Source organism: Hibiscus syriacus, unplaced genomic scaffold, assembly GCF_006381635.1.
Source record: "Hibiscus syriacus cultivar Baekdansim isolate YM2019G1 unplaced genomic scaffold, ASM638163v2 tig00117034_pilon, whole genome shotgun sequence".
Lineage (NCBI taxonomy): Eukaryota > Viridiplantae > Streptophyta > Magnoliopsida > Malvales > Malvaceae > Hibiscus > Hibiscus syriacus.
This window is the reverse complement of record NW_024063533.1, coordinates 8,835,987-8,980,165: the sequence shown is the minus strand read 5'-3', so window position 1 is coordinate 8,980,165 and position 144,179 is coordinate 8,835,987. Positions and strand designations below refer to the sequence as shown.

The 144,179-nt window shown below is 33.8% G+C and overlaps 2 protein-coding genes and 3 pseudogenes across 2 annotated transcripts; 4 read left to right on the top strand and 1 right to left on the bottom strand.

Annotated features, from left to right (window-relative positions):
• Positions 1-64,767: 64,767 nt before the first annotated feature.
• Positions 64,768-70,283, bottom strand: LOC120196543 (annotated as a pseudogene).
• A 12-nt stretch (positions 70,284-70,295) lies between these two features.
• On the top strand, positions 70,296-72,705 carry LOC120196436 (cilia- and flagella-associated protein 20-like). The gene is made up of 4 exons (XM_039198243.1): positions 70,296-70,383; positions 70,493-70,524; positions 70,691-70,920; positions 72,400-72,705. Exons 1-4 carry the CDS (start codon positions 70,331-70,333, stop codon positions 72,673-72,675), a joined length of 591 nt encoding a protein of 196 aa, XP_039054174.1. The 5' UTR covers positions 70,296-70,330; the 3' UTR covers positions 72,676-72,705.
• Positions 72,706-100,270: 27,565 nt separating this feature from the next.
• On the top strand, positions 100,271-125,991 carry LOC120196942 (annotated as a pseudogene).
• A 3,515-nt stretch (positions 125,992-129,506) lies between these two features.
• LOC120196416 (protein CHAPERONE-LIKE PROTEIN OF POR1, chloroplastic-like) lies at positions 129,507-132,553 on the top strand. Its single transcript, XM_039198227.1, has 5 exons — positions 129,507-129,679; positions 129,767-129,861; positions 130,861-131,243; positions 132,108-132,184; positions 132,292-132,553. The coding sequence occupies exons 1-5, from the start codon at positions 129,621-129,623 to the stop codon at positions 132,440-132,442; spliced, it is 765 nt and encodes a 254-aa protein (XP_039054158.1). The 5' UTR covers positions 129,507-129,620; the 3' UTR covers positions 132,443-132,553.
• A 4,523-nt stretch (positions 132,554-137,076) lies between these two features.
• LOC120196542 lies at positions 137,077-139,151 on the top strand (annotated as a pseudogene).
• Positions 139,152-144,179: the final 5,028 nt, after the last annotated feature.

Here is a 144,179-nt window from a genome sequence, read left to right as displayed (position 1 = left end):
CCTATTCATGATCTGGAGTTAGCTACCGTGGTTTTTGCTTTAAAGATATGGAGACACTACCTATACGGAGAAAAGTGTTATATTTATATTGATCATAAGAGTCTGAAGTATTTGCTTACTCAAAAATAATTGAATTTGTGACATCGTCGGTGGTTTGAGCTTCTAAAAGACTATGATTTAGAGATAGAGTATCATCTAGAGAAGGCTAATGTAGTGGCAAACGCCTTGATCCGTAAGGCGATATCAGATCTCAGAGCCTTATTCGCCAACTTGAGTTTATTTGATGATAACAGTTTGTTAGCAGAGTTGCACGTTAAACCTACTTTGGCCGAGGAGATTAACGCCAAACAACTTCTGGATAGCTCATTGCTTTCCATTATTGAACAAGTTAAGCAGGGAATGAGTTCAGAGTACACTGTGGATCAGGATGGTATTTTGTGTTTTCACGGTCATTACTATGTCCCTAAAGATGATGAGTTGAGACGGGCTATTCTTCAGGAAGCTCATAGTAGTCCTTACGCTATGCATCCTGGCGGGGACAAAATGTAAAATAATCTCAAGGAGCGCTACTTTTGGACTGGTATGAAAAAGAATATTTTAGATTTTGTGGTGAGGTGTTTAACTTGTTAGCAGATTAAGGCGGAACACCAGCATCCATCTGGATTGTTATAGTCAATTAAGATTCCTGAGTGGAAATGGGAGCGCATTACAATGGACTTCGTTACTGGTCTTCCTATTACTCCTAAAAAAAATTCTATTTGGGTGATTGTTGATCGACTCACCAAGTCAGCGCACTTTATTCCTATCGGAATTAATTATTCTCTGGACAAACTGGCTAAGTTGTACATTTATGAGATCATAAAACTTCATGTGTACTGTTGTCTATCATATCTGATCGAGATCCGAGGTTCACTTCCAGGTTCTGGAAAGCTTTGCACGAGGCTCTGGGTACTCGTTTGAATTTCAGTACAGCTTTTCATCCTCAGACTGATGGACAGTATGAGCGAGTTGTTCATGTGTTGGAGGATATGTTACGGGGTTGTGTAATTGATTTTCGTGGTAGTTGGGAAGATTTCTTGTCGTTAGCTAAGTTTGCTTACAATAATAGTTATCAATGGAGTATTCACATGGCACCGTACGAGGCTCTGTATGGACGTAAATGTCGTACTCCTATATGTTGGACTGAGTTGCATGATAGGAAAACTTTGGGTCCAGACTTGGTTCGAAAGACTGAAGATACTGTCAGATTAATTCGTGATCGCTTAAAAGAGGCATTTGATAGGCAGAAATCATACGCAGATAAGCGACGTAAGGATATCGAGTTTGAGGTTAGAGATCAGGTTTTTCTCAAGGTATCCCCATGGAAGAACGTATTGAGATTTGGACGTAAGGGTAAACTGAGTCCACAATTTATTGAGCCGTAATGTATTTTGAAGAAAGTTGGACATGTTGCTTATCAGCTTGAATTGCCTCCCCAGCTCAGTCGTATTCATGATGTTTTTCATGTGTCTATGTTGAGGCGATACCGTCCAGATCTGGATCAAATCATTCAGGTTGATGAGGTAGAGCTGAGACCTGATTTGTCATATGAGGAAGAGCCTATTCAGGTTTTAGAGAGAGATGAACGAGTTCTTCTGAATAGGCGTATTCCAATGGTCAAAGTTCAGTGGAGTAATCGTAGCCCCTCATAAGCTACTTGGGAGACATTGGAGTCAATGGAGGCTTAATTTCCTCATCTATTTTTATAAGGTAAATTTCGAGAACGAAATTTCTTGTAGAGGGGGAGAATTGTAACAACCTGGAAATTTGAAAATAATATTTAACTGAAATTTGAAAATAATATTTAATTGAAATTTGATGATTTAATTAAGTAATTTGGTGAACTCGGGGACTAAATTGAAAGTTTTTAAAACTCATAGCTTGTTTTAGAGATGAAGAAAATTCAGGGACCAAGTCCTGAATTTACCCCTAGAGTGTCGGCATACACGCATTATAAGCGTGAAATTCATTCTTAAATCAGAATGAATTTCACCAAATTTCCAACCTCAATGCCCCAACTTCCAACCACGATCCTGACGCAGTCCGACCTCCGATTGTTGTTTTGAAAACACCATTGTATTCATCATTGAGCGAGGAACAAACCCCTTAAATTAATTGAAGTGAAACACTGTCAAAGCCGTGAATTTCAAGTCAAAGCCTCGACGTTTTTTTAGCACCATCGTCGAGAAAATCGTAAATTCATCGCCGATCGTTGATCCATTTTCGACACCTCTCGCACCATCGTGTTCCTTGTGCCGTTTTGAGTCCGCCGGTGTCATCCTTGGTCTCCGTCAACGGCGGTGCATGAGGAGGTGAAGTGGTCAAAGTTTCCGATTTGTTGAAATCGAGCTCTCCGCCGTTCAAAAATTTGAACGAGCATTGTAAGTACCTCAAAATCGTTCAAAATAATTTTTAGGAATTTTTATGTAAATTTTACGCTACCAGAAGAGATCCCACACGGCCCCACGTGTCGCCACTGCTCGTGGGGAAGGTCAAAATGACCGGTTTGACTGGTTCCAACCCGACCCGACCCCACCCGTTGACCGGGTGATATTTTAGTTATTATTTTAAAAATGGTGATATTTTGGTAATTATTTTGAAAATGGTGATATTTTGGTAATTATTTTGAAAATGATGCTATTTTCGTAAAATGGTTGATCATATCTTGACCACCTTTGACCAGAACTTTGACCGGCTTTGACCGGCCATTACAAGACCGTTAATGTTTTCCGAGTATACTTATCTTGACATTTTTCGACGTTTCGAATTTGTTTTTAGGGTCCATTTCACCAAATTCGAACCTGAAAGTCTACAAATCGTCAGTCAAACCTGTTGACTTTGAATTTGACCAAGAATTTAAATATGAAAGGTCATACTTTATGTTTTTCGACGTCCTGAATCTGATTCCGAAGTCCATTTTGCCAAATTCTGACCCGAAATTCCCAAATCGAGCTTGTGAACCCAAAAGGCTTAGTATTTTAGTATTTTAGATTATTTATTTGAGATTTAGTTAAGGAATTGATTCAGTAAAAATATTTTATGAAGGTACTCGTGTTTCACCTGAGCAAGGATCAGTTAGGTCTGGAGTTATCCGTTCGTTAGATCAGCCTGAACTGCGCACTACGAGAATTACCCGTAGGTTTCTGTATATTATTTAAATAACATTTAGATTATTTATATTAGGATTCCAATATGCATTTTTCTTGTTCGTAGGATCTAGCGCTGCAGCAGAGCGTGATCGACAGACCCAATAGTAGGCATCCCTATCTAATTTCTCAGACTGTTACATGTGTGTTTCCTGACAGTATTACATTATTATTTTAAAATGATTCATACGAATACTAAGTATTTGATATTTGATTTACTGTATATTCCGATATAATTTCTGGATTAAGGTATTTCATACCGATTTCTGACATCTGATTATCTGACATTTGAATTACCATATATTACTGTTTTGAATTCTGATTTTCGTATTTCTGGATATGGTTTCCAGGTATGAAACATTTTTATGTTTGAAGTGATTAATCATTGTTTTCACTTGAATACATTCATGTTTAATATTGTCATTGGGGGGTATTGTTGAAGGAAGATTATCTGCAGACTCCTTGGCTTTGTGCTCAGGGTCTAAATAGCATGTGCGGTTGGGTGTATGGTTCTGGGGAACCTACACATTTATGATGTGAACGGATGGGGGTAGTGTTCATGTTTAAAAATAAAAACATGTTGCATAAATCGATTTTATTGAAAGATTTTATCTGTATGTTTTTTTATACTGTATAGAGCACACTGGGCTTTTTAACTCATTTTGTAGTTTTTACCCTTTTTCAGATAAAAGCATACCGTAAGCTAGCAGATTTGGCATCAGGGGAGATCAACTACTTTATTTTGTACGAACGTATATCTCTATATGTTTTCAGTTGTGTTTGGTGACATGTATTTGCTATCGTTTCTGATATATCTGTATTATTAATATTTTGTGACCACTTAGGTTTGGGCCTAACTTACAGACCGGGTCTGGGGGGTTACACATTGGATATCAGTACCTATTTTGCATTCTCGAATTTGAGCAATTTGGAAAACAACTAGTAGTATAGATAATATGTAGAGAGTATTGATACTTCTTTTACCTTTGGTATCGGTACCACATGAATAGAATCGATAATGTTCATATAGTATCGATATTGTAAGAACAGTATCGGTAATACATACACAAAAAAATGTTTTATGCTCAAATTCTAGTTTAATTGACTTTGAATTATTTTTGAAGACTTTAAACAAATTCAATCAAGTCCAAAATCATTTTGCCTTAATTTTGTTATAACAAAATATTATAAAATATAGTTCAACAATCTCCCCCTTTTTTATATAACAAAATATTTGAAAAAATTGTTTTGGTAAAACTCCCCCTTAATAAAATATTTCATGAAAAAGAGAAATATTTGGAAAATATTAAAGCTCCCATTTTCATTGAGAAATTGATTTTTTTTAAACCTATACTTCTCCACCTTTTTGTTATATAAAAAATAATTCAAATTCAAAGTTCAAAAATAATAATGGATAGCAAGTGTTAAATTTTAGCATAAAATCATTTGAAAAATCAAAGTTCCCCTCAATAAAAGTATTCCAAACAAAATTTTGAATTTAAAAGCTTGACACTTAAAAGACATTGAGTTTCTACAAAGATAAACAAACATGTTAGTAGCACATGAAATTCAATATATCCAAGTCTAATATACTTTATGCAATATCAATTGTTGTATTTAAATGCACGTGCATAAAGCTATCTAAAAAAAATTACTTTTCAAAAACATTTACTTTTAAAAGATAGTTAAAAATTTAAATATACATTTGATCAAAAGTAATTAAACAGAATTCAACTTATATTGAAATATAAAAACTCAATAATTTACATAAATAAAGTAGTGTATGATTAAAAAAAGACCAGAGCATATATGATTCAAACATTTAATTACATGCCAACAACTACAACAAAAGAACATACTGTTTAAATCGCTTCTGATCTGATCTTTGGTAGAGATATATTTTCTTGACTTATCCTATCCTTGATCTTCTGTCTTCTTCGAACCTACGTATGAAACACTCACACGCTAAGTCTTTGACTTAGTGAGGCATATAATGCATAAATAAAAATTAAAACATGTAACCGCATAATTAACTTTTAATAACATAATGAGTATAATACTATCACACACTTCATCAAACAAGAACATATAATATTATGCAATGTTCACTCATTTTATTTCTTTTAATAGCCCATGGTACACTATTGAGAACTTAAGGTATGTGAGTGCATTGAGGTTGTGCACAAATGTTGTCACCACAGCTCGTATAAATCATACCGAAGTGCCGCAGAGAAATTGCACCGAAGTACCACATAGAAATGTCCCGAATGACCACGTAGTATTGTCCCGAAGGACCGCATAGAAATGTCCCGAAGGACCATGTAGAATTGTCCCGAAGGACCGCGTAGAACACTCGACTCTTGGCATGCCAATTATACCCTTAGCTCTCATATCACATACTTATGGTCTTTACCTTTTATACCATTTCACATAGTTTATCACATAGGCATGTATTCATATAAACCATTTTCACATAGCTTATATCTTATTCTCATATATCCACATAGATCATGTAACACATAGGATAACATGTAACACATAACTCATGTATAAAAGTATATGTAACATATAGAAATATGCTTGTACTCATGTACATATAGAAATGATATCAATAATATACTTGTAATCATGAAATCATTCAATTAAACATTGGAAATAGACTCATCGCAAGTCTTATTTCCATATAATCATATTTCATATTAGTATGCACTCACATTGGCCTCACTAGTCAAAGCAAAATACTTATAACTCTTGAACGATCTTATAACTTTAAATCATCTAGAACTTGCTTTCGTTTGATATCTACACAATAATACGATGGGTATAAATATTATAATTCATATCACCATAATCAATTCCTAATAATATAAACTGAACGAAGCATTTAATTCAAAATTTTAATCTAGATAGTATCGGTACCTTAACTCCAGTACTGATATTTCCATATAGTGATATCAATAATATACTTCAGTATCGATACCCTTTTTACATTCTGAAATTCGTCCTTAAAAATGGTACCAATACTTAAGCATTGGTATCGATACCCATAGTATCGATGCTACTACTTTGGTATCGATACTCTTTAAAGAATTCATCCACTTTTACCTTATGGTATCGATACTGTTTATCCAGTATCGAAACCCAGACCAAGATATTACCTATTTTTTTCTTGAAGTATCAGTACTTTTCATTTAGTACTGATACATCTTGCCAAGAACTTACTCATTTAAACTCGAAATTTGACCAAAACTCCCTTAAACCTTCCATTAAAACTTCATCTCAAGCCTTCAAATTTAACTACACTTAGAAAAAGTAACTTATATTACTCTAACACACTTAATCATCCAAATTCCCATAATATCAATTGAAACTAAAATTCTTACCAAATATTGAACATGCTTTAAATCAATTTCTAACACTTTAGATTTCCTATTTCAGCTTATGACAAATCAAATTTCACTTCAAACTTCATTTACTAACTATTCTCAATAATTCACTTAAAAACCCTTTATATTCAATCCCCCATAACTTGTAATTCTTTTATTCTCTACTTCTCTTTAAGCTTCCATAAGCTTTCCTAATACTCTAAGAATCAAAACCACTTATAAATTGCAAGAAATAACAAACTAGAAGAATCCTTACCTTAACTATGGAGTCACTGTAGGATGAGGAAGAAAGGATGAAGAAAGATTTTAGAGTTATCTGATTTTTCTTTTTTTTTCTCCCCTACTCCACGTGGATATATATAACACCAATAATGAGTTTTTAATTTATTTTCTTGACTAATGACCCATATACCCTTCCAGCTTTCCTTCTTTGCTATTCAATCCTACACAAAGATATTCCAATTAAGGCCCTGAACTTTTCAATTTTTCAAAATTAGTCACGAAGCTTTAAAGTTTTACACTTTGGTCACTAACCCGGTTTTTGGGATGTTATAAATCTCCCCCTTAAGAAAATTCATCCTCGAATTTACACTGTATAAATAGATGGGAAAATTATCTTCGCATATCCTCTTCACGTTCCCATTTTTTTCCTCTACTTTGTGATTCCTCCACAAAACTCTGACCAACGAAATCATTTTATTCCTTAGCTGCATAGCTTCATATGCCAAAATCTGCACCGGTTCTTCTTCATAAGTCAAGCGAGGATGAACTTATATTTCGTCTGGTGCAATAATATGAGAAGGATCAGATCGATACCTTCGAAGCATGGAAACAAGGAAAACATTATGAATATTTTCCATTTCCGTGGCAAAGCCAACTGATATTCCACTGGTCCAACTCTCTTAACAATCTCATATGACCCAATAAATCTGGGGCTAAGTTTCCTTTTCGTCCAAAACGTAAAACTTTCTTCCATAGAGATTCTTTCAGGAATACTTTTTCTCCAACTTCAAACTCAATCTCTTTCCTTTTTAAATCCTCATAAGACTTTTGTCTATCGGTTGCCACTTTTAGATTGTGCTGAATCACTTGAACTTTATCTTCTACTTCCTTAATTAAGTCAGGACCAATAACATTTCGATCGTTGAGCTCGTACCAATTCAATGGTGTACGACACTTCCTCCCATATAAAGTTTCATAGGGAGCCATCTTAATGTTTGACTGATAGCTGTTATTGTAAGCAAATTTGGCAAGTGGAAAAAAATTTCTCCTAAGACCCTTTGAATTCGATTACACAAGCTCTTAACATATCTTCTAAAATTTGATCAGACTTCAAAATATTTAGGTGAATCATGGATCTCGGTCAGAAACTATCGAAACAGGCACACCATGAAATCGAATAATCTCTTTAATGTACAACTCAACATACTTATCCATGGAGAAATCAGTTCGAACGGAAATAAAATATGCTGACTTGGTCAATCAATCAACTATCACCCAAATTAAATCTCTTTTGTTTGGAATTAAAGGCAACCCCATTACAAAATCCATCGTCACATTATCCCATTTCCAATGAGGAATGGAGATTGGTTGCAATAATCCTCAAGGAACTTGATGTTCAGCTTTGACTTGTTGACACGTCAAACGCTTGGACACAAATTATGTATTATTCTTTTCATTTCAGGCCACCGATATCGACTCTTAAAATCCATATACATATTATTTCCACAAGGGTGTATAGTCAACGGACTATAATGAGCTTCTATCAACATGTCATTCTTCAATTCCTCATTATCCGGAATAACAAGCCTCCCTTGATAATATACATTTCCATCAAGCTTAACCTCAAAATCCTTATTTACTTCATTCTTCTCGTGTTTCATTATTTTCAAACACTTTTCATCTTTACTTTGCAAGTCTTTGATTCGATCCAGTAACGTAGGCTTAAGCTTTAATTCTGCACATAAGGCACCATCTCTATTTAAGGACAACCTCGCATTTAAAGCTCTTAAGGCTGAGAATGCTTTTCGACTTAAAGCATCTGTTACCACATTTGCTTTACCGGGATGAAAATCAAATATCACATCATAATCTTTGAGGATTTCAACCCATCCTCTCTGCCTCAAATTTAACTATTTTTGGGTTATCAGATACTTCAAACTCTTATGATCCATATAAAGGTAGCAACGTTCACCATATAAGTAGTGACACCATATCTTGAGAACGAACACTACTGTAACCAACTCCAAATCATGTGTCGGATAATTCTTTTCATGCGGCTTCAATTACCTTAATGCATATGCCACTACTTTACCTTCTTACATAAATACACATCCTAAACCATTATGAGACACATCACTGTAAACTACATAGTTCTTGCCAGACTCGGGTTGGACTAATACTGGAGCTTCCTTTAACAAAAGATACATTTTCCTTAGTAACCTGGTCAAAGGAAAAGCTATCATCAAAAAGTTCTTAACGAACCTTCGATAATAACCTGCAAGACCTAGGAAATTTTGAACTTCTGACACATTCTTGGGAACTTCACAATCCAAAATGGCTCATATTTTATGAGGATCTACCCGAATTCCATCTACAAATATCATATGACCAAGAAATGTCACTTCAGTTAACCAAAACTCACACTTAGATAGTTTTGCATACATCTTCTTATCTCATAGAGTTTGTAACACTACTCTGATATGTTCATCACGCTCTTCATTAAACTTTGAATACACCATAATATCGTCAATGAATATAACAATAAACTTGTCAAGATAGGGTTGAAAAACTCTATTTATTAGATCCATAAATACAACAGGTGCATTAGTCAACCCAAACATCATAACAATGAATTAGTAATGACTATATCTCGTCCTAAAAGCCGTCTTTGGAATGTCTTGTTCCTGAATTTTTAATTGATGATAACCAGAGCGCAAATCGATCTTAGAGAAAACTGAAGCTCCCTTTAACTGATCAAACAAATCATCGATTCTTGGGAGGGGATACTTGTTCTTGATTGTCACCTTGTTAAGCTATCTATAATCAATGCAGAGACGCATTGAACCATCTTTCTTCTTTATAAACAACAATGGATCTCCCCAATGTGACACACTAGGTTTGATAAATCCCTTATCCAACAACACTTGCAATTGAGTCTTTAACTCACTCAATTCTTACAGAGCCATAGCAATATGTGTTGTTATAGGCATTACCTCAATTTGAAACTCAACTTCTCTTTCTGGAGGTAATCCTGGCAACTCAGCTGGAAAACGTCAGAAAATTTACGGACTGTTGGAATGTCCTCTAATCCTTTTTCCTTAACCCGAGTATCAATCACATTAGTAATGAAATCTTGACATCCTTGTAACAATAATTTCTTTGCTGACATCACTGATATAACATTTACTAACGAATTAAATCTTTCATTGATCACTATCACTTCTAATCTCTCTAGACTTATCAAATTTGCTCTCTTCAGTCTATAATCAACATTGGCATGATAGTGGTATAACTAATCCATACCCAAAATCACTTCAAAATCATCAATGGATAATTCCATCAGTTTAGCAGGGAATTCAATTCCCTGAATCTTTATGGGGCACCCTTGACACATTCGATTTACCTGTGCACTATGAACTAATAGGTTAGTCACTATCACATCGTTACTTGTCGCTTCTAATTGTATTCTCAACTCTCTCACCAACTTGTGAATAATATATGAATAAGTGGAACTCGGATCAATCAACACCAAATTTTTTTATCAAATAACTGGAAAGTACCTACAATGATCTTCGGATCATCGCGATCTTCATTTATCTTAATATTGTAAACTCGGGCAGTTGAATACATCTCATGTTGAGTGGATGAATCAGACTGATTCCTTCCTTAACTTCACCCTTGAATTCAGGAGCTCCTAATCCTTTCAACTCTTTTGCTATGTTCACTCTAGGAGTCAAGGGAGCCGAAGGTTGGAAACGTGTCACGATAGTGTCCAACGTCCTAAAAAATGCTCCCTAATCTTGTACAGGCACTCCCTGTGGTACATGTTCTTCACCTTGCCTGGCCAAGGCAGGTGAATTGCTACTACCTTTTTATCTATCATCTCCCGCTTCACTTTGAGAGCTTTCATGGTCAGACATCTAATAAACATAACCATATAACTCTATTAGTAAGATAACATATTCATTACTATATCATATCATAAATTTTCACTATTTTGTTGGCATGTATACTTTTTAAAACATACTGGACTTTGGTTTAAGCCTAGAATCGACTAAACCATATCTCTGATAGCATTAAATTTAACACCCCAACCCATATCTGACCCGGATACGAAACTGAGATGTCACATTAACTTTTCAAAACATTTACTTTTAAAAGATAGTTAAAAATTTAAATATACATTTGATCAAAAGTAAATAAACATAATTCAACTTATATTGAAATATAAAAACTCAATAATTTACATAAATAAAGCATGTATGGTTAAAAAATGATCAGAGCATATACGAATCAAACATTTAATTACATGCCAACAATGTTCAATACAACAAAAGACCTACTGTTTAAATCGCTTCTGATCTGATCTCTAGTAGAGATATACTGTCTTGACTTATCCTATCCTTGAACTTATGTCTTCTTCGAACCTACGTGTGAAACACTCACACGCTAAGTCTTTGACTTAGTGAGGCATAAAATGTATATATAAAAATTAAAACATGTCACCACATAATTAACTTTTAATAACATAATGAGTACAACACTATCATACACTTCATCAAACAAGAACATATAATATTATGCAATTTTCATTCATGTTATTTCTTTTAATAGCCCATGGTACACTCTTGAGAACTTAAGGTATGTGAGTGCATTGAGGTTGTGCACAAATGTTGTCAGTACAGCTCGTATAGATTTCACCGAAGTGCCGCGTAGAAATTGCACCGAAGTGCCACATAGAAATGTCTCGAAGAACCACATAGTATTGTCCCAAAAGACCGTGTAGAAATGTCCCGAAGGACCACATATAATTGTTCCGAAGGACCACGTAGAACCCTCAACTCTTGGCATGCCAATTATACCCTTAGCTCTTATATCATATATGGGCTTTACCGTTTATACCATTTCACATAGTTTATCACATAGGAATGTATTCATATAGACCATTTTCACATAGCTTATATCTTATTCTCATATATCCACATAGATCATGTACCATATAGGATAACATGAAACACATAGCTCATGTATAACAATGCATGTAACATATAGATATATGCTTGTACTCATGTACACATAGAAACCATATCAATAATATACTTTAAATCACAAAATTATGCAATCAAACATTGGAAATAGACTCATCGCAAGTCTTAATTCCATATAATCCTATTTCATAGTAGTATGCACTCACCTTGGCCTCACTAGTAAAAACAAAATACTTATAACTCTTGAACGCTCTTATAACTTTAAATCATCAGGAACTTGCTTTCGTTCGATATCTACATAATAATACGATGGGTATAAATATTTTAATTTATATCACCATAATCAATTACTAATAATATAAATTGAACGAAGAATTTAATTCAAAATTTCAATCTAGATAGTATCGGTACCCTAACTCCAGTACTGATACTTCCCTATAGTGGTATCAATACTATACTTCAGTATCGATACCCTTTTTACATTCTGAAATTTGTCCTTAAAAATGGTACCAATACTTTAGCATTAGTATCGATACCCATAGTATCGATGCTACTACTTTGGTATCGATACTCTTTAAAGAATTTATCAACTTTTACCTTATGGTATCGATACTGTTTATCCAGTATTGAAACCCAAACCAAGATATTACCTATTTTTTCTTGAAGTATCGGTACTTTTCATTTAGTACTGATACATCTTGCCCAAAACATACTCATTTAAACTCGAAATTTGACCAAAACTCCCTTAAACCTTCCATTAAAACTTCCTCTTAAACCTTCAAATTTAACTACACTTATAATAACTAACTTATATTACTCTAACACACTTAATCATTCAAATTCCCATAATATCAATTGAAACTAAAATTCTTACCAAATATTCAACTTGCTCTAAATCCATTTCTAACACTTTAGATTTCTTATTTCAACTTATGAAAAGTTAAATTTCACTTCAAACTTCATTTATTATCTCTTTCTCAACAATTCACTCAAAAACCCTTTATATTCAATCCCCCATAACTTGTAATTCTTTTAGTTTCTACTTCTATTTAAGCTTCCATAAGCTTTCCTAATACTCCAAGAATAAAAACCACTTATAAATTGCAAGAATTAACCAACTAGAAGAATCATTACCTTAGCTATTAAGTCATTTTAGGATGAGAAAGATAGGATGAGAAAGAAAGGATGAAGAAAGATTCTAGAGTCATCTGATTTTTCTTTCTTTCTCCCCTACTCCGCATGGATATATATAACACCAACAATGAGTTTTTAATTTATTTTCTTGACTAATGACCCATATCCCCTTCCAGTTTTCCTTCTTTTCTATTCAATCCTACACATAGATATTCCAATTAAGTCCCTAAACTTTTCAATTTTTCAAAATTAGTCATAAAGCTTTAAAGTTTTACACTTTGGTCACTAACCCGGTTTTTGGGATGTTACAGTTATGCATTTGAAAAATTGATATCAATTGTTAGAGAGATATCATTTGCAATAAATCACATGCATAAACATTTAAATTAAGGTCAAAAATTAAAATTTGTAAAAACAAAACATTAAAAAATAATTTTGACCAAAATTCATTATGATGAACAAACATTCATGAAAAATCATTAAAATTTTAGAAAATGTTCATCATAATACACTTTTCAACATACATGAGATGAAAAATAATGCATAATCATTTAAGATCAAAACTCACGCATGCATATAATAAATAGGCAATCAGTTAATCAAAACAAAAAATTAAGCTAAGAGGTTACCCATTCATTTTCAAGTGTGGCTAGAGCATTTGAATCTATTTACTTTCATCACCATTGCTCCCACACACCAACAAGAGACATTTATTTGGATTTTGGTATACATATTGCTTTGGATCCTTGAACATTAGTTTCAATACCCCTTGTTCCCTTAGGAATCCATACTTGTTTAATTTTAAAACGTTTTACTTTCTTTAAAGGACAAGTATGTTCCTTGTGACCATGATAATGACAATGTGAACATTTTTTCATTATGAAAGTAGATGAATTATTTAAAATGATTTCATTTTATTTTGTTAAGCATTCACGCTTAACCTTTAAATCAAAACTCTTTTTTTTGAAAATTTTCAACTTTCATTTTTTAAAGCTCTAAATCTTTTTTTCAAAATTTCATTTTGTTTTTCAAAATCAACTTTTTCTTTCAAAAGAAAATCATTTTCAACTTTAAGTTTTGAAATCAATTTCTTGTATTTGGAGTTCATGGTTTCAAACTCCAAAAACAATTCATCGTATGCATCTTGTAACTTATTAAAAGAATATGAATTAGATTCACTAGAGTTAGAAGATACCTCGGGCTCTTCAAGAGCCATTAAGCACGCCACCTTTGTTGATTCTTATTTCTTGTTTCCATGAATATCTTTGAGCTTATTCCAAATATCCTTGGCATTTGAACAAGAAAAAACTCCTTCATAGTCACCAGGACCAAATGTACAAAACAACATGTGCATAGCCTTAACATTTTATTGAGCTTTCTTCCGTTCTTGGGCACTCCACTCCTTCGTCTTCTTCTTTTGAGAAGAGTACCATTCTCGATCATCTCACATGCATCAAGATCATTGGATTGGATGAATAGCTTCATTAATTTCTTCCAATGAAGGTTGTTGGCTCCATTGAAGTAAAGAGGCTTGTCAATCGATTGAGAGTCTTCCATGTAGAACAAGCCAGAGGTGGAAGTCATCTTCTCAGTTGTGTTAGAAATGGATAGAGCTTCTTAAAGGATCGTCTCAAGTTGTTAGACCTTCTAATGAGTCAAACTCTGACACCAATTATTGGGATTTTAATGAAGCTTAATTGAACAACTGAATAATTGCCAAGAGGGTGGAAATTGGCTTTTTGAGTTTAAGGAGTAAGGAGTACAAAAAAATAGGAAAATTTGTACAAGGATTTATAATGGTTCGACTTCTCAACCAAGTCTACATCCACTACCTTAGCTCTTCACTAAGGATTTTCTAACAAATTCACTAATTTGTTCTTTATTTTTGTAGGATAAAGAGATAACCTTTACAACTCCCTAGCTTTTCAAAGGCTAAGCTAGAACCAATCCTCTTTTACAAAGTTAAAAAGAAGTAAACAAGAAAAACATCTCAAAAGAAATATTTTTACAAAAATTAAGCTCACAAGAAAACAATTAAAAGATTTGCAATGAGCTCAAACACGCTAATATTTACAAGAGAAAGGAAAATAAGAGTGAAAAACTCTTCTATTGTGTTTGAATGCTTGGATAGGTGTTCTGTAACATTCTTCAAGTGTCCTCAACTTGTTTTTATATGTTGGAATAAGTTTGTGACCTTTTCTAGCTGTTGGGGATGTTTGAAGATGTTGGGGATTAATTTTTTACAAAATAAAATTGCCCATGATAGGGAGTATCAGTACTCCTTTAATGAGTATCGATACTACCTTTATAATATTTAAATAAAGTAGCCATTAAAGATTGTTGGGCTTGACCAGTATTGATACTATGCTTCATGTTATCAATACCATTGTGTAAAGTAGTATCGATACCCCCTTGGGTACCAATACCTATTTTGCATTCTGGAATTTGAGCAATTTAGAAAACAACCGGTAGTATCGATACTACCTAGAGAGTATCAATACTTATCTTACCTTTGGTATCGGTACCACATGAACAATATCGGTATTGTTCAGATAGTATCGATACTGCAAGAAACAGTATTGGTACTACGTACCCAGAAAAACATTTTGTGCTAAAATTCTAGTTTAATGGACTTTGACTTATTTTTTAAGACTTAGAACAAATTCAATCAAATCCAAAAATATTTTTGCCTTAATTTGTTATATTAAAATATTATAAAACATAGTTTAACAAATTTCTTAGGACATAACTGATATCCAACACAAGCAAGGACTAAACATAATATTAAGTCTACTTGCAGTAAGATAAATCAAAGAACCAATCGTTGACCTGTACAATTTAACATCTACACATTTATCTCCATCATCTTTACCAAACTTTGTAGAAGTGCTCATTGGTGTGGCTTGAGATTTAACATCCTTTAAGCTAATTTTGTTATCATGCCCTTTATTTATTTGGTTTGATTGATGAATATGTCATATTTATTTTGTTTGTTTTGAATTGTTAAAAAAGAATGAGAGTTCCTTTATCATGTTAATTTCAAACTCACCTTGCATGAGTTTTTCAAACTAATTAAACATGATCTTCAAAAAAAATTATGAAATAAAAAATCATTAATAACATCCCATAATATATCATCAATATATTTTTTTACCACTAACATGTCTTTTCCTTATTTTAAATTAAAAATAATTGGATCAACATTTTCTTTAGAATAGTATTTTTCAACTAGAAAATTTGTTAATCTCTCATTGCTTTTAAAATTAAAAAAAACATGGTTAATTTAAATATTTTAAATCTTCAAAATGGAAAGTGGTTCAACATAGACGTCTTTATTGTAAAATCATTTAGAAAAACACTTTTTACATTCATTTGATAAAACTTAAAATCATGGTAAAGCAAATAACATTATATAATAACTTTTATTATAGCTATGAAAGCATATGTTTATCAAATTCTATTCTTTTTTCTTGGTGTAACTGTGAAAAACAGATTTAGGTTGTTTTTCACTATGTTGCCATTCTCATTTAGTTTATTTCTAAAAACTCATTTAGTATATATAATAGACTTATTATTGAGTCTTTCAACTAATGTTCAAACATGACACCTCTCAAATGGATTTAATTTTTCTTGCATAACTATTGTCTAGTAATCATCATTTAATACTCATTTAATATTTTTAGGCACTAAGCATTATGTAAATGCAATAAAATTTAAATTATTTTTAAGAAAAGATATAGTGGTTATACATTTGAATGGATCACTCAAAATTTCACTATATTTGATAAAATTTTATTTTTTTTGGATAGATAATTTCTATTTCCTCTAAAGATAGTTCCTTTAGAGCTTCTTATGTTTACTATTTTGTTTCTTCCTTTAATGATTGTTCACCATTTTCAATTAGGTTTAAAATTCCTACATAATCATCAATAATAGAAAAAAAACTTCATTGGAACATGTTATCATTGAAAACAACAGAAATAGACTTTTCTACTACTAGAGATCACTTGTTAAAAACACAATAAGCCATATAGTTTAAAGAGTAACCAATACAAATATATTCATCGCATTTTGCATAAAATTTGTCACGATTATATTTTCTATTGTTTAACATAAATAGGGATGAACATGGGTCGAGTTTTCAGTTAACCCGACTTCGACCCAAAAAACTTACAGCCTTCATCCGACTCTGACCTGACCCGATATTTTGTGATATTTCATCCGCCTCGAACCTACCCCCAAAATTTAAGATAAAAATTCGAATTTGCACCGACTCGACCCGAAATATGGTGAAAACACTCAATGAATGAGATTGCAGCAACGGAAAGTTTGAAGAATATTAACTTTTGCAAGATTCAAAAAATAGTGTTAAAAGAAAAACTCCAGGTCATGTCAGGTCAGGTTAGAGATTTTTTTACCTTAAACCCGACCCTGACCTGAACCCGTCTATATCTCTTTCAAAACCCAACTCGACCTGAACCCGATTTTCAAAGAAAACTATGACCCTATTAGATCAGATCGGGTAAAAATCCATCGAGTACGAGTTATTTGCCCATGCCTAAACACAAAACACTTGCATTCAAAAGGATAAAAATAGCTTACGTTAGGTTTTTTATTTTCAAAAAGTTCATATAATTTTTTTAAAAATAAGTATAATTATAATTCTATTGATGATAAATTATGTGGCATTTATGGCTTTCGCACAAAATTATTTAGTAACTTATTTTCACAAATTTTATTCCTAGTTATTTTTTTCTAAAGTTCTATTTTTTTCTCAATGATTGTATTTTATTGAGGAATTTTAGATGCTGAAAATTAGGAATGATACCATTAGAATTAAAAGAACTCATCAAACTAAGATTTTGAAATTTGATTTCATGGTCATTTCTAACTCTAGAAATTTAGTAATGTTTTTTATTTTGGTCTCATTTTTGAAAATACGGTGATTTTTTTAAGTATCATCTTTTATTCTTAAGAAAATAACTCAAGTAAACCTAAAATATACATCAAGCAAAGTAATTGCATATTATTTTCACTCAATATAATAATTTTAATAATCAAGAAATAATCTATTTGAATTAATTACAATACTCCATTAGTTGATACATCATTAATAAGTTTAAAAAATATATATTTTTTTTGTTTTTACTTAACACGTGCATAATTTTTTTTGTCCAAATCGAAATTGGTTTTTGGTAAATCCCTTGATAAATCATTTTTAACCAATTTATGCAATATGCTCATGCTATCATGTCCTAACTTTCTATGCCATAATAAATATTCATTTTTATTTTTAGCCATAAATTACACGTTTGAAGTATGAAAGTCATCTAAACGCACTATAACAACCTATATCTGGTCACGAAGAATGACTCAATTATTATGAGTGCGTATTAAATTCTGAAATCAATCAGACAAGGATCCGAAACATGCATACTAAGCAGAGATGATTTGAATTTTCAACAATCATCATGCAAATCGTAACAGCTGCATTAACAACCAACTTGCTCAAGCATCATGCAACATGCCTCGTAAACTACTCATATTTAAACATAAGGGTACAACAGTCATTTCACATTTTATAATTTTGTTAAATAAGTTAGTGATTAAACTTAACAATATTAATTATTAATCATCAATTAGTCATATGTCAAATTTTGGATTAATCAGACATCGTTTAGTGACATAATTGAATATGCTTGTCTAAAGACCAAACGTCAACAATTCAAAATATGCTTCTAAACAACAAACATCAAATTGACCATTACATTATGTAATTAGGTATATTAAACGGTGACAAAAACAAATCTCGGTCAAATCTGATTTAAAACTAAGAATTAATGAGATAATCATATTTTGGATAAGTTTAAACTCATTCTAATATTCTGGGGTCAAACTAGGACTTAGGGTACACTTGGGACCTTTAATGAACAAAATTTTATCATTTTTCAACAAGTCAAAATGCAAGGCATCGAATCTTTGTAAAATAGAATGCAAAGTTGACAAAGTGATCGATCCTTCGGGTAAGGTATCAATCCTTTTTGTTAGGGGATCCATTCTTTGAGCCAATGGATCGATCCCTTTTCTAGAAAACCCAGAAAATACATATGAACATGCAAGAAAATGTCACCAAACTTTCATGGAATCAACCCTAAGGTCTATGACCATGCTTGGGCATACTTGAATCACTTAGGACATATTACAACACATGTATAGCATGCTCCATAACATCAATTAACATGCAATTCATACATTTGGCACTTAAAGATAAAATTTTCATAAAAAAAATTTAACCATAAGTCACATATCCATTTTATGCATTAATGGTCATTTCATGCATCCTAAAACCTAACATATTATATTACCTTGGTGTAACTTTTCTAGACGATCAAATCAAATAATTAAGCTATAGAACAACATTTGGTCATTTTAGGCTCATATGCTCTTTAAGTGCGATTAGAGGTCATTTAGAAAGTTCATCATTATCAACACATGTTAGTTGCTAAAAGTTCCTCACATTGCCTCTTATTGAAACCATAATATAACATACACTAGTATAAGCTTGCTTGCTTGATCACCATTCGATGCTTGACTCTCGGAACCTCGATATTAGCTCCTAATCCTCTGAAAAGTGGTAAACAACAAGAAAAACACAACAAATAATTGGTAACTCCGTATTTTCGACAATCACTTCAAAATCGTATTTTGCTTCCAAAACCAAAATCACTCCATTCATTTTACAAATCTGATTTCATAACTTCAAAAACATCTTGAAACTATAAAGATTCATTAAGAACCCTTCAAAATCAACTCAATAAAATGTATCAATTAAATCCTTTGGCAATCACAATTTTACCTTTGTAAAACCATCATCAAAATATGTGATCTTTATGATCTCTTACATTTGGATCTTTTAATCATTAAAGCACAAAAGAGAGCCATTATGATAAGATTACCTTTCTATGAAAAATGAGAAGAAATAATTGGAAAATATGAGCAATGATCATAGAATAAGAAGCTTGAAATATGTTATAATTATCGGAACGATTAACAACAAACAAATACGATCGAACAGAATAATAAAAATACCAAGATTTACGTGCAAACCCCAAAAAGAAAAAACCATAGGCATAAGAGAATTTCACTATGTCAAAAAATACAATCTTCATTGCGTTATAAAACCCTATTCCCTACTTTCTATTTATAGGGGTCAAATGGATTATATTTCTCCTCACACTTTTATCATTGTTTTGATTGTAACTTCATGACCTGGTCTAGGAAGAAATTGAGTCATGACTCTAACAAAATCAATGGTGAATCTAGGTGGAAAAATCGGCCATGAAGAAGAGATGAAGAAGGATAAAATCAAGAAGAAAACGACACAAAATTCATTAAGTAAGATAAGAAAATTGAAAGGAGATTTTCAACCAAACAAGAGAGAGAGAAAGACTAGTGTTTGGATAAATCAAAATGAAAGATGAACGGTGGTTGTAACTAACTAAATTATAGAAAACAAAAGGAAATTAAAATGAATAAAAAAATGCAAGTAGAATGAAAAGTAGGGAAGTTGAAGGAAAAATCAATTCTTAACAAAATTCTTTACAGATTTTTTTGATTTTTATCTTCATTGATAGTTACAATATAAAATACATTCAATAATTCGTGGAGGGTTCCATGATAGAAATCTAAAAAACCACTATCTTTGTACCTAGAGAGGAATGAATGCCATGAATAAAGCAACGGTGCAGATAAACAAGATTGAGTGACTTTAAGAACATTTGATCAAAATGGAACAAAAGATGAGTCGTCAAGCAAAGAAGTTATAGGACGAATCAAGGGGGCAAATGTCTGAATTGATGAACACAATGACTACTGTGATTAAGAGAAAAAAATTAATAAATGATTCCAATGTACAAGCATACATGAAGAATTTGAGATTGAGTCAAAATCTCAACTTTGTGGTCAACGGGACAATTTTAAGATGATTAAGAACCTATTAAAGAGAAGGCTTGAGAAATCAGAGTCAATCTAGAGAGAACCGTTGAGCTAATAACTGACGAGGGTTCCCTCAATGAAGATGAGCTTCACTTGTAGAAAAGAGGCATAGAAGAAATCTGGAATATCATCCAAGGGGATGAGAAATAGCAAGGTGAATAAATTGATGACGTGTTGTCGAGAACTCCCATAGTTATTATCTTAATAAATTCAGCCATTCAACAAAAGAATGTGCTTTACCAGAAGAAAAAAAATCAAAATCTCATTGCAAAAGGGTTGTTACACTTTGAAAGGAAATAACGTAAGTTCTCTAAAAAGCTCGACATCTACCATATAATATGAACTAGTAGAAAAAAGAGAGGATCAAACTCACGTAAACCAATGTTTCTATCTTTTACCAAATGTCGATCAAGACTTGAAAAGTTTCATTAATTGCATTTTGATTCCTCGTTACTTTCATTTGATGGCACTATGATGACGAGGAGAATGTGAAATCTAAAGATTCTCGATTTGATCATATTCCTTTCTCATACAGTGAGTTATATTCTATATTGCTTGAAGCTCGATTGACAATTTTAGCTCACACACCCAAGAAAATTAGAACAAAAGACCACAATAAAGAACAAGCTAGTGTTCAGTAAGAAATATAGAAAATTTAGTAAAAGTAGAAATTTTAGCTCTATAATGTTTATAATTTCTTTATTAATGTTCTTTTTGTTGCAAGATCCCTTTTATATGCTCTAACTGATATTCAGTCATTTGGACTTATTAGAGAGAGTTTGGAGCCATTGGAAGCATTAAATTCACACATTTAATGGTCATATGCACATAAAGTATCGAAACCCCTTAAATGAGTTATAAAAATATGATTGTTGGAGCTTAGAGTATCGAAACTTGTACATTAGTTTCGAAACTCTTGTATATATATCAAAACTCTTATCAGGATATTGATGCCTTGAAACTCTCTGGAGTGGAAGTCTCAAAATGAATCAAAATACTTGAAAATTATTTTTTACATAATTTTTCTTAAAAAATAATTTAAGAGTGTTTCGACAAATTTTAGTTCAAGAATAAGTGTTTATAATTTTTATAAAATCAATTTTTAGTTATTTAATGTTATATCAAAATTATTCATAAGTCTAACTATTTAGGCTGTGGTCAATTGGATTAGCTCAATTATGGATGATTAATTTACTATTATTTCCCTCCATAAATACTTTTAAAATGAGAGATGCAATTTGAGTAATCAATTCATGATCATCTAATATGTCAAAGGAATACAGAAGAGCATTCAGCAATGTGAGTCAAACAAATACAGCATACTCCAACACTTAAAAACATAATAAAATATAGGAAAAAGAAATCAAATGTGGCCATTTGACCAACGTTTTCTATTGTTGATAGTTACAGTGCTGACGCGGCAATTCACGATGCTGATGTGATAGTTCACAATACTGACGTGACAGCCCGTGGTGCTGATGACATGGGGAATGACATTACATATGGACTAAATTGGTTTTTTGGTCTTGTTCGAGGGTGAAATTAGTTTTTTTTAAGTTCATTGGCTTATTTACTTTTAAAAAAATATTTCAAATTTTAAATATAAATATTCAAATTTGGATACAAAATCTGGATTAGTCGAAACTTACAAAATTTGAATTAGTCGAAACTTAATGTATTTTCTAATTATATTTAGATACAAAATTTGTAAGTCTCAACTAATTTAGTAATAATATTATGTATAAATGTTGATGACATGACTATTGTTACATGTATATATTGTATATAATCTATATTTTAATAATTTATAAATTATCATTTTATAGTTTTTGATATATATTCATTTTTAAAAAAAAATTAATAATAGTTTTAGTATTTAAAATATATATTTAATTTGTTAGTAATTTTTTTTTATTTTTAGTATTTTTATATTTAAAATTTAAAATAATTTTATTTTAAAAAAATAAATAAGTTCCTGAATTTAAAAAAAAAAACTAATTTAGCCCTCGAAAAAAAAACCAAAAAATCAATTTAGCTCACCTGTCACGTCATCTACCACGTCATCAACTATTGTGAACTGCCACATCAACATTGTGATTCGCCATGTCAATATCGTGAATTGCCACATCAGCACCGTAATGGTCAACGATAAAAAATGTTGGTCAAATGACAACATTGAAGTTGTTTTCTAAGTTAGAGGGCCACATCGGAGTTGTTTTCTAAGTTAGAGGGCTACATTGAGTGAAAATTAATACAATGGTCACATTAATTTTTTTTTAAAAAAGTACAAGGGCCTTAAGTTTTTACCTAAAATATATAAGATGAAGAAGAACTAATTACATAAAAGGAATCGTCAAATATATATGTTCAAGTTACTTTTTTTTTGAACAATTTCTACCTAGGGGAGAGAAAAGAGAATTTTACTCATAATAGATATTGAGCCTACAGTCTAGAGAAGAGTAGACGTGTCAACTGAAAACTTTTAACTACTTAGTCTAGTGATTTTTGATGGAGCTGTTGTTAGGACCGTCGGCGCACCCCATGGCGCAGCGGAAACAAAACTCGACGGTCTCACCAGCGATCCAAGTACGAAAAACTGAAATCAGGAGGAAGAGATACGAATACTTACAACGGGTTCCTTGAAAAACAGCAAGGAAAGCAGTGAATTCTGGTGGTGTAGATCGGTTCGAATCGTAAGCCTCCACGAAATCACGTCTCGGCCTCTACTCAGTTCACCCGATTGAGAGCAATTTTGTTTTCCCCAAAACAGTTTTGAGAGAAAGTGGCTGAAGGTTTTGTGTGTGTTCTCCCCAAAACGGCTGCTAGACCTAACACACCCTTTTATAGCCAAGTTACCCTAGTCATATTAGGGTTTTATTATTTCAAATTAATTAAATCTATATTTAATTAATTGGAATTTAATAATCCTTTTATATCCAAGTTACCTTAATCATATCAGGGATTTTATTATTTCAAATTAATTAAATTTATATTTAATTAATTGAAATTAAATATTCGGGATTATTAAAATATGTATACTTAATTAACTCTAGATATATTTTAGTAACGTACAACAAATTGTACATTTTTGCTCGTTTCAATCTTAGGGTGTGACCCTGTAGGTTCTTGTAACATTAGAAGTAATTATTAGAACAATTCTAATATTACATACAATGAGTGACATCTAGCAATATATTATTGTCACCTAAGTTACAAGAAAATATGATTCGATATATCATCTTGGTGATTAACTCTTTTATGTATTATATCCTTATGTCCTTTATATCTAGAATAGGCACAAGTCTTGGAATAGTCGCACTTGTATAGCCCATCTATTGTTTCTTGATTTCTAGAGTAGACTTTAATTAACGAATAGTTTATGATATCTCATATCAACTTATTTGAGCATGGCCATGCGTTTCTAGTCTTACTCAATCAAGTGGCCTACGATATATTTCCTATTATGTAGGAAGGACATATCCTATCTTAATCATACACACCCACTACATATATTGAGATATATTCAATAACAGTCTTTATAGAGCAACCAGTTACGGAGCTTGTTTAGCTGCATCAAAACATACAACAATAAATGTTGGGATAGTATTGATCTCAAGTCTGAGGATCATACATATAGTCATCACCATGAGCAATGTTATGATTGTCACATAATAATCCAAGACATATGCTCATGGTGGGTCAATCCAATACATTGTTCTCTAACAATATAATCATGTATTAATTCTGACATCTCTATGTCAATGACAACCCACCATGAGCAATGTTATGACTGTCACATAATAATCCAAGACATATGCTCATGGTGGGTCAATCTAATACATTGTTCTCTAACAATATAATCATGTATTAATTCTGACATCTCTATGTCAATGACAACTCGTTGTCATCAATCAATAACATGTTAGTCTTGAGCGTATTATTATTGTCCATGCCCATAATAATACTTGACTAGGGATCTTTTAATAATAACAATTATGTCATTATATGAACTTTATTATCTTCCAGTTTATGTTAAACACATATATATAACTGAAAATAATAGCGGCAATGTCTTTATTCAATAAAATCGGTAAATAAAAGTATTATTACAATAATCATATGATTGGTCTTTGGGCATACTCTAACAACTGCAACTTGTTAATGGAGTTACAACGAATAAAATATCTCTAAAAGGAGTTCTTGCATTTGCTGGTATTTTAAAAATTAAGATTAAATTAAATAATATGTAAATATTAAAAAAATAAATTTTAAAATTCAGAATAAATTCATCGATGTATAAAAATTTATGAATATATTTATTATTATGACAATTTTTGAAGTTGATATATCATTATTTTGTTAGTTATTTAATATTATCAATTTAATGGAGAATAACTAAAACAAATTTTAAAAAAATTATAATTTTTAACTTTTAATAATTAGATAAAAAATAGACCTTATAATTGGATGATCAAGAGGGTATAGTTTACTTGTTAATATAGGCATAATATCAAAATTAACCTCTAACATTTATTAAAATGGTCATTTTTTCTCTTATTTTTTTGGAATATTTTGGTCTCATCGTTTAATGTTAAGGTAAAAAAATCCCCTAACATTTGACAGAATATTCACTTTGACCCTTATTCTTTTTGAGTATTTTGATCATAAACGTTCTATTTTAGGGTAAAAGGCCCCTATTATGGAGTCTTAATCGTGTGTTAACTTGTTGAAAACATTTTGATATAACAAATTAAGATAAATTAATTTTAATATTTTCCAAAAGATTTTCTAAGTATATTCGATATAATTATTCGAATATCAAAATATTACTCCAAATCTTTCAAATGTCATTTTTAATCCTTACTCAAGTGTAAAATTAAGTTTTAAACTTAAAATAATTTCAAAATAATTTTACAAAATATTTCGAACCATTTCAAAGCCAAAAATTCCAGATTGCTCAGAGGGAATTGATTCCCCCATGAATGGTTTGGCTCCGAGAAAAACAGAATGCTCGGAGGGAACCGATTCCCCCACTGATCAACGGTCGAAATATTTGAATTTTACACTTAGGGAATCGATTCCCCATGAGGGGGTACCGATTCCTCCCACGCTCCAAGCTGTTTTATTAATGGTTTTCACACTTAAACGGCTCCATTGACTCCACTAATCATCCCCAGCATTCAGAATCAATTGAGGGAGTATTTAAACAAGTTTTGAAGCCTTTGATCAACAAGAAATCATAGAGAAACAAGAGAGAAAGCATCAAACACCAAGTTTGTGCAAATCAAGCCAATTTTCCTTTCAATATTCATTTTGCTTTCAAGAACACCATTTGTGCTCATTTGTAATTATTTGTGAGTGTACTTTTCTTGTTCTAGAATTGTGCAAACATCTTACCTTGTGAGGTTTTCCTTGTAAGTTTGCAAATTTGTGTATTTCTCTTTGAAAAAGAGTGTGCTCAAGAATTTGGGGTATAATTCTTGAGGGAGTTGTAAGGTTACTCTTTGTCCTCAAAAGAAAGAACAAATTAGTGAATTTGTTGGAAAATCCTTAGTGTGGATAGCTAAGGTAGTGGACGTAGACTTTGGTTGAGAAAGTCGAACCATTCTAAATCGTTGTGCAAATATTTTCAATTTTCTGCAAAAGCTTCCACCAAAATTTTAATTACCAATTCACCCCCTCTCTTGGCCATTTCCATCAATCGATTAACTCAACAATTGGCATCAGAGCTTGACCCATTTGAAGGTTTTACCACCTCTTGAGTAGATCCGGGAAGAGTTAAATTGATAAAGATGGTGTCCACTTTCAGTTTATTCTCCATGGAAGAATCCAGAACAATTGACATGCCTCCATACTTCAATGGAACAAATTATAATCGTTGGAAGAAGCTTATGATGATATTTATCCAAGCATTTGATATGGAAGCTTGGATGATGATCGAGAAAGGATATTCTTCTCCTATAAAGAAGGCAAAGAAGTGGAGTGATCAAGAACGGAAGAAAGCTCAACAAAAAACAAAGGCTATGCACATGTTGTGTTGTGCAATTGATCCTAATGTATATAAAGGAGTTTCTTCTTGTTCAAATGCCAAGGAGATGTGGGATAAGCTTGAGGAGATCTATAGAGACAAGGAAGAAGAAGAACCAATAAATATGATGTCTCTATTAGCTCTCACAGAGCCAAAGGTATCTTCTAACTCAAATAGATTAAATTCAAAATCTTTTAATGAGTTACAAGATGCTTATGATGAATTATTTTTGGAGTTTGAGACCATGAACTCCAAATATAAAAATCTTATTTCTAAATTTATTGCTAAAAATGATCTTCTTTTGAAAGCTAAAACAGACTTGGAAAATCAAAATGAAATGTTGAGAAAGGAGTTAGAGCTTTCAAAAATAAAATCTGAAAACTTTGAAAAAGAAATTTTCAAATTAAACAAACTTCTTCTAGAAACGAAAATGGATTTTGAAAATCAAAATGAAATCTTGAAGAAGGATTTAGAGCTTTCAAAAATGAAATTTGAAAGTATTGAAAACGAAAACTTCGATTTGAAAGTTAAGCTTGAATGCTTAACAAAAGAAAAAACAGATCATTTTAAATAATTCATCTAGTTCAATAATGACAATATGTTCACATTGTCATTATCATGGTCATAAGGAACATACTTGTCCTTTAAAGAAAGGAAAACGATTTAAAATTAGACAAGTATGAGTTCCAAAAGGAACAAGAGGTATTGAAACTAATGTTAAAGGATCCAAAGCAATTTGGATACCAAAATCTACTTAAATGTCTCTTGTAGGTGTGTGGGAGCAATGGTGATGAAGATGATGATATTCAAAATGCTCTAGCCACACATGAAAAATGAATGGGTAACCTCTAAACTTAATGTTTTTTTATTTTATTTGGTTGCTCATTTAGTTTATGCATGCATGAGGTTTTAAATGTTGAATAATTCTAAATGATTATGTTTTATCTCATGTATGTTGAAAAATATTGTATGATGAACATAGTAATTTTTGGTAATGTTTTTATAAACTCTAGTTCATCATATTAATTTTTTTGGGTCAAAATTGGTTTTAAAATGTAATTGAAATCTATTTAACAATTGATATCGATTTTTCAAGAACTTTGGTTTTACAAAATTTTGACCTTAAATTGTTCTTAATGTTTATGCACAGATTTTTTTTTAATTTTATAAAGTTTTAATGCATAACATTTTCAAAAATTTTATGCATGTGTTTTTAATCTCGATAATCAACATTGCATAATGTTTTGTATGTGAATGGATTAAAGCATAATCCGATTAGATAAATTTGACAAAAGATACAATGTCTTATTTTTAAATTAAGTGTTTGCAAAATTGATTGACATTGCATCTATTTTGATTATGCTTGTTGGTCATAGAATAGGAAACATTTACATGGTGCATTTAGACTCTATAGATATGACTAATTTATGCCTATTTGCTAAGGATGAGCATGATAGTTGGTTATGGCATAGGAGACTAGGACATGCTAGTATGAGTGTCTTGCAACGGTTAATTCAAGGAGATTTGGTTCGAGGGCTGCCTAAACTAAAATTTTATAATGATAAAATCTGTGATGCTTGTGCTAAAGGAAAACAAAAGCGAGTTTCTTTTAAATCCATTAATGATGTATCAACTAGTAGAGTATTGCAATTGATCCATTTAGATCTTTTTGGGCCATCTAGAACTACTAGATTAGGTGGAAAACAATATGCATTTGTCTTGGTAGATGACTATTCTAGATATACTTGGGTTCTATTCTTAAGTACTAAAGATGAAGCATTAGAAAAATTCATCACGTTTTCAAAAGTAATCCAAAACGAAAAAGGTTACTCTATAACTAGTGTTAGGAGTGATCATGGAACTGAATTTGCAAATCTTGGATTTACTGAATTTTGTAATTCTAATGGTATTAGTCATAATTTTCAGCACCTAGAACCCCTCAACAAAATGGAGTTGTTGAAAGGAAAAAGCGAACTTTAGAAGAAATTGCTAGAACCATGCTTTGTGAAAACAATTTGCCAAAATATTTTTGGGCGGAAGCCATAAATACTGCTTGTTATGTTATTAATCGAGTAATGATTAGGCCTATTTTGAAGAAAACTCCATATGCACTTTTTAAAAATAAAAAGCCTAACATTAGCTATTTTCATCCTTTTGGATGTAAATGTTTTGTTTTAAACAACGGTAAAGACAATCTTGGCAAATTTGATGCTAAAAGTGATGAAGGAATTTTTCTGGGTTATTCCTTAAGTTCTAAACCTTATCGAGTATTTAATAAAATAACTTTAGTTGTAGAAGAGTCTATACATGTTGTTTTCGATGATAATCTCCTTTCGAGGAAGGATTCTTGCTTGAATAATGGTGTAGGTATTATAAATACAAATGAGGTTAGACATGACATTGGAGAACCATCATCAAAGGAAGAAACAAAAGATGAGGAAACTCATGATCCTCTCGAGAATCCAACCATTGAAGAAATGGAAGTATCTTACCCAAGAGAGTACACCTATGTCAAGGATGGTGAAATCATAGGTGATCCATCCAAAGGGGTAACAAATCGATCCTCTCTTAGAAATATTTGTAATTATGTGGCATTTATCTTATGCATAGAGCCTAAGAATATTAAAGAAGCATTAAAAGATGAACATTGGATTATGGCTATGCAAGAAGAGTTAAATCAATTTGAGAGGAGTAAAGTATGGACATTAGTTGAAAGGCCTAGTAATAAATCTAATGTAGGTACTAGATGGGTATTTAGGAATAGACTTGATGAAAGTGCTAATATAGTGAGAAACAAGGCTAGACTTGTTGCTCAAGGGTATACTCAAGAAGAAGGCATAGACTATGATGAAACATACACTCCCATAGCTAGGATGGAAGCAATTAGAATGTTATTAGCATTTGCATGTTTTCATGAATTTAAATTATATCAAATGGATGTTAAAAGTGCATTTTTAAATGGTTTTATAAAGGAAGAAGTGTATGTAGAACAACCTCCTGGTTTTGAAGATTTAAAATTTCCAAATCATTTTCTTAAATTGACAAAAGCACTTTATGGTTTAAAACAAGCTCCTAGATCTTGGTATGAAAGATTGTCAAACTTTTTAATTGAAAAAGGTTTTTCAAAAGGGAAGGTTGACATTACATTGTTTTTAAAGCATAAAGGTAAAGATTTATTAGTAGTTCAAATTTATGTTGATGATATAATATTTGGTTCTACTATTGATGTTCTTTGCCAAGAATTTTCTAAGCTAATGCAAAGCGAATTCGAGATGAGCATGATGGGGGAGCTCTCATTTTTCTTGGGACTCCAAATCAAGCAAAGAAAAGATGGCATCTTCATCAATCAAGCTAAATACGTCAAATATATGCTCAAAAAGTTTGGACTGGAAAATGGGAAACCTCATGACACTTCAATGAGCTCTTTTACAAAGCTTGACTTGGATGAAGGAGGTAAATGTGTGGATGTTAAATTATATAGGTCAATGATTGGTTCTTTGCTCTATCTAACTGCAAGTAGACCAGACATTATGTTTAGTGTTTGCTTATGTGCTAGATTTCAATCATGCCCTAAGGAATCACATTTACTAGCTGTTAAGAGAATCTTTAGATACCTTAAGGACACTCCTAGTTTAGGACTTTGGTATCCTATAGACTCTAGCTTTAGCTTGCATGCCTTTTCTTATGCGGATTATGGAGGATGCAAATTAGATAGGAAAAGCACCTCCGGTACTTGCCAATTCCTTGGAAATATGTTGATTTCTTGGTTTTCAAAGAAACAAAATTATGTTGCATTATCTACCACTGAAGCCGAATACATTTCAGCTGGTAGTTGTTGTGCACAAGTTTTATGGATGAAACAACAACTTTTTGATTATGGAATTGAAGTAGGTACCATTCCTATTAAGTGTGACAATAATAGTGTTATTTGTCTCACTAAAAATCCCATTCAACACTCTAGAACTAAGCACATTGAAATAAGACATCACTTCATTAGAGACCATGTCGCTAAGGAATATGTAGTTCTAGAATTTGTTGATACTTTGCACCAATTAGCGGATATCTTTACAAAACCTTTAGACAAGGAAAGATGTTGGACACTTAGGAGAGAATTAGGTTTAATTGACCTATCTTCACTTAGTGTTTAAAATAATTTTAGCACTTTTAAGAATAAATGAAAAATGCTTATAATAAATTTTGATTGCATTCTTTGCTATTAGTTAGGGGGAGTTTATGATTCTTTGTGAAAAAAATGACTATATGTTAAAATAAATTTTAATGATAAATTTGATTGATTGAACATAATTAATTTTTCGTAATATGAGTTGCCAATACCACTAGAGAAAATTAATTTAGCATTTTGAGTGTTTAAAATCAAATTTTAGCAGTTTTAGTGCAGAGGGAATCGATACCCCCTTGAAGGGGAACCAATTCCCCCTTTGAATGGGAACCGATTCCCTCCTTGAGGGAATCGATACCCCCCACGGGTTCTGGATATATCACAACCAGAAAACCCATTCTCTCAAAACCTCTCTTCTTTATTAAACGTCGTTCATCCTCTCTTTCTCTCTAAATCTCCATTTTTGCCAAAATCATCAAATACAAGTCGGAATTAGATCGTTCTTCAACTTCTAATCCTTGCAAACAACATCACATTCTCATAAAATCCAAATTTTCAAGGTAATATTTCAAAATCCTCTATTTCATTGATTTTTGAACTTAGGACTAGTTTTGATTAGTTCTAAGATGAACATTACATCGGGCATTGGTTATATGATTATTTTACAACCAATTTAGTCAAAAACACTCAATTTTTCAAAACTATCTTTAAATTTTGAAATAAAAAAAATAAAAATTGTTGTTTTAATTGATGTTTTTGATTCAATTATGTTTTCATAAAAACTATACGTATTATGATTTTCAAACATTATTTTCCAAATAGTTTTTCAAAACATTGCCCTTTAGGATTCGATTTAGAGAACCTTGAAATATTGAGGACTCATTTGAGTTTTGGGTTTGATTATATTGCATACATGTGTTTAAATTTGCAGGTTACATATTTATTCTGATTCTTAAACATGTCAAATCCTAAACGACCTAGGACATTGTCTAGTAGCTCAAGTCAAAATCGGCCTCTTATTCCTCCACCCAATCCAAATAACCCAAATATGACCATTATGAACTCTTGTTTCAACGTACCTGGTTGTGGACAAGATCTATACCATATGTACCATACTTGTTTTGAGTCATACAAAATCTGGGAAGAGCGTATCCCTTCGATCCAAGCTATAGAAGATATGGACTTCCAATATCTTCCTACTCTTAAATCATAGAAGTTTGATAAACTCTTTAAACTCAAACCTTTGGTTTATCATCAATTAGTCCGCATTTTTCTATTCCAATGTTGTATGTGTCCAAAACGAGCACCGATCTGAAACTATAGGAATTCGATCCTATCTTTTAGGACAATTCATTTTTATTGACTCCGACACAATCGCTACCCATTTTGGACTATATAACTAAGGTTTAATGAAAAAGAGACTGTGGATTCACCCTATAAGTCTAAGGATAGTGAGAGTACCCTAAGAACTCATTGTGATAGAGTCCTTCATTATTTGATCTCTTGGTGGTTTAGACCATCCGGAGGTAGGTACTCCTCCCTTAGGAACATAGATATATGGTGGATATATTGTATTCAACATAAAAAGAAGATTAATCTACCACAGATCATCTTTAGTGAGTTTCCATAAACATTGTTCCTTCCAAGAATATAGAAACCTTGGTTTATGGTTGTCTCCTTAGTAATTTGTTTATCAAACTCGGTCTTAGGGTCAATGGGTTTATCATCCCGGTCTCAGAACTTTTAATTGTGAAACATTTTGATGTTCATGGATTGTTTTATTTTGGGTGTTTGAATTTGTTGGATAATTGGATATTTGAACTTACATGCTTATATATTTGGTTTGATTTTCACTTTCATTTTGAGCTTAATGTTTATTTTTGCATCATTTACATATTAGTTGCATTATGACCAATTTTTTTCATTTCACATTGTTTATGAATATTGAATTACGAAACTAATGACTAATCTTTCTCTTGATTATGATCTTAGCAGCTTACGCTATATTTAGTTATCAATTGGCTAATTGTTTTTCAAAGACTTGTTTAAAATCTTTTAAAGGTCTTTTTGATTTAACAAAAAAGGGGGAGAAATATTAAAGTGTTTGTGTTTTTAAAGGGGAGAAGTGTTAGAGTAAGGGGGAGTAATTTCAAAACTTGATTTCAAAATCTTAAAATTACTAAAATGTTTTGTTATATCAAAAAGGGGGAGATTGTTGAAAACATTTTGATATTTCGATATAACAAATTAAGATAAATGAATTTTAAGATTTTCCAAAAGATTTTCTAAGTATATTCGATATAATTATTCGAATATCAAAATATTACTCCAAAATTTTCAAATGTCATTTTTAATCCTTACTCAAGTGTAAAATTAAGTTTTAAACTTAAAATAATTTCAAAATAATTTTACAAAATATTTCGAACCATTTCAAAGCCAAAAAATTCCAGATTGCTCAAAGGGAACCGATTCCCCCCCAAGGGGGTACCGATTCCCCCCTGAATGGTTTGGCTCTGAGAAAAACAGAATGCTCGGAGGGAACTGATTCCCTCCCTGATCAACGGTCGAAATATTTAAATTTTACACTTAGGGAACCGATTCCCCATGAGGGGGTACTGATTTCTCCCACACTCCAAGCTGTTTTATTAATGGTTTTCACACTTAAACGGCTCCATTGACCCCACTAATCATCCCCAATGTTCAGAATCAATTGAGGGGGTATTTAAACAAGTTTTGAAGCCTTTGATCAACAAGAAATCATAGAGAAACAAGAGAGAAAGCATCAAACACCAAGTTTGTGCAAATCAAGCCAATTTTCCTTTTAATATTCATTTTGCTTTCAAGAACACCATTTGTGCTCATTTGTAATTATTTGTGAGTGTTCTTTTCTTGTTCTAGAATTGTGCAAACATCTTACCATGTGAGATTTTCCTTGTAAGTTTGCAAATTTGTGTATTTCTCTTTGAAAAAGAGTGTGCTCAAGAATTTGAGGTATAATTCTTGAGGGAGTTGTAAGGTTAGTCTTTGTCCTCAAAAGAAAGAACAAATTAGTGAATTTATTGGAAAATCCTTAGTGTGGATAGCTAAGGTAGTGGACGTAGACTTTGGTTGAGAAAGTCGAACCACTCTAAATCGTTGTGCAAATATTTTCAATTTTCTGCAAAAACTTCCACCAAAATTTTAATTGCCAATTCACCCCCCCTCTTGGCCATTTCCATCAATCGATTAACTCAACATAACTAACAATTTTCATCTATAAAATGACTTTTTACCCCAAAATAAAAAAGTTAGGGGCCAAAATGCTCTAAAAAAGAATAGAGCCCAAAATGACAATTTTAATAAATATTGGGGGGGCTAATTTTGGCATTATACCAATATAGCTATAATATAAACTAATAAAAAAAGTTAATTGTACCATACATCCTCAAACTATAACTCTCATTCTAAATTGATCCCTAAAATTTAAATATTCCAATTTCATCCTCAAATTATGATTCACATTCTAAATTTATCCCTAAACTTTTAAACATTCTAATTTCATACTCAAACTATGACTCCCATTCTAAATTAGTTCCTATACTTTTGAACATCCACCTTAATCATTCAAAAGTTTAAGAATGAAAATAGAGAATTTAAAGGTTTTGGGACCAATGTAGAATGAGGGTATTAGTTTGGGGATGAATTTGGAATGTTTAAAAGTTTAGGAACCAATCTAGAATGAGGGTAATAATTTGGGGACAAATTTGGAATGTTCAAAAGTTTGAGGACCAATTTAAAAAGGGAGTCATAGTTTGGGAATATATGATGTAATTAACTCTAAAAAAATGAAAGCAAGTCATATTAATCCACGTCATAATCCTAATTTGTTTATTTATACTATTGTTTTCTTGGTGGTTCTTTCTTACATCGTCTTGCCTGTGCCATCCTAATAAATTTCATTACGATTTAGGGTTAAACTCGTAAATCCACAAAATATTCTCTTTTTTAACTGAAAATTTTATTAAATGAAGTTCTAAAATGGTAAAGGAAAAGAGAGCGCGCGAGAGAAAGCGTTCGGCAATGGCGAGACTACAATTACATATCTCATGTTCTGGTTCAGCTTTCTTTCTTCTTCCTTTTGAATTGTAACTTTTTAGCTTCTTCTGTAATACATTCCAAAAAAAAATTTAATTTGTTCAGATCTGTTGGATTTGTATTTTTTTTCTGTTGACTTTGATTTTTTTTAATGAGAAGCATGATAATTTTAGTGATGTTATTGGTAAAATAAAATATAAAAGGAAAAGAAGGGGGTAAACACACTGGAGGCAGCGGTTCATCGATCTCTTCCTGGGAATTTTGTTGTGAGCGTTACACAAGTACATGAATCGATCGATAAACCTCTGCATCCAGCGCCTTAACTCTCTTTTATTCATCAACTTTTTCAAGAGTACAGTTTCTCTGCTTTTTTTAAATTCAAAAAAATAGGGTAGAGATTTTGATATAACTAACTTTGTTGTTTTCCATGATTTTGTATTACCTTGTAGATTTTTTTCTTAAATTTCTGGTATTTTTCTTATGATTCTACTTATAACTAACATTGAATGGACTAATGGTTGGTGGCTGCAGTGAAGAGGAAGGCGCTACGTTATCGTTTCCCAGTGGTCGACCCTATCTGGTTACTGATTATGTTTTTTCAATCGAACTTAGAAATATCTAATCACTGCTCTTTTTAACGTTTTCTTATTTGATTTTCGCATCTGTTTTCAATAATTTTTTATTAATGCATATTTAATTATGCTATTGTTTAAAAAAAACACAATTTACGTTTTAGTAGGAAGTAATTGAATAGTGGATAAATAAATAGCGAAACTGGTGTTCCTTGTTAACCGGTGATTCACTTCTTGATCAAATTTTGGTTTAATTTCCATTTACATCATTGATGATAAATCTGGAGCTTAAAATTGGGGATGGGATATACTTGTTTTCTCTTGATATTTTAATACTTTTTTTTGTCTATAGTTGAACAACGTTCAACATTTGAGACTGAGTCTGCCTATTATTGTTCTATTTCTTGTTGAATTTGTGCCAGTATCCATAATTTCTTTTGAGCATGCTATTTCTTTTTTAACGTTGTTAAATGAGATAGAGAGACACGTCTTTTCAAACTAATTAAACATGATTTATAGGATAGAGAATTGAATTTGAATGGAAATCATGCTGCAGAAATTGCTTCGTTTGATTGCTCATTTTAGTTACAATCAACATGGTTTCTTGGGATTAGTAATGTTTAGATTATGAGTTGGAAGTTGATAATGTTGTAAGCAATAAGCATTCTTATGTGACTGAAGTTTGTATGACATGAGTTTCTCTTGGTGGTCCAAATGCCCGTAAGGCTTCCCTTCTAGTTCTAGGTTACAAATAGTTGTTGATTCACCTCTGTGCCTGCATCAGATACAATTCTTCTGAAGCCACCATTTGAACCAAAAGGGATAATATTCCCCATTCTGTAAATTTGTTTTGTACTAGTGGAACTTTACCGGAAGTAACAGGGAACTAATTTGCAGCCTCATGTGTCATTTTCTCTGAGAATCGAATCAAAATCTCAAAAAAGTTTGTTTCTTTGTAGAAAACAGTTATCCTTTGAAATGGAGTTACCAAATGGGGGGTACACACATACCGTTATTGCTGCATGAAAGTGCGGGAAAACTACAGGTACAGCTAGCAAGTTGTGAAAGAATCTATTATTTCGGTGTGAACAAATGGAATCTGGTATTTAAATCCCATCCATCAAACCTATAATGGAAATCAAAATCATGCTCGATTCTTTCTTTAGTCACGTTGGGATGGAACAAGGGGTGTTGGGGTGCGGTTGCACCAATTGAAATTTTAAATTTCTTTATATTTTAGGTATTTTTCTTGTATTTTATATAAATTATCAAATTTCAAACCCGAGATTTTATAATTTTACATACCTTAAATTTTTAATATAATTTATTAAGTTTGTACCACTAAATTTTTAATACAATTTATTAAATTTGCACCCATAAAATAAGTTCCTGCATATGTCTCTTGACTCAAGTATCTACTATTGTTAACCAGTACCATCCCAAAAGATTGGTTACAGGCTATCTCTTTCTTTTTTTTGGTTATTTACAAATTATTAAGAGTTTTTTTAATGTAATTGTAGGGTAGGGCTTTATCCTTAAACTCATGTTCGGAAATATGTTTGACACGAGTGTCGAAATTTATTATTTAGGTAAATTATTTATTTGGTCACTTATCTATTATTTAGTTTTTGTTTTGATCATCTAATTATTTTTTTAATATCATAATAATATTACATTTTGGTTTTGCTGTGACCACTTACTGTTGAAAAATTAATAGTGATATTGACATGTCACCATAAGATAATGTCACGTCAACATTGAAATATAATAAAAATTATTACATTAGCATAGTCGGTAACTTTATAAAGATAGATTATCAAAAAGTATTGTTATGTATGATTTTTAAAAAAAATTAATTGAATGACAAAAACAGAAACTAAGTAACAAATGAGTGATTAAATAAATAGTTTATCCTAATTATTTTAAGAGAAATCACGAGTTGATGAATAGATTTTATTCTATTCTTGTTTGCATGTATCTTATTCTTTGTTTTTAAGTTGAAGATTTTTGCACCAATTGTACTTGATATTTTAACGTCATTCGAGTGGGAAAAAGAGAAAAGGGAATCTATTTTCATCGTCTTTAATATGTGGCGTGTTTATTTTTAGTGGAAGGCTGAAATTTGAAGGTGGGGAAAGAAATTATAAAGGTTAACATTTGAATTTTAAATAGGATTAAAAATATCATTGTCACTTAAATTATATACTTTATATCGAGTTGTTCTTTAAAGTATTTTTCAAGAAATTTTATCCATTAAAGTTTAAATTGTTACCCCATTTGTTTTAAATAGTTAATTCTATTAAAAAATTGATGATAAATTATATATTTAGTTACTCAATTGTTCTTGTAGTTTCATTTTGGTCAACAAATTAAATTTTTGTATCGATTTGATCACCGAATTAGATTCAATTAGCTACAAATATGTCATTAAATTTTACATTCATACTGGACCATTAAATTTTTTGGAATTGCCCATTGAATTGATATCGTTGATCCCAGCTATGAATATGTTGCTCCTTTTCGCATTTGTCTGCAGTGAAACAAGAAGCTTCAGCAACTCCTTTGTGTGTTGAAAGTCACTATCGCTGGTGGTAACTATTAAATTTGTAATATAATTGAATTTTTATATATTACAAATTTTAAAAATAAATCAAATCGAATTAGGTGACCAAAATGGAACAAAAAACAAAGTTTAGTTTTAATTTTGAAAAAATATAATTGGGTGACTAAAACAAAACTACGAGAATAATTGAGTGACTAAATATGTAATTCACCCTCAATTTTTTAACAGAGTTAATGATTTGAAGCAAAAGAGGTAACAATTTAAACTTAAGGGGTAAAACGCCTTGAAAAATATTTTAGGGGCAACTTGATACAAAGTACATAGTTTAGGTGACAATGGTGCATTTAATCCTTTCAAATATATTAGAAATATTTAGGGTAAAATGTGTGTTTACTACCTACACTATCACTTTCATTTCGTTTTGGCCACCCAACTATTATTTTTTAAAAATCATACATAACGTTATGTTTTGGTTTCATTTTGGATACTCATTGTTAACAACTTAATACAACTATTGATTTGGCATTTTGTAATAAAATTTCATTGATGATGTGACATTATTTTATGGTGACATGTCAATATCACTGTTAATTTGTTTAATAGTGGATGACCAAAACGTACTGTTGGGAATAATTTTGAAATGAAAATAGTTTTTTTTAAAAGAAATCGTTCATTAGATTCCAATAATATCAAGAATTAAATCTTGTCTAATACATTCTGGTTCATCAAAATAGAACAAAAAAAGATTGGTTCTCAACAAAGCCTAACTAGCAAGATTGTCTCAGTTAACAAAATGCACCTTGAGTGTCAGATAATTATTAAGTATCTTACAAGCTTTGTTGAGCATCAATACGATCACTGAAATGTCCTCATTTGGATTTGTCAATCGATTAACAATCGATATGGCATCCCCTTCGACTGTAGCTCGTTCCCATCCATTTTCCATTGCCAACGGCAACCCCGCGATGAAAGTAACAGCCTCAGTTGATTTAGCAGAGTGCGGTCCTCTAAGTCTACGTGCAACCCCCCAATAACAAGACCATGGTGGTCTCGGGGAACAACCCCAACAGCCGCATCCAAGGTGTTTGAGATGAAAGACCCGTCCACATTGATCTTGATCTCCCCATCCAAAGGCTTAGACCATCTCTGGACCGACACTTGACGAATCACTGGTACTTCGTGTTGTTTGTGAGCTTCTCCAAACTCATTTCTCAGTAGCCATGTTGCTTTTACAACATCCCACACCGATTGAAGTTCCATATCGTGAACTACTTTATTCCTTCGATTCCACATACTCTAGCGAAGGGTGATTAACATAGAGAGACCATTCCGATCAAGCGACGCCGCAGCCCCTTCAATCCAAACCTTGCATGAGGTGGCAGAAACATCGACAAGCTTGCGCTCCAGACCCAAAAGTAGAAGAACTTCTTTAGCCAACGGCATTCCTTGTGTAGACACTCATTTTTAATCCGAATTTTCTGTTTTATTTTATCATTTTATATATATTTATATAGTATAATATTTTTTTATGGTTTAAAAAAAACATTTCAAAACTTATATAATATATAGTTTTTAAAACATTTTGAAAACATATATATATATTATATAGTTTTTAAAACATTTTTAAAAATTTATATAATCTATAGTTCTTAAAACATTTTGAAAATTTATATAATATATAGTTTTTAAAACATTTTGAAAATATATATATAATATATAGTTTTTAAAACATTTTGAAAACTTATATAATATATATTTTGTAAAACATTTTGAAAAACTTATAATATATAGTTTTGAAATCATTATAATATATAGTTTTTAAAAAAAGGCATTTTGAAAATATATATAATATATGATTTTTAAAACATTTATAATGTATAGTTTGAAAACTTTTTAAAAATTATATATATAATATATAGTTAAATTTCTTTTTTAAATATATATATATATATATATATTATTTTTTTTTTTTTATTATATTTTATTAACTCCTTTTTCATTTTCTTTTTTCGGTCCAGGTCCAAAGCTAGGGTCTAGTCATTTTTATTATTAATATAATTATTTTATTATTATTATTATTTTTATTATTATTATTATTATCTTTCTTCTTCTGTTTTGGTTTCTTATTATTATAGTTATTATTATTATTATTATTATAATCATATTTTTCCTATTTTTTATTTTTATTTTACCATTTTATATTTTATATTTTCATTTATTTTATTATTTTCCTTTTTTATTTTATTATTTTCATATTCATGCAATTCTATCTTAATTCGATCCCGTACTTCATTACAAATCTAGCATTTCTATCTTTTTAAGGGTCTATGTTTAATCAATTAAAGGTAATTATTCGAATTGAATTTTTAAATTTTAATTTTAATTTTCGCAATTAAAAGCAATCGACAAATTAATTGGTACCGAAAGGGCAGTACAAGGGTGTTAATCCTTCCTTGGCTGTAACTGACTCCCAAACCCGACACATTTTCGGTAAAATACAGATTATGTAAGATGGTGTCCGATCCACCTAAATGTTTTTAAAGTGAACGGTGGCGACTCTAACCCATTTATTCAAGTCGAAGCCCAATTCCGAGCCCACCCGAAAGACGGTCGTGACACACTGATTTTCGTCCGGGATTTTCATTTATTTATAATATCTTTTGAAAGATTTTTTTTATTTTTTAAAAAAAATCGTTTTTGAAAAATATATATAATATATAGTTTTTAAAACGTTTGAAAAATATATATATAATAATATATAGTTTTTAAATCATTTTGAAAACTTATATATAATATATAGTTTAAATTTTTTTTTTGAAAACTTATATAATATATAGTTTTTAAAACATTTTGAAAAAATATATATAACATATAATTTTTAAAACATTTTGAAAAATATATATATTATTATATAGTTTTAAAATGTTTTTGAAAACATATATTCTATGTTTTTGAAAACAATTTTTAAAAAGCATATATAATATATAGTTTTAAAAATATTTTTTTATTATATTTATTTTTATTGATTACATATTATTGATTACTTATTATTTATTCTTTTTTATTTTATTTTTTCCCTCTTGTTTCAGGTCCAATATGGGTACAAACAGTCCAAGGGAAAGCCCAACCGGGTAGGCTGGCCTGACCCAACCAGCCAACTCTGGAAGCCCAACAAGGGTCTAGGGTTTTTTACACTTAGTCAGGCGTCGCACAAGCAACGCGCGTGAGGACCACGCGTCAACAACCAACAGAGCCAACCGCGAAACGGCCTACCGATATCCCGGGACTGACTCATCCCAGGATGACTGGTCTAATAACGGCCAAAACCGGGCTATAAAAGCCCCGGTGAGGCAAAGCAACAGGGATAATCAACAAGATCGATCAACAGCGAGACCATACAAAGAACGATCTCAATCGGATCATCAAACCAAAAGTAACCACAATAGCCAAACACCGAAGCAAAACCAAGCGACAACGCACAAAAATACAAAAAAAACAACAATAACAAGCGCAACCACTCGCAAAAGATGAAGGAGAAGCGTTGGTCGCCGGAAAGTGAAGATCCGCCGAACCAAGGTAAAAAAATCGAAAGGTTTTTCTTAGATCTACATCGGTAGAGGTAGATTTTGGGTTTTTAGCATCTGATCTGAGTTTACGAGGGTGAGAGGAATCATTTGGGTGATTTTATTTTTTTTTCGGCCGCCACGAGCGGTGACGGCGGCGGTTACCGACGGCGGAGTGCGGTAGCCTACTATCCCTTCGGTGGGGACTCTCTAAAGAGAGGCGAGAGAGAAATGAGAGAAGGGAAAATGAAAAATGAAAAATGAAAATGGAAAATAGAAAATAGAAAATGGAAAATGGAAAATGGAAAATGGAAAATGGAAAATGGAAAATGAGAGGCATGGGAAAACCTCATCTGTGATCCCTGTAATTTTTACCTTTTACATTTTAGACAATGAATTTAATTTCCAATATTTTAATTTGGATTTCAAATTTTGTATGTTTACATTTTAGTCCCTAATTTATGTTTTATTCGAAAATTGCCTAGGAATTTATGCATGTTTTAATTTAGCCACTATTATTTTTTGATTTAGCCACTGTTATTTTAGTTTTTTGCATTTTGATCCCTTTTTATTTATTTTTCAATTTTTTAAATATTTATTTTCTTAACATTTTTCCATTTTTTTATTTTTATATTTCAGAATTTAACGTTTTTTATTTTATTTCATTTTTATCCCTTTTTATTTCACTTTTATTTTTATTTTTTCTTGTTACTAACCTTTATTTTTCTGTATTTATTTATTTATTTTATTATTATTATATTTTTTCTTCCTTTTTTCATATTCATTTTTATTTTATAATCTAACAATATTCTTGACCTTTTAGGGTAATGTTTTTATCAATCGAAAGTAAGTAATTTGAATCGGGTTTTAATTTTAATTTTAATTTCAATTTTCGCGATTAAGACAACCGACGAATTAATTGGTACCGAAAGGGTGGTTCAAGGGTGCTAATCCTTCCTTAACCATAACCGACTCCCGAACCCGACATATTTCTGGTAAAACACATATCAGGTAAGATGGTGTTCGATCAGCCTAAATATTTCTTTAAAATGATCGGTGGCAACTCTAATCATTTCATTCAAGTCGAATCCCAATTTTGGGCCCACCGGAAAGACGGTTGCGACAGTTTGGCGACTCTGCTGGGGACAAGTAGGTGAGTCAGGCCAGAATTAATTTTCGATTATATTTTTAAGCGAAAATAAAAATTTTAATTTATTTATTCGATTCTAATTATTTATCTTTGATTATTTTTCAAATAAATAGTTGTACTGATGTTTACTTTCAATGATTTCAGATTTTTGAAAAATTTTCATCTCTAGCTTTATACCCGAGCTCCAATCCTTTTTAAGTGGGGTGAAAGCGACGCTTTCGTGAGAATTTATTCTGCATGCGGGCCTAGCAAGTAACCTTCGAGATTCATATACTTTATTTCTTCGTGGGAATTTATTCACTGTGTGAGCATAAGGGAATGTATACTCTCAAGTTTAACTTAGTCCACATATGCTTGTAATAGGCTTAGGACTAAAGGTCTGGCAAGCCCAAGGGGGCACCAGCAAGGAGAACTCGGGTACCTTCTTTAGAACCTAAACTGGGAGACTACAGGGAATTAGAGCCCACCCCCAAGACCTCATTTTAAACCCTAAGTTGCTTTGAAATTATTTCTTGCTTTATTTTCTGTTCAAAGCATGAGAACTAGAAATTTATACGGTTAGGACTGGTTCAAAATTAACATGTGGGATAGAGATCATGTACGGGTAGGAATAATAAACTTGTGGGTAGATATCATGTGGGGTAGGACTTTTTATTTTCATTATTGTTTTGATTTACCTCACTAACTCTTTTTATTTTTGTTTTATTTCATTTTATTTTCATCATTTGCATCATTCAAAAGAGGTGTTGATCCACTAAAACGTGTTCGTTAAACCTAAATAATTTTCATTAATGGACAAAGGGGTTGTAATACAAGAGGTGAAAACACAAATGTCCGGTTGTGGTCAGAAAAGACTCAGAAGGGACAGAGATTTACACCGAGCACATCAAAAGTTAACTTTTCGAGTTGGCAAAGGTTGTAGGGGTAAAAAACGTTACTGACCTAGAGAGTCCCTTCAAAGACAACGAGAATAAGATGACAAAGCGATAGCTGAAATTGGAGGTCATTGTGGACGAATTCAAGAAACAGGCCAATGTTCGATGGAGGGCTTCAATGGCATTTCTCTCAGGGAGCATGTTTAGCAAAGGATGAAAGCCAGGGATTCATTCATTCGAGACTTATTGGAGCAAATGCAAAAAGTATCTCGTCACTTGCACGGTTTAGCCAAAGAAACCGGATTAGTTCGACAGGGTATTCAACTGGTGACAGACGAAGGCAGGAGACGAATTAACCTGCCAGAAATTGTTTGGGGTCTAGAAGAATATACCTTTAAAAAAATTTGTCTCTTAAGAAATAACACTTTTGTCCCCAATAAAAATTATTTATAATAACAGACACATTGTTGGATCAAAGCCTCAAACATTTCATGCATCATGCATTTAGACATACTTTGCATTTTGTTATTTTCATTTCATTACATTCACGTTAACTAACAAAAGAATATCTCATCAAAAAAGGGAACAAATATTAGATATACCACCTCAAGCATTGGACATACCCCATCCACATAACACCTACTCAAAAAAGAAGAAGAAGAAAGCAAAAATGCTCGACTAGAGGAGAACATGTTGAAATTGAGGAGGTAGTTAGAAGAGAAGATAAACCAGAGCAATCTGAGAACCCTGGATACAATCACTAAGAGCCAAGAGTCATTAGTCGATCAGATTATTTTCAAGTTAGTTGGCCTACATTAAACAAGTGCGCTTGGGGAAGGTTCATCGGAAGGGGTAACTATGCCACCTACCTCGCAAGTGGTTGTCTCACCCAAAATATTACGGAACTTCAAGACGACTCATCCATTACAAAGAAAAGACCCCATCTACTAAAAAGATCCAGACTATTATATCTAACCCTGAGAATAATCCAGGTTATTACCATATACCAGATTTAGACGAAGAGGACGACAAGGCAAAGAAGATGGAGGAGAAAATCAAACAATTAGAGGACCAAATGAATCTGGTTAAAGGAGATAATGCTACTATGGAGTCGATGCCACTGAACTTAGTCTAGTCCCAGACTTGGTTCTTCCTCTGAAATTTAAGTCTCCGAAATTCGAGAAGTTCGATGGGAACAGTTGCCCATCCGTCTACATCACCATGTTCTGTCGAAAGATGACAGAATATGTAGGAAACAACCAACTCCTGATCCATTGTTTCCAGGAGAGTCTATCGGGCTCAGCCATCCGGTGGTACAATCAGCTAAGCCGATCCCATATTAAGACTTGAAAGGATTTGGTCAATACATTTCTGGAACAATACAAACACGTCAATGACATGAGGCCAGATCGAGTTATGCTACAAAGAATGGATAAGAAGCATAACGAAAGTTTCAAACAATACACACAGAAATAGAGGGATTTGGTTGTAAAAGTTCATTCGCCCTTGGATAAGAAAGAAACTCGGAAGCTCTTCATACAGACACTGAAGGCTCTTTATTTAGGGGACTTGGTTGCAATCACATCCGGTAATTTTTCAGACTTAGTCATGACCAGAGAGATGGTAGAAATGGCCATAAAGCAAGGCAAGATTAAGGAAGGGGAAGCAAGCAAGAAACCTCCTATGAAGAAGAGGGATGAAGAGGTTAACAATGTCAACACCTACAACACTAACAAAGGTGTTACAATCTCCAACCCAAAATCAACTGCAGTTGTACCGTCAGGTACTTCTAGACAAGATTTAAGGGAACCCAAGAAGGAAATGAAACATTTCGACCCTATTCCCATGACCTACAAAGAACTTTACCAACAACTTTTTTACACTCACGTAGTATCAACATATCTGGTGGAACCCATGAAACCCCCATATCCCAAGTGGTATGGCGATAATGCTCATTGCGAATATCATGGCGGTGTCTCATGGCACACTATTGAGAATTGTTATGCATTCAAGAGAATCGTGCAGAAGTTACTTAACAAGAATTGGATCGACTTCAATAACTCGGGGACATCCAAGTGAGGAGGAAGATCATTTCATCATTTGCAGCATTTTGTTTGAATTTGTTTTTCTTCTTTTCTCAAGTTTTTTTGTAATGACATTTAAACAAATTTATGTTACTTTAAAGATGGTAAGTAATGAATCAAATTTGCAGACTTGAAATTCTTTGAATATCAATTGAATTAAAAACTCCATAAATGATTTGAGTTATAGATCTTTGACTAAGTAACACGATTAAAAGCTGATAAAACAAAAGGACTTTGACCTTACCCCAGAAGATACGCTCGAAAATCGTACCCTTCTCTTGCAAATAACCGATATAGCCTTTTCCTCTCAAAGGGGAATAAACAAGAGGCTTGGTATTTAGTTATACATAGGAGCGGAAAACATGGGGCATCTTTTGTATGACATTACAATACTTTTTTTTGAGACGTTCAATGATAATGATGATCTTCGCAGATAGAATAGTTGAGTAGACAAATCTAGTTTAGGTCAATTGTTGGGAAATTAAACTCTAAAGATGAATTTTTTACCTTCAATAAATACCTAGACTATAACAGGTTCTTCTTAACAATCTTAAGCAATTAAATCCGTAAAGCTGAGCTATTCCACTAAGGCAATTGGTTATAGAGGAAACTCAAAAGCCCTGACTTTATGAATAGATTGCATTTAAACCATGACATTGCTTGGACACTTGGCAATTCGATGTTTGCTCCACTACTATTATCAGGTTGAAGACTTTGTGATGAGATGAACCCTTCAGTTAACCTGATAAAAGTGATTATAATATTAAGTTGTCCCTCTAGAGCAATTGGTTAAACGCCCCAGCTAGCCAGACAATGACATATTAAATAAGAAGTTTATGTAAAAGATGGACTAATGGAGTTAAGGAACACCTATCATAGTCAATTTCACACGAGCACTCGGGAATTTCATTTTTAGACCGATATTTCTGCACTACCTTTGTTAGAGGAGCCTACGAATCTTGAACAAATGGAAGATTTTAGAGGACCAAAATAGAAGGTCTAGTAACTAATTATGTTAGTTACGTCATTTGGTCCGCATCCGATTAAAATGTCAAGCCAAGAAAAAGGGGAATGTTGAAACATCCAAGAGGACCAAGAAAGAAATGACATTTTGATGGTCGAAACCTTAGAAAATAGGAGGCCAACCTGAAACCAACACATCAACTTGGACATTTTTCAAAGAGCTATAACTCTGAAAGCATGAAAGAGCTATTGATTCATTTAATTTTCTGTGAACTCATGTTTATGATTTGATTTGATTGTGAGCATGAATTAAGGGGAAATTCTAAACAAATTTCTTATGTTCTCATATCATTTTTCCCTCCTAAAATAAGAGAAATGAAAAAAAAAACATTTTCAAGTAGGACAGTCTCAAATATGAAAGATCCTTCAAGCTGTTGAGGCTCATTTTGCCTCTATTGAAGAAAGAATAAATAATGCCAAATTTCGAGCATTTCACATTCTTGAAAGCAATCAGTCCGAGTGATTAGATAGAACTTGTAACATTCTTTTGTGACATTGCCAGCAACCCGAGAAAAAAATGGGGATTGATAATTTCCAATGACCAAATCTGCAGACAAAGAACGAGATTCCATCCAGGAGATAAAACATAATTAATTCATGTTACATGCATCTTAGACACACTTAAGAGAATCACATTTATCATTTTATATATACATAATTTTTGTAGCTTTTAGAGTCAAGTTTTGACTTCAAGATGAAAGATACTCGATTCAAAAGCACATTCAAAGATCGATGGTGGTGGTTTAACTCAGCAGTGAGAAGCTACATCTCAACCAACTTGACATATTGAAAGATCGACAGATCTCAGAATCAACTTCAGACGGGTTTAAGAGCCAATTCAGAACGAATCCAGTTCAGCTTAACTCAATGACGAGCGACTATTTTCCAGTTAAAAGCCAGATTTCAACTCCATGACGGATGATATCCGACTGGCAGACTGCCTCACTTGTCTTTCTCACAAAGAAGAGTCACTCGAAGAACATCTCACATGACTTTCTCGTAAAGGGGAGTCATTCAAAGATTATCTCACTTAGTTCAGACCTCTAAGGGGAACCACTTGAGGAATATACCTCATGGCTTTCTCGTGAATGAGATTCGTCCAAAAACCATCTCACTTGGTTCAGACCCGCTAAGGAGAACCACTTGAGGAATATACCTTATGGCTTTCCCGTGAAGGGGGTCATCCAAAGATCGTTTCACCTGGTTCAGACCCGCGAAGAGGAACCACCTGAAGAATATACCACTTGGCTTTCCCGTGAAGGGGAGTCATTTAAAGAATTATGACCGGCTTAGACCCGTGAAGGGGAGCCATTTTTCAATTAAAGGAACAATTTACAGCATAGCTCAAGGCGAGAAGGGCTATCTGCCAGCAAAAAGACCTTTGAGTTTGATTACACTCAGCTCAAGGGCATATCAAGTTTACAGTATAGCTCAAGACGAGAAGGGCTATATGCCAACAAAGACCTTCGAGTTCGATTACATTCAGCTCAAAGGCATATTAAATTTACATCATAGTTCATGGCGAGAGGGGTTATCTGTCAACAAAGACCTTCGAGTTTGATTACATTCAGCTCAAAGGCATATCAAATTTACAGCATAGCTCAAGGCGAGAAGGGTTATATGTCAACAAAGACCTTCGAGTTCGAGTACATTTAGCTCAAGGACATATTAAATCTACAGTATAACTCAAGGAGAGAAGGGTTATCTGTCAACAAATACCTTCGAGTTTGATTCCATTCAGCTCAAAGGAATGTCCAATTTACAGCATAGCTCAAGGTGAGAAGGGCTATATTTAGTTTTTGTTTTGATCATCTAATTATTTTTTTAATATCATAATAATATTACATTTTGGTTTTGCTGTGACCACTTACTGTTGAAAAATTAATAGTGATATTGACATGTCACCATAAGATAATGTCACGTCAACATTGAAATATAATAAAAATTATTACATTAGCATAGTCGGTAACTTTATAAAGATAGATTATCAAAAAGTATTGTTATGTATGATTTTTAAAAAAAATTAATTGAATGACAAAAACAGAAACTAAGTAACAAATGAGTGATTAAATAAATAGTTTATCCTAATTATTTTAAGAGAAATCACGAGTTGATGAATAGATTTTATTCTATTCTTGTTTGCATGTATCTTATTCTTTGTTTTTAAGTTGAAGATTTTTGCACCAATTGTACTTGATATTTTAACGTCATTCGAGTGGGAAAAAGAGAAAAGGGAATCTATTTTCATCGTCTTTAATATGTGGCGTGTTTATTTTTAGTGGAAGGCTGAAATTTGAAGGTGGGGAAAGAAATTATAAAGGTTAACATTTGAATTTTAAATAGGATTAAAAATATCATTGTCACTTAAATTATATACTTTATATCGAGTTGTTCTTTAAAGTATTTTTCAAGAAATTTTATCCATTAAAGTTTAAATTGTTACCCCATTTGTTTTAAATAGTTAATTCTATTAAAAAATTGATGATAAATTATATATTTAGTTACTCAATTGTTCTTGTAGTTTCATTTTGGTCAACAAATTAAATTTTTGTATCGATTTGATCACCGAATTAGATTCAATTAGCTACAAATATGTCATTAAATTTTACATTCATACTGGACCATTAAATTTTTTGGAATTGCCCATTGAATTGATATCGTTGATCCCAGCTATGAATATGTTGCTCCTTTTCGCATTTGTCTGCAGTGAAACAAGAAGCTTCAGCAACTCCTTTGTGTGTTGAAAGTCACTATCGCTGGTGGTAACTATTAAATTTGTAATATAATTGAATTTTTATATATTAAAATTTTAAAAATAAATCAAATCGAATTAGGTGACCAAAATGGAACAAAAAACAAAGTTTAGTTTTAATTTTGAAAAAATATAATTGGGTGACTAAAACAAAACTACGAGAATAATTGAGTGACTAAATATGTAATTCACCCTCAATTTTTTAACAGAGTTAATGATTTGAAGCAAAAGAGGTAACAATTTAAACTTAAGGGGTAAAACGCCTTGAAAAATATTTTAGGGGCAACTTGATACAAAGTACATAGTTTAGGTGACAATGGTGCATTTAATCCTTTCAAATATATTAGAAATATTTAGGGTAAAATGTGTGTTTACTACCTACACTATCACTTTCATTTCGTTTTGGCCACCCAACTATTATTTTTTAAAAATCATACATAACGTTATGTTTTGGTTTCATTTTGGATACTCATTGTTAACAACTTAATACAACTATTGATTTGGCATTTTGTAATAAAATTTCATTGATGATGTGACATTATTTTATGGTGACATGTCAATATCACTGTTAATTTGTTTAATAGTGGATGACCAAAACGTACTGTTGGGAATAATTTTGAAATGAAAAATAGTTTTTTTTAAAAGAAATCGTTCATTAGATTCCAATAATATCAAGAATTAAATCTTGTCTAATACATTCTGGTTCATCAAAATAGAACAAAAAAAGATTGGTTCTCAACAAAGCCTAACTAGCAAGATTGTCTCAGTTAACAAAATGCACCTTGAGTGTCAGATAATTATTAAGTATCTTACAAGCTTTGTTGAGCATCAATACGATCACTGAAATGTCCTCATTTGGATTTGTCAATCGATTAACAATCGATATGGCATCCCCTTCGACTGTAGCTCGTTCCCATCCATTTTCCATTGCCAACGGCAACCCCGCGATGAAAGTAACAGCCTCAGTTGATTTAGCAGAGTGCGGTCCTCTAAGTCTACGTGCAACCCCCCAATAACAAGACCATGGTGGTCTCGGGGAACAACCCCAACAGCCGCATCCAAGGTGTTTGAGATGAAAGACCCGTCCACATTGATCTTGATCTCCCCATCCAAAGGCTTAGACCATCTCTGGACCGACACTTGACGAATCACTGGTACTTCGTGTTGTTTGTGAGCTTCTCCAAACTCATTTCTCAGTAGCCATGTTGCTTTTACAACATCCCACACCGATTGAAGTTCCATATCGTGAACTACTTTATTCCTTCGATTCCACATACTCTAGCGAAGGGTGATTAACATAGAGAGACCATTCCGATCAAGCGACGCCGCAGCCCCTTCAATCCAAACCTTGCATGAGGTGGCAGAAACATCGACAAGCTTGCGCTCCAGACCCAAAAGTAGAAGAACTTCTTTAGCCAACGGCATTCCTTGTGTAGACACTCATTTTTAATCCGAATTTTCTGTTTTATTTTTATCATTTTATATATATATTTATATAGTATAATATTTTTTTATGGTTTAAAAAAAACATTTCAAAACTTATATAATATATAGTTTTTAAAACATTTTGAAAACATATATATATATATATTATATAGTTTTTAAAACATTTTTAAAAATTTATATAATCTATAGTTCTTAAAACATTTTGAAAATTTATATAATATATAGTTTTTAAAACATTTTGAAAATATATATATAATATATAGTTTTTAAAACATTTTGAAAACTTATATAATATATATTTTGTAAAACATTTTGAAAAACTTATAATATATAGTTTTGAAATCATTATAATATATAGTTTTTAAAAAAAGGCATTTTGAAAATATATATAATATATGATTTTTAAAACATTTATAATGTATAGTTTGAAAACTTTTTAAAAATTATATATATAATATATAGTTAAATTTCTTTTTTAATATATATATATATATATATATATATATATATATTATTTTATTATTTGTTTATTATATATTTTATTAACTCCTTTTTCATTTTCTTTTTTCGGTCCAGGTCCAAAGCTAGGGTCTAGTCATTTTTATTATTAATATAATTATTTTATTATTATTATTATTTTTATTATTATTATTATCTTTCTTCTTCTGTTTTGGTTTCTTATTATTATAGTTATTATTATTATTATTATAATCATATTTTTCCTATTTTTTATTTTTATTTTACCATTTTATATTTTATATTTTCATTTATTTTATTATTTTCCTTTTTTATTTTATTATTTTCATATTCATGCAATTCTATCTTAATTCGATCCCGTACTTCATTACAAATCTAGCATTTCTATCTTTTTAAGGGTCTCTGTTTAATCAATTAAAGGTAATTATTCGAATTGAATTTTTAAATTTTAATTTTAATTTTCGCAATTAAAAGCAATCGACAAATTAATTGGTACCGAAAGGGCAGTACAAGGGTGTTAATCCTTCCTTGGCTGTAACTGACTCCCAAACCCGACACATTTTCGGTAAAATACAGATTATGTAAGATGGTGTCCGATCCACCTAAATGTTTTTAAAGTGAACGGTGGCGACTCTAACCCATTTATTCAAGTCGAAGCCCAATTCCGAGCCCACCCGAAAGACGGTCGTGACACACTGATTTTCGTCCGGGATTTTCATTTATTTATAATATCTTTTGAAAGATTTTTTTTATTTTTTTAAAAAAAATCGTTTTTGAAAAATATATATAATATATAGTTTTTAAAACGTTTGAAAAATATATATATAATATATAGTTTTTAAATCATTTTGAAAACTTATATATAATATATAGTTTAAATTTTTTTTTTGAAAACTTATATAATATATAGTTTTTAAAACATTTTGAAAAAATATATATAACATATAATTTTTAAAACATTTTGAAAAATATATATATTATATAGTTTTAAAATGTTTTTGAAAACATATATTCTATGTTTTTGAAAACAATTTTTAAAAAGCATATATAATATATAGTTTTAAAAATATTTTTTTATTATATTTATTTTATTGATTACATATTATTGATTACTTATTATTTATTTTTTTATTTTATTTTTTTCCCTCTTGTTTCAGGTCCAATATGGGTACAAACAGTCCAAGGGAAAGCCCAACCGGGTAGGCTGGCCTGACCCAACCAGCCAACTCTGGAAGCCCAACAAGGGTCTAGGGTTTTTTACACTTAGTCAGGCGTCGCACAAGCAACGCGCGTGAGGACCACGCGTCAACAACCAACAGAGCCAACCGCGAAACGGCCTACCGATATCCCGGGACTGACTCATCCCAGGATGACTGGTCTAATAACGGCCAAAACCGGGCTATAAAAGCCCCGGTGAGGCAAAGCAACAGGGATAATCAACAAGATCGATCAACAGCGAGACCATACAAAGAACGATCTCAATCGGATCATCAAACCAAAAGTAACCACAATAGCCAAACACCGAAGCAAAACCAAGCGACAACGCACAAAAATACAAAAAAAACAACAATAACAAGCGCAACCACTCGCAAAAGATGAAGGAGAAGCGTTGGTCGCCGGAAAGTGAAGATCCGCCGAACCAAGGTAAAAAAATCGAAAGGTTTTTCTTAGATCTACATCGGTAGAGGTAGATTTTGGGTTTTTAGCATCTGATCTGAGTTTACGAGGGTGAGAGGAATCATTTGGGTGATTTTATTTTTTTTTCGGCCGCCACGAGCGGTGACGGCGGCGGTTACCGACGGCGGAGTGCGGTAGCCTACTATCCCTTCGGTGGGGACTCTCTAAAGAGAGGCGAGAGAGAAATGAGAGAAGGGAAAATGAAAAATGAAAAATGAAAAATGGAAAATAGAAAATAGAAAATGGAAAATGGAAAATGGAAAATGGAAAATGGAAAATGGAAAATGAGAGGCATGGGAAAACCTCATCTGTGATCCCTGTAATTTTTACCTTTTACATTTTAGACAATGAATTTAATTTCCAATATTTTAATTTGGATTTCAAATTTTGTATGTTTACATTTTAGTCCCTAATTTATGTTTTATTCGAAAATTGCCTAGGAATTTATGCATGTTTTAATTTAGCCACTATTATTTTTTTGATTTAGCCACTGTTATTTTAGTTTTTTGCATTTTGATCCCTTTTTATTTATTTTTCAATTTTTTAAATATTTATTTTCTTAACATTTTTCCATTTTTTTATTTTTATATTTCAGAATTTAACGTTTTTTATTTTATTTCATTTTTATCCCTTTTTATTTCACTTTTATTTTTATTTTTTCTTGTTACTAACCTTTATTTTTCTGTATTTATTTATTTATTTTATTATTATTATATTTTTTCTTCCTTTTTTCATATTCATTTTTATTTTATAATCTAACAATATTCTTGACCTTTTAGGGTAATGTTTTTATCAATCGAAAGTAAGTAATTTGAATCGGGTTTTAATTTTAATTTTAATTTCAATTTTCGCGATTAAGACAACCGACGAATTAATTGGTACCGAAAGGGTGGTTCAAGGGTGCTAATCCTTCCTTAACCATAACCGACTCCCGAACCCGACATATTTCTGGTAAAACACATATCAGGTAAGATGGTGTTCGATCAGCCTAAATATTTCTTTAAAATGATCGGTGGCAACTCTAATCATTTCATTCAAGTCGAATCCCAATTTTGGGCCCACCGGAAAGACGGTTGCGACAGTTTGGCGACTCTGCTGGGGACAAGTAGGTGAGTCAGGCCAGAATTAATTTTCGATTATATTTTTAAGCGAAAATAATAAATTTTAATTTATTTATTCGATTCTAATTATTTATCTTTGATTATTTTTCAAATAAATAGTTGTACTGATGTTTACTTTCAATGATTTCAGATTTTTGAAAAATTTTCATCTCTAGCTTTATACCCGAGCTCCAATCCTTTTTAAGTGGGGGTGAAAGCGACGCTTTCGTGAGAATTTATTCTGCATGCGGGCCTAGCAAGTAACCTTCGAGATTCATATACTTTATTTCTTCGTGGGAATTTATTCACTGTGTGAGCATAAGGGAATGTATACTCTCAAGTTTAACTTAGTCCACATATGCTTGTAATAGGCTTAGGACTAAAGGTCTGGCAAGCCCAAGGGGGCACCAGCAAGGAGAACTCGGGTACCTTCTTTAGAACCTAAACTGGGAGACTACAGGGAATTAGAGCCCACCCCCAAGACCTCATTTTAAACCCTAAGTTGCTTTGAAATTATTTCTTGCTTTATTTTCTGTTCAAAGCATGAGAACTAGAAATTTATACGGTTAGGACTGGTTCAAAATTAACATGTGGGATAGAGATCATGTACGGGTAGGAATAATAAACTTGTGGGTAGATATCATGTGGGGTAGGACTTTTTATTTTCATTATTGTTTTGATTTACCTCACTAACTCTTTTTATTTTTGTTTTATTTCATTTTATTTTCATCATTTGCATCATTCAAAAGAGGTGTTGATCCACTAAAACGTGTTCGTTAAACCTAAATAATTTTCATTAATGGACAAAGGGGTTGTAATACAAGAGGTGAAAACACAAATGTCCGGTTGTGGTCAGAAAAGACTCAGAAGGGACAGAGATTTACACCGAGCACATCAAAAGTTAACTTTTCGAGTTGGCAAAGGTTGTAGGGGTAAAAAAACGTTACTGACCTAGAGAGTCCCTTCAAAGACAACGAGAATAAGATGACAAAGCGATAGCTGAAATTGGAGGTCATTGTGGACGAATTCAAGAAACAGGCCAATGTTCGATGGAGGGCTTCAATGGCATTTCTCTCAGGGAGCATGTTTAGCAAAGGATGAAAGCCAGGGATTCATTCATTCGAGACTTATTGGAGCAAATGCAAAAAGTATCTCGTCACTTGCACGGTTTAGCCAAAGAAACCGGATTAGTTCGACAGGGTATTCAACTGGTGACAGACGAAGGCAGGAGACGAATTAACCTGCCAGAAATTGTTTGGGGTCTAGAAGAATATACCTTTAAAAAAATTTGTCTCTTAAGAAATAACACTTTTGTCCCCAATAAAAATTATTTATAATAACAGACACATTGTTGGATCAAAGCCTCAAACATTTCATGCATCATGCATTTAGACATACTTTGCATTTTGTTATTTTCATTTCATTACATTCACGTTAACTAACAAAAGAATATCTCATCAAAAAAGGGAACAAATATTAGATATACCACCTCAAGCATTGGACATACCCCATCCACATAACACCTACTCAAAAAAGAAGAAGAAGAAAGCAAAAAATGCTCGACTAGAGGAGAACATGTTGAAATTGAGGAGGTAGTTAGAAGAGAAGATAAACCAGAGCAATCTGAGAACCCTGGATACAATCACTAAGAGCCAAGAGTCATTAGTCGATCAGATTATTTTCAAGTTAGTTGGCCTACATTAAACAAGTGCGCTTGGGGAAGGTTCATCGGAAGGGGTAACTATGCCACCTACCTCGCAAGTGGTTGTCTCACCCAAAATATTACGGAACTTCAAGACGACTCATCCATTACAAAAGAAAAGACCCCATCTACTAAAAAGATCCAGACTATTATATCTAACCCTGAGAATAATCCAGGTTATTACCATATACCAGATTTAGACGAAGAGGACGACAAGGCAAAGAAGATGGAGGAGAAAATCAAACAATTAGAGGACCAAATGAATCTGGTTAAAGGAGATAATGCTACTATGGAGTCGATGCCACTGAACTTAGTCTAGTCCCAGACTTGGTTCTTCCTCTGAAATTTAAGTCTCCGAAATTCGAGAAGTTCGATGGGAACAGTTGCCCATCCGTCTACATCACCATGTTCTGTCGAAAGATGACAGAATATGTAGGAAACAACCAACTCCTGATCCATTGTTTCCAGGAGAGTCTATCGGGCTCAGCCATCCGGTGGTACAATCAGCTAAGCCGATCCCATATTAAGACTTGAAAGGATTTGGTCAATACATTTCTGGAACAATACAAACACGTCAATGACATGAGGCCAGATCGAGTTATGCTACAAAGAATGGATAAGAAGCATAACGAAAGTTTCAAACAATACACACAGAAATAGAGGGATTTGGTTGTAAAAGTTCATTCGCCCTTGGATAAGAAAGAAACTCGGAAGCTCTTCATACAGACACTGAAGGCTCTTTATTTAGGGGACTTGGTTGCAATCACATCCGGTAATTTTTCAGACTTAGTCATGACCAGAGAGATGGTAGAAATGGCCATAAAGCAAGGCAAGATTAAGGAAGGGGAAGCAAGCAAGAAACCACCTATGAAGAAGAGGGATGAAGAGGTTAACAATGTCAACACCTACAACACTAACAAAGGTGTTACAATCTCCAACCCAAAATCAACTGCAGTTGTACCGTCAGGTACTTCTAGACAAGATTTAAGGGAACCCAAGAAGGAAATGAAACATTTCGACCCTATTCCCATGACCTACAAAGAACTTTACCAACAACTTTTTTACACTCACGTAGTATCAACATATCTGGTGGAACCCATGAAACCCCCATATCCCAAGTGGTATGGCGATAATGCTCATTGCGAATATCATGGCGGTGTCTCATGGCACACTATTGAGAATTGTTATGCATTCAAGAGAATCGTGCAGAAGTTACTTAACAAGAATTGGATCGACTTCAATAACTCGGGGACATCCAAGTGAGGAGGAAGATCATTTCATCATTTGCAGCATTTTGTTTGAATTTGTTTTTCTTCTTTTCTCAAGTTTTTTTGTAATGACATTTAAACAAATTTATGTTACTTTAAAGATGGTAAGTAATGAATCAAATTTGCAGACTTGAAATTCTTTGAATATCAATTGAATTAAAAAACTCCATAAATGATTTGAGTTATAGATCTTTGACTAAGTAACACGATTAAAAGCTGATAAAACAAAAGGACTTTGACCTTACCCCAGAAGATACGCTCGAAAATCGTACCCTTCTCTTGCAAATAACCGATATAGCCTTTTCCTCTCAAAGGGGAATAAACAAGAGGCTTGGTATTTAGTTATACATAGGAGCGGAAAACATGGGGCATCTTTTGTATGACATTACAATACTTTTTTTTGAGACGTTCAATGATAATGATGATCTTCGCAGATAGAATAGTTGAGTAGACAAATCTAGTTTAGGTCAATTGTTGGGAAATTAAACTCTAAAGATGAATTTTTTACCTTCAATAAATACCTAGACTATAACAGGTTCTTCTTAACAATCTTAAGCAATTAAATCCGTAAAGCTGAGCTATTCCACTAAGGCAATTGGTTATAGAGGAAACTCAAAAGCCCTGACTTTATGAATAGATTGCATTTAAACCATGACATTGCTTGGACACTTGGCAATTCGATGTTTGCTCCACTACTATTATCAGGTTGAAGACTTTGTGATGAGATGAACCCTTCAGTTAACCTGATAAAAGTGATTATAATATTAAGTTGTCCCTCTAGAGCAATTGGTTAAACGCCCCAGCTAGCCAGACAATGACATATTAAATAAGAAGTTTATGTAAAAGATGGACTAATGGAGTTAAGGAACACCTATCATAGTCAATTTCACACGAGCACTCGGGAATTTCATTTTTAGACCGATATTTCTGCACTACCTTTGTTAGAGGAGCCTACGAATCTTGAACAAATGGAAGATTTTAGAGGACCAAAATAGAAGGTCTAGTAACTAATTATGTTAGTTACGTCATTTGGTCCGCATCCGATTAAAATGTCAAGCCAAGAAAAAGGGGAATGTTGAAACATCCAAGAGGACCAAGAAAGAAATGACATTTTGATGGTCGAAACCTTAGAAAATAGGAGGCCAACCTGAAACCAACACATCAACTTGGACATTTTTCAAAGAGCTATAACTCTGAAAGCATGAAAGAGCTATTGATTCATTTAATTTTCTGTGAACTCATGTTTATGATTTGATTTGATTGTGAGCATGAATTAAGGGGAAATTCTAAACAAATTTCTTATGTTCTCATATCATTTTTCCCTCCTAAAATAAGAGAAATGAAAAAAAAAACATTTTCAAGTAGGACAGTCTCAAATATGAAAGATCCTTCAAGCTGTTGAGGCTCATTTTGCCTCTATTGAAGAAAGAATAAATAATGCCAAATTTCGAGCATTTCACATTCTTGAAAGCAATCAGTCCGAGTGATTAGATAGAACTTGTAACATTCTTTTGTGACATTGCCAGCAACCCGAGAAAAAAATGGGGATTGATAATTTCCAATGACCAAATCTGCAGACAAAGAACGAGATTCCATCCAGGAGATAAAACATAATTAATTCATGTTACATGCATCTTAGACACACTTAAGAGAATCACATTTATCATTTATATATACATAATTTTTGTAGCTTTTAGAGTCAAGTTTTGACTTCAAGATGAAAGATACTCGATTCAAAAGCACATTCAAAGATCGATGGTGGTGGTTTAACTCAGCAGTGAGAAGCTACATCTCAACCAACTTGACATATTGAAAGATCGACAGATCTCAGAATCAACTTCAGACGGGTTTAAGAGCCAATTCAGAACGAATCCAGTTCAGCTTAACTCAATGACGAGCGACTATTTTCCAGTTAAAAGCCAGATTTCAACTCCATGACGGATGATATCCGACTGGCAGACTGCCTCACTTGTCTTTCTCACAAAGAAGAGTCACTCGAAGAACATCTCACATGACTTTCTCGTAAAGGGGAGTCATTCAAAGATTATCTCACTTAGTTCAGACCTCTAAGGGGAACCACTTGAGGAATATACCTCATGGCTTTCTCGTGAATGAGATTCGTCCAAAAACCATCTCACTTGGTTCAGACCCGCTAAGGAGAACCACTTGAGGAATATACCTTATGGCTTTCCCGTGAAGGGGGTCATCCAAAGATCGTTTCACCTGGTTCAGACCCGCGAAGAGAAACCACCTGAAGAATATACCACTTGGCTTTCCCGTGAAGGGGAGTCATTTAAAGAATTATGACCGGCTTAGACCCGTGAAGGGGAGCCATTTTTCAATTAAAGGAACAATTTACAGCATAGCTCAAGGCGAGAAGGGCTATCTGCCAGCAAAAAGACCTTTGAGTTTGATTACACTCAGCTCAAGGGCATATCAAGTTTACAGTATAGCTCAAGACGAGAAGGGCTATATGCCAACAAAGACCTTCGAGTTCGATTACATTCAGCTCAAAGGCATATTAAATTTACATCATAGTTCATGGCGAGAGGGGTTATCTGTCAACAAAGACCTTCGAGTTTGATTACATTCAGCTCAAAGGCATATCAAATTTACAGCATAGCTCAAGGCGAGAAGGGTTATATGTCAACAAAGACCTTCGAGTTCGAGTACATTTAGCTCAAGGACATATTAAATCTACAGTATAACTCAAGGAGAGAAGGGTTATCTGTCAACAAATACCTTCGAGTTTGATTCCATTCAGCTCAAAGGAATGTCCAATTTACAGCATAGCTCAAGGTGAGAAGGGCTATCTGTTAAGAAAAAAACTATCGAGTCCTATTCCATTCAGCTCGATGACACATCAACCATACGGTAGCATCGAGGAACTGCTTTTCGGTTGAAGCAGAGGTCTTTAAGTCAATAAGAAGATATGGGGAAATCTCTCAACTTAGTGCAGCATAACTCAAGGCGAGAAGTGTTATTTGTCAATGAAAACTTTCGAGTTTGATTCCATTCAGCTCGATGATGTATCGACTACTTTCTGGTTAAAGCTTAAACTGATGTCTTTAAGTCAAGAAGAATACCTGGGTTAGTGTTGTCTTAGTGGCAAGAAATCATCTTCTAGTAGTATAGCTTAAGTCAAGAAAAGCTATCTGTCAACGAAAACTTTTGAGTTCGATTTCGTTCAGCTCGAGGGCCTATCAACCACATGGCGGAATCAAGAAACTATTTTCCAGTCGAATTTTCAAACCAAGGTCTCTAAACCGAGAAGAATACTGAAGTTGACTACAATTTGGCAGCGAGAAGCCACAGTCCAATTCAAATTTCGAACTACGGCTTCAATTTCATATCATTTCGAGACGGACTCGACTTCGCGATGGATGAGTCATCCGTAACTCAATTTAACAAGGAGTTATTTCTAATTGCAATATCAGAGTCAATTTCAACTCCACAAAGGAGGATATTAGACTCAGGGACTCTTTCATACTGAACGAAAATTTGTGTCCTTTTATCTTTGTCATATTTTTCGTTACACGAAAAAATGATAAAGAGGGGCAGATGTAGACACTGATTTTTGTTTGGGGTTTTCATTTATTTATAATATCTTTTGAAAGATTTTTTTGTGTATTTTAAAAAAAATCATTTTTGAAAAATATATATAATATATAGTTTTTAAAACGTTTTGAAAATATATATATAATATATATATTTTAAATCATTTTTCGTTATACGAAAAAATGATAAAGAGGGGCAGATGTAGACACTGATTTTTGTTCGGGGTTTTCATTTATTTATAATATCTTTTGAAAGATTTTTTTGTGTATTTTAAAAAAAAATAATTTTTGAAAAATATATATAATATATAGTTTATAAAACGTTTTGAAAATATATATATAATATATATTTTTTAAATCATTTTGAAAACTTATATAATATATATTTATTTTAAAATATTTTTAATATATATATAATATATAGTTTTTAAATCATTTTGAAAACTTATATATAATATATAGTTTTTAAAAAAACATTTTTGAAAACTTATATAATATATAATTTTTAAAACATTTTGAAAACTTATATATAATATATAGTTTTTAAAAAAACATTTTTGAAAACTTATATAATATATAGTTTTTAAAACATTTTGAAAATATATATAATATATAGTTTTTAAAACATTTTGAATATATATATATATATAATATATAATTTGAAAAACCTTTTGAAAAATATATATATTATATAATTTTAAAATTTTTTTGAAAACATTTATTCTATGATTTTGAAAACAATTTTTAAAAAGCATATATAATATGTAGTGTTAAAAATGTTTTTTTATATTTTTATATTTATTTTTTATTTTTTATTTATTCTTTTTTCCCCTATCGTTTCAGGTCCAATATGGGTCCAAACAGTCCAAGGGGAAGCCCAACCGGGTAGGCTGGCCTGACCCAGCCAGCCAACCCGGGAAGCCCAGCAAAGGTCTAGGGTTTTTTACACTTAGTGAGGCGCCGCACAAGCAACGCGGGTGAGGACCACACGCCAACGACCAACAGAGCCAAGCGCGAAAAGGTCGGCAGCTATCTCGGGATGACCGGTCTCCACAACGGCCATGAATCCTCTTATTTCGGGGCTCAAAACGGCCAAAACAGGAGCTATAAAAGCCCCGGTGAGGCCAAGCAACAGGAACAATAAAAAACGAGGCCAAACAAACAATGATCTCAACCAAATCATCAAACCAAAAGCAACCACAATGTCAAACAACGAAGCAAAACCAAGCGACAACACACAAAAATACAGAAAAAAAAACAACAATAACAAGCGCAACCACTCGCAAAAAACCGAAAGGTTTTTCTTAGATCTACGTCGGTAGAGGTAGATTTTGGGTTTTTTGGCCTCGGATCTGAGTTTATGAGTGTGAGAGGATTCATTTGGGTGGTTTTTGTTTTTTTTACAGCAACGAGCGGCGGTCGGAGCGGTGGCGACGGTGGTTGCCGACGTCGGAGTGCAGCGATCGATTATCCCTCTGGTGGGGACTCTCTAGAGAGAGGTGAGAGAGAAAGGAAAATGGAAAATGGAAAATGAGAGGCATAGGGGGCATTTGGGCCGAATTTTGAGTATAAGTACCCCTCCTCAAACGACGTCGTTTTGGGGAGGGCCTCTACGTAATTTTAAGAATGGGCAAACCTCATCCACGGTCCCTATAATTTGTAATTTTTACATTTTAGCTGTAATAAACTTCACGTGATTGATTTCATTTAACTTATTTTTTGACATGACATAATTTATCAAGCTTACCTTATTATCACGTATCTGATTTTTTTTCTCTTGAATTTCAATCATGTCTAAAGTTTTTTATGAAAATCTTTTAATATTCATTGTTTCCTCGATATGTTCATCAACAAATATAACTTCACTTTTAATATTCTTATATTTGGAATCTATTGGTCTATCACACTTTGAGTGCTATCTAAACTCACGAGTAATTAAAATTTATCCTTCAAGGATATTGATTTTCATGAGAACATTCACAACTTCTATATGTGAATTTGTCATTCTTTTTTTTTTGGGTTCGTAAAAGCATCTAGAAATATTAAAAAGAAGCAACTTGGTTCTCAATTTTACATCATAAATTAAATAGGAAGTTTAGCCCTTGATTTGGGGTGGGGAAATTTTGCATGTTTTATAATTTAAAAATAAAAAAAGATGAGAACTCAGATAATCAGGGTGAAACTAGAATAGGATAATGGAGGTAAATTGTCTATGGACCTAAAATGTAGTTAAGCCAAAAATTTAGAAATAGAAGGTTTATTTTGCATAAAGTTTAAATTGTCAGGGGCTAAAGTGGAATTAAACCAAAAAATGTGGGGTCAAGGATGCTAGGCAATCCTATTGTAAAGTTTTGTCCTTGTAAATAACCAGGGACGTAAAAAAATGAGTTAGAATTGTTTGTGACTTGAGGTGGTGGTGATTTAAAATTGATTCGTGTTTAAGTTAGTGTTGACCTAAACTCGAGTTAGATTTGATAATTTTGGATCTAAATGACATGCACCCAACATGCAAACGACCTGCACTCAAATTGAACATGATAATTTGATAATCGAACTTGATCTGCATTTGACCTGATATAAATCTACACCGAAGATTAACCTGGTAAATAATTGATATTAATCAACATGTTATCAACCTAACTTATTATAAACCTGACTTATAATTGACTCAAGTTGTAAATGATATGACTTATTATTTAATTGATCCAATATTGATCCAACTTGATCTTTACCTAACTTGTAAGTTACAATTGATGAAGTTGTGAGATTAAGAATTTATGATATTATAGTGTGAAAAAATATTTTTTATTATTATTTTAGGTATATGATTAACTATGATTATTAAATTAAGGGTAAATTATACCAGATATCATCAAATTTTAAGTATTAACTCGTTTATACCACTAAACTTTCAATTTTACCAATTGTAACACTAACGTTTACTTTTAAGTGAAGCTATGTCACTTCGTCGTTAATGATCTTTACCATTATCAGCGATAATAATGATCTTTACCATTGCAAGTTTCCCATTCCCACACTCAAATAGCGCGTGGAGAATATTTATCAACGGCCCTCCTTGCCCAATAATAAAATCAATCACATGAAGTTTATTACAGCTTGGTTGGTTCGAAGTAGAATCGAGAATAGCTTGATTAGCAGCCAAGACCCAAGCTTAAAACAAGGAGATAGATCAAAAAGCAACTGAGTCGCGACAGCGTGTGCCCTGCTAAATAACTTAGCATCCGATGGTGGGTTTTCAACCGAGTTAACTCTCGATCATTAACGGCGGAGTGACATAATTATACTTAAAAATAAACGTTAGTGCTAAAATAAAGAAAATTGAAAGTTTTGTGATATAAACGAGTCAACAGTTAAAGTTTGATGGTATCTAATGTAGTTTACTCTTACAATAATATGTTTATTTTTTATATTTATAAATTGTAATCTATAATTATAAATTGTGAAACCTAAAATTAACTCGACTCGAATTCGAACTGAATCTGATTTAAATCAATCTAAAAATGACCCGAACTCGAGTTGATTTAGAGCTGACATGATCCGAGTCAAACCTTTGAATTGGACTGACATAACTCGTATTTGATTTGACCTAATCTGACCTGACATGATCGGACCTAAAATCTGACCTGACATGATCGGACCTAAAACCTGAATCCAACATGACTCTCTAGATCATTCCTAAATGGACAATCGCTTTTTATTTCGATTTTCCTTACAGGAAACGTTACGTACTACAAAACTGATTCCATGGGTAATCAATCTTTTTGTGCTTCATGTTTGAGCCTCTGCACATTACATGCCAATGTGGTTATTTTGCATTACCTTTACTAATTTTTATTGATCGATTCGTGGTACGGATTTCAGAATTAAAGATTTTCAATGCTAAAAACATAGTGCACATATGACACAACATGGACAAGAATGCTTGAGCTCTGATGAAGGTGCAAAACATGTTGGAGCTAACCGCGAACGCAAATCCAGCTGTTCTTTTGTCGAGAGGGAATGTTTCACTGGGTACCAGCCAACCAAAAGGACCCCATGACCAAGCAAAAGCCATTACATACAAACACACCAGTACCACAATGATAATAGCTAGGTTTTTTGTTAGTGAATTTGTGGCGTGCAGGTTGTGTAAAAGAATTGCTCCAATTGCAATCTGTAGATATCACATACATAACAAGTCAACACGGTAGCAGATTAGGACATACATACATGTTAAAAAATGATGCATACTTGCCTTCCAAACATCTGAACACAGGCTTGAAGAAGTAAGCCCCTCCTACCAAACTTATCGACCGAACCCACCGAGACCAAAGTACTGAAAGTATTTACGAGTCTGGTTATCACCGAGGACAACAACGAAGCGTCATTCTTGAATCCAACAGTTTGCAACAAGACAGGAGCATAAAACATGATGGCATTGATCCCTGTAAACTGTTGAAAAACTTGAAGCATCACGACAATAATCAGAGGGGGAATGTTGTTGCGTTTCATGAGTTCCTTGAAGGGATGCTTCTCTCCCGGGCAATTTCCCTAGCCTTCACAATTTGTTGGAACTCCGCTTTGACATCCTCGACACCCTTAATCTTTTGCAGCATTGCGTGCGTCATAGACTCTTTTCCACGCTCAACCAGGCTCACTGGTGCCTTGGTGGTGATCAAAGAACCTATTAACAAAATGGTGTTCGGGATGCCGGCAAGCCCCAAAGACACTCTCCATCTATAAGGGTGCATTTTTTATGTGCCATAGTTGACCAGATTTGCAAAAAGTATCCCTATGGTTGCAAAGAGTTGAAAGAGAGGCGTTTTCCCCAAAAAATCACCGGTGACCGGTATATTTACCAATCTGACACCGGTCAGACTATATTTCCTGATCTAACACCCTTTGCAGTAAGGCGCCCCCCCTGCGACGCACCTTATGCTGACATGGATACACGTGGGTATGGCGTGGGGCAGGTTGGTAATTAAGGGTATAGCGCGGCGCAGGGGTAAGTTTGTTGTATTTAAAATTATTTTGAAATACCAAATTGTTCGATAACTTTCTTAAGTTTGTCACTTATTATCTTTTTTATTATAATCACATATAACGCAAACGTCCAATCTCGTATTATTGTATCGTTTTTTTAATCTTCATCAGCGATTATCGAATGACATTAACTTGAAGTAAATGCAAATTAAAGTACAAGAATTATTATTTGATAAACAAATACATCATTTCCTCATCAATTGTTACTTGATGGCAACAGAAGTGGACATGTTTTTCTAGTGTGTCCTGGGTTTCTACAATGCCCACATCTTCTGTCTTGTCTAGATCTTTCTCGAATATCCATATCGCAATGAATTCGATTGGATTTTGGACGACCACGCTCCCTCAATAAACTCGAATTTGGTACAATCGGAAGTCAATCTTGAACCTCATCAGGGTCTTTGTCATTACCTATTAGGGGAAACTCAAATTTGTATACATTAAAAAGTTCAGATAGTAGGTATACAGGATCCACAAAATGGTTATAGTCTTGACGTGTATGCGAGCAAGCTGCTATCACATGAGAGCATGGATACTTAAGAGCTTGAAAAAACCCGCAGTCGCACGTTCTGTCCCTTAGATTTACTCTTAACGACACAGCTTCAATCCCTTGAAGAGGTCGCGACAACTCTGTGACACGAAACATTTCATGCCTTCTAGAGAAGCTTGTTACAGACATTCCATTTGATGCAGAAATTTTTTTCTGTAGATCTGCAACTAATCTAGGGTGATAGATATGACCGTCTTGCATCTAGGTTTGAGCTTGTCCCTCGAGCTTCGCAAAAAGCGCCCCAAACGAAAATATGTAGTCTTCACCAAAGCCTCTACTGTAAGTGACGTGCACCCTTTAAAGTTGAATTGATTGCCTCTGCCAAGTTGGTTGTCATGTGTCTGTATCGATATCCACCATCATATGTGTTCGTCCACATTTCTTTATCGATGAGGATGATGTAATTGTATCCTTCATCTTTCTTCGCTCGTAAATCTTGAAGCATTGATTCAAACGTTCGAGGAAGTAGTTTGTAACCTGATCAAAAAATGTATAACTTACTAACTTGCATTCTTTACAAAATTAAAACGATCGAAAGAAAACAAACTACATCAGTTTCACTTACCCATGCGCACAATTAATTGACGCTCATCATTATTCTTGTACCTTCCATGGTAGTTTGCAGCAATGTATCAGAGACAATACCTACGTTGGACAAAGGGTGGTTGCCACATTGGACCCAAAGACTCCATTGCTACTTTGATCCCAGCTCCACGATCTGAAATAACACAGATGTTTTCCCTCGCGATAACACGTGCACGTAAATTTCGAAGGAAAAAAGCCCAAGAATATGTATCTTCTCCTTCGACAAGAGAAAAAGCAACTGGAAGAATGTTGCGATTGCCATCTTGGACAACTGCCAATAATAAAACTTGCTTGTATTTTCCATACAAGAAAGTCTCGTCGATCTGGACCACAGTCTTACAGTATTTGACAACATTAACGCACTGTGGGTAAGTCCAAAAAACCCGGTATAATTGCCATCGATCGCGGAGAACTCGATCATTATGGTATGCATAGGAGGTTTCGAAGTCCACAATTGTCCTAGGATTCAACCTCCGCACCAGCCTAAATCAGCCTGAAAGTTCATTATAAGATGCATCCCATTCGCCATGAAGTTTGACAATGGCATTTTGTTTTGCCAACCAAGCTTTTTTATAGGAGACAGTGTACCCATACTACGATTGCATAGCTGAAATCAACACAGCAACAGCTATATGAGAGTTTGCTTTTACCATGGGCATGATGGCTTGGCATATCACTTTAGAGTCCAAGTTGGGATGATCTTGGTTGACCCCTCCAGCACAACATGTGTGAGGACTGTTGTATACTGTTAGTTCCCATCTGTTGTTTTTCTCTTCCTTTTCAATACGCGAACCATCCAATTACATCCGTTTTCGTGTCGGGCACAGTAGCATACATATTTTTTTGTCGTGGAGCGGTCAACTCTCGATTGAACAGAATTACAAATTTTTTAATTTTTTATAGCCATCATCACTTCTTCTTTGCTTGAAAACTCCATGCCTAAATATAACTCACCATTATTTATTGATGAGTAATATCCATAGTCACCGAGATGAGGCATATCCGCAAATTCTGATCCATACATTGCACCATAATCAACTTCATAAATGTGTGTTGGAGGGTCAGTTTGTGTCACATTTGCTGGAACTTCATCCACATCATCATCATCATCGGAGTTGAATTGTGGTAATTCTGGGTGAATGAATAGTCCAGTCTCAGCACCATCCGCACCAGGCTCACGAAACGGTTCTTCTGGTGGAGATGATGGTTCCTCCATGCTCTCCACATTTAGGTCAAAGAACCTACTACTTGCACGCCTTCCCCTTGAACTGGAAGGCATATCGACATTCAGATCGAAAAAGCTCGTAGTCGAATGCCTCCCCCTGGAGCTTGAAGCCATCGTGTTAAATGGAAACTACACAGATGGTTGCGTCGATGGCATCTCTATATTAAGGTCAAACGAATTTACAGATGAATGTCTTCCCCTTGAACTGGACGTGATGTTGCCATACAGATTGTTCGTCGACCCACCTCGGTACATATCGTAAGGAGTTGCGGATGAATGTCTCCCCATTATGGCATTAAAATCATTACACATTACTGTCGTCGGGTTGTCAACTTGATCAACTTGTTCAGCCAGCCCATAGTGGGAGCTTAATGATTGACCCCGAACGACACACACTTAAATAAAATTTGCATACATCTCAATATCGGCTTCTGAATAATTACTTTGAGCTTCAACCATCATTTCAACATCATCATTGTTCAAAAGTTCAAACGCTGTATAAGTTAATGGCAACAATGATGTTGGAAATCTGTACTGCAACGACGCCATTCTTCTACTACTTCCAACATGAATCTTCCTCGAAATCTTCGTTATCAGCTCCTCAAGAGTTATGTTTCTCTTCAATGATATTTTAACACGCTCATTTGATACGAAAACAACTTCGGTTTCATCTTCTCGAATTTCACTATCATAATAAGCAATAGCTGAAAGTCGCGCCATTCTTTGAGTTTAAAAGTGCGACAATATTATATATGCAAAAAAAAAAACAACTGAAACAATGCTGATTAAATAAATAATATATGAACGAAAATATAACAAAATAAATTTTTTACACATAAACGTAAATAATTTAAATAATATAATTTTATATTATTACTTGTACCGTAAAACTATTTCGACGTATATTCCTGCTTTCTAATTTTACAAACACAGAAATTAATTGACAATAATTAGTATAATATTTTTTTCAAATAATCATAATAAACAATAAATATAATAAAAATATTATCACAAAATTACCTTATAACAAAAAATCGCACGAACTTCTGAATAAAATATGAGAAAATTGTCAGAATTATTGACTCGCTGGCGGAATTGTTGTATTAATTTATAAGTTGAGAGGAGAGATGTGAGGAACTTAACCTGGGGGAGAAGAATATTTATAGCCGAGAAAAGTTGTAACAATTATACAAGGCGCGGTACCTGCCCCGCGCTATATATAATTATAAAGGTCAGACGCGGCCCCCTGACCCGCGCTATACCCTACATGGCGTAAGGCGCGCCCCAGGGGCTGCGCTTACCCACGTGTATCCATGTCAGCATAATGCGCGTCGCAGGGGGCGCCTTATCCCACGTGGCGCCAAATTAGTGTATAACGCGCTGCAGGGGGCGCGCCTTACTGCAAAGGGTATTAGATCGGGAAATATAGTATGACCGGTGTTAGATCGGTAAATATACCGGTCACAAGAGATTTTTTGGGAAAAACACCTGAAAGATAATATTGACGGCTCCACGATGTTGGACAGGGGCTATCTCTGACAGGAACAATGGAACTACCTGTATAATCAATTTTATCAGTCACTGGAAGACGCAATTCAAAAACAATATGTACGATTTTTATCCAATCAAACCTCGTTATCAAAGACAACGTTAATGCCAAGGAGCACAAGCCCGATAATAAGCATCTAGAGGTTCTGAGCACTGGCACTCAAGGCCTCTCCGACCAAGAAAGATACAGAAGCCGCTAGAATCATCGGCTTTCGACCGAATTTGGTGCAAACCTTTGAAGCAGCAAAGTTCAGTTTTACAATTAACAAAATTAAAAGTTCAATGATATAAATGATATAATGCGTAAAGTTTGGTGGTATATGATGTAATTTACTCTTTTTTAATTTAAGCCTTAATTTTTTTGAAGGGATGTTTCAACATCGGCTCCCATCGCCCTGAAAAAAAAGGCAAAGAAAAAAAAACCCTTCGATTTTGAACATGTTCAATAACACTTTTCAATCTGGGTTTCTTTCAATCTTATACAGCCTAGGGTTTGCTTCTAATCTTTCAATTTCTCCTTAGGATGTACTAATATTTCCCTTTTTGAGTATTATTTGTTCATCTCTGTGCTTTTTAATTTTTAATTTTTGTCTTTTACAGGAGCAAACCTCTTCAGATCTGGGATAAAGAAGGTCAGTAAAATCATATATAAAGGAAACCTTTTTTTCCTCACCATTAAATTGCATGGTTTTTAATTTTTAGCTGGTTCTTTTGTAGGTTGATTTTACTTGATTTAAAGTGTAGCCGATTTTGTTAGTTGAAGTTTACATTTTTAACTTATCGGGGATTGTTTTACAGTTGAAAATGGGCATGTTAAACGAACTCATGATGACGACATTCAATCGAATGTATTGGAAATAATTGGATCAAATATTCATTCCACGTTTATCACTTGCCCAGCTGACCCTTCTGCAACGCTTGGTATTAAACTTCCATTCTTGGTTATGATTGTTAAAAACTTGAAGAAATATTTCTCTGTGGAGATTCAAGTTCTTGATGATAAGAACATCCGTGCTTCTAAATTTCAAGTATGTTTGTTAATTTTTCTTGTACTATACGCATGTTTACATCATGTAATTTCAATTGTATTTAGATAGTTCCATAACAATTTAGTGGTTTAAGTCCATGAATTTTTAAGAATCACCCATGATTTAGTTGGATGTATTGTTGAAATTTGTGATAATTACATGCTGTGTTTGAGAGATTGGATTGTTGATTCAAATTTGATTCGGAAAGTAGCATTACTCGATCTATTAGGTTGTTATTCTATCGATATTTGCCTAGTTTTAGTATTATAAGATATCAGTATATGCCTTCTGTTAGTTATGAATTAGCAAATTGATATACAGTGGTCAATTTAGAGTTTGGTCTATAAGCTCTCTTTCTATTGTGCGCCTGGGAGAATTGTTGTGTTTAGATTGTATCGTTGTTGTCACGTTTTTGTATCTATTATGTAAGACTGAAATGTGGCTTGTTTCTATCGATACGAATTTTGTCGGGAAATATATTATGATTAACAAATAGTCTGGTGTTTAAAAGCCTTCGTTATATGCACACTTTCTATCATTCGGGCAGGTATATATGGGTTGAGATGAAAATGGAGTTGTGTTAATATTCTGTCAATGGGTTGTGTCATGTGTGCCCTGATGATAGACAATGAAGGATGGATCACGGATGGACACCATTTCACTTACCAAAACTAGACACTGTTTTTTTATATTGATTTCCTGCTATATCGTCGATTTCCAAGATGATTAAATAGATCTTTGGTTATGGGCTAGATGACAAAAACTCCTTTTAGACCCTTTCAGGCAAGGGAAAAGGTGAAGGTTAAGGCTTATTTGATTAGGCACACGCCAGGTGCACCTAGGTGACTTAAAGGTAGAAAGTGTATGGTATTGAACTCTCTTCTTCTTAATAATTGAGTAATAGTATTCAACAATTGATACGGGGTCATAAGGAAATTAGGCATATTGACCAAAACAAATTGCATGTGTTTGTACATAAACTGGACTACTTTTTTAGTATATTTTTGTAATTATATATTTTAAGCTTATATTATACATTCTGTAGATAACTAAACTAAAAGGCGAAAGAATTTTTCTGTAGAATTTTTATTCTCTGATTTTCTCTTAGTCGAATATCAAAGGTTAGGCCTATTGAAATAGGCAGTTTACAACAGCAGTAGAGATGTCCTACTGTAACTACAATCTTAGAGTGCTATTAGGTATTAACCTACCTAGATAGAAGTCTATCTAAACTTCTACTTAGATAAGACATAGAGTACAAGTTTTATAAGTAGTAGAATATTAATTACAAAGTCTCTAAGACTTGTAAGGTTATACTCTACGCGTACGTATATTTACACACAGACACGCTGTACATATACCCAAAATCATCACACCTGAGTCCGAGTAACTTAGTTTCTACGGATATGCTCTGAAAAGCATGTATTTCATATTATTGTTGTTAATTAACTGTGCTTTCAACTTTATTTGCATTTCTAGGCTGTCACTCGAGTAAAGCCATGTATATGTACCATGCCACTGAGATTGGAAGAGGGGTGGAAACAAATTCAGTTGAATCTGGCTGATTATACACGAAGGGCCTATGGAACTAATTATATTGAGACCCTGCGTGTTCAGGTACATGCAAATTGCCGACTACGTAGGATATATTTCTCCGATCACTTGTACTCAGAAGAGGAGCTACCACCAGAATTCAAGCTATACCTCCCAGTTCAGGTAAGAACAAAATGTAATTTCATCAACTTGGAAGGTTAGGCTCATTCACATTTATTCGGTATCTTTAGTACTAATTGTATAGAAAACAGACTGTGTAGAAAATAAACTGTAGAAAACAGACAAGTCTGTTATTTTTATTCTTGTGTACATTCAGTAGAACATATTACATATTTATATACAAATTATGCCTCTAAACTAGGAAACTTTAAGAAAGGAAACTAATACTAGGAGATGTAATCCCTTGAAATAAGGGATTGAAAAACAGAAAATAATTACAGAATCTCTTAACTTAAGGGATTGACAACTCATTTCTATAAATCCTACACTCCCCCTCAAACTGTTGTATATACCCAGTTTGAATGACATCTCATCAAAAGTCACTCGTGGAAGGGCTTTGGTGAAGATATCTGCCAGTTGTTTCTTCGTCGGAATGTACTGTAGTTTTGCAACTCCATTGTTGACCTTCTCGTAAATAAAATGTTTGTTTATCTCAATGTGTTTCGTTCTATCATGATGCACGGGGTTTTTTGCTATACTCATAGTTGATTGACTGTCACTAAAAATCTCAAAATTCTTCTTGTCATCTAAGTCTAGTTCTGTGAGCAGTCTTTTAATCCACATTCTTTCACATATTCCGAGAGCCATTGCTCTAAACTCTGACTCAGCACTACTTCTAGAGACAACAACTTGTTTCTTACTTCTCCAAGTCACTAAATTACCCCAAACGTAGGTACAATAGCCACTAACTGACCTTCTATCAGTTAATTCACCTCCCCAGCTTGCATTCGTATAAACCTTCACTGTCCTGTCTTGATTTTTTCTAAATATAAGTCCAGCTACTGGGGTAAATTTCAAGAACCTTAAAATTTTGTTAACAGCTTCCAAATGTTCTTCTCGAGGATCACTCATATGTTGGCTGACAATGCTCACTGAGTATGCAATATTAGGCCTGGTCAGTGAAAGGTAGATTAAGTTCCCATCTAACCTTTGGTAGGTTTCCTTGTTTACTGGATTTCCTGTCCTTTCCTTGCAAAATTTCAAGCCTGGCTCCATTGGAGTTTCAACTGGTTTGCAGTCGAGCATCCCAGTTTCTGCAAGAAGATCCAAAACATACTTACGCTGGTTTATGACCATCCCTTCCTCGGACCTTGCAACTTCCATACCCAGGAAATACCTCATACTCCCTAAATCCTTGTTTTCAAACTCCTTTGCAAGATTCATCTTTAGCTTTTCTATTTCTTCTATATCACTGCCAGTTATAATCATATCATCTACATAGACAATTAGGAGGGTTATCTTACCACTCGTTGTAATTTTTCTAAATAATGTGTGATCCGCTTGGCTTTGTTTGAAATCATTCTGTGTCATAGCCTTAGCAATCGATCAAACCAAGCCCTAGTTGACTGTTTTAAGCCATATAAGGATTTATTGAGCTTTCACACAGTTTTCTTAGTGACCTTTCCTTCTAATCCGGGGGGGACCTCCATGTATACCTCTTCTTCAAGGTTCCCATTCAGAAAAACATTCTTTATGTCCAGCTGATGCAATTTCCAGTCCATGTTAACAACTACTGATAACAATATTCTGATGGTATTCAATTTTGCAACCGGTGCAAAAGTCTCCTGGTAGTCGATGCCATAGGACAGAGAAAAACCTTTAGCAACCAGCCTTGCCTTGTATCTTTCCACACTCCCATCCGAATGATATTTGACTGTGAATATCCACCTGCATCCAACAACTCTTTTCCCTTTTGGCAAATCTGTCAAACTCTATGTCTTATTCTTTTGCAACGCTTTTATCTCTTCTTCCACAACCTTTTTCCACTCAGGAGATTGAAATGCTTCTGTCACATTTCTTGGGATTTTCACAGTGTTAATGCTGGCAGTGAAGGCCTTGAAATTAGACTGTAATTTCCCATATGCAACATACTTATTTATGGGATGAGCAGTGCATTTTCTTACCCCCTTCCTAATAGCAATAGGAAAGTCATCAAGATCAACAGTAGTAGCCTCTTAGTAACCATCATTACCTTCTGTTTCAGTTGCAACAGGATCCGAATCTGGTTCTTGGCAAATGCTAGGCTGACTGATTTCTTCAGCAACATCTTTCCTTCTTCTTGAGTAAACACTGAGTTGTTTCGGTTGGGGAGTTATGGTTTCAGGGTCATTGTTAGGTGCATTTTTTGTAGTGGTGGAAGGTGTTTTGCACGGACTAGAGTGCTGAGATAAGGAGGAAGGTAATTCATCAGAGTTATTTAAGTTATTCCCATCACCCTCCCTAGGAACTGGGATAGTGCTAGCCGGCTTTGGAGAGACAATAATAGGTAAGGAAAGGATAGGTTGTAAAGAACTATCGATTTGAATAGGTTGAAATTCCTTGTAACTAATAGGCTGTAAAGAAATATCGGTTTGAACAGGCTGAAATTCCTTGTAACTCTCCCCCTGAATTTCTGTTCCTGAAAAATAAGGTTGGTTTTCAAAAACTGTAACATCAAAGGAGACATAGGTCTTTTTTGTGGAAGATGAGTAACACTTGTAACCCTTCTGACTCGAAGAATAGCCCAAGAACACACACTTTATGGACCTAGGATCTAATTTCCCTCTGTTGTGGATATGAACAAAGGTTGTACACCCAAACACCCGAGGAGAAAGACTTGAGTTTAAATGTTTAAAACGGGGATACAGCTGAAACAGAACCTTAGTAGGAATTTTGAAATCTAAGGTCTTACTTGGCATTCTATTGATGAGGTAAGTGGCTATAAGAAGAGCTTCCCCCAAAGATACTTAGGAGCATTAGCAGCAAATATAAGAGACCTAGTAACCTCTAGAAGATGTCTATTTTTCCTTTCTGCTACCCCGTTTTGTTGAGGTGTGTTGACACAAGAAGTAAGGTGAACAATGCCTTTTTCCTTAAAGAAATACCCAAGAGTTTTATTCAAATATTCACTCCCATTGTCACTCCTTAGAATTTTGATTTTTGTGTCAAATTAGGTTTCAACTTTTTGATAAAAACTTTTAAAGAGAAACTAAACCTCAGATTTTTCTCTCATTAAGAAAACCCATGTTGTCCTAGAGTAATCATCTATAAAAGACACAAACCACATATACCCAAAAATACTTTTGACAGGAGAAGGGCCCCAAATGTCACTATGGATGATGGAAAAAGGTGGTGTTGGTTCAAATTTGGCTGGGATATATGGTTTTCTGGTGTGTTTAGCCATTTGACAAATTTCACAAGAAAACAAAGATGGATATTTATTAATGAATAAGTTCGGTAACATTTTGGAAAGATAGAAAAAATTATGATGACCTAATCTAGAGTGCCATAACATAATTTTATTGGTATTGAGATCAGAAGATAAAATTGGTTTCCTAATAGCACTGGATAAGGCATGATTATGAGATGCTTTACCTCCAAGGGTGTATAATCCTTTGCCCAGCCTAGCACTGCCAATCACCCTCTTCGAGCCCTGTGCCTGAAAAATGCAACCACCAATACCAAACACAACATTACAACCAAAATCTTTAATTAATTTGCTGACTGACAACAAATTGCATGCAAGTCTAGGAACATAGAGGACATTATGTAGTAGATTTTTGTTTAATGTAACAGAACCACTCCCTTTGACTGTAGTAAGAGAGCCATCTGCTATTTTGATAGAAACTGGTAAGCTGCTTTCACTATATTCCTCCAAGAGATCAATATTTCCTGTCATATGATCTGGTATTGATTTTTTTTTTGCATTTTTATCTTTGTTTATTTTTTAGCTATTATTTTATGTTTTCTTGCATTTGAATTTTCTTTCATTCTTTTTTTTATTTATTTATTTTAATATTAACTCTTTGTCTTTGATTGTTTTTTTACTTTATTTAAGATCTTTTTTAAGATAATTTTAATTGATCGAAAGGTAAACAATTATGATCGAATTTTTAAATTTTAATTTTAATTTTCACAATTAAGGCAGCCGATAAATTAAATGGTACCGAAAGGGCAGTTCAAGGGTGATAATTCTTCCTTGACTGTAACCGACTCCCGAGCCCGACATATCTCTGGTAAAACACAGATCATAATTAATTTTCGGTTGTCTTTTTATGTGAAAATAGTAAATTGTAATTTTAATTTATTTATTCGATTCCAATTATTTACCTTTGATTACTTTTCAAATAAATAGTTGTACTGACATTTTTTCAATGATTTTAGATTTTTGAAAAGTTTCTATCTCTAGCTCTATACCCGAGCTCTGAACCCTTTAAAGTGGGAGTGAAAGCGACGCCTTCGTGAGAGTTTATTCTCCGCACAGGCCTAGCAAGTATCATTCGGGATTCATATACCTTATGTCTTTGTGTGAATTTATTCACCGCATAGGCATAAGGGAATGTATCCTCTCGAGTTTAACTTAGTCCACATAAGCTTGTAATGGGCTTAGGACTAAGGGTCTAGCAAGCCTAAGGAGGCACCAGCAAGGAGAACTCTGGTACTTTTTTTATAACCTAAACCGGGAGACTATAGGGAATTAGAGCTTACCCCAAAGCCTCATTTCAAACTCTAGGCTATTTATTCCTGCTTTATTTTCTGTTCAAAGAATGTGAACTAGAAATTTATGCGATTAGGACTGGTTCAAAATCAACTTGCGGGATAGAGATCATGTCCGGATAGGAATAATAAGCATGTGTGGTAGATATCATGTAAGATAGGATTTTTATTTTCATGGATGATTTAAATATTTTTACCTCACTAACTCTTTTCATTTTTGTTCCTTTTTATTTTATTTTCATCATTTGCATCATTCAAAAGAGGTGTTGATCCACAAAAAACGTGTTCGTTAAATATAAATAATTTTCATTAATGGATAAAGGGGTTATAATACAAAGAGATGGAAAGCTCAAAAGTCCAGCTATGACTTAGGATGGACCGGGATTTACATTATTCACATCAAACGTTAACTTTTTGAGCTGACAAAAGTTGCAGGGGCAAGACGAGGAAAATGTTACTGACCCGGAGATTCCTTTTGAAAATTACGAGAACAAGATGGAGAAACTCTAGCTAAGCTGGAGACCATTATTGACGAATTCAATAAATAAGCCGATAAACTTCGGATAGAGGGCTCCAATAGCACTTTCGCTAGAAACAAGCTCGGCAGGGAGTGAAAGTCAGAGATGCAGTCCTTCGAGACCTTTTTTTGGGGCAAGCAGCTCGTCACTGGCACAAGTTTAGCCAAAGGAGCCGGAACGGTTTGATAGGATATTCAACCAGTGACAAAAAAGACGGAAGACGATTCAACTTGTCAGGGGCTGTTCGTGATCTATACCATCAAAATGTTTTTTGTCTCTCCAGACATATCACTTTTGTCCCCAATAAGGATTATTCATAATAACAGACACATTTTTGGATCAATGCCTTGGGTATTTCATGCATCATGCATTTAGACATATTTTGCATTTTGTTATTTTATTTGCATTCGCATTAACTAACAAAAGAATGTCTCATCAAAAGGAGCAAATATTGGATACACCGCCTCAAACGTTGGAGACATCCCATCCACATAACACCCGCTTGAAAAAGAAGAAAATGGAAGCCAAAATTACTCAGATCGAGGATAACATGTTGAAGCTCCAGAGAGAGCTAGAAGATAAGATAAATCAGAGTAGTCTGAGTACTCTGAATACAATTATGAAAAACAAAGAGTCCTTGGATGATCAAATTGTGGCCAAGTTATCTGGTCTACATCAAACAAGTGCACCTGGGGCAGGTTCATCGGAAGGGGTAACTATACCACCTGCCCTGCAAGTGGTTGTCTCACCTGAAATCTTATCAGAACTTCGAGGGGACTCGTCTGCTGTAAAAGTGAAGCCCTCGTCCTCTTTATTTAACCCTGAGAACAATTAGGGTTATTACCATATACCGGATTCGGACGAAGATGATAAATCAAAGAAGATGGAGGAGAAAATCAAGCAATTGGAGGACCAAATGAAGGTAGTTAAAGGAGACCATGACTACCTTGGAGTCGATGTTGCAGAACTCAGCCTAGTCCTTGGTTCTTCCCCCAAAATTTAAGTCCCCAGAATTCGAGAAGTTAGATGGGAACCGTTGTATAATACCCCAAAAATTTAGATAATGACCAAAATGAAATTTGGAAAGTTTGATGGTCAAAATAGAAAATTGGGAAAAAGTTTGAGGACTTAAGTGATAAATTTCCTAAAAAGAATTTTATTCCATAAATATATGGTTTACTCTTAAAAGTGGAGTTTTATGGAAATCATACTTTTGGATTTTGAATTTTAGTAAAGAAAAATTAGAAAGGGTTAAAGCCGGTAAGGAATCGATAATTTCATATCGAATGGGAACTTTACAAAAATTTGAAGGATTTTATAAAATGGTTGGAAATATTATTTTAATATTTTGGATTAGAGAAATTTGGTTTGGAAAGGTGCAAATTTTTAGATTTAACTGAAAAAGTGAAATTTAGTGACTAAAATGCAAGTTTTGAAAATTCATGGGCAATTTCGTGAGTCAAAGTCAACATAATTCATCTTTGACTTTGAAATATATTATGGATCAAGTGGCTTGGTTTTATGGTGAATATGAAGATTCATTAAGGGTAAAAATGGAATTTCTTATTGAATGGAAAAAAAATGTCATTATAATATATATTGTCATGTGATAGATTTATTTATCATTAAATATCAATCATGGATGAGCATTTCCAGCTTCTTCTTCCTCCAAGGGCTGGCACTTTCAAGAAAGAAAGGTAAACATTTTTAGTTTGAATTTTGAAGCTATTTCTTAAGAATTAGACTCAGTGTGGTTAGGAAAAATGTTCTACGTTCAATTCTCTACATTTTGACATGAATATTACTAGGGTTCATGTTCAAGTTCATCTTGAGTTGATGAAGGGGATGTTGATTTCTTGTGTTTTATGGGTTATGAAGAGTTAAGTGATTTTAAGGAATTGGTTGTAAAAATTGATGAAGAAACTAGGGATGAGGTTAAAGAAAATAGTTTAAATTTTGAATTTTACAGTGGGCTTGGAAATTTACCATAAATTATATAAAAATAATTTGGAGGTTATTTTTATATATTATGTTCATATATTGATCTAGTTCTGTTTAAAATAAACGGGAATCAATTTCAAGGTGTATACAAAGAGATATAAATTTTTAACCAAGGAAAGGTTAGAAAAATCGGACAGCAGATTCTGCAAAACAGATTTTGTTGATCAAATTTGGAAATTCACCATAAATTGTATAAAATGAATTAGAAGGATTTATTTATATGGATAGATTCATATTTGAGTCTAGTTTTCAAGGGAAGAAACGGAATTGAATTCCAGTGTGTATATCAATACAGAATACTGATTCTTTAAAGGTAGTGTGAATTGTCTGAATATGGAAAATTGATGGTTATTGTCTAAGTGTTTTATAATTGATGTACTATGCTGGAAATTACTGTTTTGGAATTTAAATGAGTGTTAGATGTGAAATATGACTATTTTGGAAGTTTGAAAAGTTTTGTGATTTAAGTACAACATTTGAATAGTAGGGTACTTAAATGTAATTGTACCTTTGTAAAAGCATTTGAATGATAATAATTTCAATGCTGAAATTTTTAGTATTAAGAATTTAAGTGGTAAAATGGTGAAGGACCATTTTGAGTAAATTGGAAAAGTTGGTTTCAATATTAAAAAGAATTAATACGTGTTAAAGTAATTGGTGGTGAATAGTTTGAAGTATGATTATGGAATTTATTTTGGGATATGTTTATGTTAGTACAATACCAACATATGTATCGTTATAAATTTGTAATTTATACAGATCATGATTGATTTGATATTGAAGCAAGTCAAGTATAAAAATGGTATATTGTGGACAATAGTGAGGCACATATTTTGAAAGATATAAAGTGTCAAGGTGAGTACAATACATGCATGACATTATATATGAATGTTTTATACATCATCAGGAAGACTTGTGATAAGTCAACCTTGTTTATATCAGCATTATATTATGTCATTTTTTATAAATTTACATGACATTGATATGTTATAGCATGAAATTATAATACATTGATTATGGAAAATGTGATATTTTACCATGAATATTATTTCGGGTATGAACTGCCCAATGTTAAATATTGATAATATATTGTGCCATGGATGGATCAAATAAAAATAGACTATAAGCCCAAGTAAGTCATTGAGGTATAGGGTATAGTTGGCATGCCATAGAATATAGTAGCTGCAGGTTTATAATACACTTCGGTGTATATGGTAACCATGCAAATAAGCTTACGAGCTTATGGAATAATGGCAAATATATTGGTAAAATAAGTTTACGAGCTTATGGATTAAATGGTAAGTATATTGGTAAAATAAGCTTACAAGCTTATGGGATAAATAGTAAGAAATTTTATATTATTTTGATCATGGTAAAATATTTGATATGAAAATAACATGATTTTATGGCATTTTGAATTTGTCATTGAAATTCATGCATGAACTGTATTGCACTGTATATTGTTTTAATTGCCTCACTAAGTTTATACTTAGCGTGTGATGGTTTTCACGCGTAGGTAAAAAGCCAGTAATTGATTAAAGAATTCAAAACGATATCAAGCATCGAGGAGTATATTTCAATATCAGTAAGACATCCTATGATGGAATTTGACTTAGAAAGTGGCATGTAATTTGATAATGTTAAATTTGTTTTGTTGAATTAATTTGGAAACAAATTGGTAACTAGATAGTGATGAAAGGTTAATTTTTATGAGTTTTATAGGTAATTTTTGGAAGGTATTGTAGCAGTACTATAGCAATGAACAGTAACCACGTTTTAAGAAAAATTTTAGAATGCTTAAGGGAACCGATTCCCTGCTACAGGAATCGATTCCCTGCTACAGGAATCGATTCCCCCACTCTTCATTGTACAAGGTTTACTATTCACGTGTACTGTTCATAATAAAAAAATCTTTTGAATTAAATTTGTTACAACGAAACATAATTTATATGATATGATATTTTTATAATATCAATTACCAATCTAAGAACGGAAATTTTTAAATCACTTTTGAATAGGAAAATGGTTTTAGAAATTCAGATAACATCTATAATCTGTATAGGTATAATTATACGAGTTATGGGTGTTACATTTATTGGCATCAAAGCTACAGGTTTAGCCGATTCTAGGACTAAGCCGAGTTTGTTTTGAGTTAAAAAACGTATACATGCCACTAGGATGTCAAAAGTTACTGATAATTGTATATATACTGTGATGATGCTTATTAGGAGTAAAGTTATACTTTACTAAAGTACGATGATTCTAACTATGTTCAGATGTTGGAATTAAAGACAAAATTTAGAAAGTCGAAAATGTTGAAAAGAATGTCGAGATTGAAATCGACAAAAAGAGACCGACATGACTTATATAAAACACCTTAGAAGGGTAGATGTTATAAAGGATTTTCATCTATTCATGGTGAAGAAATGTCCAGCTTTTAACGAAGTTTTTGAATGGTAAGAATCGATTAAAAAGTTTGAACGACTGACAAGAAAACTCGAATCAAATGAGGATCCAGAGTAGATTTCTGAATCTAGTGATGATTCTAAGGTTTTTTCATGTAAGCTTAAATAAGTGAGAAATATTTAAGCTAAGCATTAAATTGTTTAAAGCATTTTTGATTTGAGTAAGAAGAAATAAATAAGCAGTAATAAGTTGTCCGCTAAAAGTTTACAGAAAGCTGAGTTATTAGTGAATCAAATGATTATGAGTTAGATTGAGAATAGATATCAAATCCATAAAATTTGATAGAGTTACCTTGTGAAGGTAAATATGCGAAAATGGATTGTCTAACATTCCATGTTACAAGAATTATTGTTTATATTGAGATGGATTCTCAAGGACTTGAAAAGTGTCAGATTCCTAGTGAGAAGAAAAATAGTAAATTTGCTTGCTAGTGTGATTTTAGCATTAACTGCTATGAAGTTATTGCTACAAATTTATCAAGTTTTCTTGTTGAACGATGTGAACATTGAAACTTTCATTTGAGAGTGAAAATGTTTCAACGGTTCAAAAATATTATTTTGGATATGGAAAAGTTATGCATATTTCCTTAATAATGAAATAAGGAATTTCAAAGTAGAAATATTCAATTCTACTTGGTATCGAGTGATATTATAGGGGAAGACTTATGGTTCATAATACAAGTGTTAGACGGACAAATAGTAAATGTCTGATAAAGATTCAGGAGCTTATGTTACCGATGAATATTATGAGATTATCATTAATGAGTTTTAGATCATTTTGATCTTGAGTTGGTTGTCTCTGCATTAAGGTTCGGTTAATGGTCGCAAGAAGCGATTAATTTGGAAAAATGTAGAGAAATTAAGAATGTAAATGATTGATGAAAAAGTGAAATTATCACTAAAGTGATATCAACAATGGTTATGATTAAGAAGATGTAAAAAGGATACATAGCTTTTCTAGCTATATTGATAGATACTCAAGTATCTGAATTAAGATCATATGATATTTCCATAATTTGGGAATCTCCATAAGTCTTTTTAGATTTATTAATTGAGTTACTTCCAGATTGAGAGGTGGAATTTAATATTAATTGTTATCAAGGCATTGATCCTATATTTATGGATTCGTATTGAATGGTTGTAATTGAGTTAAGAGAATAAAGAACCAATTGCAAGAACTGTTAGATTAAGGATGCATTAGACCGAGTATTTTACCTTGGGGTGAACCCGTATTGTTTATAAAAAAATGGATATATGTGATTATGCATAGATTATCGATAGTTAAACAAAGTAACTATCGTGAACAAGTATCATCTTCCAAGGATTGATGACTTGTTTGATTAGCTTAAAGATGTTCTAAAGATAGTTTTCAGGAAACGGTATAGACACTACGAGTTCGTAGTAATGCCGTTTGGTTTGAAAAATGCTTTCATAGCATTCATAGATTTGATGAATCGAGTATTTCAATTTTACTTGGATTAATTTGAGGTGGTCTGTATTGATGACATTCTGGTATACTCGAAGACAAGTATAGAACATGATGTTCATCTTCGTATTGGGTTGAGATACTTAAGGATAAAAAGTTATATACTAAACTGTCAAAGTGTGAGTTTTGGCTATCAGAAGTTGATTTTCTTAGTCATGATGTCTCGGTATATGGCATAAGAGCTATATATATATATATATATATATATATATATATATATATATAAGAAAAAAAAAAGAAATAGAAGAAGAAAAAGAATAAAAAGAAAAAAATAGAAAATGAAAACGAAAATGAAAACGAAAACGAAGAAAAAAAATGAAAATGAAAAAGAAAAGAAAAAGAGAAAAAAATGAGAGATGAAAAAAATATTTCACTTGTGGAAACAAATGCGAGAATAAAGACTTTGAAGTCAACTCTGATAGAAATTATTTAGGAAGAATTTGTATTTCTCATAATGATGAGTTGAAGAAAGATATTCTTTCTAAAGCACATTATTGTTCACTGACTATGCTTACAAGTGGGAACAAAATGTATCAAGATGTAAAGAGTCATTTTGGTGACCGAGTAATAAAAAAAATAAACATTACTAAGTTTGTTGCTACATGTTTGACATGTCAACAAGTAAAAGCTGAGAATCAAGTGCTTTCGTAATTGTTGCAACTGATTTCTTTTCTAGAGTGGAAGTGGTAAAGAGTCATTATGGATTTCGTTAATGGACTACCTTTGACATCAAATAAAAAGGATTCCATTTGGGTGATAGTGACCGATTAATTAAATCGGCACATTTCATTTCGATGTGAATGGACTATGCATTAGATAAATATACAGATTTGTATATCAAGGAGATAGCTCGACTACATGGAATGTCAGTATTCATTAGATCTGACAGGGATCCAAAGTTCTCTTTAAGATTTTGGAAATATTTGCATAAAGTTTTGGATACTTGATTAAATTTCAGTATGATCTTTCATTCACAGACGGATGGTAAGTAAAAAAAATACTATTAAGATATTAGAGGATATGATGAATGCATGTGTGATTGATTCCAAGGAATCATGGCAAAAGAAAAGTATTTGTTTTTAGTAGAATTTTCCTACAATAACAGTTATTAATTGAGTATCAAGATAACTCCGTATGAAGTTTTATATGGGAGAAAATAAAAAACACCATTGAATGGGTTCAAGTTAAAAGATTGTAATCTTGTTGGCCCATATTTATTGAAAGAGGTTGAGGATAAAGTAAAGATAATCTCAAGATAATATTTGATCGGCAACAGTCTTATGCAGACTTGAAGCGAAAAGAGATTGAATTTCATAAAGGTGATAAAGTTTTTCTTAAGGTATCACCTTGGAAAAAGATTTTGCGCCCAAAACGCAAAGGAAAATTAAGTCTAAGATTCATTAGACCTTATGAGATATTAAAAAGAGTTAGACTGATGGCTTATCAGTTAACATTAACTATGGAGGTAATTGAGATCCAGAGTTGGTCAAAGTACACAATGTTTTTCACATGTCATTGCATCAGAGGAGATTGAGATCCGACCAGATTTGACTTATGAAAAAAAAACCAGGCTCGAGAAATAAAAGAACTACGTAACTAGACGATTCTTATAGTCAAAGTGATTTAGCAAAATCATAATGTCGAGGACGTTACTTGGGAAAAAGAGGATGATATGAAGAAATAATATCCATAACATTTTCATATCAGGTTGAAGATTTGGATTAAACAAGTTCAAAATCTAATGATTTGCATAATCTTCACAAAATCCCTAAAGTAAAGAGAAAAAAATTGGAATTCAAGAAGTTGGCAAGACCAAAAGAGGTTCTCACAAAATGCGCGGGCTCAACTTGTTTATCTTGAGCTATCGCAAAAGAAGTTTATAGTTAAGGCATGGGCATGTCTTACCAGTCAGTACAACCCTAAATTAAGGTTTCAAATTTATAATGAAAAATGCAATCTTTATAAAAGGGGAGTTAGGGTTTTCATATAAAGTTTTAAAATTCGAGGACGAATTTTCTTAAGGAGGGGAGAATTGTAATACCCCAAAAATTTAGACAGTGACCAAAATGAAAATTTGGAAAGTTTGATGGTCAAAATAGAAAATTGGGAAAAATTTTGAGGAATTAAATAATAAATTTCCTTAAAAGAATTTTATTCTATAAATAGATGGTTTACTCTTAAAAGTGGAGTTTTATGGAAATCATACTTTTGGAATTTGAATTTTAGTAAAGAAAAATTAGAAAAGGTTAAAGTCGGTAAGGAATCGATAATTTCATATAGAATAGGAACTTTACAAAAATTTGAAGGATGTTATAAAATGGTTGGAAATATTATTTTAATATTTTGGATCAGAGAAGTTTGGTTTGGAAAGGTGCAATTTTTCAGATTTAACCGAAACAGTGGAATTTAGTGACTAAAACGCAAGTTTTGAAAATTCATGGGAAATTTCGTGAGTCAAAGTCAACATAATTCATCTTTGACTTTGAAAGATATTATGGATAAGGTGGCTTGGTTTTATGGTGAATAGGAAGATTCATTAAGGGCAAAAATGGAATTTCTTATTGAATAGAAAAAAATGTCATTATAATTTATATTGCCATGTGATAGATTTATTTATCATTAAATATCAATCATGGATGAGTATTTCCAGCTTCTTCTTCCTCCAAGGGTCGGCACTTTCAAGCAAGAAAGGTAAATATTTTTAGTTTGAATTTTGAAGCTATTTCTTGAGAATTAGACTCGGTATGGTTAGGAAAAATGTTCTACGTTCAATTCTATACATTTTGACATGAATATTACTAGGGTTCATGTTCAAGTTTATCTTGAGTTGATGAAGGGGATGCTGATTTCTTGTGTTTTATGGGTTATGAAGAGTTAAGTGATTTTAAGGAATTGGTTGTAAAAATTGATGAAGAAACTAGGGATGAGGTTAAAGAAAACAGTTTATATTTTAAATTTTGCAGTGGGTTTGGAAATTTACCAGAAATTATATAAAACTAATTTGGAGGTTATTTTTATATATTATGTTCATATATTGATCTAGTTCTGTTTAAAACAAACGAGGATCAATTTCAAGGTTTATACAAAGAGAGATGAATTTTTAACCAAGGAAAGGTTAGAAAAATCGGACAGCAAATTCTGCAAAACAGATTCTGTTGACCAACTTTGAAAATTCACCATAAATTGTACAAAATGAATTAGAAGGATTTATTTATATGGATAGATTCGTATTTGAGTCTAGTTTTCAAGAGAATAAACGGAATTGAATTCAAGTTAGTATATTAATACAGAATACTGATTCTTTAAAGGTAGTGCGAATTGTCTGAATATGGAAAATTGATGGGTTGTTGTGTAAGTGTTTTATAATTGATGTACTATGCTGGAAATTGTTGTTTTGGAATTTAAATGAGTGTTAGTTGTGAAATATGACTATTTTGGAAGTTTGAAAAGTTTGGTGATTTAAGTACAACATTTGAATAGTTGGGTACTTAAATGTAATTGTACCTTTGTAAAAGCATTTGAATGGTAATAATTTCAATGCTGGAATTTTTAGTATTAAGAATTTAAGTGGTAAAATGGTGACCATTTTGAGTAAATTGGAAAAGTTGGTTTCAATATTAAAAAGAATTAATAAGTGTTAAAGTAATTGGTGGTGAATAGTTTGAAGTATGATTATGGAATTTATTTTAGGATATGTTTATGTTAGTACAATACCAACATATGTATCGTTATAAATTTTTGATTTATACAGATAATGATTGATTTGATATTGAAGCAAGTCAAGTATAAAAAGGGTATATTGTGGACAATAGTGAGACATATTTTGAAAGATATAAAGTGTCAAGTTGAGTGCAATACATGCATGACATTATACATGGATGTTTTATACATCATCAGGAAGACTTGTGATAAGTCAACCTTATTTATATCAGCATTATATTATGTCATATTTTTATAAATTTACATGACATTGATATGTCATAGCATGAAATTATAATACATTGATTATGGAAAATGTGGTATTTTACCATGAATATTATTTCGGGTATGAACTGCCCAATGTTAAATATTGATAATATACTGTGTCATGGATGGATCAAATAAAAATAGACTATATGCCCAAGTAAGTCATTGAGGGACAGGGTATAGTTGGCATGCGATAGAGTATAACAGTTGCAGGTTTATAATACTCTTCGATGTATATGGTGGGCACGACCTTATGTGTAATACACTTTGGTGTATATAGTGGGCACGATCTTATGTGTAATACACTTTGGTGTATATGGTGGGCATGACCTTATATGTAGCACTACGGTGCAAATGTTACTCGAATACCCAGGGTTCTCAGGGTTGTATATTGGGCTATAGGCTATGGTTTATGGTTAATTGGTTAATAAATGGTAACCATGCAAATAAGCTTACGAGCTTATGGAATAACGGCAAGTATATTGTTAAAATAAGCTTACGCGCTTATGGGATTAAATGGTAAGTATATTGGTAAAATAAGCTTACGAGCTTATGGGATAAATGGTAAGAAATTTTATATTATTTTGATCATGGTAAAATATTGGATATGAAAATAACATGATTTTATGGCATTTTGAATTTGTCATTGAAATTCATGCATGAACTGTATTGCAATGTATTTGTTTTAATTGCCTCACTAAGTTTATACTTAGCGTGTGATGATTTTTACGCGTAGGTAAAAAGCCAGTAGTGGATTAAAGAATTCAAAACGATATCAAGCATCGAGGTTTATATTTCAATATCAGTAAGACATCCTATGATGGAATTCGACTTAGAAAGTGGCATGTAATTTGATAATGTTAAATTTGTTTTGTTGAATTAGTTTGGAAACAAATTGGTAACTAGATACGGATGAAAGGTTAATTTTTATGAGTTTTAAGAAAATTTCCATAATGCTTATGGGGAACAGATTCCCCTGCTACAGGAACCGAGTTTTAAGAAAATTTCCAGAATGCTTAAGGGGAACCGATTCCCCCACTGTTCACTGTACACTATTCACTATTCACTATTCACTATTCACGTGTACTGTTCATAATAAAAAAAATCTGTATAGGTAAAATTTTTAAATCACTTTTGAATTGGAAAATAATTTTAGAAATTCAGACAACATCTATAATCTGTATAGGTATAATTATACGAGTTATGGGTTTATAAGTTTCTCATTCGCTCACATCACCATGTTTTGCCGAAAGATGACAAGATATGGAGGAAACGACCCACTCTTGATCCATTGCTTCCAGGAGAGTCTGTCGGGCTCAGCCATCCGATGGTATAATCAGCTAAGCCGATCCCATATCAAGACTTGGAATGACTTAACAAAGTCATTTTTGGAACAATACAAACACATCAATGACATGAGACTCGATCAAGTTATGCTACAAAGCATGGAAAAGAAGCATAACGAGAGATTCAGACAATACGGACAAAAATGGAGGGATTTAGCTATGCAAGTTCATCCACCCTTGGATGAGAAGGAAACGAGGAAGCTTTTTGAACAGACGCTAAAGGCTCCTTATTTTGGGCACCTGGTCGCAATCACATCTGGAAATTTCGCTGACATAGTAATGGCCGGAGAAATGATAGAAATGGCCATAAAGCAAGGAAAAATCAAAGGAGAGGATGTTGCTCAGAATCCTTTGCCTAACCACCAAGAAGGCAGGGTCAATGCGATTGTTGAGGAAAGAGCTGAGATCAGCCTAAGGGGATCGTACCTAACTAATATGGGGATTAGACCCCATAATATCTTCCATAAAAAGACTCGCATCAATCCAATCCCAATTACATATGAAGAGTTGCTCCCAACTCTAGTTGAGAAGAATCTTGTGACTCCAGTTCAATCCAAACCTAGAGAGGCCCCATATCCTGAAGGCCATGATATTAATGTCATATGCAGCTATCATATTGGGAGCACAAGGCATACCACTGAGAACTGTGGGGCATTGAAGTGTAAGGTCCAAGATCTGATCGATTCAAGGGAATTGGTTTTCAATGTGTAATAGGGTATTCCGATCGAGAGTTGATTGGGGCATCTATCAAGAGTTTTGTTGTATTCTCATGCATGTCATCTTGTTTGAAATTGTTTTCCTTTTGTGCTTCTTATGTTTAAAAGTCACTTGACATTCAAACATTTTAAATAAAATGTTTCCTTCTAAGGAAATGAGAAAATTTTAATCTTGAATTCCTTGAATATAACCTTAATTAAAAGCTTTTTAATAATTGAGGTTGTAAATCTTTGACAAATCACAAGATTGATCCCTGCAAAACAAAGACCCCTTGATCCTAATTTAAAAGATACACCAGATTACATGCTCTTCTTTTACGGGGACCGAGCTAGCTTTCTCTTCTCATGAAGAGTCCATCAAGGGTTTGACATTCAGACATATATTAGGAGCGGATAAAATGGGGCATCTAGTACCTAAAATTGCAAAGCTAATTGGTTTATACTTTTGTTAATGGCGTTCAATGATGATTATGATATTCTCAGATGGAATAGTCAAGTAGGTGAATCTAGTTTAGGTCAGTTGCTTGGGAATTGAACTCTAATGATGAGATTTTCTGACCTTCAACAAACACCTAGACTATAACAGGTTCTCCTTAACAAACTTAAGAAATTGGACCCGTATACCCATATTATAATATTATATATATACAATAAAGCTTTAGATGTCCCTCTAAAGCAATTGGTTAAACGCTCCGACTTTATGGATAAGATTCAGCTAGCCTGGTAAAGGTGATTATAATGTACAATAAAGCTTGAGTTGTCCCTCTAGAGCAATTGGTTAAATGCCCCGGCTTTATGGATAATATTCAGCTAGCCTGATAAAGGTGATTATAATATCTATACAATGATATTAAGTTCTCCCTCTAGAGCAATTGGTTAAACTCCCCGGCTTTATGGATTCAGCTAGCCAGACAATGGCAAAATTAAATAAGGTGTTTTGGTAAAAGATGGACTAACACTACCTTTGTTAGAGGAGCTTACGAAGCTTGAACAAATGGAAGATTTCAGAGAACTAAAACAGAAGTGTTCTGAAAGGTCTAGTCATTGATTTTGCTAGTTGTTTCATTTTGTTCACCTTCGACCAAGAAAGAGGGCGAGCCATGATCGAATTGAGGAAACAAACCTTAGGATTTAGGTAGCCCACCTCTAAACCAACTTTTCGATCTTGATATTTTTTAAAGATTTGCAATTATGAAAGTTTAAAAGAGAATTTGATTCTTTTGATATCCAATGAACTCCTGTTTTATGATTTGTTTCAATTGTGAAACCTAGAAGGAGATAATATTTTTCAAAATTCCTTTTGATATTTTTCAAAATTTTGAAAATTCAAAGAAAGAAAAGCATTTTCAAACAAGATAAGTTCTCTGGAAGCATATATTGGAATTCAACAGATATCTCTCCGAAGCTCAAGTTCGACGCTGAGGCAAAGGAAGCCATTTTTGGGCAAAATTTGATAGGGGAAGGAAAACAAATTGTCTTAGGTTGAGAGTACACCCTGGTGAAAACGAAGACAAACTGAGTCAGGGATGGAATGAAGACTGCTCACGCAATTATTCCCTTCACAGATCAACATTCTGTACATTAAATTTAAGCATGTTGAAAAATCCAAGATCAAGAATCAGAAATTCAAGATTCTAGAATCAAGAAGACGGACAATCAGATATTGAGATTTCTCTCCAAATTCTAAAATAACATATTTCGCATATACATTTTAGGCACACATAAGAGCATTGCATCCATAGCATTGCATATGTGCATAATTTTGCAGATTCATGCTTCACAGCGAAAGATATTGAACTCGAAAGAGATGCAATTTAAAAGTGTGGATTTTAACTTCACAACGAATGACGTCCAATTAAAAGATCAATTTCACAGCGAAGGAGCCATCCACGATTTCAACTTCATGAAGAAGGGTATCGTGCCCGATGAAGTGATTTACATCACAGCAAACATGTCATCCACATATTTTACTTCCTTAAGTCAACGATTAGAGCTTCTGAAAGAATAACATGCAGGAACAAGCAAATTATCGATCGCCATTGAGATTGTTTCTCTCGAAACAAGGGGTCGTCTCGCTTGAGACTAACTTACTCAAAACAAAATTTTGTCTCTCTTGAGACAGCTTCCCTTGAAACAAATTTTGTCTCTCTTAAGACAGTTTCCCTTGAAACAAATTTTGTCTTCTTAAGACAGTTTCCCTTGAAACAAAATCTTTGAATGTGTTTTCCTTGAAACAAATTTCGTCTCCCTTGAGACATTTTCTTTTGGAACTAAGTTTTATCTCTCTTGAGACAATTTCTCTTGAAACAAATTTTGTCTCTCTTGAGAACAGTTTCCCTTGAAACAAAGTTTTGTCTCTCTTGAGACAGTTTCTCTTGAAACACCAATCTTTGAATGTGTTTCTCTTGAAACAAATTTTGCCTCCCTGGAGACAGTTTCTCTTGAAACACAAAAAACCTTTGAAATTGTTTCTCTTGAAACACACAAAAAAAACCCTTTGAAAATGTTTCTCTTGAAACACAAAGACCTTCTAGTTTAACTACGCTCAGCTCCAAGGCACATCATTTACAGCATAGCTCAAGGCAAGAAGGGCTATCTATCAATAAAATTGTCGAGTTCGGTTCCATTCAGCTCGATGACACCTCAATCACATCATTGTCTGGCTACAATCGAGGTTTTCAAGTTAAGAAGAAGACCTGGGTTAACCGTGCCTTAGTGACAAAAAACTGCTTTCCGGCAGCATAGCTTAAGTCGAGAAAAGCCATCTGTTAACGAGGACCTTTCGAGTTCGATTTCATTCAGCTCGAAGGCCTATCAACCACATGGTGGAGTCAATGAACTACTTTCTAGTCGAATTTTTAACCAAGGTCTTTAAACCGAGAAGAAAATCGAGGTTGACTACAATTGGGAAAGGATAACCCGCATCCCGATTCAAATTCTGAACTACGATTTCAATTCCATATCATTTTAAGATGGACTCGACTTCGCGACGGATGAGCCATCCGTAACCCAATTCGACATGGAGTTATTCTTCAATTCCACCGAACGAAAATTTGTGTCTTTTTATCTTTGTCCTATTTTTCGTTCCACGAAAAATGACAAAGAGGGGCAATTGAAGACACCAAATTTCGACCATTAGTATTATATTATATAATATATATATATATATATATTTATTTATTTATTTGGGTTTTATTACACATGAACATGTCCATTACATTTACATATGGACCAATAGTGCTGCCCAAATAACAAGTGACCCAGAAGCCCAAATGCACGCTGACCCGAACCCGTTTGGAGCACCCATCAGTAACCTGAACCGACCCATAGTGACTAGGGTTTCCAACCCTATTACAGTCATCAATCAGCAGCGCACTCTCCAAGCATCGCACGCCTCTCCCACAACCACACAACTGCCCGAGATTCACGGCAACATCACCAACACGCCAACAAACGTGGATGCGTGAAGCACAAACACAAAGCATTAGTGTTTTATTAGGATTTAAATACCTAAAAATAGGGTTCTTTTCAACTATAAATAAATGTAACCCACACCATTTGTAGGGGGAAGATCAGACGAAATACAAAAAAACGAGCAATAAAAATGCAGAAAAAAGGAATTCTTGAGGAATCAAAAATAGAATTGAATTGGTTTTAAAGCGAATAGGTATTTTCTAATTTGATTTCATTTTCGGTTTATTAGTTTAGTTATTGAAATGCAATTAAGGTAGTAGATTTTAGTTTATAGTCTTTTTTTTCGTTTACATTCGATGCTTTCAAAAAATATATATATGAAAAGGGGTTAGAAACTTATCGGGGCTGTTGTTGGCTTGACGAGCAAGTGAGGAATCGGCCACCCATATCCGATGGCCAAACCGTCGAGTGAGGAAGGTTTAGTTCGTTGGTGAACAACTTGCGTGCTTAGTGAAAAGAGAAAAGAAAGAAGGTTAGGGATATGTTGAAGTTTCCATCGCACAAAATAAAAAAGGGAAGGGGATATTTGTGTTGGTTCACATGTTATGGAGTTAATAAGGAAGGAGAAGTGCTTTTAATTTGGTTTTTGGGTTAATCTCACTTAGGGTGCCTATATTTTTAGTCATCTTTTACTTTGGTCTCTTAAAGTATTGGTTTGTTCACATTCAAGTCCCCTCAATTCCTACTGTGTTTTGCATAATGACCCTTAAATATATGCATAAAAATTGTGTTAAACCCCCTTAAATATTGTCATGTTTTTACATTCCAGTCCCTAAAACTCTACATTTTATTTATTTCATTTTTGGCACTTTAATTTCATTATTTTTAATTTAGTCACTAACATGTTATATTTCTGGTTTTGTTTATTTCTAATTTTGACACTTTATTTTCTATCTATTTTATTTTAATAACTATTTATTCCTGATTTGGTACTAATTTTCTTATTATTTTTTTTGCATTTTTATCTTTGTTTATTTTTTAGCTATTATTTTATGTTTTCTTACATTTGAATTTTCTTTCATTCCTTTTTTTTATTTTTTTAATACTAACTCTTTGTCTTTGATTGTTTTTTTTACTTTATTTGTGATATTTTTTAGGATAATTTTAATTGAATGGTACCGAAATGACAGTTCAATGGTGTTAATCATTCATTGACTGTAATCGACTCCTGAGCCTGACATATCTCTGGTAAAATGCAAATCATGTAAGATGGTATCCGATCAACCAAATTTTTTACGAAAAATAAATGATCGGTGGCGACTCTAATATTATATTCAAGTCGAAGCTCAATTCCGGGGCCCAACCGAAAGACGATTCCAATATGTATAATTACATATTTACTTTTTATTATTTACATATTTTGTGAATTAATTTTAATGTATACCAATATATTTACTTTAAATAATTTCATAAATTTAATCTTCCACGATTATAAATTTTAATATTTTTTTAATATTTTTTTAATGTGCGTTGAATTACCTAAAGTTGGATATGATGAATTGGAAGTGCGTGGGGATATGATGGGTGATAGACTTTTTTTAATTTTTATTAATTTCTTAAAATACTTTAACTTTTAATATTTTATTTTAAATTAATATATTTTTTCTATATAAAAATTGATGGTTGATTAATGATCAATATTTTTTGTTAACTAGACAAATCTATTTAGAATGAAAATGTCGATATAGTATTATCACATGTGATTAATTAATGACATGATATTAATTTAATAAAAATAATTAATTTAATTAATGAAAATTTTTTATTAGCGTGATAGTGTATCATACCATCAGTTAATCACATATGCAATGAGTGTCTAGTTGGTAAAAGATATTGATTATTAATCTACTATTATACAATCTTAATAATGAATAATCTTAATGACAAAATAAATTATTTTATAATTTAATGATGAAAATAAAAAAAATACTAAATAATTAGATTACTTAGTTTATATTAAATTTAAAGTTTGAATAATTAATTTCAAGACTCTATTTTTATATTTAATTTCAAATTAGATTTTTATTTGTATAAACAAATAGAATTTTAAATCAATCAAGTTGTTATGCTATCGACACGTAAATAAGCATCGATATATGGACCTTGATGGCGGTATGATGTTAGCGTCTATAATCCAAACAAAATAAATCTTAGGATAAAGTACACGTTCACTGTTCTAATTGTTGTTTTTATTTCGTTTTAGTCACTCGTCTATTTTTTGTTTCAAAATAATATTTAACGTTATGTTTTTATTTTATTTTGATAACTCATAGTTAAAAAAGTAACAATTGTTAGCGTGATTTTTTTTTAATTTTTTTAATGATAACATGATATTATCTTATGATGACACGTCAGTAATACCGTTAATTTTTTAATAAATTAGGTGATCAAATCCTTGTAAAATGAGAGGATGAGATTAAATCCTTAATACCACTCATAAGTGATTTAAAATTATGTTATAAGGATTAAATCTTAAATTTAAGTATAATATAAGGAATTCATTGAGTAGACTCAGTGGTAAAAAATAATATTATTCTTACTAAAGATCTCAAATTCGAGTAACTGCATTTGTAGGTTGTCAATAATAAAAATAAATTATGAACGGATATTATCTTATAATCATCATCTTATATCTATATTTATAGGTAACGATGAACCGGTAACTCAAAATGTCTAATTGAAGCTCCACATGCATTTGCGTATATTTATAGGTGACGATGAACCATTAATGAGTTCAAATGAAAAGGGATGATGATGACAAATTAAAATGAAACGATTGAATCCATCAATTCACTATAGTTGATGGAGTAATGGTAGAATTAGACCAATCCCAAAACAAACGGTAAAGTACACAAATGATCCCTTGACTATAGGATATTACTTTGTTGAGTCCCCAACTATTAAAAGTTATAAAATGGTCCCCCAACTATAGGAAATTACTTTGTTGAGTCCCTCAATGTAACACCCACAGACCGATACGGGTGACCTGATTCAAGGTGTCACATTAGGGCTACCGGAGCGATCCACCGTAAAATCCCAAAAAATTTAAATTTTTTGTTAAAACATGTAAAATCATAAAACAATTTATAAACATAAAAGTAAAATTTAACAATATTCAGAAATAAAACAGATTCCAAACTCGGATATAAAAACAAAATACAAGATGCATGCCCCCTAATCACATGCATCGTACTCCGCAAGCAACGGCGGTGGAACTCCCTTACTGACGTCGATAGTTGCACTGGTTCAATCATTTTAACCTAAAAAGGTGAGTAATAGAGTGAGCTTGGGAAAGCTCATTAATACAGTACTACCAAATAATGTTGAAGAACATGCAGGTAATTGGCAAGCATAAAACTTCCTTAACGATACAAATGTCTACAGGTTTTTGGAATGAGCTGAGGTTCCATAGATATTTCTTTGAGTAACAGGCATGAGGATTTTAGTTCAAAGGAAACATTCATAGAACCAGGTTCAGGTGATTAGAATAGGGTGCCTAATGTGTTCCCACAAAACCAGTGAAAATGTAAAGATCTTTCTGTTTTTTTTTCTTTTTTTTAAACAGTAGCAGTTTAAACATATTTTTCAAAAAACATAGTAAAACCCTTCAACCTAACACCAATATGTAGTTCCCCAAAAGTGCATCCATAAGGACTTACCCTAGGCCCAAAGGGCATAGGTTCCAACCTAAGGGAGCACCTTGGGTCCATAAGGTCTTACCCTAGCCGAAGCGTAGGTGCCCAACTGAGGGGAGTTTCCTCAGGTCCATAAGGTCCTACCTAAAAGCACATAGCAGTGGTTTCATCCCTAAGGGAGTGCCTTAGTGTCCATAAGGTCTTATCACTAGGCCCATTAGGCACAGGAGCCCACCCAAGAGTCACCTTAGGTCCATAAGGAATTACCAGTCGGTGTTGAACATATCCAAGGAATTACCAACAGCGACTGGACCTGGAAGTATCTTCAGTCATACCAGAGTCCCAGAGTATCCCGTATAAAAATAATTTCAGCCAGTAAATAGAGATATCATTAATCTAAGCAGAGAGCAAAGATCATAACATATATCAAAGTTCAGAGCAGAAATCAGAGGTCAGACTGTATTCCAGATAACAAAGTCATACTTTTAAAATCAAAGAAAACATCCATGATGATCAGGGAACACACTAGCGGTTCCATATATTATTCGGAGGTACTTGATAATGAAGGGAAACACGAATCTTCAGTATACCGATAGAATGCCGGAAATTAGAATCACTATTGAAAGAGTTCATTAGCTGACAGAATCATCAGTTATTCAGAACGTGGTTTATCAGGATCATAAAGTATTCAGATATTTTTCAGATGCATTATGTAATCAGAAAGGTATTCAGAATCATTTGCATCTGAGTTACTTGTGTTTCCAGATATGGCAGGAGTGATTCCATTATTCAAGAAATCATAGGCATTTTGGACATTAGGTTCTTGGAGAATTCTTAGTGATTTGAGTTGATAAGGGAGAAACGAAGATTCAGGCCATTTACGATTTGTGTTGATATATCAGAATATCGAGATAACTTGAACTGTACAAATCCTAACCATGATACCTGACAACCGGCCAAATTGTTGCACTTCAAGAGTATTCACTCTTTAATACCAAAAAACTCTTGAACTATTCCAATTGTCTTTATTTTATTTCTACATTGCAACTATATCAGGGGAATGTCAACGTGCTTGATCTGGGGTTCGAAACCCTTATGGACAGTACAAATATATATTCATCGGTGTTTCCAGACTTATCAAAGTTATTCACTTAATCCTAAGTCATTGAGATTACTTAGGTCATTTAGTAGTCAAGTCTATCCCGGTCACTTTGGAGTTTCCAGAGTAATTCTATTGTTTCCGAAATTCGAATACATAAAGTACTTCCATTCCATTTAACTTGGTCATATAATATAGTCATGTTGGTATACGAGGTTGATTTGTTCATTTCAAAGCTGAGGGTATTTAGTTATTCCAAAGCTTGGACGTGCTTCGAATCATATTACACTTCAGGGGCATTCCAACTAAATTTGGAATTTAATCAATGATTCCCAGATTCAAGTGGATTATAATTTAAGTTCTCAAATCATCTCAATTATCATATTCATCCATAGACGTTTTACACTTTAAGGGTATTATTGTTATTTCATTCAATTCTGTCTGTGGCATTAATTCGGATAACTTAGGCTTGAAAGTATTTTAGTTCCTTTAGAGTTCAGGGTACTTTGCTCAATTAATTACTGGAGGTTATTTTGGATTATTTTTCACCATCCGAGGAAGTCTTGGTCTTTTACAGTATAAGGGCATTTTTTTTTATTTTACCCTATAGTGATATTTTTGGTAATTTCTTATCCAAATATTTCCAACATTTAACCTTTAACGAGATTAATTAGAATTTACGCATTTTGAGATTGATTGATTTACTGATTAAATCATTGAACTTAGATTTGTTTCCGATCGGTCTACCAATTTCTTTTACGAGCCGTCTGAGTCTTATTTAATCAAATTTCTATATAAGTGTGATGATAGTTAAATATATCTAATAGACCAATCATTCCATTCATGCATTTACCATATATCCATGAGTTCCGAAAAGTATACAAAAGGTAGTAGAGTATTAACTTGATTTTTGTGTCATATCGATCGACCATTTAATCCCCATTCGATCACTCTCAAACTTGAATTCAACGTCCACTAATTCCTCGGATAAATAGCAAACAAATTTACATCAAAAACTAAACTTAAATGAGAAACCATATTGAGTCCGAAGGTAAAACATTGAAAAACGGCTTACCGGGTGCGAATTTGGCAAAACAGACTTCGGATTCGGACTTAGGACGTAGAAAAATATAAAATAGGGTTTTTCAGAAAATTTAACTTTTTCAGTCAAAGAAAAAGTAAACGGTCAACAGGTTGACTTGGTCAAAGTCAACGATCAACGAGTTAACTCGGTCAAAGTCAATGAGTTGACTCAATGAGTGATTTAACTGAGTTAACTTAATCGAGTTGACTCAGCGACTGGACCGAACCAGAAGGGTCGAGCCGACCCGGTTCTAGAAAACTCCTTAGACCAAAATAAGCCCCACTCGCAGGTGGCGACGTGTAGTGGCGCGTGCGGTGGTAACAGAGGTCGAGGATGGCAGTTGATCCTTCCACGAGCAGCAAAACAACAATATCAAACTATAAAAAACTCAAGTATCAACTAAAATCCAATTGAATTAAAATAAAAAATGACCGAAACCCTTACCTAGGCCGACGACGACGAACGGCGGTAATGCTTCGACCCACGGGTTAGGTTACGAGCGCCTGAGGACGACGATGGTAACGGTGCAGACGGTGAGGCGAGATGATCGTCGGATCGGCCATAATAGAGGAAAAATCATGCGGCGACGGGAGATGGTTTCGATGATGATACACGTCGGTCAACGACGAGTCGAACGGGGGTAGAAGTGGGCCGAACGGTGGTCGGACGATGAGGCTTCGGAGGTCGATGAGGTTGCGATCAGGGGAGTTTTAAGGATTTATGTTTGAGATTTGGGGGAAATTTTGGGAATTTCACAAGGGGAGTGGTATATTTTCATCAACCAAAAAAATGAGTAAATTCAGGACTAGATCCCTAAATTTCCTTCACTTTCTAAAACTATCTATAAGTTTCAAAAACTTATAATTTGACCCATAAAATGGGGTGTGACGCTCAACTATTAAAAGTTACAAAACGGTCACCCGACTATTCATTATGTTTCAAACTAGTCCTTTTTTGTTAAAAATTAACGACAATCTTAGTTGGACGTTAACCAGTTGATTGAGATATGATAAAATCTGATATCGTAATCTCAAACGACTATTATATCTCAGTTAGCATGTTAACGTCCAACTCAGATGACCATTAATTTTTTAACGTAAAATGATGAGTTTGGAACATAATGAATAGTCGAGTCACAATTTTTTAACTTTTAATAGTCAAGGGACTCAACAAATTAAATCCGGGATCATTTTGTAACTTTTAATAGTAGAGGGACTCAATAAAATACTATACATAAATTGGAGGACCACATTTGTGTACTTTACCAAATATTAAATCACCAAAAGCGACAATTGTATACGTTACGTAAGAAAAGAAGTTTGAAAACATAAATCTTATCAGCTTTCTTCACTGGAATCACTCATCACTTTCATGTTCCCATCCAAACAAAACTAAAACTTCAAAAAGGAAAACAAAAATGGTGTACCAGTCTTTGGATTCCCTCTCCGTCAAAGATGTGGAAGCGTCGGGGATATCGTATGAACTTGCCGAAGAAATTCACCGCAAGTTGTCGGAGATCGTTCGTAGTTACGGATCTAACTCGCCGGAGACTTGGAACTGAATTTCCAAACATGTCCTTACCCCTAATCTCCCTTTCTCTCTTCATCAGTTGATGTATTATGGTTGTTACAAAGATTTCGGACCTGACCCCCCTGCTTGGACTCCCGACCCGTAAGGATTCCCTTTCTTTTTCAAGTTTTCTGATAATTCATTTTAATTTTATGTATACAAACAATGAAAAGGCACATATTTGATTGAATTCTAAAAATTCAATTAATTTTATTATTTCGAACTAAATTGAACGAGTAATTTGTACTCTGTTCTAATGGCAAAATTTGAAATCCTTTTAAGAAGAAAAAGAAGAGTATAATCTGCAATTGAAAATTGTATTTCTTGGATAGTGTGCAGTGAAGGGAGGAACCGAACATTAATCTGTTTAGTTAATAGATTTCTTTGTTCTCTATTGGCTACCCTAGAATAGCTCCGACTAGATGATGCACTTGTTCAATTAATATTTTATCTTGTCACTGGTTGAATCAAAAGGTATAACTCTAATTTCTGAAGCTTTTCAATTGAAGAAGGTTGATGGATTAATACTGGTATTTTGTTTTATTCTGTCAAATTATGTATGGATAGAGAGAGTGCATTGTTAACAAATGTTGGGAGTTTATTAGAGAGGCGTGGAAAAGAATTCTTAGGCTCCAAATACAGTGACCCTATATCTAGTTTCTCTCATCTTCAGGAATTTTCGGTCTCAAACCCTGAGGTATGACTGTTATGATTCCAAGGTCACATTTTTTGAAAAATATAACATAATAGTATTTGACGATCTTGAATTTTAGGGGAATTAGTAAACAAATATTGTTTCTTATATCTTGATATGCCAGGTTTATTGGAAAACTGTACTGGATGAAATGTGCGTAGATTTTTCGGTTCCTCCTGATTGTATCTTACAGAGTCCATCTGAATACAGCCACATATCAAATCCAGGAGGTAAATGGCTTACTGGAGCTTTTGTGAACCCTGCAAAGAACTGCTTGGTTGTTAATAGAAAGAGAAGTTTGGATGATACAGTAATAAGATGGCGTGATGAGGGAGATGATGATCTGCCTGTGAAAAGCATGACTCTTAAGGAATTGCAGACGGAGGTTTGGTATGCTGCTCTTCATCTCATAGATGGAGTGTTTGTTCATAGTTACTTCTATTATTTATTATTTTTTTCTTTTGGTTTGCATAATTACAGTTTGATAGTTTGTCTTGGAATCTTCTCTGAAAATCTTAAAAGCATGATTCATCCAGACTAAATGACAGTGAAGTTTAAAATTAACTAAATTGTTTTATCGGATCCTTAAATCCATCATTGAAGTTTGGAAAGCATAAAATGAGACGCTAGCAAGTCCAAACAGTAGTATTTAGTACTAATGTCTTTTATTAGTTCCCAATAAGCCTCAATAAGAGTAAACATCAGAAGTCTTGTAATGCCTGTGTTTTATGCTGTAGTCGCCTATTTTGTTCTTATAGTTGTCTTGTAGTTTCAAAGGTTTTTTAGCCAAACTGGTTTAGGGTTGTTCTGACAAGTGATGTTGTAATGCTGTAGTGGTATCGATGAAGAGTCGTGATGTTGTAATGAAAAGTGTTGTTCTTAGTACTTCTACCAACTTTTGATATCTTATTAACAAGCAGTATTTTTTTGTTCTAATTTGTAGGTTAGTTGCACATGCACTTGATGCTCTGGGTTTGGACAGAGGATCTGCAATTGCAATTGATATGCCAATGAATGTCTACTCTGTGATTATCTATCTTGCAACTGTTCTAGCAGGCTATGTAGTTGTATCCATTGCTGACAGTTTTGCTCCGCCTGAAATATCAACAAGGCTTAAAATATCAGAAGCGAAAGCCATTTTTACTCGGGTTGTCTTCCCTTGTTCCTTTCAGCAGATTATGGAACATTTAATTCTTGTATTTACAATCTCTTCTGAATATCTGCAACTTGTGTTTTTTGCAGCTCATGCTCTTATCATGCTTACGTGACATTTGTTAATTTGAATTATTTCTGTGCAATTTAGGTTTTAATATGTGCTTTTTTATTGGGATAGAACGTTGTAAAAGTCAATTAGATGACCTTTATAGAAGCTTAATGTTTCGGATCATAAATAGCATGATGAATAGTGTCTCCTTGCTTTACATCATAATCCTTAACTAGAGTCAGGGAAATACTTTCAGACATCTGAATTGTGTGTGACATTCATTGATCTAATTAGACATTGTATCAACAGTATGTGCTAGCTTCTGCTGCACGGGCATGCATATCGGTGGCACCTCATTGATGGTTCTTATTTGACTAAGAGCTCAAATTCTAGGTGTCGGAACCGCCTTTCGGTTGGGTCCGGAATTGGGCTTCGACTTGGATTAAATGGTTGGAGTCGCCACCGACCATTTTAAAACATTTAGGTAGGTCGGACATCATCTTACCTAATCTGCATTTTACCAGAAATATGTCAGGCTCGGGAGTCGGTTACGATCAAGGAAAGATTAGCACCCTTGAACCGCTCTTTCGGTACCAATTAATTTGTCGGTTGTCTTTAATTTCGAAAATTAAGAATTTAAATTAAAATTTAAAAATTCGATTTGAATAATTACCTTTGATCGATTGAAATTACCCCTAAAAGGTCAAAAAGATTATATTAAAAATAAACCTTAAATAAATCGAAGAGATTAAAAAAATGAGAAAATAACAATAAAAATGTTAAAAAAATAAAAAATAAATACATGAAAGTGAAAATAACCCCTAAACAATATTAAGGACTAAAATAAATTAAACAAAAATCTAAAAGGGCAAATAAATAATTATATGAAATGCATTTAAAATTCATAGTGATTAAAACAAAAAAAAATAATAGATTCCATGATCAGATTCAAACATGAACTTAACACGGGGTTAGTGATAAGAATATAATAATTAAAAATATAGCGAACAAAGTCAAAATTGTTAAATAAATGATGGATGGGTAATGAGCCATTAAAGGATGAGTACCAAAAAATTAACATGGATATACGATCTAAGAAAGTAGCAGATTCCATTTTGATTAAAAGAGGTAACAAAATTTTATTCAAGTGGAAAGACCAAAACCCTAAACTAATCCTCCAGACACCTCTGTCGCCTCCTTCTCAACATTTCCTTTTTCTTTGAGATAAAGATGACCATGGCCATCACCCCTAAAATGTTCCGATGAGAAGCTTACGGCCACCAAACAACCTTTTTCGAGCAAAACACTATAGATCGCTATTTTTCAAACCCACAACAAGATTTTTGCACAGTTTAACAAAGGAAAGAGGCTACCTTTTGAAGGTTCTTGGCTCTGGTGAACGAAAATTGCCTTCTTCGAATAGAAAGGTCAGGTTTTTTTACTTGGCTCTTTGTTTCCTTCTTTTTATTTGAGAAATGATTTATGGTTTTCTCCAATGGATCCCCTCGAATGGTTTTTTTTTTACTTCGAATGAATCTGGTACCCTTTTTTTTATTTTTTCTGGTTTTCGTTCGAGTCTTCCTCTGTTTCTCCCGTGATTTTTCGTGTTTCTGTTTCTCTCATTTCTTCTCTGTATTTTTCTCGTAATCTCTGTGTCTTCAATTCGTATAGTTACATGTTTATTTATATTGGAAAAAAATACTATTTTTAGAATCCTATTCTGCGTAAAACTCTCGGGTTGTTGAGAGTCTAATGGTTGTTTGCTTTGTTGGCTTTGTTGGTGTTCACATGTCGCCGTGGTGCCGAGGAGTTCGACATTGGTTGCGTGAGAACCGGCGGTTTGACCAAGCTGGGTGAGAAACGGCGTTGGGGAGTCTTCCGGGGTAAAAAGCTAGGTCTATTGTGCCTCACACATTTCTGCTGGGCTTTGTTGTTTTGGGTCTGTAAAGAGAAAAAAAAGAAATGTATTAATTTAAGTAAATATATATATATATATATATAATATTATATGCATATAGACAAAATTTGGTGTCCACAGCTGCCCCTCTTTATCCTTTTTCGTGGAACGAAAAATAGGACAAAGATAAAAGGACACAAATTTTCATTCGGTGGAGTTGAAAATTGATTCAATTAAGAATAACTCCCTGACGAATTGAGTTACGAATGACTCCTCCGTTGCAAAGTCGAGCCTATCTTGAAATAGAACTGAAGCTGTAGTTCGGAATTTGAAACCGGAATATGGTTTATCGTTGCCAAACTATAGTCAGCCTTGGTCTTTTTCTCGGCTTAAAGACCTTAGTTGGGAATTCGAGTGGAAAATAGTTCTTTGACTCTACCTTATGGTTGATAAGCCCTCGAGCTGAATGGAATCAAACTCGACGGACGTTGACAGATAGCTTTTCTGAAACAGTTTCTTGTCACTAAGGTATGGTTAACCTAGGTCTTCTTCTCGTCTTGAAAACCTCGACTGCAACCGGCTAGTAGTGTGAATGATGTGTCATCGAGCTGAATAAAACCAAACTCGACAATTTTATTGAAATATAGCCCTTCTTTCCTTGAGCTATGCTGTAAATTTGGTTTGCCTCTGAGCTGAATATAATTGAACTCGGAGGTATTCGGTTGGCAGATAGCCCTTCTCGACTTAAGCTATACTGCAAATGATGTGCCTTGGAGGTGAGCGTAATCGAACTTGAAGGTCCTTGGTAACAGATAACCCTTCTAGCCTTGAGTTATGCTGTAAATGATATGCCCTCGACCTGAGTGTAATCGAACTCGAGGTCCTTTGGCAGATAGCCCTTTTCGACTTAAGCTATGCTGTAAATGATGTGCCCTCGAAGCTGAGTGTAATCGAACTTGAGGGTCTTTGGCAGATAGCCCTTCTCGACTTAAGCTATGCTGCAAATGATGTGCCGTTGAGCTGAGCGTAGTCGAACTCAAAGGTCTTTTATTGGCAGACAACCCTTCTAGACTTAAGTTGTGCTGCAAATGATATGCCTTAGAGCTGAGCGTAGTCGAACTCGAAGGTTTTTGGTGACAGATAACCCTTCTAGCCTTGAGTTATGCTGTAAATGATATGCCCTCGAAGCTGAGTGTGATAGAACTTGAGGGTCTTTGGCAGATAGCCATTCTCGACTTAAGTTATGTTGCAAATGATATGCCTTAGAGCTGAGCGTAGTCGAACTCGAAGGTCTTTGGTGACAGATAACCCCTCTAACCTTGAGTTATGCTGTAAATGGTGTGCCCTCGAAGTTGAGTGTAATTGAACTCGAGGGTCTTTGGAAGATAGCCCTTCTCGACTTAAGCTATGCTGCAAATGATGCGCCTTAGAGCTGAGCGTAGCCGAACTCGAAGGTCTTTGGTGACAGATAACCCTTCTAGCCTTGAGTTATGTTGTAAATGATGAGCCCTCAAAGCTGAGTATAATCAAACTCGAGGGTCTTTGGCAGATAGCCCTTCTCGACTTAAGTTATGCTGCATATAATGTGCCTTAGAGCTGAGCATAGTCGAACTCGAAGGTTTTTGGTTGGCAGATAACCCTTCTAGCCTTGAGTTATACTGCAAATGATATGCCCTCGGAGCTGAGTGTAATCGAACTCGAGGGTCTTTGGAAGATAGCCCTTCTCGACTTAAGCTATGCTGCAGATGATATGCCTTGGAGCTGAGCGTAGTCGAACTCGAAGGTCTTTAGTTGGCAAATAGCCCTTCTTGTCTTGAGCTATATTGCAAATGTTGTCTTAAAAAAATGGCTTCTCTTCATAGGTCTAAGCCGGTCGTAGTTCTTTAGGTGGTTCCTCTGAGCGAGTCTGAACCAAATGAGATGATCTTTGAATGACTCCCCTTTTACGGGAAAGCCCACTGATGAATTCTGTTAGCCGAATATCTTCTGTCGTGGAATTGAAATCTGGCTTGAAGACATTAACTTGAAATATGTTGTTCGTTGTTGAGTTGAGCCGAACTGGATTTTTTCTAAACTGGTTCTCGAACTCATCTGAAGTTGACATTAAGATCTGTTGATATGTCAAGTCGGTCACCACTGAGTTAATCAACCACCATTGTTCTTTAAAGGCGCTTGTGAATCAAGTATCCTTCATCCTGAAGTCGAAACTTGACTCTAAAAGCTGCAAAAAATCATGTATGCTAAAATGATGAATGTGATGCACCTAGGTATGTCTAAGATGCATGCAACATGAATGAATTATGTTTTATCTCTTGGACTAGAGTCTCGTGTTTTGTCTGCTAATCTGGTCCATGGAATCGATCGTGCCCCATTATCTTTTCGAGTTTTGGCTTTACAGACCTTTCAAATCCGAGACTGTTATGTTTGAAAATGTTTTTCTCTTTTTTCTTGTTTTAGGAGTGAAAAGGATAAAAAATGTTGTAAAATATTGCTCTTTAATTCATGCTCGCAATTGAATCAAATTATAAACATGAATTCAAAGTATATCAAGGGAACTAATGGCTCTTTTAATGCTTTCAGAGATATAGTTCTTTGACAAATGTTCGAATGGATGAGTTGTCTTTAAGTTGGCCTCATTTCCAAGGTTTTGGTAACCTAAAATGTATTTTTTTTAAATATTGCAACATGCTTTGGCATTTCAATTGGGTGCGGACAAAATGACGCAACTAGCATGATCAATTACTAGACCTTTTATTTCGGTCCTCTGAAATCTTCCATTTGTTCAAGCTTTATAGGCTCCTCTAATAAAGGCAATGCAAAAAATATCGGTCTAAAAGATGAAATTCTTGAGTGCTCGTGTGTAGTTAACTATAACAGGTGTTCCTTAACTCCCTTAGTCCATCATTACCGAAAATTTCTTGCTTAGATAAATTTGATTTAACTTGTCGTTATCTGGCTAGCTGAATCCATAAAGCCGGGGCATTTAACCAATTGCTTTAGAGGGACATGTTAATATTATAATTACTTTTATCAAGTTACCTGAAGGGTTCATCTCATCACAGAGTCTTCAGCCTGACAAGAGCAGTAGAGCAAACACCAAATTACCAAGTGTCCGAGCAATGTCATGGTTTGAACGTAATCTACTCATAAGACCAGGGCTTTGAAGTTTCCTCTATAAGCAATTGCCTTAGTGGAATAGCTCAGTTTTACGGATTTAATTTCTTAAGATTGTCAAGAAGAACCTGTTATAGCCTAGGTGTTTGTTGAAAGTCAAAAATTTCATCTTTAGAGTTCAATTTTCAAGCAACTGACCTAAACTGGATTCATCTACTCGACTCTTTCATTTGTAAAGATCATCATCGTCATTGAACGTCTTAAATAAAAAACATAGTAATGTCATATGCAAAATGATGCCCCATGGTGTCTGCACCTTATGAAAGAAAAAGATTATATTGGTTAATTGCAATAGCATGGAACAGAGTTTGAGGGTATATTCTGGGTAAGGTCAAGGTCCTTGTTTTAAAACATGTTACTTTGTCAAAGATCCGTAACTTTGAACCACTCACAGAGTTTCTTAATTCAAATGATATTCAAAGAATTGAAAGTTTGCAAATGTGATTCATTGCTCGTCATCATTAAAGTAACATAAATTTATTCAAATGTTCTTACAAAAACTTGAAAAAGTGAAAAAAAAACAAGTTCAAACAGAATGTCTCAAATGATGAAACGATCTTCCTCACTTGGATGCCCCCAAGTTGTTGAAGTCGATCCAGTTCTGGTTACGCATCTTCTGTACGACTCTTTTGAATGCATAACAGTTCTCAATTGTGTGCCCTGTGACACCGCCGTGATATTCACAATGCACATTCTCATCATGCCACTTGGGGTATAGGGGCTTCATGGATTCCACCAGGTATGGTGACACTACATGGGTGTCAAGAAGTTGATGGTAAAGCTCTTTGTAGGTCATGGGAATAGGGTCGAAATGTTCCCTTTCCCTCATTGGTTCTCTGGAATCTTGTTTAGAAGTACCTGACGGTACGGCTGCAGTTGATTTCAGTTTGGAGATCGTAACCCTTTTACTGGTATGATTGATGTTGTTAATCTCTCCATCCTGCTCTCGCATAGGAGGTTTCCTATTGGCCTCCCCATCCTTAATTTTCCCTTGCTTTATGGCCGACTCAATCATTTCTCCGGCCATAACCAAGTCTGAAAAGCTTCCTGATGTGATCGCAACCAGGTGCCCGAAGTATGGAGCCTTCAGGGTCTGTACGAATAGCTTTCGGGTTTCCTTTTCATCTAACGGTGGATGAACTTGCACAGCCAAATCCCTCCATTTTTGTGCGTATTGCCTGAAACTCTCGTTATGCTTCTTTTCTATGCTTTGTAGCATAACTCGATTTGGCCTTATGTCATTAATATGCTTGTATTATTCCAGAAATGACTTGGCCAGGTCCTTCCAGGTCTTGATATTTGATCGGCTTAACTGGTTGTACCACCGAATGGCTGAGCCCGACAGACTCTCCTGGAAGCAGTGGATCAGGAGTTGGTCGTTTCCTCCATATCTTGTCATCTTTCGGCAGAACATGGTGATGTGAGCGGATGGACAACTGTTCCCGTCAAACTTCTCGAATTCTGGGGACTTAAATTTCGGAGGAAGAACCAAGTCCGGGACTAGACTGAGTTCCGCGGCATCGATTTCATGGTAGTCATGGTCTCCTTTGACTACCTTCATTTGCTCCTCCAATTGTTTGATTTTTCCTCCATTTTCCTCGCTTTGTCCTCTTTGTCCAAATCTGGTACATGGTAATAACATGGATTGTTCTTAGGGTTAAATACAGAGGACGAGGACTTCACTTTTGCAGCAGATGAGTCCCCTCGAAGTTCTGGTAAGATTTCAGGTGAGATAACCACTTGCGGGGTAAGTGTTATGGTTACCCCTTCCGGTGAACCTGCCCCGGGCGCACTGGTCTGCTGTTGGCCAACTAACTTGGAAACGATCTGATCAACCAAGGACTCTTGGTTCTTTGTGATTATTTCCAGAATATTTCGATTGCTCTGGTTTATCTTGTCTTCTAGCTCTTTCTGCAATTTGGTCATGTTCTCCTCGATTTTCTCGATTCTTGTATTCATCTTCTTCTTTTTCAGGCGGGTGTTATGCGGATGGGGTGTGTCAAACGCTTGAGGCGGTGTATCCAGTATTTGCTCCTTTTGATGAGACATGTATATGTTAGTTAATGTGAATGCAAAGAAAATAACAAAATACAAAATATCTAAATGCATGATGCATGATGCATGAAATGTCTGAGGCATTGATCCAAAAAATGTGCATGTTATTCTGAATAACCCTTATTGGTGACAAAAGTGTTACATCTGAAGAGACAGAAAACTTTTTGATGGTATAGATCCCCCACAGCTTCTGACAAGTATATTCTTCTTCTGCCATTTTCCCGGTTGAATATTCTATCAAACCATTCAGGTTCCTTTGGCTAAACTTGTGCAGCTAGCGAGCTGCTTGCCCCAAAAAAGGTCTCGAAGGATTGTATCTCCGGCTTTCACTCTATGTCGAGCTTTTTCCAAATGAAAATATCATCGGAGCCCTCCATCCGAAGTTTATCGACTTGTTTCTAGAATTTATCAATAATGGTCTCCAGCTTAGCTAGGGTTTCGCCATCTTGTTGTTGTTTTTGAAGGGATTCTCCAGGTCAGTAACCTTTTCCACGTCTTGCCCCTGCAACCTTTTCCCCTGAGTATTCTTTGACCATGGCTGAACTTCTAAGCTTTTCATCTCTTTGTATTATAACCCCTTTGTCTATTAATGCAGATTATTCATGTTTAACAAATACGTTTTTTGTGGATCAACACCTCTTTTAAATGATGCAAATGATGAAAACAAAATAAAGGAAAACAAAAAATAAAAAGAGTTAGTGAGGTAAATCAAAACAATAGTAAAAATGAAAAATCCTACCCCACATGATATCTACCCCACATGCTTTAATTCCTACCCGGACATGATCTTTATCCCGCATGCTAATTTCAAACAAATCCTAACCGCATATTTGTCTAGTTCGCATGCTTTGAACAGAAAATAAAACAGGAAACAAAGCAGCCTAGGGTTTGGAATGAGGTCTTGGGGTGGGCTCTAATTTCCTATACTCTCCCAGTTTAGGTTCTAAAAAGGTACTCGAGTTCTCCTTGCTGGTGCCCCCTTAGGCTTGCCAGACCCTTAGTCCTAAGCCCATTACAAGCTTGTGTGGACTAAGTTAAACTCGAGAGGAAACATTCCCTTATGCCCGCACGGTGAATAAATTCACACGAAGGTGTCACTTTCACCCCTACTTAAATAGGGTTCAGAGCTCGGGTATAGAGCTAGAGATGACAATTTAGAAAATTCTGAAATCATTAAAAACCGTTAGTACAACTATTTACTTGAAAAATAATCAAAGGTAAATAATTATAATCAAATAAATTAATTAAAATTAAAATTTATAACTTTCGCTAAAAAAGACAACCGAAAATTAATTTCGGCCTGACTTACTTACCTGTCCCCAGTGGAGTCGCCAAGCTGTCGGAACCGTCTTTCGGTTGGGTCCAGAATTGGGCTTCGACTTGGATTAAATGGTTGGAGTCGCCACCGACCATTTTAAAACATTTAGGTAGGTCGGACACCATCTTACCTAATCTGTATTTTACCAGAAATATGTCGGGCTCGGGAGTCGGTTATGGTCAAGGAAGGATTAGCACCCTTGAACCGCCCTTTCGGTACCAATTAATTTGTCGGCTGTCTTTAATTTCGAAATAAAGAATTTAAATTAAAATTTAAAAATTCGATTCGAATAATTACCTTTGATCGATTGAAATTACCCTTAAAAGGTCAAAAATATTATATTAAAAATAAATATTAAATAAATCGAAGAGATGAAAAAAATGAGAAAATAACAATAAAAATGTTAAAAAAATAAAAAATAAATACATGAAAGTGAAAATAACCCCTAAATAATATTAAGGACAAAAATAAATTAAACAAAAATCTAAAAGGACAACTAAATAATTATATGAAAATGCATTTAAAATTCATAGTGATTAAAACAAAAAAAATAATAGATTCCATGATCAGATTCAAACATGAACTTAACACGGGGTTAGTGATAAGAATATAATAATTAAAAATATAGCGAACAAAGTCAAAATTGTTAAATAAATGATGGATGGGTAATGAGCCATTAAAAGATGAGTACCAAAAAATTAACATGGATATACGATCTAAGAAAGTAGCAGATTCCATTTTGATTAAAAGAGGTAACAAAATTTTATTCAAGTTGAAAGACCAAAACCCTAAACTAATCCTCCAGACACCTCTATCGCCTCCTTCTCAACATTTCCTTTTTCTTTGAGATAAAGATGACCATGGCCATCACCCTTAAAGTGTTCCGATGAGAAGCTTACGGCCACCAAACAACCTTTTTCGAGCAAAACACTTTAGATCGCTATTTTTCAAACCCACAACAAGATTTTTGCACAGTTTAACAAAGCAAACAGGCTACCTTTTGAAGGTTCTTGGCTCTGGTGAACAAAAATTGCCTTCTTCGAATAGAAAGGTCAGGTTTTTTTACTTGGCTCTTTGTTTCCTTCTTTTTATTTGAGAAATGATTTATGGTTTTCTCTAATGGATACCCTCGAATGGTTCTTTTTTTTTTTACTTCGAATGAATCTGGTACCCTTTTTTTTATTTTTTTCTGGTTTTCGTTCGAGTCTTCCTCTGTTTCTCCCGTGATTTTTCGTGTTTCTGTTTCTCTCTTTTCTTCTCTGTATTTATCTCGTAATCTCTGTGTCTGCAATTCGTATAGTTACATGTTTATTTATACTGGAAAAAAATACTATTTTTAGAATCCTATTCTGAGTAAAACTCTCGGGTTGTTGAGAGTCTAATGGTTGTTTGCTTTGTTGGCTTTGTTGGTGTTCACATGTCACCGTGGTGCCGAGGAGTTCCACATTGGTTGCGTGAGAAGCGGCGGTTTGACCAAGCTGGGTGAGAAACGGCGTTGGGGAGTCTTCCGGGGTGAAAAGCTAGGTCTATTGGGCCTCACACATTTCTGCTGGGCTTTGTTGTTTTGGGTCTGTTAAGAGAAAAAAAAAGAAATGTATTAATTTAAGTAAAAATATATATATATATATATATATATAATATTATATACATATAGACAAAATTTGGTGTCCACAGCTGCCCCTCTTTATCCTTTTTCGTGGAACGAAAAATAGGACAAAGATAAAAGGACACAAATTTTCATTCGGTGGAGTTGAAAATTGATTCAATTAAGAATAACTCCCTGACGAATTGAGTTGCGAATGACTCCTCCGTTGCGAAGTCGAGCCTATCTTGAAATAGAACTGAAGACGTAGTTCGGAATTTGAAACCGGAATATGGCTTATCGTTACCAAACTGTAGTCAGCCTTGGTCTTTTTCTCGGCTTAAAGACCTTAGTTGGGAATTCGAGTGGAAAATAGTTCTTTCACTCTACCTTGTGGTTGATAAGCCCTCGAGCTGAATGGAATCGAACTCGACGGACGTTGACAGATAGCTTTTCTGAAACAGTTTCTTGTCACTAAGGTATGGTTAACCTAGGTCTTCTTCTCGTCTTGAAAACCTCGACTGCAACCGGCAAGTAGTGTGAATGATGTATCATCGAGCTGAATAGAACCGAACTCGATAATTTTATTGAAAGATAGCCCTTCTTTCCTTGAGCTATGCTGTAAATTTGGTTTGCCTCTGAGCTGAATGTAATTGAACTTGGAGGTATTCGGTTGGCATATAACCCTTCTCGACTTAAACTATACTACAAATGATGTGCCTTGGAGGTGAGCGTAATCGAACTCGAAGGTCTTTGGTAACAGATAACCCTTCTAGACTTGAGTTATGCTGTAAATGATATGCCCTCGACCTGAGTGTAATTGAACTCGAGGTCCTTTGGCAGATAGCCCTTTTCGACTTAAGCTATGCTGTAAATGATGTGCCCTCGAAGCTGAGTGTAATCGAACTTGAGGGTCTTTGGCAGATAGCCCTTCTCGACTTAAGCTATGCTGTAAATGATGTGCCGTTGAGCTGAGCGTAGTCGAACTCAAAGGTCTTTTATTGGCAGACAACCCTTCTAGACTTAAGTTGTGCTGCAAATGATATGCCTTAGAGCTGAGCGTAGTCAAACTCGAAGGTTTTTGGTGACAGATAACCCTTCTAGCCTTGAGTTATGCTGTAAATGATATGCCCTCGAAGCTGAGTGTGATCGAACTTGAGGGTATTTGGCAGATAGCCATTCTCGACTTAAGTTATGCTGCAAATGATACGCCTTAGAGTTGAGCGTAGTCGAACTCGAAGGTCTTTGGTGACAGATAACCCCTCTAACCTTGAGTTATGCTGTAAATGGTGTGCCCTCGAAGCTGAGTGTAATCGAACTTGAGGGTCTTTGGCAGATAACCCTTCTGGACTTAAGCTATGCTGCAAATGATGCGCCTTAGAGCTGAGCGTAGCCGAACTCGAAGGTCTTTGGTGACAGATAACCCTTCTAGCCTTGAGTTATGTTGTAAATGATGAGCCCTCAAAGCTGAGTATAATCAAACTCGAGGGTCTTTGGCAGATAACCCTTCTCGACTTAAGCTATGCTGTAAATAATGTGCCTTGGAGCTGAGCATAGTCGAACTCGAAGGTTTTTGGTTGGCAGATAACCCTTCTAGCCTTGAGTTATACTGCAAATGATATACCCTCGGAGCTAAGTGTAATCGAACTCGGGGGTCTTTGGAAGATAGCCCTTATCGACTTAAGCTATGTTGCAGATGATATGCCTTGGAGCTGAGCGTAGTCGAACTCGAAGGTCTTTGGTTAGCAAATAGCCCTTTTTGTCTTGAGCTATATTGCAAATGTTTTCTTAAAAAAATGGCTTCTCTTCACAGGTCTATGCCGGTCGTAGTTCTTCAGGTGGTTCCTCTGAGCGAGTCTGAACCAATTGAGATGATCTTTGAATGACTCCCCTTTTACGGGAAAGCCCACTGATGAATTCTGTTAGCCGAATATCTTCTGTCGTGGAATTGAAATCTGGCTTGAAGATATTAACTTGAAATATGTTGTTCGTTGTTGAGTTGAGCCGAACTGGATTTGTTCTAAACTGGTTCTCGAACTCATCTGAAGTTGACATTAAGATCTGTTGATATGTCAAGTCGGTCACCACTGAGGTAATCAACCACCATTGTTCTTTAAAGGCGCTTGTGAATCAAGTATCCTTCATCCTGAAGTCGAAACTTGACTCTAAAAGCTGCAAAAAATCATGTATACTAAAATGATGAATGTGATGCACCTAGGTATGTCTAAGATGCATGCAACATGAATGAATTATGTTTTATCTCTTGGACTAGAGTCTCGTGTTTTGTCTGCTAATTTGGTCCATGGAATCGATCGTGCCCCATTATCTTTTCGAGTTTTGGCTTTACAGACCTTTCAAATCCGAGACTGTTATGTTTGAAAATGTTTTTCTCTTTTTTCTTGTTTTAGGAGTGAAAAGGATAAAAAATGTTGTAAAATATTGCTCTTTAATTCATGCTTGCAATTGAATCAAATTATAAACATGAATTCAAAGTATATCAAGGGAACTAATGGCTCTTTTAATGCTTTCAGAGATATAGTTCTTTGACAAATGTTCGAATGGATGAGTTGTCTTTAGGTTGGCCTCCTTTCCAAGGTTTTAGTAACCTAAAATGTATTTTTTTTAAATATCGCAACATGCTTTGGCATTTCAATTGGGTGCGGACAAAATGACGCAACTAGCATGATCAATTACTAGACCTTTTATTTCAGTCCTCTGAAATCTTCCATTTGTTCAAGCTTTATAGGCTCCTCTAATAAAGGCAGTGCAAAAAATATCGATCTAAAAAATGAAATTCTTGAGTGCTCGTGTGTAGTTAACTATAACAGGTGTTCCTTAACTCCCTTAGTCCATCATTACCGAAAATTTCTTGCTTAGATAAATTTGATTTAACTTGTCGTTATCTAGCTAGCTGAATCCATAAAGCCGGGGCATTTAACCAATTGCTTTAGAGGGACAGCTTAATATTATAATTACTTTTATCAAGTTAACTGAAGGGTTTATCTCATCACAGAGTCTTCAGCCTGACAAGAGCAGTAGAGAAAACATCGAATTACCAAGTGTCCGAGCAATGTCATGGTTTGAACATAATCTACTCATAAGGCCAGGGCTTTGAAGTTTCCTCTATAACTAATTGCCTTTGTGGAAGAGCTCAGTTTTATGGATTTAATTTCTTAAGATTGTCAAGAAGAACCTGTTATAGCGTAGGTGTTTGTTGAAAGTCAAAAATTTCATCTTTAGAGTTCAATTTTCAAGCAACTGACCTAAACTGGATTCACCTACTCGACTCTTTCATTTGTAAAGATCATCATCGTCATTGAACGTCTTAAATAAAAAACATAGTAATGTCATATGCAAAATGATGCCCCATGGTGTCTGCACCTTATGAAAGAAAAAGATTATATTGGTTAATTGCAATAGCATGGTACAGGGTTTGAAGGTATATTCTGGGTAAGGTCAAGGTCCTTGTTTTAAAACATGTTACTTTGTCAAAGATCCGTAACTTTGAACCACTCACAGAGTTTCTTAATTCAAATGATATTCAAAGAATTGAAAGTTTGCAAATGTGATTCATTGCTCGTCATCATTAAAGTAACATAAATTTATTCAAATGTTCTTACAAAAACTTGAAAAAGTGAAAAAAAATAAGTTCAAACAGAATGTCTCAAATGATGAAACGATCTTCCTCACTTGGATGCCCCCAAGTTATTGAAGTCGATCCAGTTCTAGTTACGCATCTTCTGTACGACTCTTTTGAATGCGTAACAGCTCTCAATTGAGTGCCCTGGGACACCGCCGTGATATTCACAATGCGTATTCTCATCATACCACTTGGGGTATGGGGGCTTCATGGATTCCACCGGGTATGGTGACACTACATGGGTGTCAAGAAGTTGATGGTAAAGCTTTTTGTAGGTCATGGGAATAGGGTCGAAATGTTCCCTTTCCCTCATTGGTTCTCTGGAATCTTGTTTAGAAGTACCTGACGGTACGGCTGCAGTTGATTTCGGTTTGGAGATCGTAACACCTTTACTGGTATGATTGATGTTGTTAATCTCTCCATCCTGCTCTCGCATAGGAGGTTTCCTACTGGCCTCCCTATCCTTAATTTTGCCTTGCTTTATGGCCGACTCAATCATTTCTCCGGCCATAACCAAGTCTGAAAAGCTTCCTGATGTGATCGCAACCAAGTGCCCGAAGTATGGAGCCTTCAGGGTCTGTACGAAGAGCTTTCGGGTTTCCTTTTCATCCAACGGTGGATGAACTTGCACAGCCAAATCCCTCCATTTTTGTGCGTATTGCCTGAAACTCTCGTTATGCTTCTTTTCTATGCTTTGTAGCATAACTCGATCTGGCCTTATGTCATTAATATGCTTGTATTGTTCTAGAAATGACTTGGCCAGGTCCTTCCAGGTCTTGATATTTGATCGGCTTAACTGGTTGTACCACCGAATGGCTGAGCTCGACAGACTCTCCTGGAAGCAGTGGATCAGGAGTTGGTCGTTCCTCCATATCCTGTCATCTTTCGGCAGAACATGGTGATGTGAGCGGATGGACAATTGTTTCCGTCAAACTTGTCGAATTTCGGGGACTTAAATTTCGAAGGAAGAACCAAGTCTGGGACTAGACTGAGTTCCGCGGCATCGATTTCATGGTAGTCATGGTCTCCTTTGACTACCTTCATTTGGTCCTCCAATTGTTTGATTTTTTCCTCCATCTTCCTCGCTTTGTCCTCTTTGTCCAAATCTGGTACATGGTAATAACCCGAATTGTTCTTAGGGTTAAATACAGAGGACGAGGACTTCGCTTTTGCAGCAGATGAGTCCCCTCGAAGTTCTGGTAAGATTTCAGGTGAGATAACCACTTGCGGGGTAGGTTGTATGGTTACCCCTTCCGGTGAACCTGCCCCAGGCACACTGGTCTGCTGTAGGCCAACTAACTTGGCAACGATCTGATCAACCAAGGACTCTTGGTTCTTTGTGATTGTTTCCAGAGTATTTCGATTGCTCTGGTTTATCTTGTCTTCTAGCTCTTTCTGCAATTTGGTCATGTTCTCCTCGATTTTCTCGATTCTTGCTTTCATCTTCTTCTTTTTCATGCGGGTGTTATGCGGATGGGGTGTGTCCAACGCTTGAGACGGTGTATCCAGTATTTTCTCCTTTTGATGAGACATGTATATGTTAGTTAATGTGAATGCAAAGAAAATAACAAAATGCAAAATATCTAAATGCATGATGCATGATGCATGAAATGTCTGAGGCATTGATCCAAAAAATGTGCATGTTATTCTGAATAACCCTTATTGGTGACAAAAGTGTTACATCTGAAGAGACAGAAAACTTTTTGATGGTATAGATCCCCCACAGCTTCTGACAAATTGATTCGTCTTCTGCCTTTTTCCCGGTTGAATATTCTATCGAACCATTCAGGTTCCTTTGGCTAAACTTGTGCAGCTGGCGAGCTGCTTGCCCCAAAAAAGGTCTCGAAGAATTGCATCTCCGGCTTTCACTCTATGTCAAGCTTGTTCCAAACGAAAATATCATCGGAGCCCTCCATCCGAAGTTTATCGACTTGTTTCTAGAATTTATCAATAATGGTCTCCAGCTTAGCTAGGGTTTTGCCATCTTGTTGTTGTTTTTGAAGGGATTCTCCAGGTCAGTAACCTTTTCCTCGTCTTGCCCCTGCAATCTTTGCCCCTAAGTATTCTTTGACCATGGCTGAACTTCTGAGCTTTTCATATCTTTGTATTATAACCCCTTTGTCTATTAATACAGATTATTCATGTTTAACAAATACGTTTTTTGTGGATCAACACCTCTTTTAAATGATGCAAATGATGACAACAAAATAAAGGAAAACAAAAAATAAAAAGAGTTAGTGAGGTAAATCAAAACAATAATAAAAATGAAAAATCCTACCCCACATGATATCTACCCCACATGCTTTAATTCATACCCGGACATGATCTTTATCCCGCATGCTAATTTCAAACAAATCCTAACCGCATATTTGTCTAGTTCGCATGATTTGAACAGAAAATAAAACAGAAAAAAAACCGCCTAGGGTTTGGAATGAGGTCTTGGGGTTGGCTCTAATTTCCTGTACTCTCTCGGTTTAGGTTCTAAAAAGGTACTCGAGTTCTCCTTGCTGGTGCCCCCTTGGGCTTGCCAGACCCTTAGTCCTAATCCCATTACAAGCTTGTGTGGACTAAGTTAAACTCGAGAGGAAACATTCCCTTATGCCCGCACGGTGAATAAATTCACACGAAGGTGTCACTTTTACCCCTACTTAAATAGGGTTCAGAGCTCGGGTATAGAGCTAGAGATGACAATTTAGAAAATTCTGAAATCATTAAAAAATGTTAGTACAACTATTTACTTGAAAAATAATTAAAGGTAAATAATTATAATTGAATAAATAAATTAAAATTAAAATTTATAACTTTCGCTAAAAAAGGCAACCGAAAATTAATTTCGGCCTGGCTTACTTATCTGTCCCCAGTGGAGTCGCCAAGCTGTCGGAACCGTCTTTCGGTTGGGTCCGGAATTGGGCTTCGACTTGGATTAAATGGTTGGAGTCGCCACCGACCATTTTAAAACATTTAGGTAGGTCGGACACCATCTTACCTAATCTGCATTTTACCAGAAATATGTCGGGCTCGGGAGTCGGTTACGGTCAAGGAAGGATTAGCACCCTTGAACCGCCCTTTCGGTACCAATTAATTTGTCGGTTGTCTTTAATTTCGAAATTAAGAATTTAAATTAAAATTTAAAAAAATTTGATTCGAATAATTACCTTTGATCGATTGAAATTACCCTTAAAAGGTCTAAAAGATTATATTAAAAATAAATATTAAATAAATCGAAGAGGTGAAAAAAAATGAGAAAATAACAATAAAAATGTTAAAAAAATTAAAAATAAATACATGAAAGTGAAAATAACCCCTAAACAATATTAAGAACTAAAATAAATTAAACAAAAATCTAAAAGGGCAACTAAATAATTATATGAAAATGCATTTAAAATTCATAGTGATTAAAACAAAAAAATAATAGATTCCATGATCAGATTCAAACATGAACTTATCACGGGGTTAGTGATAAGAATATAATAATTAAAAATATAGCGAACAAAGTCAAAATTGTTAAATAAATGATGGATGGGTAATGAGCCATTAAAAGATGAGTACCAAAAAATTAACATGGATATACGATCTAAGAAAATAGCAGATTCCATTTTGATTAAAAGAGGTGGGAATTGTAAGATGTCAGAAGTTTTATAAAAAAGCTTTCGATGCAAAATACCAAAGGGCTTTTAGTTTTGAAAAGGACGAGGTACACTTAATCATGACGGGTCTATGGAGCCTAGGCACAAGTCATAAACGAAGGTTTCTTAACAAAATTTTATTCAAGTTGAAAGACCAAAACCCTAAACTAATCCTCCAGACACCTGTGTCGCCTCCTTCTCAAGATTTCCTTTTTCTTTGAGATAAAGATGACCATGGCCATCACCCCTAAAGTGTTCCGATGAGAAGCTTACGGCCACCAAACAACCTTTTTCGAGCAAAACACTTTAGATCGCTATTTTTCAAACCCACAACAAGATTTTTGCACAGTTTAACAAAGCAAACAGGCTACCTTTTGAAGGTTCTTGGCTCTGGTGAACGGAAATTGCCTTCTTCGAATGGAAATGTCAGGTTTTTTTACTTGGCTCTTTGTTTCCTTCTTTTTATTGGAGAAATGATTTATGGTTTTCTCTAATGGATACCCTCGAATGGTTCTTTTTTTTTTTACTTCGAATGAATCTGGTACCCTTTTTTTTTATTTTTTTCTGGTTTTCGTTCGAGTCTTCCTCTGTTTCTCCCGTGATTTTTCGTGTTTCTATTTCTCTCTTTTCTTCTCTGTATTTGTCTCGTAATCTCTGTGTCTGCAATTCGTATAGTTACATGTTTATTTATACTGGAAAACAAATACTATTTTTAGAATCCTATTCTGAGTAAAACTCTCGGGTTGTTGAGAGTCTAATGGTTGTTTGCTTTGTTGGCTTTGTTGGTGTTCACATGTCGCCGTGGTGCCGAGGAGTTCGGCATTGGTTGCGTGAGAAGCGGCGGTTTGACCAAGCTGGGTGAGAAACGGCGTTGGGGAGTCTTACGGGGTGGAAAACTAGGTCTATTGGGCCTCACACATTTCTGCTGGGCTTTATTGTGTTGGGTCTGTAAAGAGAAAAAAAATAAATGTATTAATTTAAGTAAAAATATATATATATAATATATTATATGCATATGGACAAAATTTGATGTCCACTAGGCATATTCTAAGGAACAGTTTTTAATCAAATATCATTTTTTTTATTTGTATTGGGAAGTCCGACCAACATGCTCAAGTATTTTAGTTAGCAACACTTTTCCCCTTTATTTTGCTTTTTTTTTCTCATGATAATTCATCTTAAATGAGAGTATCTTTATTGATGCTATATCTAGAACACTTTTCACAAACTTGTCTAATATTATTACTTTGTGTTCCTTTAGTGAATCTCTTATCTCTGGCTTACTCCTTAGTTTTTTTTGTTGGTTTTCTAATCTTTCCAGATCCTCAATTAAGTACATTTACTCGGTCTTCTCAGTTTAATTCTTTGGTGGTTCTATTTCAGGATCTTATTATTCGCGGTGAAAAAAGACTGCCTTTGTATAGGTGAAGTTCTTTAAACTTTGTCCTCAACCATTTAAGGCAGTGTGTTCTTTATATCTATATTTCTAATTTCTAATAAAAAAAGTTATCTCACCATGTAGCTTCCATTCTGCAGTAGAGTTGTGGAAGCTCAGGCACCAATGACCATTGTTATCCCAGCCACAAGCTCTAGTTTCAGCATTAAGTTGCGTGATGGAGATATTTCATGGCCTGATTTTCTAGAAGAGTTAAAAATTTCAAGTAAGCACTCTATTGCTTCTGGCTAATAGTCATCCGTTGTCATTCTCTGTATCCCCTACCTTAATTTTTCTTGAAGAGAATATATGAAAGTTTGTATAGCTTGCTTTGAAACCATATCTGATCGATGTCCATGAGATATCTTTCATTTTCTCTATTGCGGAAGTGATATGTTATTTTTTCTAATTGGAAGGAACCAAGACTTGTATCTTTAACAATGGTAGGTGTTACAAGTATATTTACTTTAATAGTTACGTGCTGGAGAATATTCCTAGATGGGATGAAACAAAAAGTTAGTTGGGATTGGGTAGTTATGCATTGTGCCTTCGTAGCAATCTTCCGAAGAAATGAACATATTTGGATGTTGATAATATTAAAACAATCTTCTTTAGTGAGAGGCAACTCTCTCTAGTAGCTTATTGAAACTCCATATTCTAAAGTTTTGCAAATTATGTCATCTCAAACAGTCAAAATAATATCATAGGAAAAGACAAACTTTAGATATTATAAAAATTGGTATTTATTGAGACGAAGTAGACCAAATTCTTGGCCACTTTTCATATTGTTCTATGAAGTTGTTGATATTATTGTAACATCTAACATGCAATTGTATTTATCGGAAAATCACTTGATTATCAATTTCTTCATTTTATTGCACGTAAAAATATATGCAAGACTTTAAGTTGTATCGGCCCTTTGTTTTTCTTTTTGATCTCAAATTACAGGGGAGATGTGTTAAGGCAGTAGAACAACCGGTAGAGGCATTTACAAATATCCTTTTCTCATCTGGAACTACAGGTAACATAAAAAACACTTTTTATTTCTTTTCATTCATTTCTTTCAAACAAAATGGTATTTCATGGGAAGGGGTGGCCTAAAATCATGGTTATACTTATAGTGTAGTTTTTAATTCTTGAACAGAATAAAGCTTAATTCAGTTAAAGAAAAACTACCTAATGTTCGTCTTAGCATAGTGACATTTAATATTTGTGATAGAAAGTTTCCAGATGGGTCATAGCATGAGAAAAAAAACGGTGTTGTTATTTTTGGAGCAGTGTCCCAAATGTAAATTCATGGCAACTCTTGTGTTTGCTTGATGTTCAATCAAGCAACCTCACTTGCCAATTTCCTACTTTTGATTTTAGGAGAGACGAAAATAAGGGAAATACTTACCATTGCGTCTTCTGAATTATTATCAGGCGTGTTAGTTTTGAGAATTACAACCGAGATTTTTTTTCCGTTTTCTTATCCCTGTAAACGAACCAAACGTTCAGCGAATCATTCGTGAACATTTCAACGGGAAGTTCGTTTATGTTCGTTTATTTATTAAACGAACGAACATGAACAAGATTTTGTGTTTGTTTAATTAAATGAACGAACGTGAACAGAGGGCTTGTTCGTTCATTTACGTTCGTGAACGTTCGGTAATATATTCGTTTATCTTTATTCATTTATGTTCATTTATGTTTGTTTATGTTCGTTCGTTTATTTTCGTTTATGTGCGTTCATTTATGTTTAGCCCAATCTCTCTAGACCCATTTAAAATATTAAAGCCCAATAAATTTTAATCTGGTACCCATAAATATTTTAAAATTCAATTAATTTTAAATACAAATAAAAAAAGCTCAAAACAATTAAATAAAATATAATCCTAAAATTGTTAGGAAAGAAAAAAAATCTATTTTCATTTATGTTCCTTTACGTTCGTTTATGTTCATTTATTGTGTTCGTTTGCGTTCGTTCGTTTGTGTTCATTTACGTTCGTTCGTTTGTGTTCGTTTACGTTCGTTTATGTTCGTTTAAATCCATTCATTTATGTTCATTTATCATTTAAATGAACGAACACGAACAAGCTACATTCCTTAACGAACGAACATGAACAAGAAATTTTTTGTTCGTTTATGTTCGTGTTTGTTCATTTATTCGGTTAAAATTAAACGAACGAACATGAACATACTCTCGTTTGTGTTCGTTTGGTTCGTTTACAACCTTTGCTAGATGCCTGCACCATTCACTTTTCTGCAGCATCCCACACCGAGTGATTACAAAATTTGGGGCTAGAAAAGAGAGTAAGATAATGTTAAAAGTTTAGTCGACCGTTAGTTATTCTACTGTCAAAGTTGACAAACAGTAGGATAGGACGGAGAAGTTAAATTCACATTTTTCCACTAAATTTCCATAATTTAAAGCTGGCTGAAGGACAGAAAATGAAATTGGTGGGCTAATTGAGCCTATTTCTTGTGCAGGTGAGCCTAAGGCAATTCCATGGACTAATGCAACTTCTTTCAAAGCTGCTGCTGATGCATGGTGCCATATGGACATCCGTAGTGGCAATATTGTTGCATGGCCTACAAACCTTGGATGGATGATGGGTCCTTGGTTAGTGTATGCTTCATTGTTAAATGAAGCTTCAATGGCACTATATAAAGGATCTCCCCTTAGTTCTGGCTTTGCCAAGTTTGTACAGGTAGTAATTTATTGTAAATATTGTCATAATGGTTTTTACTAGAGAATGGCAAACCTTGACTTGTATAATCAGCTTATAGAATCTTCACACGCACATGCACACCCACACACACACACAAAGGAGTCCTTGTGCAGGAACTTATATAATTTTTTTCTCGGGCTTTACTTATTTTCACTAAACTTGCCTAGGATGCGAAAGTAACAATGCTTGGTGTCGTCCCTAGCATTGTTTGCACTTGGAAAAGTACAAACTGTATTGCTGGCAGTGATTGGTCATCCATCCGGTAAGTGTTCATATTTACTCAAGCTTGTTTGTCTTCATATGATCAAATCACTAGCAACGATATATGCATTCACTTTCGTAAAAAAAATTATTAGAAAGTTGACTTGCTCTGGGTTTTCATCCAATATTTGATTCTTCCTGGCTATGTCTTCTGTTTTTCTGAAACTCGCAGTTGCTTCAGCTCCACTGGTGAAGCTTCTAATGCAAATGAATACCTATGGTTGATGGGGAGAGCTTACTACAAACCTGTCATTGAATATTGTGGTGGCACTGAAATTGGTGGTGGTTTTGTTTCTGGATCATTTCTACGGCCCCAATCGTTAGCTGCTTTCAGTACACCAGTTATGGGTTGCCGTTTATTTATTCTTGACGACGATGGTCATCCTATTGTAAGCGCCAATCCAACCCTCGTTAATGAATTACTAGTTAATGAAGTATTTTATGGGGAAGTATAAGTGTTTAAGTACAAATGTAAAATAAAATGCAACTAATTTCTTGAACTTTGTTTAATTTTAAGCCTGAGGATGCTCCGGGGATGGGAGAACTGGCTCTAAGCCCTCTTATGTTTGGTTCTTCAAGCACACTGCTAAATGCCTGTCACTACGATGTTTACTTTAAAGGAATGGCTACATGGAATGGACTGGTGAGAAATTTGTACTTCTCAACATTTTTTTTAAAATTTTATTTTGGTTGCATTATCTTCTGTTTGATTTGTAGTTCTAATGTAGTCTTAATGGTGCAAGATTATTTGAAATGCTTGACCCAGTGCAATGAGAAAATGCTCTGATTGTACATGTACTTTATAGTTAATGGATTTTGGAAATGTAAAGGATAAAACCAATCTATGTTTGGAGTATTATACCCCCATATTTACACCTGAATGTGACATACACGTGGAATACGAATGCAGAAAGTGAAGAGTTTGGATAATATATAAACGAATTATCATTACCTTACATGCCTGCATTTTATTGTATTTTCTTGCAAGTAAAACCTTTGTGTCTGAATTTACCTTTGCAGGTTCTCCGAAAACATGGGGATGTCTTTGAGCGCACCTCTAGAGGATACTATCGCGCACACGGTCGTGCTGACGATACAATGAACATCGGGGGTATCAAGGTATTTGTTTGATAGTATGGAATATAACCTTTTGGTTTGAGGTTTAAGTATTCCAACTATATACAGATTCCCCATTTATTTTCACCAATTAAACAATCTCCATAGTTCACTGGGGGATTTGGTTGATCGTCACTCTTGCATACCTCCAAGTCTCAGATATTACATGTATTGATTAATAACCTAGATATAATTATTTTCACTGGGGGCTGAGAATTTTTTTGTTGCATCGCACCGTTATGAAGCATTGTCGTGTTTTGTGTGGCTGGAGCTCGTTTTCACGGTTGTCTTTCTAGAAAAATGTCTTACCAGTCTCTGCAATCATGATGCTCAACTGGCTAATCGGTTGAACAGGTCAGTTCGGTTGAGATTGAACGCATCTGCAATGCAGCAGATAGCAGTGTACTTGAGACAGCCGCCATTGGGGTGCCGCTAGCAGGTGGCGGCCCCGAGCAACTGGTAATTGCAGTAGTGTTCAAGGATCCCCAGAACTCAAAAACAGACTTGCATCAATTGAGAATATCCTTTAACTCAGCAGTCCAAAAGAATTTCAACCCATTGTTCAAGGTAAGTTGCAGCTGTGTTTTGGATTCCTTCGTTTTTCATATGTATTTCATTGTTGATCTTACAAAAGTAATAAATTTGCAGGTTTCTCGTGTTGTGGCAATGTCGTCTCTTCCAAGAACAGCTAGTAATAAGGTGATGAGAAGGGTTTTGAGGAAGCAGTTGGACCATAATTCTAAACTATAATTGCAGAAGAGATTACATGTAAAATTATAGAACTTTTATACCATGAATACTTTGTTGTGAATGGAAAGGTTCTGACATTTTAACCATGGTATTTTGCAATGTAATCGATTTAATATTTTTTTATCAGGTAGAGAATACTTTAAATATATATTTTAACAAGGCGACATCGGTGATTTTAGTTTTTATTGTTAAATGATTGATTAAATAAATACTATATTGTGTTAACATTAGATTTATAAAAAATAATATAAATATATATTAAATTAAAGTTTTTATATAAAAAATTAATTAAATATTTTAATTTTATAATAATATATTTTTACAACGAAAAATTAAAGGAAAAATATACATTTGTATAAGAAAAATATGATTAGATTTTTTTTTAGGATATGAGCAGTTTTTTTAAATTTAATACTCCCTCTATCCAACTAAATATCTCTTTTGATTTTTAAAATTATCCCTTTCAAAATGTCTTATTAAAAAAATTAACAAATAACAACACTTATATTTACTTTTTCACTCTTATATATCTTACTCTTTTACACCTATCAAAATAAATAAACCAAATATATCAATCACTTTTTAGAGATAATTATATTTAAATATGTTATTATTATTATTTTATTTTGACTTAATATAAAAATAAGTGTTCATACTATTTATCTTTTTTTCATTTAGGTGTCTAAACTATTTTTTTTCATTAGGTGACTAACATTTTCAATGTTATTATTTAGGAGCCTACGACGTAACAGTCGTTAAAAATCATTAAAAATAAGACAATCAATCATTATTTAACACATGGTTTGATTTTTTACAAAATAAAATTTATAGATTTTCAAAAAAAATCCTAACTTTTTCTTATTTTTCATAAAATACCTCAAGACCTTCAGTTCACCCGCAGGCCATCATCATCGTCGGTGACACCCTTCGACTACTCACAAGTCGACCATCCTACATTGATTGGGATAGATATGTGTTGGGATTTAGGAATTTAGATTTAAAGATTTGGGGGGTTTGAAGCTACGGTTGACAATCAATGATGGGTGGGTAGACGGCTTGGTGGGGGCGGCAGATGACGCCCGACGAGTGGGGTTGATGCTTTGAGATTAATGATTTTGGATTTTTTTTTTAGATTTTAAAAATACTGAGTTTTTTTGAAAAATAAGAATAATAATTTTAAGTTTTTTAAATTTTTTTTTTAAAATTTATAAAGACACCAAGTGTCACATTCTGAGTGGTTGACGAATTTTTTTAATAACTATTACGGTTAATGCACCTAAATGATAATATCAGAAACGTTAGACACCTAAATGATAATATCAGAAACGTTAAACACCTAAATAAGAAGAATATAGTTTGGATATTTTTTATATTAAGCCATTTATTTTTTATGGGTACAATCGGACATCAATCGATAATTAAAATTCATTAAAGTACATGTATAATTCTCTTATTTTGAAGCTTTACAAGAGTTGAAAAATGTAATTATAAAGATCCACTAGTTGAATGAATGGTCAAAGATGTTATTATTATCTTATATTTTGTGAGTTTGGATCTCTACATTTACTTTTGAAATGTAATTATCTCTTTATTTAATAAAAAATATAATTATGTGTAATAATTGCTCTTAATTTGGTGAGCTAGTTAATTAAAATGATTATCCAAAGATACTATAAATATAATTAAAAATGTGTATTTAAATTCAATTATTAATGATGTGTTTGGAATACACGAAGTAGTCATGTTTGAATATTATATCTTTTAATTACACAATTTGAGATGTTTGAATTACTATTATAATGGGTGGGTACCATTTAATTTTTTTTTTGAAGGAAAAGACAACAATTACACGTGCAATTAAATGTAACAATTGTATCATTTTAAACAATAATTGCAACATTCAAAACTGTATCCAATAATAGCAAAAGAATAACCATTAAAGCTTTGTAACGTTTAGACGATTAGGTCAAGCTATTTTATGATATTCTCTTGATTAAGGAGAACAAATGTTGAATATTCTTAACACACACCTCATGTTAACGTTATAACCTATTTTTTTTTTTGGACCAAGCTCTTGCGGTACAGAGTAGTTTAATCTGTTTGAAGATATGACATTTTTAATCTTAAAATATTTTATTTTAATAAAATTTTAATTTTTGAATAATTTTTTTGATAGATCTAGAGTAAATACATGGTAGTATTTGTTCTAGGACAAAATCCTTTGACAGTAAACGCTCATACCACTGTATATGCAGTGCACGAACCCAAGACCTTAACGGTGCGTTTGGTTCACGGAATGTAAGATTACCAGGGAATAAGATTACTGAGAATGTTGTATTTTGTGTTTGGTTGGTTTAGCATGAATGTAAGATTACCATGTTTGGTTAAAAGAATTAAATATTATTGGAACGTATATTTGACCAAATTATCCTTATTATATATTTGTTTTTTTTAACAAGTTGAAAAATATTTATATATTTTCTTTGAAAAATTTAAATTCATAAATTTTTTATATATATATTTTACAAAATTGAAAATATAAAAAGGTTTAATGAAGGGGAAAATTTTTATTTTAACCCCTGGATTTCATATAAAATTTTAATTATAGATTTTTTTTGTAAATCTAAAATAGTTTAAGGATAAATTTGTAATTTAACATTCGTATAATTTTTATTATTCAATGACAGAATAATGATATTTTTGAAAGAAAAAAAGATTTAAGGGCATTTTAGTCCAAAACGCGGTAATCCAACAATACCTAAGGAAAGGGAGGTAATGACATTCCCAGTAATATACTCAAAAAAATCTACTATTAATAATAAAATATCATCGGGAATGAGATTCCCGGCCAACCAAACATGGGAATGTGGATTTCATTCATATGAGAATCCCACATTCCTTGATCTAAACACCCTCTAAGGGATAATAACAAGTCCCTTAATACTAGGGATGGGCATGGGTCGGGTTTTGGGCCAACCAGACCCGATCCGAAAATTTTATACCCTTTACCCGAAATCTGACTCGACCCGAGCTTAAGGTAATTTCACCCGACTCGAAATCCTACCTGATTTTTTAGATAAAACTGACTCTGACTTGACCCGGCTCAAAATAATAGAAAATTATTAATATTGTTCAATAAAATAGGGGCTTAATTAAAAAAATAATATAAAGAGGGTTATTATTACAATTATTTCTAAATATATAATGTGTAATTATATTATTTTTCGAGTCAGATCGGTCACATATTTTTCACTCTTAATCTGAACCCGACTAGACCCAAATATATCATCTAAAAATTTTGTTCCAAATCAAACCTTAATTTTTTAAAAATCCGGACCTGATTGAATCGGTCGGATCTAACTCATCGGGTTCGGTTCATGTGCCTATCCATAATACTAATAAATCCTCAAAGTTTTTCAAATTTGGACCGTAACCGAAACCCACCATTAATACGGCCCGGTTTCTATATGTTTGGGTCTTTGGCTTGTCCGCTAATAAATACACAAAATCCAGAAAACCTAGTTCCTCTTCTGCCCCCTCTAGCAGCTATCCCCAAACAAAGGCATTTCTGATGCTGGAGAGCCTCTCAACTTAGCTTCACCACAATTTCATCAAATTAAGCAATTTCAATGTCGTCTACGTCGCTCTCCAATCCTTCCCTTTCCATTCTTTTCGTTGGCCACAAACTGTAAGAGTTTAATTCTTTCTTTGTTTTTGAAAGCTAAGAATTTATTTAAAATTAGGTTACGATTTTTTTTAATTATTTGTTGTACAGTCGTCAAAATCAGAATACGAAGAATGGGATATATTATTTTCCCGTTTTTAGAAGACATAAAAGCCCTAGATGTGCCGTGGATATGCCTTCCGGAGGTAATTTTTGCTTACTGATGCTTCTCGTGTCCCATTTTTTCTGAATTATTTTGGAATTCTCAATTTGTTAGTACTTAATTTCTGCCAACATTCTTTCGTATCACTTTAGCTCATTTTTTTTCTTTTCTGATTTAGTGTAAATATACCCAGCATTGAAAATGCCCTTTTGGACTTAAATCGTATATCAGCAAGATTGTTGTAAGATTATGTTTGAATCTTATATAGATAGATAGTATCTGATTGTTCTTGTAAAAATTTGAGAGATATGTTGCTCCCACCCTTCATTTAGCTTTTAAGTACATGCGTCCAACACCATTTGTTGGGCATTGGTAGGGGAATATTATCCTCCAAGGAAACAAATTCTTTTGTATTTCTGTTGATAATCTGTTTTCGTCCCCCTAAAATATTATAAGTTCGCCACCTAGCATAAAATCATGCGCCCTTCCCTAACCGTATGTGACACACACCTTTACGAGTAGAATAGTTTGACATCATCTTTTTCCTGTAGAAATAGGCTGGCCAGTTTATCAACTTTTACAATTTCAAGTTATAATCTTTGGCTAGAGATGTGGCTGATGGGTTGAGTGATCTATAAGAAGGAAGGACAATTGTTTGGAACAAAATAATTTATTTCCTGTCAATGCATAGGTTGATGATTTTTGTTGTGCGCACTCAGACTTTTATTTATGACGAAAATCTGGAAAAGTCTATTAACCAAATGACGGAGCTGCATTTTGATCTTTGATCCCTTACCTTTGCTAATAACTTTGCACCACAATCATTCCATAGTTGACTGCATTGCTCCTATGGTCATTACTTATCTCTCTGTTTTTCTTTCATTCCAGCTCCCTCTGTTGGGCTTTATTTATGATATTGTAAATGTTTCATTGTTTCCCGATGTGGACCATCCTTGACTATTACAAGATATGGTAAATTGATGCAGCGACTTCATATTATTTATGAATGAATTTCAAATGTGTTTTTTCCCTTTCTCTTTAGGGAATGCTCCGAGTTTTCCTCGAGTTAGAGTTTGGGATCCCTATAAACGGCTTGGTATTAGTCCCTATGCTTCAGAGGAGGAAATTTGGTCAGCACGCAATTTTCTCTTACAACAATATGCTGGACATGAGAGAAGTGAAGAATCAATTGAAGCTGCTTTTGAGAAACTACTTATGGCCAGCTTTCAGCATAGAAAGAAAACCAAGATCAACTTGAAAAGTCGACTAAAGAAGAAAGTAGAGGAATCTCCGCCTTGGATTAAAAACTTGCTCAATTTTGTCGAACTTCCTCCAGTAGAAGTTATTTTTCGAAGATTGTTCCTATTTGCCTTCATGGGTGGCTGGAGTATAATGAATTCTTCTGAGGGTGGACCTGCCTTTCAGGTTCGTTACATTTTTTTTTCATTGCCTTCACCTTAATGATTACCAAATCAAAACCTCGCATAAAACCAGCATTATCTAGGTAAAATATTAATTTCACACATTTTAATGTGTTGATTGGAAAATATAAGTTTTCACTCCCAGTCTCTCACACTGTGATATGGCAAGGTCAGCTGCTTTACTGTGATGCAAGTGTCATATACTTGTTTAAATCTTTTAAATCTGTTTCAAGCTATGTTGCTGCAGTTCTTCATTTTCTCCAAAGTACCCTTGTCTGATACTCATATCGGACATATATCTGGACATGACTGTAGACATATTTTTTTTTTGATAGAAAATGACAGTAGACATATGATTATCCAAATATATGGAAAAACCTTAAAAGCAAAAAAATTAAGCATTTCCTCAGTAAGAGTTAATAGTAACTTGCACTTACCTGAGTTTGGTTAACAAAGGCTTCAAGTTAATCCCTGATACTTACCTTGACGGAAACTAGTTCATACTTCAATATGAATCTGTTCTCTCTGTTCTTTTGAAGCTTGAAAAATCTTCGGTATCATGGTTTTGTTGACTAGTTGTTGAAGCTACCTCCCAAAAAAGGAAAAATGAAAGAATAATAGTAATGGTAGTAACTAGAATAAATAAAAAAGGATTAAAGAGGTGGATTGAGTTTAGCTTGATCGGCATCAATTTAATGGCAGGGAGATGCCTGGGTAGTCTAGGCATTGTATAAAAAAAATGATTAAATAGGTCACGTTCAAACTTGTGTAAATTTTCATGTTTGCATCTTTTGAAGCTTCCTTTTCTTCAGTCGTTATACTCTACAAATATTCTTAATTCTTCTTTTATTGTTATTGGTATATGCAGGTAGCTGTATCTTTAGCAGCCTGCATATATTTCCTTAATGAAAAAACAAAGAGCTTGGGTCGGGCATTTGTTATCGGGTAGGCAATCAATTTTGCAACTTTTTTTTTTCTTCCAGTTCTCTTTATCATGTGTTACATTTTCCTTTCTTAGTCCGATCATTTTTCACTGGATTGTTGCATGGCAGACTCGGCGCTCTTGCAACTGGGTGGATATGTGGTTCAATCTTTGTTCCAATGATTCCAACAGTTCTAATTCACCCAACATGGACACTGGAATTGTTGACTTCATTAGTAGCGTATGTTTTCCTGTTTCTTGCATGTACTTTTCTCAAATGAAAATCCAAAACTGTTATGTCTCTTATGAAGTTTTGAAACTAGATTGAACTCCTTTTCTTACACATACATTTAATCTGCAAACAAGAATCGTAAAGTTTCCGCCTTATTTCAAATATTATTTATTGTGAATTAAGTAGCATCTAGATTGATATTCGAAATCGGGTATGCCATCAAAGTATTGGTGTTCTTTGGTCGTCCCTGTTAGAGGCTTGGTTTATATATGCTACCAACATCACAGCCTGATCCTGCTCAAAAATATGCATTTCAAATTTTGTCTAAATTCGTTTATGTTTGTATATTAAGACTATGTATAAAATTGTTATAAAATTGTTTATAGTTTGCGACTCGTAGAATTTATAAAATATATGCTAGAAATTGGATCGAGTTTATCAATCCAATCTTTGGACAAGTTTGTTCATTGAAAACTTATGGATCAAACATAACTTGGGGGTTTGCAACATCCGAGTCGCTAATGGAATTGGCGAAGGCGGAAATTGTTGTCTGCACCTGGATCTTAAAAATACTTTAATCTTCGAGAATAGGCTCAATAAAATACATAAATGTCCAAATTATATTATTTGGTGTTTAAAGAATTCTTTTTTTAAAGTATGTGTCTAATGTTTTCTTAGTTAATCTTTTAAGCATCTACGTAGTTAATCTTTTAAGCATCTACGTAGTAATAGTCGTTAAAAAGAAATTGTTATTTAATATGTGATATGTTTATATCTTTAAAAAATATAAAAAATAAAAAATAATTATTTTTCTAAAAATCCCTAAAATTTATCTAAATTCTAAAAAAATGGCTTATTTTTATTGATAAATATGGAGTGAATACAAAATAATATATGTTCAAATATTCTATATCAATTAACAACGAATGTTCATACCTTTGGTATACAAGATTTTCAATCCCAACACCTAAGTAATAAAAACAAATCTTTTACCATTAAAATTTGCTTATTTTTATACTTTTGTTAAATTCCTAAAACTTCTAAATCCCTAAATTCTAATACCCAAATCCTTAAATCTCAATCGGTTGGCCGCGAATTGATATAATACCAAGCTAAACACCACTCAGAAACAAGGCTGAATTGCTGGAATGTTAGGATTGTATGTTTGCTTTTAGGATGGTAAATAAGAGAATACAGAACACGTGTTACTTGAGATTGACTCGGTCAAAGTTCAATCAACACTCAAATCGAATGAACTTGATTCGAGCTTGAACCCGACTCGAATTTTTAACGAGCCAAAACGAGATACTTGATATTCGACTCGAAAAGTTCGTGAGCAAATTGAAAAAAAATAATATATTAAAATTTTAAATTAAATCATTTATATATATTTAAATACAATATAAGATTTTCATCTACTTAAGGTTCAACTTCGAGCTCGAGTTTGGGCGTTAATCGAGCTAAATTTGAGAATATTTTGAGTTTGAGCTTTTTCAAGTTCGAGTCGAGATTGTCAATTTTAAGCTTCTGATTTTCAAGCCAAATTTAATTTTAAAAATTTCAAATCGAATCGAATTTAATAATCCTCGAACTCGACTAGGCATGTTTACATTACTACTTGCTTTTGCGGAAATACGCAATTTGCAATGTGCGACTTAGAAGGGCCGGATTGCTGGGATTCAGCAGATTAATTTACTTCGTAGTTCATCTTAGTCTTGGTTGTTAGTTTTATTTATCGATTTCTGTTTATTTGTATTTCAGCTTTACAATTTCATTTTGTTCAATTTAGTCTGTGAATTGCATGTTTATTAATTTCTACTAAATTTTAAACATGTGTTTTGTGATTCAATTCATTTTGCTCTCTAGTTTATTTAAAGTTTGGTGTATTAATTTCATATTATTCCATTTTGGTCCCTGTTATAATTTTATTTGAGCTCATAGTTTCTTGTTCATTCATTTTGATACCTCTCATGTGTTGTTAATATTAATTATTACTATGTATGTATTAGTATTTATTATTATATTATGTATTACTATAGACTATATATCTTTATTATCTTATATATTTTGTATATAGTATATTATGTATTTTACTATTATTGTATATGTCTATTGTATGCATTTAGAAAATATATATTTTATATAGTTTTCATGTAAATGTTAAATAATAGTTTATATATATATATCATATATGTATATGCTTTGTATATTTATATTTATATGGTTATGTATTTTATTCAGCTGAAAGAGAGCGATATTACCTTGTAAGCGTGATGGCGGGAGCAGCAGAAGCACAAAAGCGTCTGGGCGGGAGACCATTCCGACCACCGGCGAGAGGTCCGCCTCCGCCCCCTCGCCCTCGTTTTAAATCCCTTGATCGCGAAAAGGTACTCTCTGTTTTTATTTCTTTGTTTCCACATCCTTAAATATTTGAAGTTCTAGGGTCTCAAAGCTTTTAATCTACGTGTTTTTTTCTTAGTTAGGAATCGTCAACAAGCTACCTGTTTTTTTGCCAAGGAGCTGACTCGGTTCCAACTATTAGATTCTCCTATGTTGCCCTGATATGGATATGGATATGGATATGGATATGGATATGGATATGGATATGGATATGGATATGGATATGGATATGGATATGGATATGGATACGGATACGGGGACGGATACAGGGACGAGAAACGACAATTTTTAAAATTACAGGGTACGGGGACGGCAAGGGTACGACATATAAAATAATTTTAAAATTATAAATAAACAATGAATTAAAGTTTGAAAACCTAACTCTTAAAAGAAACAGATAAGGTTGGAGCTATATTAAAAAATCTAGTTATATAGAATCACTGAAAAATAAGAGGAAACTAAGATCTGGTAAGCAATTTCGTATCAATGAATTATCCAGTGCTCATACGCAACGAAAGAACACAAGTTGAAATCAAATCATCAAGCCATAAAATCAGACATAAGTGCAGGATTCCATTAAGAGCGGCAAAGTGCAGTCTAAATCTCCTACATAAGTCTGCCATATCCTTTGGCTATTATACAATCATATAATTCAAACCACCACTATGTACATACAACATACGTATATGCATGAGACCAACAAAGGTAAAGAAGTGAAAACAGAACATGAAAGAGTATTGACCAGAACAACCAGGTCGCAAGAAAAATGAAATCACATTTAAAAGAATTATAAATCGGATGACAAAAAAATATGAAATTTTGCATTCAGTAGAAATCAAATACAAAACATCTGGAACGTATAGTTTAATGAATATAAGACATCGAGAAAGACATATCTGACACAATAGAACTAATCAAATAAATTGCAAAATAGTGAACCTTAGATGAAAAAACCCAAAAAGAAAAAATAACCCAGAATAAAATAATCATCCAAATACAACAGAAAAATAAGAAAACTCAAATCAACAATTATCAAGGAAAGAAAAGCACATGAAAATAACATAAAAGAAATGAGAAACTAACACGTATGGAGACACAGGGAAATAGTTGTAGCTTCCTTTAAAAGTTTACAGTCCTGCTCGATGAAAGGATTGTGTTCGAGAAAGTTTTATGGTTTGATTCATTAAAAGCGAGCAGAATTCTATTCGTGAAACACTTGAGCATGTTTTTTATCATCAATTTCAGATAGAAACAAGATGAGAGAAGCACAAAGAGAGAAAAGAAATCGGAGAACTTAACTAGCCAACTGAAACTTTAAAACCTGGAAGTTTCACTTCAGCAGCACAAATTTAGTGTTGAGAGTTGAGAGACGATAAGAATCGAGAGAAGAAAGAGGGAATTAAATAGCTGTGAAATTAGGTTATGCGATTGGAATTATTTTTAAATGTAAAATGAAAAAAAGAGAACGGACGCATGTGAAAGTCTCCAGCCGTACCCGAAACATCCTCAGCTCTCAGTGAAACGTTCCCGTGACACGTCCCCGGTACGTACCCCAACCGTCCCCGTATCGTTCCCGTGCCGGGGACGTATCGGGTACTTGAAACAGCACACCGATGGCATCCCGTGCTTCCTAGAGATTCTCAATACCGATTTTCAGATAACGCTGTTGTGAACTCGAGTTTGTGGAACTCATCGTGTTAACAGAACTCAGTCGTCGACTCATTTACTGCCTTGGAAGATGGACCTGCAACTTTCGTTTTTGTTGAAGAAACCTACCATCTCCATGCCTGTTGTCAATTTGAAGAGCTCAGGGTTGGATTCAAAGCTCATGGTTGAGTTACCAGATGAAACATCCGAGTAACAAAATCCAGCTGACGATAATATTATTCTTTGATTTATCATCACAAATTTCTCTAGCCATCTTCCTTTTAATGTTTATGCTTCTTCACTTAGCTGATTCTACAACAAAAACAATTCCTTCAATATTCATTCAAAGAATAAAGGGAAACCGATAATAATGAAAGCACAGTTATGGATAATAGCTAATAAAAAAAGATCTAATCTTGTTAAAACAAAAAATTATGAGAGCTTTTAAAAGTTTTGGGATGGGGAGTGAGGTTCATTTCTTCATTGGGAAGAAACTTACTTAAGAGAGAGGAAAGGGGTTAACGGTTAACCGAACATTTCCTAATTCTAACAAACCCCCCGAACAGGAAAAAAAAAGGATGAGAACTTGAGGATCTAAATATTTTTTCCACGAGTTTAAGGCAAAACGGAACAACAATGGGGTGTTAAATTTCAGGTTTGAATGCATGGCTGTTCATGGAGGAGGGGACGTCTGGATCAACGACAGCAGGTTCAGGATCGTAAGGCAACTCGGTGAAGGTGGGTTCGCCTATGTTTACCTGGTGAAGGAAGTCGTGTCCGATTCCTCTTCAGCTTTGGCTAGTGGCTTAGCCAAAAAAGTTAAGGAGCCTTCACATCCCTCGGGTTCGTTCTCCTTCATAAACACCTCTTTTTTAAGGATTTTATAATTTGTATATTTCTATTGAATTTGTTTCTGATCTGGGTATTTCTTTAAATGGTAATTGGTGATTGCTTTCAGTTCTTATAGTTAGCTTGAATATTCTGTTCAGCTATATGTTGTCTTTTTTAATTTTTATTATCTTGACGTGACTGGATTTATGGTGTATTTACGTTCTGGTTTCTTTGATTGAAGTTTGGGGATACTATATGGCTGTTTTATAGGAAATTCAAGTCTGTTGTCACTTGAGGATTAAATCCATATGTGGTATTCATGAACTTGTATAGTAAAATTTTGGGGTTATTTTGTCTTGGCTTATTCATTAGATTAGTCTATGGATCTGAAGTTATCTTCCTTTTTTTTCTATGCCTCAAAATTAATCTAATAATCTCATAAAATTGGATTATAATTCATGTCGGTTAAAAAAATGGAATTTCCTACGATTATCACATTCCCACTGGAGTTATAGAACTAAAATCATGGATCAGTTGAAGCTTTGATCTCAGCTCCGTTATAGGAACAAAGGCATCTGGCTTAGAAGTTTTTGCTTAATATGGAATTATCTTGTCTCTGATGTATGATAGTTTGACGTCTTGCCTGTCGGATTTCACATTTATGCATTTTATTCTTTATTTTCTGAATTCACATCTTAAATGGATCTGGTTTCGTTTCTTTGTTTGAGAACATATAAAGGATGGTGACCTCTGTTGCTGTTTGCGGGGTTTTACTTTATTTTAGAATTATGTATTCGTAGGCTAAATATAATGTTAAAATGGTTTTGGAGCAAACATAAGTTGGGTTGCATTTGCAGATGATGGAACGTATGCGATGAAGAAAGTTCTCATTCAGATAATGAGCAGATGGATTTGGTTCGGGAGGAGATTCGTGTTTCAACCCTGTTTAGTCACCCTAATCCGCTTCCGCTTCTTGATCATGCTATCATTTCTGTTAAGGTAATTATGCAGATCTCTTATTTTAATCAATCTCGAAAGCTGTTACATGCATCTTAAATGTTTCTGAAATTTGTTGACTAATTTACCCATAAAATCGGTGTAAAACTTGCAATGGAAACTACTTTTCAAGATTCTTGCGTGTTTTCTTCATGGCTTTTCTTTCAAATTACTTTTCATGTAATTGCATTTGTCGAAAATATTTTGATTAAATTTGGCTAGCCTACACAAGAAGGATCATGGAATCATGAAGCATATTTACTATTTCCTGTTCAATTGGATGGAACACTGCTGTACAATTCCACAGCTACGACTGCTAGAAAGGAATTTTTTATCTGCCTCAGATGTTCTTCAAATATATCGGCAGGTGAGTAAATCAATCTTATGTTTTTTGAACTATTTGATGCAATTCCTTTCGTAATACACTTTTAAGGGCCTGAAATAGCATTCTCAGTTTTATGGCTAGCAGTGGATTTAATGCATTTATTTATACTTTAACTTCTGGCTTCTGTTTTCCATTGTTTGCTCTTTTTTGTGTATTATAATTTCTCTTAATAGTGTTTTCTATTTTCGGATTCATTGATGTCACAACTTGTAAGGAATGGCTAGAAGCATTTGACTGGACCAAATTGTTTCAGCAGCTGTGTGCAGGACATATGCACAATTTTGAGCCTCCTTATGCACATAATGATGTCAAGCCTGGTAATATTCTTTTATCCCATAGAAAAGGGAAACGGCCTCTTGCTGTATTGATGGATTTTGGGAGTGCTCCTCCTGCAACGAAGCAAATTCGCTCTCGTTCTGAGGCACTACAGCTTCAAGTGCTCATTTTTCTTTATGTTTCTTCATTGCTTAAAAGTCTTCTTATTTTTATTTGCTTATAAATTCTTTTTTTTCTTTCTGGAAAATAAACCCATGCCCTTCTTCTTTAAATCTGTACACTTGATGTTCTACTTCTATCAACAAAGACGGGTACTATTTAAACACATAAAAATGATGTATAAAATATAAATACATTATTGGCTTATTCATATGATACATTTACCTTTTCATCAAATTAAAATATGTTAAAAATGTTTTCTCTTGATAATAAATCCATTTGTACGAATGGGCATCAGAGCACTGTTCAGCACCTTTCCTAGCCCCTGAATTGTGGGATTTCCCCCAGTGATGCAGATATTGATGAAAGAACTGATATTTGGTCGTTGGGTTGCACTTTATATGCAATAATGTAAGAATTAAGACTGTTTGAGATCTGATTTAAAGGATTTAGCCCTTGCCGATGACATGACCTCTGATAGGAAAGTATGGAGACTTAAGATCAGGGTAGTCGAGTAGTGCGAGTCACATCTATAGGGTGTATCATCTCTGTCTTCTTTTAATGCATATATAGTAATTTACATGACTTCTACTTTTTATAAGTTTATGTCATTGGAGTTTATAAAGGCTTAGAAGTAGGGTAACGGAGTAGTGTTGCCTTAGTTTAGGTTTTAACCCATTTGACTTTATTCATTCTTGTAGCTTGATATCGTTGACTTCTGTATATTCTTCTCTTCATGTTTCCTCTTTTTAAATTTAGTCGGGTCTTACGTTTCTGTTTCTATGCAGAGATTTTTACGAAGGGATCTATTTGCAGGGATTACTTCCCATTACAGACGCGCATATGATAGACTGCATATGAAGACTGATCAACTATGTATTTATTTATTTATACATGCATTGCATTTTATCTTTATTTTTAATTTTATGATTGCCGGAAGTCTTCCACGGAAACTGCTCTCAACCTGACGGTGGGGGCAGCCTACTACCCTACCTCCAATTACCCCATTATATATGAGAATATGGTTTTGTTGTTGTTGTTGTTGTCGTTCTTTGTCAAATAATATGGTAAACAAAGTGTAATACCTTAATTTTATCCGAGAATTAAAGAGGGAATAAAGTGCAAACTTGTAATATTACCTTTTGTTTTGTAATATGTGAGGGCTTTAAAAGCCAATCAAAAATAGATTTCAGCCCCCATTCCCCCATTTTTTGAAAGTCAAAAAGAAAAAAATCGACTCCACTAACCCACATAATCCATCACCTAAACATACCCCAATCAACCATAAAGAAAATGGAATTTTCGGTGGAAAAGCAGAGTGAGGGACCCTTACCTTATCTATTTGTTGCTAACAAACAAGTGAGGGGAGGAACCTACAAGAATAAAAAAGGCAGAGAGGATTCGCTGAATAAAAGGGGGGACAGAACCAAAGAAAAGAAACTGAGAGAAAATATCAGAGAAAAATTATTCTGGTTTTGAAAAGAAAAACCGAGAGGAAAAATCACAGGGGTGATTTGGGGAGCATTCGAACAAGAAGAGTATTCGAACCACATGAGAAAGAAAAAATATACAAAAAAAGATTGAGAGAAAAAACATCTTACCTCTGTTCGAAACCGTGGGAGTTCGAAGCCGCCGGTTTTCCTCGTTTATTCGAAAGGTATCATCTTAGATCTAGGATTTTCTGTGTGATTTTTGGAAAAGGTGTTTGTAGATCAGAGTTTAGGGGGTTAAAGGTTTCGATTGGAGTGTTTTGGCCTCCTCCGGGGTCGTGCACCGCCGTGGGAGCCTCCGGCCACAGTGGCTTTTCTCTCTTCAGTTGAGAGAGTTCTGAACTCTCTCTCTCTTCTCTCGTTTTAGCAAAGAAGCAAATGAGGATTTGGGGAGAAAATAAGCCCTTTGATGAGGCTTTTAAATGCCAGCAAAACGACAACGTTTCTAGGGGACGGTATTAGCGTGTTTTCATACTTAGGGTATATCACCGATTAGGTCCCCATATCTTTGTAATGTTTTACTTTGGTCATTAATTGTATTTTATTCAATTCGATTTTGAGCCCCTTGTTTATTAATGTTTTATTTTAGTCTCGTATGTATGTTATTATATTCATTTTAATATTTAGATTGGTGACTGGTGATTTTTATAATATTCAGTTTAGTCATTAGAAGTAATCAATATCCAAAATGGGTAATTTATGTTTTGAGGCCTTAGGTTTATTTTCATTTGTGTTGTGACCACTATTAATAATTTGGTATTAAGATCTTAAAGGATTATTGTTTGTTTAGTCCTAGTTATTTTGTTTTTTTTAAATTGAAACCCTGTAATTATGTTATGAAATTATATATATTTTGCTTCCATTGTTACCATATATACATACATATTATATTTATATATATGTTTTGTTACTTATTTGTACACTTTTCATGTATAAATTTTTCGTATTTGAGGAATTAGTTTCTATAAATTTTTAGAGATTAATGTTACCATGTATTGTTCTAAGTATATGTTTAATCAATGTTTTTTGGCTCTTATATATTATGTATGTATTATATTCTTTTAGAATCAATGTCATGAAGAAATACTTATTTTTTCATTAATATTTTATATTTTACTCGAATATTTTCAAGACCAACGATTTGTAGAACAAGCAGGGAAAACACTGCTTGATTGAAGTTAGTGTAATCTAATACGACGTTCGAACAAAATGTTAACTTGAAATAAATTGATTTTATTTTGTTAATTAATTTATTTTAAGTCAATGCTTATCTCGCTCAAATATCAATTTATTTTATCTCGCGCAAATGTCGATTTTCTATTTTTTTTATTCGATTCACATTTTATAACAGAGGGGAAATATTCTTTACGAATGAGAAATAGTTGAAATAGTTTTCCCGATGGAGGACAGTAAATTTCAAGATTTCTTATTGAGCTAAATGATTTTATTTAAGTTATCAATTTGAAGCAAATTAACCAAACTTTAATAATGGATCATAATTTAACTTTACATTCGATTTATCATTTCTATCATTACGACTACGTGTAAGCGATACAATATCAGTTTTGAGCGCTGTGGGGTGCTAATTCTTCCCCACGCGGAACCGACTCCCGAACCCGTTTTAATCGAATCTTTGGTAAACGCAGACCAATTTTGTCTTAAAAATGATTTTTCTTAAAATTATTTTTTAAAAGACGGTTTTAGGTATTCGACCTACCTAACCCAAAGGTCGATGATGATTCTTTTCAATTTAATTCAAATCAATTCCAAATCCGCCAATTTTCCAAATTAAAATCATAATTGTTTTTAAAAAAAACAATAAACAATTGTTCCACCTTAAAAATGGTTATGATAGCTTGACGACTCCACTAGAGACTTTTTTTAGAGAGTCAGGTTGTCAGTCATTTACACATTGTCGTTTGGTGGAAATTATGAGTTTGAGTCTTTAGTTAACTTATGATCTTTTTATTAAAGTTTTAAATTGCTTCATTTTTAATTGTCACACTAACATTTGAATCTTTGCTTTTAGATCTGTCCAAGTTTGTCGAGTTTTTTTGTATCCGTTTTTTGAGTGAAAGGTAGGTACGTTCCTCCTCACACATCACGTGCATTTGCATAACATAAGCCCTAGACACGAGCTTTGATCCAAAGTAAGTCGGGTGAATGCTTTACTCTCGTAAGAATTTATTCTTCGTATGAGTTTTAGAAAATAACCCATGGGATACATACTTTATACCTTCATAGGGATTTATTCCTCGTATGGGTATAAGGCAGTGAATCCCCTCGAATTGAACTCGTTCTGTTCGAAGCCTGTAATGGGTGAGGATCGAGGGTTTGTCAGCCCAAGGGGAACCAACATCAGGGACAATTCGAGTTCTATTTTCTTGTTAGAGCCGAAACAATGCATGTAGTGAACCGTAGATCGGCCACCCTAGGTATAGCTATACCAAACCTCTGTTCGCCAGTAGGTACCCAAATTAAGTGTACATAAAGGAGGAACATTTCTGAACCTTTCCTTTTTGCTTTGAATTCGTAGAATATAAACATGCGAACTAGATACCATACTGTTAGGATCAATTTCTTGAAAATTATCATTGTGGGTAGATATCATGTATGGGTATGATTACTATCTAATAAAAGCATGCTTGGGTAGATATCATGAAAGGGTAGATGTTATATTCATCTTTGAATAATATTTTTATCTGTATTGATTGTCTCACCTGTATTAACTAATTTCTTTCCTTTTGTTTGTGTACATTAACTCATTTCTTTCCTTTTGATTATGTACACTAACTTATTTCTTTTGACTGTAGCATTTTTCATCTTTCTTTGCATTGCATTGTCATAACATAATGCAAGAAGTGTTGTTCCGCAAGGGGATATTTAAGAAAAAATTTCACAAGAAGAGATAAAAATTTTCAATCAAGTGGTCGCATACACAAACATACACCGAAAGCTAAAAGAAGTTTAGAGTACACGAATGAGACTTGCTCGAAGATCATAAAACATTCGAGACTTAAATGATGACCCAATGATCCGAGGAGTTTTCCAACAATAGATTCTTATCTACTATTATTCCACTGCTAGTTATCAAGGAGCGACACACTGAATTCACCATCGCAGGGGCATTAACCGAGTTAGGTTACAGAGCATTGAGGGGCATTAATTCCAAAAGCGAAGATACGAGACGAAATAGTGAACTCGAAGATCGCGCAACATTTGAGACTCAAACGATTATTCATTGAGACAAAGAGTAATCCGACAGTAGATTCTCATCTACGATCATTTTATCGCTAGTTATCAAGGAGAGACGTACCTAATTTACCATCACAGGGGCATTAACCGAGTTAGGTTATAGAGCATTGAGGGCCATTATTTTCAAGGAAGAAGATCCAAGATGAAGCAGTGATTCACTTTAGAATCAACCATCTAAGCAAAGGCATGTCTGTAAAGTGGAATGTCTTGTAATGTGAAAGCTTTTATCCCTGGTGAAAATTGTTCTACGATATTCATCGTTGGGGTCAACATTTTTGCATCTGCATTTACATCATTGCATTTTGCATGACATTCATTTAAGCATTTTACATGCATTAATCATACCT

What these genes read in the sequence shown, in the direction of transcription:
- LOC120196416 (XM_039198227.1), top strand. Translation starts at nt 129,621, where the DNA reads ATGTCGTCTACGTCGCTCTCCAATCCTTCCCTTTCCATTCTTTTCGTT. An exon ending in CGTGGATATGCCTTCCGGAG is followed by an intron (nt 129,862 to 130,860) that starts GTAATTTTTGCT and finishes CTTTCTCTTTAG; the next exon opens with GGAATGCTCCGAGTTTTCCT. An exon ending in GGTCGGGCATTTGTTATCGG is followed by an intron (nt 132,185 to 132,291) that starts GTAGGCAATCAA and finishes GTTGCATGGCAG; the next exon opens with ACTCGGCGCTCTTGCAACTG.
- LOC120196436 (XM_039198243.1), top strand. Translation starts at nt 70,331, where the DNA reads ATGTTCAATAACACTTTTCAATCTGGGTTTCTTTCAATCTTATACAGC. An exon ending in TCAGATCTGGGATAAAGAAG is followed by an intron (nt 70,525 to 70,690) that starts GTCAGTAAAATC and finishes ATTGTTTTACAG; the next exon opens with TTGAAAATGGGCATGTTAAA. An exon ending in TCCGTGCTTCTAAATTTCAA is followed by an intron (nt 70,921 to 72,399) that starts GTATGTTTGTTA and finishes TTGCATTTCTAG; the next exon opens with GCTGTCACTCGAGTAAAGCC.